At 35.8% G+C, this 134,137-nt stretch overlaps 9 protein-coding genes, 2 long non-coding RNA genes, 1 other non-coding gene and 1 pseudogene across 13 annotated transcripts; 6 read left to right on the top strand and 7 right to left on the bottom strand.

The window, feature by feature from the left end:
• Nucleotides 1–3,704: 3,704 nt before the first annotated feature.
• On the bottom strand, nt 3,705–7,125 carry LOC121236117 (GDSL esterase/lipase At5g55050-like). Its single transcript, XM_041132623.1, has 5 exons — nt 6,831–7,125; nt 6,249–6,394; nt 5,132–5,368; nt 4,339–4,588; nt 3,705–4,090 (listed from the first exon to the last, which is right to left on the bottom strand). The coding sequence occupies exons 1-5, from the start codon at nt 7,081–7,083 to the stop codon at nt 3,870–3,872; spliced, it is 1,107 nt and encodes a 368-aa protein (XP_040988557.1). The 5' UTR covers nt 7,084–7,125; the 3' UTR covers nt 3,705–3,869.
• Nucleotides 7,126–8,873: 1,748 nt separating this feature from the next.
• Nucleotides 8,874–11,664, bottom strand: LOC121236054 (GDSL esterase/lipase At5g55050-like). Its single transcript, XM_041132546.1, has 5 exons — nt 11,286–11,664; nt 10,749–10,888; nt 10,019–10,252; nt 9,592–9,841; nt 8,874–9,320 (listed from the first exon to the last, which is right to left on the bottom strand). Exons 1-5 carry the CDS (start codon nt 11,539–11,541, stop codon nt 9,100–9,102), a joined length of 1,101 nt encoding a protein of 366 aa, XP_040988480.1. The 5' UTR covers nt 11,542–11,664; the 3' UTR covers nt 8,874–9,099.
• A 14,566-nt stretch (nt 11,665–26,230) lies between these two features.
• TRNAF-GAA lies at nt 26,231–26,303 on the top strand. Its single transcript has one exon. It is a non-coding gene; the product is annotated as a tRNA-Phe (tRNA).
• Nucleotides 26,304–30,061: 3,758 nt separating this feature from the next.
• On the bottom strand, nt 30,062–32,652 carry LOC121268842 (GDSL esterase/lipase At5g55050-like). The gene is made up of 5 exons (XM_041173107.1): nt 32,327–32,652; nt 32,065–32,204; nt 31,270–31,503; nt 30,862–31,111; nt 30,062–30,532 (listed from the first exon to the last, which is right to left on the bottom strand). Exons 1-5 carry the CDS (start codon nt 32,562–32,564, stop codon nt 30,312–30,314), a joined length of 1,083 nt encoding a protein of 360 aa, XP_041029041.1. The 5' UTR covers nt 32,565–32,652; the 3' UTR covers nt 30,062–30,311.
• An 11,155-nt stretch (nt 32,653–43,807) lies between these two features.
• On the bottom strand, nt 43,808–46,132 carry LOC121234156. Its single transcript, XR_005934333.1, has 2 exons — nt 45,696–46,132; nt 43,808–44,390 (listed from the first exon to the last, which is right to left on the bottom strand). It is a non-coding gene; the product is annotated as an uncharacterized LOC121234156 (long non-coding RNA).
• A 3,814-nt stretch (nt 46,133–49,946) lies between these two features.
• LOC121234155 lies at nt 49,947–56,233 on the top strand. The gene is made up of 10 exons (XM_041129980.1): nt 49,947–50,552; nt 51,073–51,118; nt 51,274–51,346; nt 51,448–51,493; nt 51,592–51,690; nt 53,229–53,297; nt 53,392–53,722; nt 54,024–54,169; nt 54,270–54,734; nt 54,810–56,233. Exons 1-10 carry the CDS (start codon nt 50,115–50,117, stop codon nt 55,671–55,673), a joined length of 2,577 nt encoding a protein of 858 aa, XP_040985914.1. The 5' UTR covers nt 49,947–50,114; the 3' UTR covers nt 55,674–56,233.
• A 3,767-nt stretch (nt 56,234–60,000) lies between these two features.
• On the top strand, nt 60,001–63,658 carry LOC121233972 (transcription factor MYB97). The gene is made up of 3 exons (XM_041129756.1): nt 60,001–60,964; nt 61,406–62,255; nt 62,979–63,658. Exons 1-3 carry the CDS (start codon nt 60,593–60,595, stop codon nt 63,248–63,250), a joined length of 1,494 nt encoding a protein of 497 aa, XP_040985690.1. The 5' UTR covers nt 60,001–60,592; the 3' UTR covers nt 63,251–63,658.
• Nucleotides 63,659–65,293: 1,635 nt separating this feature from the next.
• Nucleotides 65,294–68,350, bottom strand: LOC121235319 (autophagy-related protein 8C-like). 2 transcript variants are annotated; one of them, XM_041131657.1, is made up of 5 exons: nt 68,155–68,350; nt 66,864–66,919; nt 66,704–66,756; nt 65,868–65,986; nt 65,294–65,610 (listed from the first exon to the last, which is right to left on the bottom strand). In XM_041131657.1, exons 1-5 carry the CDS (start codon nt 68,189–68,191, stop codon nt 65,516–65,518), a joined length of 360 nt encoding a protein of 119 aa, XP_040987591.1. In that variant the 5' UTR covers nt 68,192–68,350; the 3' UTR covers nt 65,294–65,515. The 2 variants fall into 2 exon arrangements, with proteins under 2 accessions (XP_040987591.1, XP_040987592.1); XM_041131658.1 differs by having other exon boundaries at nt 66,864–66,995; nt 68,155–68,348.
• Nucleotides 68,351–70,439: 2,089 nt separating this feature from the next.
• Nucleotides 70,440–72,770, bottom strand: LOC121235593 (CASP-like protein 2D1). Its single transcript, XM_041131932.1, has 3 exons — nt 71,760–72,770; nt 71,550–71,661; nt 70,440–70,706 (listed from the first exon to the last, which is right to left on the bottom strand). The coding sequence occupies exons 1-3, from the start codon at nt 72,116–72,118 to the stop codon at nt 70,440–70,442; spliced, it is 738 nt and encodes a 245-aa protein (XP_040987866.1). The 5' UTR covers nt 72,119–72,770.
• Nucleotides 72,771–72,913: 143 nt separating this feature from the next.
• On the bottom strand, nt 72,914–78,505 carry LOC121235021 (probable beta-1,3-galactosyltransferase 2). Its single transcript, XM_041131216.1, has 11 exons — nt 78,071–78,505; nt 77,015–77,111; nt 76,763–76,827; nt 76,470–76,681; nt 76,307–76,370; nt 75,724–75,796; nt 75,472–75,592; nt 74,877–74,964; nt 74,683–74,808; nt 74,480–74,589; nt 72,914–73,410 (listed from the first exon to the last, which is right to left on the bottom strand). The coding sequence occupies exons 1-11, from the start codon at nt 78,181–78,183 to the stop codon at nt 73,262–73,264; spliced, it is 1,218 nt and encodes a 405-aa protein (XP_040987150.1). The 5' UTR covers nt 78,184–78,505; the 3' UTR covers nt 72,914–73,261.
• Nucleotides 78,506–94,380: 15,875 nt separating this feature from the next.
• Nucleotides 94,381–99,712, top strand: LOC121235592 (annotated as a pseudogene).
• A 1,152-nt stretch (nt 99,713–100,864) lies between these two features.
• Nucleotides 100,865–101,501, top strand: LOC121235970. Its single transcript, XR_005934634.1, has 3 exons — nt 100,865–101,073; nt 101,167–101,232; nt 101,454–101,501. It is a non-coding gene; the product is annotated as an uncharacterized LOC121235970 (long non-coding RNA).
• A 12,974-nt stretch (nt 101,502–114,475) lies between these two features.
• LOC121235986 (3-ketoacyl-CoA synthase 20-like) lies at nt 114,476–117,002 on the top strand. The gene is made up of 2 exons (XM_041132458.1): nt 114,476–115,527; nt 116,063–117,002. Exons 1-2 carry the CDS (start codon nt 114,805–114,807, stop codon nt 116,846–116,848), a joined length of 1,509 nt encoding a protein of 502 aa, XP_040988392.1. The 5' UTR covers nt 114,476–114,804; the 3' UTR covers nt 116,849–117,002.
• Nucleotides 117,003–134,137: the final 17,135 nt, after the last annotated feature.

Genomic DNA, 134,137 nt, shown 5'->3' with positions numbered 1-134,137 from the left:
TTACTTGTCTTAGTTTGACACATAATGTAACAAGTTAACTTATGACTTCATAAAGTTTCATGCTCAAAATTTTGAATAAAATGGATCTGCCTCTTCACTTACTAGGATTGTGTAGAAGTGTGAATACAAAGATTTTATATGATCTTAATTATTCGGCTATCGGTTCTGCCTATTTGTGGTTATGCAATGTGATTGTTGGCAAGACAAGAAAATAAAATCTACAAAAAGTAAACTAAGTTACATTAATTTTGTTGTTAGTCTGCAAATTTTATTTGGCATTCTTGTGATACTCTTCAATCCTTGCAGGGCGTTCCTTGCAAACGTGTTTTTTGGAGTACTTTGTTGTTAAGTTCAATGATCTTGCTCAACTCTATTTTTTCCCTTTCAACAAGTCTGGGATTAGTTTTGGTGCAATTCTTAGTGTAGTTACTATAGATTTTGGGTTCTTTATTTAAGTTACTATAGACTTTCGATCTTTTTTGAGTATGTAAAAAGAATATTAGTGCAATCCATAGGGTAAGGTAAAATTGTGGGATAAGATGGTGCTTTTAATTTCTGGGACAAAGACAGTAAGAGAGACTCAAGGTGTGTACAGATCTCATATTAAAAGTTCAAATCATATTTTAACCATTTTTATTGCTTTTACTTCATTTCAATGAAGTATAGGTTCAATTCTTCAGCAACTAATTCATTACGTAGTATACAACAGAGAACGTCAACTATAGCTTCTTATCCTAATTGCAGGTAAGTGACCTTTGTCTTTTAATATTGAACTGGTTTCTAGTATTTTTAGGGCATCATTATATATATATATATATATATCCGTTGAAGCTAATGGGTTGTCATTTGAGTTAAGGAGATCATGTGTTTTGGTCATATTAGTAGCTCATAACTTTGGATCTTTTTTGAGTTTGTAAAAAGAATATTAGTGCAATCCATAGTGTAAGGTAAAATTGTGAAGCCTGCAAAAGTTGGGTGGTTTGGAAATCCTCTTTGAACTTGTAGTGCATTGTCCGTTGCTCTGTCTCTTTATTTCTCATAATATTGGAATTTTTGCAACATACAGACATATGGCAAGAACCTATAATTTGGATGTGTATTACATTAGATGTTAAGGTCAGTTTGGAGTTTGAGTATATTAATTGGTCTTATACATGTGGTTGGGCAGCAACTATGATTTTTGATTTTTGGGGAAACATTGCTAGTATATTTGCATGTGGTATGTATGGCAGCTAATACTTGGAAGTTTTTTTATTTGATACTAGAACTTGACAGTTTTGAATTAGATGGAACAACTGGACAAATTTGAGTTCACAGAAATCCAAAACCATGGCATCTAAATCAGTCATTTCTATCTTTAAAAAGCTCTAGATAAAGTCACTTTTTTATGGAGTTAAGTGCAGTGGATTAGAATACGAACACAATAGTTGATTGCGAATGCAAAAGTAATGGACAAAGCACTAATTATATGTCATCTTTTGTTTTTATTGGTTTTGAACAATAGGATGCTCGTAAATATATGAGGCAACACAGGATCAGCAGTGGCTAGGTAAGGCATTTGCTGCTCAGCCTCTTTTCCTAGCTAGGCCTGCAGTGTTAGAGCAATTAATTTGTCTTCCTTTTCTCTATATAGGGCTCTCCATAATTATTAGGTGGTATTGTGATCATGTGCATGCATTGGTGGTGTCTGAAAAAGTGGTGTATGAAAAAGTTTTTATATATATATATATACATATACATAAATACATACATATATAAAACTTTGTTCCTTCTTTTCTCTTCTAGTTGATAGGTCTATAGTTCTTTTAACTTCTGAAAGGCCCAGTGGCAAATTAGTGAACTTTTTAGCTTTATGAGATTGAATTGTATGTGTATGGAGGATGGGTATTGGATGTGCTTTGTCCTATGAATGTGTTGTTCATCTTCTAGCTCAACAAAGACATTTTCAAGTGCTCTTATTGAATTTTAGTTGTCTTGGCTTTTGCTATTTTATGAAGATAGTAGTACTAGTACCGATTGTGCAATAAAGAAGTTATGATGATAGTAGTACTAATGCTAGTGAAACGTTTCGCTAGTTATTTTTTTGTAAAAGATTATTTGCGGCGACTTTTAGTTGTCGTAAAAGGACAACACTTCATCGAAAAATTATTTGCGACGATTAACGTATGTCGCAAAATTCTTTTAGCGTCAAAATCGAAATTTCTCATAAATATTTATTGTCTATTAAACTTATTTGAGCAATTATATGTTGCTACAAATACGCTTTTCCGGCGACAAGTACCCGTTGCAAATAAATAATACTGATAATAATTCAAAATCGCTGGGAAAAATATTGAACCGTTTGTCTCGATTTTCTAACATTTTCCGTCGATTTTTGGGACAATTGTGGCGGATAAAAGTAACTGAAAATAGTAATTTTTTGCGACAAATTTTTTCTATTGCTGAAATTGATTATAAATGACACTTTAATTTCGTTAAATATGTAGCGAATTAGAAATCACCGCAAATAATCAATTGCAACGATTATTAGAGATATTTGCGACGATTTTGAGAATGGTTTGATTTCTTGTAATTAGATACATTTGGATCAATTCGCAATATTTTGGATTTCTCAATAAGTGAATTAATGATCAAATCTCATCCTCTCATGTATAAAAGAAAAAAATATATAGTTATAGTTGTGCAATAGTCATATATTTTTTTTTAAAAATATTAGAGTTTATTATTAAAAAATTAATTTTTTAATATAAATTATATATTAACTCACTTTTTTTAAGCACTTCATGATTAAAAATATCATTTTTACTCTTTACAAGAATAGTAACGTAAGTGGATGTAGACTTAAGGTTTGCGTGCAATCAAGTACGGCACAAATCTCTAGAAAATACAAAATTATCTAATTTAAAGAAAAATGCTAGATGTCCTCTCGATGAGTCCCGATACATTTTTTTATTTAGTAATTAAAAAAATATTTTTTAATAATATTATGGTTTTTTTTAAATATTTAAAAACATAAAAAAAAGGATTAAAATAATATTATCCAGGCCGATCCTCGAGCTACATCCTCAATACGTGTTGCACGACTCAAATCTAAAACCCAGTGTCGAGTACGAATCACTATTTTCAATTTCGTATTGTACTGGCCCAAAATTTTTCGTACCGACTGCTGAGCCGATACATGTACCACACAAGTTTCGTACTGGCCGTACCAGCCGATACCGACCGTTTCGGCATGTACCAGCTTATACTTCGGCCTTTAGTTTTTTTTTTTTTTTCCAAATTACAAGTTTATTTTTTAACTCCCAATTCAGATTAGATTATTTATAATTTATATATATATATGTATTTATATATAATTTATTTATATATAGACTATTATTTTAGAATATAATTTATATATATTTATTAATAATCCAAAATTGAAAATAATTTTTTCCTTCAACTAGTCTACTGCCTGATATCGGGTAGGCTTCGCCCACCCCAAATTCCAACGCCTCCGGCGACAATCTAGCAGTTATTAATATGGATCATGCTAGCCCTGGGCTTATAATTTTTTTTTGGTTCTTTTTCTTTTATTTTTTAAAGTATTATTTAATATTTTTAATCATTAAAAAAAATTTAAAATTTTATTAATAGTTATTTTCTTAATTATTAAGCAAAAATTAAAATTAAAAAAAAAATATTAAAATGCATGAGCTATAAGATTGAAGGACAAACTCCTAAGGCCATCTGGCATTTTCTTATTAATATATAGGCAGATAAACAACAGTAAAATAACAAATTTTGTGCTGCTACTGTGGTTATTTAGGCCTCCTCCTGGCATTATGAAGGCGGCACTTCACGGAGGCTAGAGCTGTGTAATGCTGAGTCTACAAAGCAATTAGCTGCCTCATACTCAATGGAAATGTGTATTTTGAAGGACTGTCAAAAATGATGTCTATAAGGATGCGTTGAGCGGCCTCTGTAGGATGGAATGGGTCCCAGAAGAGGTGGTCGCTTCTGTTGGAGCAATGGGGCGAAGTTTCGAAGCAATTAAGTTTACCACGATAGTTCCCTTGTCCACAACATGCAGCTTTAAACTCATCAAATCCTGAAATAATATTGAAATACGACAATCATGGCTAAGCTAGGTAATTCATAACTATTCCTATAAGAAAACTTAACAGGAAAAGGAGCAAATTAGGTATATTTAAATTTTAAAAATAATAATAAAATTATAAATATCGACTAAAAACTTCCTAGTTTCGATCTAAATTAAACATTTTTCAATTTTCAGAAGAAATAATATTATATCCTTTCTTGTCCATGTCTTTTTTAATAAATTAATACTGTACGTACCATAAAGTTTTGCGTTTTGGATTAAGTTTTGCAATACACCGTACGAATCACAGTAAGTGTAGCTCATATCCTTGATTTCTGATTTCAATTTCCGCAACATCGGCTCAACGCCTTCATTGTATGTTATACTCAGGGAGTTCAATACTTCATTGCATTCTCCTCCTTCGTCCCAAGCCCTCAGAAATGGGCAGCACCCGACTGCAGAGGCCCCCATAACCGCAAACTTACGTGCACCGTAATCGTATAGACGCTGTCCAGGAAAAATTCAAAACACAAACACATGGTGAGCTAATGATTTAAGACTTAAAACTCAGTGTCTCTATGCACATGCTACAACATATACGGCCTTTTGCGGTTCTTTTGGTTCTGGGGATATAGATTCCGTCGCAAGAGCAAACGAATTTGAATGGCAACTAGATGTTTATCGGGCACTAATTGAGGCGCCGTCAAAACATACGCTGCTAAAACATAACGCAGCAACAGGACACCATATACGGCAATTTGCTTAGCCGCAGAGATGAAAAGCTAATGCAGCGAGAACAACTCGCCGCAACCGGAGAATCATAGTGATGCCAATTGCTAACAGTTAGTTTAACCGTGGTAAACCATAGTATTTGTTCGTTTCGTATCATATGATTTATGTAATACAAATTAAAGAGCACCCAATTAAGCATTATTTGCACCTGTGATAATTTAGTTTGGAATGAAACAAACAAACAAAAACCGAAAATCCCTCTCTTTTGTTATATTTTCAGATCCGAATTAAAAAAACATTGAAAATTTTATTACATACCCTTAATTGTTCTTCTAGTTTAACAAGTGCCAAATCCACGAGCTGCTGTGGGGTGTTGTTCTTGCCGCTGGGATCAGGAAGAAGCGCGGAAAAGATGACATCGTTGTTTCCAGTCTCAATCACAATGATAGATTTAGCAAAAAACTTCTGCGCAGCAGAGGGTCCTAACTGTTGCTTCAACTCTTCAGATACCGTTGCAAAATAGTCTATTTGTGTCGACAAAGGTATTACCTCTCCCTGTGATGATAAAAAAAAAACAAAAGAGGCACCAAACGCGGGCGCGTGAGCCAGCCAGTTGATGGCTGGGGCAGACGGTCTCGTTTGTTTTTACGTAAAGTTGAATTGAGATTAAAGATAAAAATTAAATAAAATATTACTAGAATGTATTTTTTAATATTATTTTTATTTTAAAATTTAAAAAAATTAAATTATTTATTTTATTTTACATAAAAATTTGATAAAGTTATAATGATTAAATATGATAAGATGAGATGAGATGCTATAAGATGAATTAATAAGAATTGTGAAAACAAAAAAAGTATAACAGTACTACACTTTTCGAAAAAACCTCCCAAATAAACGTCCCGAACAACACATTTTATTTTATTTATTTATTTTTTCATATATTTTTTTAATCATCATAAACATTTTTTAAAAAATAAAAAAATTCGCAACATCATTAAAAAATATTTCTTTAATCACTAAAAAAAAGAAAACTCATTCGGAACATTTTTTGTGTCCCAAATTTGGAACGTTTAGCATTTCTAAAAAAAGTATGAAGTTGGCGTGAAATTTTTATATATCATATGATAATTTTTATATATAAAAAAAGTATGACGTTGGTGCGCGAAATTATTTGCAAGAATATTTTTCCATTTTCCAGTGTCAAAGAATCACGTGGAGTACGTATTTCAAACATTTATTATTACTTTCTTTAGAAAGCCTTTTGTGGTTTCGAAAATTTTGCTATTAGAATAATTAATTTTGATGCAATAATGCAGAATAGGTGCACAAAAGAATTAAAAATGGTGCAGTACGTAGTAGTGCAGTGCACAACGAAAAAACAAGAAAAAAAAAAAAGAGGGAAAATTAGTACTAAGTTGTCGTTTTCACTAACAAAAATTGATCCTGTACTGTTAAGGATTCCAGCAGCTGCGGAGGCGAAGTTTGCACCAGTTAGGAACGACGTCGCGTTGTTGATCTTGCCAGGCCTGGATACCAAGGAGAGATATGGCGGTGAAGAAGGCAAGCCCACTCTCTCAGCTGCCCAACAATTCCATCCAATTTCAAATTTTAGGTCTTGAAAACCTGGCAATATCAGTATAACTAATATATATGCAGCAGTACTGCCTCTGCTACTATATATTGATTGTCAAAAATGAAATTCATGAGCATTCCCATATATATAACTTCTGAATGCATGATATTCATGTCTGGCCACCAGATGCAGTAAATTATTAATTCTCGGTTAATTAAAGCTTTTACCACATGAAAAAGCTAAAGCAGTTGTGTAGAGAGAATTATAAACAGTAAATCTAATTTGATCTCTTGCTGTACTATAATAATGGAGCATGCAAGCATGCATGCATGCATGGCTATTGCCTAATATTGATCTCTTGAGAGAGACTTTATCAAGTGAAGTACTACTGTTGCTGATCAAGGTATATAATTCTATATATATATATATATATATATATACCAATGAAGTCTGCAATATTCTTGCCGTTGCAAAACCTCCCGGTAGGTTTCATGCCAGGAAAGTCGATTCCGTTGGGGGTGAAATTTGCTTTGGCAATTGTATTCTTCAGGTAGTTGTTGTTGCCCACGTCTGCAATAGAATCTCCAAATATAAATACGGCCGGGACCAACTGATCATGAGCCTCCGAGAAATTCAATCTCCAGAGAAAGATATGGAGGAAACTGATGAGTATCAACACATTGGAATTAGCCATTGTTGGAGTGTCAGACAACTCTGATGGTGATCTATAACGTATCTTTTCAAAATCTTGTGGGTGGTGTACGTGTGTGTGTGTGTATATATATATATATATATATATATGCAGGGAATTAAGCCATTGATTCCGTTGGGTTTTATATATACAAGTACCGATGATCGATCGATGTATGTTGTAAACAGTGGATCGAGTAAATTAAAGAACTGCAACAACAACATTCAACTATTTAAGTGTACCTACGTGCAGACGCATATATAAATATTCAACATAGGTTCTAAAATAGACGTGCGCATACTTTTCATGATCAGCTTGTAGACGCATATATACCATTCAAGTTTTCAACTATTCAGTGTACGTAAGAGTCGATCCTATATACTATATGGTACTGAATATTAAACCCACTTTCCGCGATGTACTGTGGGTACACAACTGTAGTGTTGTCTTTTGCTATGGTTATCTTGATTAATCATGCGTATAGTTTCCGTCGAAACTAAAAAAAAAAAAAAAAAAAAAAAAAAAATAGAGTTTAGTTTCAGTCAAAATAATATCAAGAATAAAATTGAAAGCGGATGCAAACTTAAGATATTCTGAGATATTTCATTATTATTTACAAATTATTTATTACTATTCTTACTAGTATTAGTAGATCATCCGAGAGTATCCAAACGGAGCTTTAAAATTTGGTGCAGTTAAGTTTGGCACAATTCCCTAGACAAGATGATACTGTCCAAGAAAATTTTTATAATATTAAAGTTAAAACACTCTTAATAAAATAGTTATACGATATAATTTAATCGATTTTGAAAATAAATTTTAAAATTGAAATCTTAAAATCAAATCTTATATACCATTCAATAGATGTAAATTGTGTACTCTACACACATACTAGAATAACTTCATTGTCGACGGATAATTTCTACCATATCCATAATATGCTTGGTTTCCATTTTTGGTGGTATGCGCGTGGAGCATCCATCCTCTCACCTGTGTTACTTACAGTGTAATTAGCTAGTGCAGTCCCGCCCCAGCCCCCAAATTTAAGCTCAGTAATGTCCATTTTGTACCTTTATATGTATCACTTTCATATATATGAAAGTGAGACGTGGTATATATATATATATATATATATATATATATAATATTATACACCACACTCTTATATTATTTTTATCTCATATGATTTTATTATTTAATAGTAATAAATATGTCACATGATCTTATATAATAGAATGAAATTGAAATAATAGTGTGGTTATTAGAATTTTTCATAAATATATGTACAGTTGTACTTGATCCGCTCCCAAACTGCAACATTTTCCACTTTTATTAATATAATAATAATAAAGCCTCATGCTTTTTTTTTTTTTTTTTTGTATGTAAGGCTCCATTTGACTAGTGAGACGAAATGATATTATTTTAGATAAAAATTAAAAGTTAAATAAAATATTATTAAAATATTATTTTTTAATATTATTATTGTTTTAATATTTAAAAAATTAAATTATTTATTATATTTTATATAAAAACTTAAAAAAATTATAATGATAAAATGAAATAAGATAAAATCGTTTCTATATTTAAACAAACTTTAAATAAATAAATAAAAAAAAAGGGTACTTTTGGTGGTTGAAAAAGATTGCTTATTAACAGCAATATTAATATCTGTCTCCGAATCTCAAGAAAACGGTAGCGAGATGAATGCGGCGTGTCAAAAGGTCGTACAATGTAATGCTATTGAGCAGTAGAATTTTAGGCACAATATTATATTGAAATTAGCAACTCATGCATGATCATAATAAAGGCGCACGACATTTATTATCGAAATAAGAACCTCTGTATGTAAGAGCCATGTTCCTCAGTTATCAGATTATCGAAAAAGACTAGAAACTTCCGTTTTTCCCTTTCATTTTCTTCTGCAGGTACTCACCCTCTCGAAGTGAGATTACTTTATTTATCAGATTTGTTACAGCATGATTCACATGGTTAGGCGTATAATGGCGAGTAGTGTAGAGTCTAGACTGCAACTAGCTGCCTCACGTTCAATGGGAATGTGAATTGTGAAGAACCATCAAACAAGTTGTCTACGATAAGGCGATGAGCAGCCTCTGTTGGATGGTATAGATCCCAGAAAAGGTGCTCTCTTCTGTTGGAGCAATAGGTAGATATTGGGAGGCAACCAACCTTTGCATTCAGGTTCCCTAACCCACAACATGCAGCTTTAACATCTACGAATCCTGAAACCGAACAGGAAAACGTTAATTAATCATCCATATGAACAGACACTCGACTATAAAAAATTACTTATCTAGACCAGTTATTTTTAACGAAATGATTATTTCCTGTTAAAATAAGTATGTTTTCATCGTAAATAGTCATTCTCATTACAAATAATTCTTCTAGCTAGCTCTAATATTGTCTGCAAAATTAATTGAACTTGCTTGCTCAAGGAACTAGCTTGCAGGTTGAGAAAATTAAATTATGAGAAGGAAAGATTAAGCACTGTACCATAAACTTGTGGTTTCTGGACGAAGTTTTGCAAGATACTGTATGTATCTAAGTAAGAGTAGCTAATGCCTTTGAGGTCTGATTTCCATTTCTGCAACATCGAAGTAAGGCCTTGATTGTATTTGACAGACAAGCGGTTTGTTTCCTCGTTGCATTCTTCTGTTTTGTTCTTACTTCTCTGTGATGGGCAGCATCCGATTGCCCCGATCCCCGTAATAACAAATTTACGAGCACCGCCATTGTACATACGCTGCCCGGCCCCAAAGTTCATATTAAAAAGAATTAGTTTGTATTTTGTATTTTTTTTAATTAAAAATTAAAGGGAAGAAAGATCAACATGATCTGTCGAAAAAGTTTATCATCCTTTTGACGTTGTATGGTCTATATAGATCAAAGCAATTAACCAAAATGTTCTACACTTTTTTACCTTCAATTGTTCTTTCAGTGTAAGAGCCATCAAGTCCACGTACTGCTGTGGGGTGTTCTTGCTGCGGAGATCAGAAGAGCCGGAGTAACCAAAGATATCGTTGCTTCCAATCACAACGACAACGAGAGATTTGGATAAAAGGTTTTGTGCAGATGAGGAGCCTAGCTGTTGCTTGAACTTTTCACACGCCGTCAAGAAGTAGTCTACTTGTTTGGTCAGAGGTATTGATTGGCGCTGAATAAAATAAAACAAAACAAAAACAAACAGTAAAGCATGTTAACATGAGGGCCAGGAGAGATCGATGCATGCACATTAATATTGGACTCCGTTTTTACATTTTGTTCCTTTTTCATCCATTGTATGAGTGGGCCACGCTTGTATGTTTTAGAAAGAATGATAGGTTCTTGCTTTGGGCATATTAAGCCCATATTCTAACAGCCCAATTATAGGAAATCCGAGAAAAATAATAATATTAATCAAAACTAGTAGGTATGTTTTTTTTAAAAATAAAAATAAAAAATAAATTCTCATTAATATTATAACAATAAAATAAATTGTATATTAAAGAGCAATCTTAAAAAAAAAAAAAAGAAAAAAAAGGAGAAAATGGTATTTAGTATGAGAAATGATATATACAATACAAAATCTACGTAAAAAAATTAATTTTTTAATAATAGATTCACAAGCGATTGTAGCACTACTCATTTAGTATATTTGTTTCACTACTTACAATATGTTTGTCCGTGCCATCAAAGATGCCGGCACCTCCGGAGGCGAAGCTAACACCAGTTAGAAAGGAAGCGTTGTTCTTGTGGGAGTTGGATACAAGGGAGAGATACGGTGGCGAAGTTGGGAGGCCAACTTTCTCAGCTGTTCAAGTCATCAAATTAATTGAAAAGTCTTGAAAAAACCCTATCAGAATGGTACTTGCAAATTGCAATCTGTTTTTTAAATTATTAATGAAAAGGACGTTTCTGTGCCGACCATTGTTTTAGAATAAATGGTCATCATCTGGTTTATAGCCAGCTACTCATGTCAATATAGGTAAACATATTTCACATCAAAAAAGGCGTGATTCCACCGTATAAAGATGGAATCACGCTAACAGTAAACCTTATATGCACCAAAACTGGAACAAATTAACAATCCTGACAAGAAAAATGCTTGCCATGCATTGAAAGACTTTTATGGTGTACTTATACTTTGATCAGATTAAAATCAGTTTAAATTTTTAGAATAAATGGTAATTTAACACGTTTGCACGTACCAAGAAAGTCGGCAGCATTCTTGCCATTAGTAAACCTCCCGGTTGGCTTATGGGTGGGGAAGTCGAGGCCGTTGTGGGGGAAATCTGCTTTGGCGAGCGAAAGCGGGAGGTAATTGTTGTTTCCCACATCTACAAGAGAGTCTCCCAATACAAACACGGCCGGGACCATCTGAGCCTCCAAGATATAATTAGTTCCCAAGACGAAGAAACAGATGAAGAAGAGGCCGTAACTCACTAAGAAAGCTTTGGAAGCCATGTTTAATGGGTGAATAGAACTGCAGCTAGCAGATCTTCGATCGGAAGTAGTACTAGTTAATTTCTCTATGCATGAGCTCTCTATCTCAAATTCAGTGGAGGCAGCAGATAAATGGTTGAGTTGGGTTTTAATAGATAAGAGCTGGATGTAAACTGGTCACGCGTCATCGATGCAGATGGGAGCAGTTTGGTGTGTGAAAAGAAGATGCAACGTACTCAGAGACCACTTGCGTGGACTGTTGTGGTCGTGGTTGAGGAAAAGCACTACTCCGGCCAAAAACATTCAACCCATCAATGAACAATATCTATGTCATTTTCACAAACAACTTTCCAGCTTTCAACTTTAATTTCCAAATATATAAATTAAGCCACGTTTTAAGCATATCGATCAATCTAGGTTAAGGTTCTTGCTAAAAGGTACTATAAATTAGACACATATATATAATATGATAAGTACTTAGCATATATATATATATATATAAACTATATAATAATATTATGTCTCATGTGACACCGTTTCATGTGACGGTACCTGATCATCAGTTCCGGCGGCCTCCACAAAGTATTGATATGATCTATATATTTCTGAGAATAAATATTAATTTGGTACTTTCAGTTTGCATATTATATATATATATATATATAATATGTTTAATCAGTACTACTAGATTATGGGCATCACGCACATGATGCAGGAGCCGTCCCACTTAGCATAAAGTATTATATTATTCTAAAGCAAATTAATGGGTCCAAATTGTCGAATCAAGAAAAGTGTAAAAAGCACGGCAGGATCAGGCCGTCAGTTGAAACATAACAGTACTGGTACCCCAATACGTACGTACTACAATATTAAATTTATGTTCCAACTATATATATGAAAAATAACAAATATTTTTCAATTATCTCATGAATTAAAACAGGCGCCTTATAACATCAACCGTTTTATCAACCATTGCATATATAACAAATCAAACCCTCATCGTACGTATTAGATATGATAACCCATATATTAATATATGATACATCAGACATAACCACAATATCCAATCACTACAACAAATATAGATTTTTACCACGAATTCTTTTTTCAAGATAACGATCGTGGCAAATAGTAGGTTAATAACACAAAAACCGTTCGTAGAAAAAAATACAAACCTTTTGCCACAAGATCACTCCTCGGAAAAAATTCATATTTGTTGTAGTGAATATTATTTCCACCGAATATATAGTTCATGTATAATGTTTTTGGAGGTCAGGAAATTAAAGCAGATCTAGCGCGCATATATATATATATATATATATATATACACTACTCGATCCTGCATTTTTCTTGGGATTGATCATAAATATAAAGTATTATAACATTCATGAACTTATTTGGCCGGTTGTTGCGATATTCCATGCCTGCCATCATTAATATTGGAAAATATTTAGAAAGCAATTTATATATATATATATATATGTATATATATATATATATATATATATATATATATATATACACACACATACACACTACTCGATCCTGCATTTTTCTTGGGATTGATCATAAATATAAAGTATTATAACATTCATGAACTTATTTGGCCGGTTGTTGCGATATTCCATGCCTGCCATCATTAATATTGAAAAATATTTAGAAAGCAATTTTTCTATATATATATATATATATATAATATTCACATGATCGTGCACAAAACGTAAATTTACATGTTTTGTGCGTGTAGGACTGGTCATGATCATGAGCTAGTGACATTAATCTTTCACGACTACGAGTGGCTTCTAAAGATAATTAATGATGACAAGTTATTGCGACTTTGAAAAACAAAAAAACAATGTTGGTTTCGCTCGATCCCACCAGTCAGCATCCATTAATTACATGATTAAATCCTAAATGGTACTTTGAAATAAGATGCTTTCTATTTTACTTGAAGTGGATCGTATTCATTAAATATTTCAATTACAATAATAATATTGAATATACATGTACGTACTAATTATATGTGAGAACGCGATGAACCGCGGAGCATGCATGCATGCAACTCAGGCGTGGAAGTCAAGTCAAGGCAAGGCAACTCAGGCAGTATATCCATGACTCATCATGTGATTGGGTGGAGTAGTTCTGGTACCAAAACGAGTGGTTCAGGCCAGTTAGTTCCCTTGAGCCACAGGAAATTAATTAATGTGAAACGATAAAGACAGCACGTACGCAACCTACGACCGGCTTCCATCATCCACTGCGCGCTGATCTGTACGTCTTTGTTTCTTTAGCCCGTCTTTTGGGATTTTTGTGCTTCAGAAATTCAACGATATGAACATACAAAATCACAAGACTTCAAACATCCAATGACTTATGAACCATAATTTTCTAAAATGCCGACTAGAATTATGAACCCAAAACGTGACGTTGAAGCACGGAAGTAATTCAACGAGTCCTTGATGCAGCTAATTTAATAAGGGTTCCATTTTGTTGTTTTGTAATATAAACGCGTATGGACTTGAGCGTGCATGGACTCCAATATATAATATTGAAATAATATCACGAGTGTTAACGTCATGTTTCGTATGACTTTGGACCGGGTTCTAGTAACTTAAGTCTTGAGTCTTTCACTTGCACATCTAAGAAAACACGAAGAGTGGGGAGCCTTGGTGGAGGCTGGGAAGTCTCCGATATTAAAGTTAGTGTTAGAAATACTATATCAGAATACACAGCGAAAGCGATATTACCTCACATCTAGTGCGGTTGTTCTACGGATTCTCCAGCATCGTTGTTCATCAACGATCTTCACATCGATGGTGTAGTGTGCTACGTGGTAATATCAGAACAACACTCACACGTTCTACAGCCTAGATGCCGTTACAAGAGAGAACCATTTAAGAGAGAAATCGTTCTTGATGAAAGTTTCTATTCCAAAGAGGGGGAAAGACTATGTAAATAGCCTCTCTAGTGTAACCTCCTGGCTGGCCATTAAGGGTCAGCCATCAAACCTCATGAAGTGGCTTAAAAGCCACTTCATAACCCCCAAGAGGAGGTGAAGAGGTGCCCACTATGGGTGCCCCTTTCTTACATCTCCCACTCACACATAGTGGGCAAGACCCTAGGTCTACATCCCTCAATCTGTTATCAATCTTGTTCATACTGGCAAATAGGCCGTGCGACCATCGAGCACAACTGTAAAAGAAAAATGGAAGCACTATACAAAATCTCTCCGAGAGAAGACCAGCATAGCAACATCCTTAAAAAGTGTCTCGTTATGCCCTGACTCATTTGGTCACATCAGACTAAGCATCTCTAATCCATCTCGAGTCCAAATGACTCAGAGCAATGCTCAATCTCCATAAAACATGATGTACTCATAGCTATATTGCAACTCCCAAGAAGCAACATAACTTGTTGGCAGTGAGTACACACCATTATCGATGTGTTACCAAATAATCTTCCCTTCGCGCTCGTGTCATTTAGTTTCAGTCTAGTCGCTTTCCTAGCAATATCTCTTTAAACCGCATCATACATGGCTATAGATAACATGCCAAAGTAGCAGACACTAAAACATCAACCTCATGACATAGTTAAAGGTCTCCTAAGGGCATAAATAAATTAAGGTCATCAATTATGACCTACAGGACTCACACGGTGAGGAAGCAGGGAACCATTCACTCACCTCTACTGTTGGTCGCAAAAGCACATGTAGTATAAAATATATATTACAGTAGATTTCTCTTTCTAAAGAAAAAGCGTATATCTAATCTCAATACACCGTACAGATCTTAGTCTAGTCGCTATCTCAGCGCCTAACCCAAGTCCCTCCATTTGCTCGCTATCCAAAGCGCCAAAGAGGATCTCACATCTGGCTAAACCACAGGCTACATGGATTGTGGGAAACCATGCACGGTCGTTAGACCTCATCTTAGCTCCCACTAAGGTGACATATCTTTTGTGTCTTACAACTTATCCCTCTCTGGACAAGTACTGAGTGACACATTGTCTCATCTTTGCTCGCTACTTCTTTATAGCGCCAAAGGCGATCGCTCGTGTGAGTGAGCCGATCTAAGCCTGTCAATATACATTTTTCACTATAACTCCTAAATTTATGGTAAATGTGTGTGCTTACCAAAGAATGCTTCCAATCACGCCACATGATCATAGAACACATCAGTATCATGTGCATGACGAGCAATATTGTGAGGTACAGAGAAATCACATGGTCAACAACAAATTATTAAACCACAACTCTTAAGTGGTAATTAATGACCATTTCTCTCCATGCGCATTCTAATGTGTAGTAACTTTCCAAAACATGCTCCTGCCAAGAGACTCAGCTTTTACATGTAAAAGTCTTTTGCACAACTATGAAGTCAGCGATGACTCATCGCGAATCTCATTTAGGCCAGACTCACAATATAAGCTGTAGATTCTAGTCAGCAAGTCTAACTGTGATTTTTAAGAATCTACAAGATGACCACAAATGTTATTCAGCAAACTTAATTTGCGACTTCAAGATTTCATATAAATCTCTTGCACTCAACAAAAGCATGTGAGATAACCATAATTTATTTTTCATTAAGGGTAAAGCGATTAGGGCCTTTGCCCCCAAAGACAATCATAATAGTCTAGTCATTACTTTTAATGACAATCGCATCACAAACTTACTTAACAAAGTAAGCCATATTTACTCTCTAACAAAATCTTAACCTCTAACTCCCATGAGCAAACCATAATGGAAACACCAAACAGTATATGCAAAACTAGATTCTTTAGTATTTTCCGTCTCATTAATTGTCTATAGATTTTGAACAAGAGCTCATAGAAACTGTTTTTCTTATAAACAGTTTCACAAGACATGAAGCCTGAGCTACTTTTCACAAACTCATGTCCATCATCTCGTAGTATGGAAAACCTCTTTTTAGGCGACAATTAATTATCTAATATAACCAGTTTGCAATATATCTTATGATGATACTTTTTTAATATTGTCAACAGCGTTCAAAGAACCCCATTTTATTCAATAGGTCGTTTAATAAAAAAAAACGACTAGGTACATTGGGTATCTTTGAATAGATGGTTTGTTTAGGTCGCATGTAAACAATACCAGCAACATTTATTCACTTTTTGTACCAAAATAGTACTAGCAATAATCATGCGCTCAAAGTACTTCATGCTTAAACATCACAAAAGCTAACCATCTAATTCTCCTATGAGAATCAGCTATACCTCTATCAACTCCACTTTTCCTTTGTCAATTAGATCAACAACCCCAAGTTGGATCATATAAGTGAAGCGAATCTAAGATTCTATGTTGGGATTCCTACTATGTGAATTCAATACCTTTAGCGGAACCATATTACAAATATTCTCTTCTAGTCTCTAAACGACGAGAGAATATTGATATAAAGTTACCACGCTATTTAAGAATTCCTTATATTCTATAACTTTTTGGAGTCACTATCACTAATGGTACACCTTAACTCAAAGGTATACTCCCACTAGCTCTTGAATTACTCCCACTATTTTCGGCGATCTTATAAAAAAGAATTTTGAAAATATTAAGATTAAGGTAATGTGGAATGAAACGTGATGAAAACGTTCTTTCTAAAAATAAGTGTTACAAAAAATCTACAATTCCCCACCCTCACCGAAAATACGAGTAATTTTCTTGACTCAACCAAAAAATGATCAAACTTAGATCCTCTCGATTTTTAATAGAATTCACGTTTGCACAAAATAATCACTCAGTCTTTCTCAAATGTGAATGAACTCGATTTAAGGACGACAAATAAGAATTACGGCCGTAACCCCATATTACATCAACCCAAGTGTGATGTAACAATTGTTTTGCGCCATAATACCATTCTCAGCAAGTCAATAAACTGCGAGATAATTGTTCTCATCATATAACTTATACGATTACGATTTTGAAAATATTTTAACTGAAAAATATATTTTCCTAAAAAAATTTTTTTGGATCGCATTTATATGATGAAACAATATTTTTATTATCTAAGTTCTTAGCATGCATGTATAGGAACTTTCACATAGAAAATGCTCATATTGCCTTTTCTCTTTGACTCTTCTAAACTAAGGAGAGGGATCTCATTAACGAGAAAATCTTCAATTTCTCAAGTTTCACACCCATCATCCTATGCCTCCATGGCATATTTTAATATATCATTTCCCCACCCGAGAAATAATATCACTGAGTCAATGAGTGACTATCCAACTTCTAAACCTCTAGAAATTCTCACTAACACCACTTAATGAGTCTTAAATCAAATTAGGTATAGACTTCTTTATTATCGCATTAAAAGTACTAAAAATATCACCTTGTGCAAAAAATGCATGTGTGATGTTTTAGTCGCTAACTAGCAATATATCTTAATTTCTCGCTTACTCAATATTTTCATATTCTTCAATCCACTATAGGAGAGAAAAGAAAAAATTTACAAGAAATTATTTTAACCTAAAACCTATCTTGCATCAGTGCAACCACGAGCAAGATTTTTAGGCTTAATTTAAGTCATACCTAATCATTCAAATTTTTGCCACAGTTACCAAGAAAACCTCCAAGGTGCTGGTATTACTCTCAAGGGGTGCTCCTAAGTTCATATTTCTGCAAGAACCTATTTGTTCTCGCAAGAGAGAAATAAACTTGAGCAAGATTATCAGTATTAATACCACAGAAAGGTGCACTGATAAAACTTTTAAAAAATGAATGTGTCAATCAAGAATGTCCTTAACAATCTTGCACACTCAAATTTTAATATTCTTACTTGCTAGACATACTAGCAAGTAGAGAGTGTATGTGCTTATCTGTGAGTTAATCTAAGTTGCTTAAAGATTATAATACTCAACTTCAAATATAGGAGCAATTTAATCTTTGCGTTACAAAAACAACGCGTAACTTTTGTTATTACCCACAAAATTCAAAGGCAAAATAGTGGTTTAGCTCTATTGGACAGTTGATCCCATCAACTTCTATAAAAATTGTAGTGCATGCGTCCCACGCGCACTTCCAATTTTATTCTAGACTTTTTAGATGTTTCACAATAATGACGGTCTAAGACCATATGACACTCATTACAATCTTTATTTGTTTCCAACTACTGTTCATGGAGGAGATTAATGGGACGATTAAATCGTATAAATAATCTCTAGGCTTTCTTCATGGTTATCTCAAAGTTACTAAACTATGCACATCTAATTGCACACAGATTTATAAAATTTGCCACATTAATCTAAGTTAGAACAAAAATAATTAATACAAGTCGCAAGATCGAAAATTCGCTAAGCTTCCTAATCATCTCTTGCCCCTCAATGTCTAATTATTAATTTCTAATTTAATTTTCGTGCAAATTTATATCGTATAGGAGATTAATTCCAAATTAATCTCAACCATACTCCCACTAGGATAAGCAATCTACTGAGTTAGTCACAGAAAAAAAATTTCTTCTCTGATCGAAAAAATTCATTTGAGCCAATCAGAAGCATGAACTAATCAAACTCGGGCTACTTAATCCTCTAATTTATCACATTCTAAAAAATTGAAGACAATTCTAAAAAATAGTCTAACAATATAAGTGATAAATTAAGCTCACAATTACATGAAATCACAGTACATGTATGAAAAAATAATCATCACATTTCATTCAAATAATTATTATTCACAAAAATAATAATCTAGACAATTTATAACGTAAAATAAAATGCCAAACAAATGTGACAAAAATAATATCATGACAAGTATGTATTTAATAACCATAATGACATGCAAAAATATTTCAAAAAAAATATTTTATGCCATAATAACATGCTGAATAAATAACTAAAATTAACATACACACTAACAATAAGCTCTAGCCCAATAGTTGAGCTTATAGCCATTGTGTGTGGGGTCTTGGGTTCAAAACATCACCCAAGCATTTTGTCAAAAAACAAATCACTGTTTTTAGAGAGCCAATGGGCAGCATCCCTTGGGCGCCCATCTACAGAGCGGGCTTGAGCCTGCTCAGCTCACAACCCAATCCACAAGCACCCTTTAACAGGATGTGATACGGCCGGAGTTTTTAAAAAATGGCCCAAACAAAACCTGTTTTTGTTTTGTTGAAAAAAAAAAGGAGGTTATAGGCCGGGCCTAAAACATTGGTTTAAAAAAAAAAAACACTTGTCTTACAGACTACAACGCAAATTCATCAAAGCCGAAAAAGATTTAAAACAAGCCTGTATACTTTTAAAAAGCAATAGATCACAGTGCGGCTTCATTCTTAAAACACATGAGGACACTATTCATCTTCCTCCACCATACGGTTATAGTGCTTGTAACGGAAGAAAAATTGGCCTTCATGGCAGTGCATCTCCATGGCGGAGCTGCCCTATGCTACACAGGTTGCAGTGCTGCCCTATGCGGCGCTGCCTCGTGCAGCACAGATGTCCTGCGAGCGATGCACCCAGTAGTCCCAACCGGTGCAAGCAGCGCCATGGAAAATGACCCAGCTGGTGCGCGCGACGCCATGGACGGCTTAACACCCAGTTGGTGAGCCCATGCTGCACCATGGCAGCGTCACACAGTTGCGTGCGATGCGCTGTGCAGGCTGCGCCATGGGCGACATCGCGAAGCTGCAGTGCTCGTCGCCACCCATTCAACCAGCGCACAAGGCTCTGCCCTCCGTGGCAGACACTCTGTGGGGTTCATGCCTTCCGCCGCTCACTGGTGCAGGTTGCACCTGGTGGCCGCAGTACCTAGACGGGGCATCTCCCTTGGCGCGCGCTGCTCCTCTGCAAGCAGTAGAGGCCGCAAAACGTCCCTGGTGGCGCCAAGGTGAGGTGTCGCGCAGAGCACTTAGCTCTGCGTACGGCCCTGCACGCGGATTTGCCCGCTGCAGTTCAGCCTTCGGCACCACCATGGTGCATGGCTCCGCGCGAGGCAGATCTATACATGCCTTGGTGAGCAGCGATTGCTATCACCCAGCACCATTTTGTGGTATTGTGCATCATGCAGCACCCAGTGCAGCGTTGCTTGCGGCTGGTGGTCGAAGCGACATGGGCGCAAACCTTTTCTAGTGGACACTGCTGCCACATATGGCTGTGTCCTTGTTGATTCGATTGGGTGGCTGCAGCCATTCCACAACGGCGCTACCACCGTAATGGCAGCCATCTCGTTGGTAAAAAAAAAAATTCATCGTGCATAAATATTTCAGTAAATGAAATTATAAATCGCACGTCAAAAAAATACAAATCGAGAACAATCGATGGGCTCTGATACCAATGTTAGAAATACTAGATCAGAATGCACAGCAGAAGCGATATTACCTCACAAAAAATATCTCGGATCTAGTGCGGTTGTTCCACGGATTCTCCAGTATCGTTGTTCATCCACGATATTCATATTGATGGTGGAGTATACTACGTGGTAATACCAGAACAACACTCACACTTTCCACAGCCTAGATGCCTTTACAAGAGAGAACCATTTAAGAGAGACATCGTTCTTGATGCAAGTTTCTATTCCAAAAAGAGGGAAAGACTATGTAAATAGCCTCTCTAGTGTAACCCCCTGGCTGGCCATTAAGGGCCAACCATCAAGCCTCATGAAGTGGCTTAAGAGCCATTTCATAACCCTCAAGAGGAGGTGAAGGGGTGCCCACTATGGGTGCCCCTTTCTTACAGTTAGTATATCTCCTTAGTAGTTCGTGCGTGAGCTTAAAAGAATAAGAGAGAGTTCTTCATACCTAGGGGTTGGCCTTTATACTATATTTTTGGGTGGAGACAACTCACACCTGGTTTCGGGGAGTTTCTGTCACTTCAATTGTTCGCTTAGTCCGAGTCATTTAATGTGGTATGGCTTCTGGGGTGGTTTCATTAATGATACATAGAATCTGCAGAGTGGCGCCATTAATGTGACGTGGCTCCCTGACTCACTTTACCCTGGGGACGCTCCCTATTAAGCCCATTCATGCCTGCTGTTAGGAGATCAAAGGCTCTCCATATTTTCCACCCACTTGCCTGTATAGGCTCCTGAGGGTAGGGTGTCATCGGGGTGGCGAGTCCCATCTGCCCCTGCCATTCGCTTTCTCTACACATGGGTTGCTTTGTGGGTGAGTTTTGCTCGTGGGCCATGTACTCTGTAGAGGTCCACTGACTCATTTTAGTGAAGAGTCGTTGGGCTTGGCCGGGCTCTTTGACTTGCTTCTCCTGTGGTCCCCCATGGGCTTGCTATATATGGGCCGATAGGCAGGAAAACTCTCTTACAGTTACCTCACCAATTCTCATTGAACTAGTTCGATAGGAATTCCTTCTTGCCTTCATCTTTATGCTATATATTTTTCCACAGTCGCTGTAGTTAAGATTCTCTTCCCTAGAAATGGGCGGTTATTACTCTCTGGGCTCTTTTACTTGTCAGGTTTCGGGCTCTAAATTATGCATGTATGGCTTTTTAGGTATTTTAACGATGTTAGGCGATGATTCCCCTCCTAACTTTATTGACATATTTTTTGACAGTTGGATTTTGCACTTTATTGTACCTTTCCAGTTCCCTCAGCATTGATGGTGTTGGGCAGCTCCTTCTCTCCACGCCGCATTGTTTAGTACATGTTGTGGGATGCATGTATGTCTTGCTAGCTTAGTGGGGGCTCGTGCGTTCCCCCAACTTTGGAATACTAACCGTTATCAGGGTCTATTTGAATTCCCCCTTTCGTCGTTGGGGCTCATGTCGCGTTGTGTCGCGTGTTTTACGGGATTTGAATCCTTTCACATCCCCCATCTGACACATGGGTACAGAAGGCTAACTGTCACTTCCCCCTTATATAAACACAGTTTTACCCTCTTTTTTCCCCCCTTGACCACATCCTCATCTCTTTTTGCTCCAATCTTCTCATTCTCTTTGCTCGACTCCTTTTCCTTTTCGTCGTTATTCTCAGCTTCAATCTCAATGGTGCCCAAGAGGACCATTCAACCCAAGATTCCAAAGCAACTGGACCAACCAGAGGTTTGCACCGTGGACTAATTCTATATCGGCCACAATTGGCGTTCGAACGTCACCTTTGAGTTATTGTCGTCATTGGCTTCTACCTTCCATGTCTCAAAATAGGTAGTTTTTGAGGTTCCTGCACCATGGGAGAGGGTTGTCGACAATGAGGGTTATGCCTCGAAGGTTGCCCTCTTCCCCAGCATATTCTCTTGCGAGCTGAGGTTGCCCTTCCCTCTTCTTATCTGTGACCTGCTAGACCATCTCACATTGGTCCCCTCTTAACTCCATCCAAATGCTTGGAGGATCTTGATGTGTTGTTGTGTCCTTTGGTAGTGAGCTTTGTTGAAGTCAGGCCTGGACCACGTTGACCTTACTGGCCTCGAGTTTCTCCTGACCCACAACCTCATAAAACATGAAGGGAACATTTGTAGTTTAAGGGCGATGCACGCCCTCATTTCTTTGGAACTGCGTTATCGCAAGGTCAAAGATTGGGCCCTAAATTTTTCTTTGTGTTTGGCCAAGGGTGAGAATTTCTGGTTTGGCAAGTGAATCACTGTGAGTTCCCTATTCGAGCCATATTGGGGTTGTTCTTGACGACAAAGCGATACAACCGAAGGCCTCTCCCGAGGAGCTACGTCGTATTGCTCTGGTCAAAGAATGGGTACAAAATCACCCATTCGATGTCCTCTGGAGGCTCTCCTTCAGGAGGAAAATATAAGGGCCTTTTTACCTCCCCTTGGTCACACCGTTTTTAACAATTGCACCATTCCTATGCAGCCCAAAGCCACCCCAGCTCGGAAGCGTTTCCCAAGTCCTCCTCCAGCAAGCAAGGAGAGGAAACTCTGCATAGAGATTGCTAGGGCTGACAGTAGAGGGTTGCAGGTGCAGTTGAAGATGTGGAGGCGGCTACCCGACCATTCCTCGAAGAGAACCTGGTATAGGCCATTCCTTCATCAGCGGCAGAAGGAGCTCGAGCAGAGCCCCTCGAATGGGTGACCAAGTCTTTGATGGACTTCTTCTTCGAGATCTCTCGCACTAGTTTATTGTTTGCTGCATCTTATCGATTAAGAATCATGTACTGACTATTCCTATGCTTGTTTTTGTTGGCGATAGGGCGCATCTCAGCTGACCGCTTTCATTGTGGATGACCAAGAAGTAGTTGAAGGGGAGAACCAGGCCCTTTGCTCGTTGGCACGACAAGCCTTGCGGTGCGCCCAGGGGGAGAGGGAGGAGAATGAGCGTTTGGAGGTAGAGCTAGTGAAAGCCGAGCTTTCGCACTAAAAGAGCCAGGAGAGGTTGAGTTGGCTCGCGATGCAAAAAAGTTGATAGATTTTATTTTCTAGGAGATTAATGCTAGCTAGCAAATTTATATGTTATTTAGGCATTTTTTGTACGTTCTTTCTTCTAATTAGTTTCTAACTTTACTGTTGGTTTGAATTAAAATAATGTACATGCATGTGATATTAATGGCATTGATAAAATAATTAAACGGAATACTATGTGCATGAGAAATTCTTTTTGAAATTAAACACAAATAGTGGACAGCATTGTTCCGTAGCTATCCAAAGGTTTTAAAGTTTAAAGTCACAATAAAAAAAAAAACACATCGTGTTTGAGGCGTGATTTATGACCATAAACATGACATGGGTGCCATTGGAAGCTTATGATCATAAGTACTGTTTTATAGCATTCACTCTATTCATTTTAGAGAAGTGTTATAGTTACAAAAATATCTCAAATTAAAGTAAACCAATAAACTAATTGATACGACTTTATGTGATATGTTAGATTTATTTTACAATAAAAATAGTTTTACAATATAATATACCCCATCAAGCCACGTCAATTTGTAGGGTTTATTTTTGTGAGTTTTAATTTTATAAGATCTTTTTGTGCTTAATACATTTCTCTTCATTTTATAAAACATGAAATATTTTATTCATTTCACAATTCGAATTATATTCATGAGTGAAATGACCAAAATACTAAATATTTTACTATTTATTTCACTTGAAATTGAGATGATCCTAGCCTCAAATTTATAATGACCGATGAGTCTCACAGCTTTTATGTGTATGTGTATATATATATATATATATATATATATATATATATATATATCTAGTTAAGTGTGATCATCTAAATTAGCAAATGACCAGATCTTTAGACTTCAGGACCGTAACTAATGTAATAATAAAAAGCATGCAACTTTTACCAATAAAGAAAATCATGATTTAATTGGTTGTTCACAACTAAAACTATCAAATTTGTCAGAACCCAACAGCGTCTTAATCACAAGTATATATAGATATATACATGTATATATATATATATATATATCAATATGTATATGTATATGTGTAGTAAAATATTCTTTCAACAAGAACACCAATAATAGCAACACGAACCAAGATTGAATCAAGAAACATAAACAGAAAAATACATCAGATAGAAAGACGAGAGAATAAAATGAATATACCAAGAACACAAAGATTTAACATAGTTCGATCCTTACGGATCAGCGTCCACAGGGGGAACTGACCAGAGATCGTATTATTCAAGTTTCAAATCGTAAGGATGTACATGTTACAATATTCAAGTCATCAATATAACCTTAACTCTCTCAATCTCTCGAAGATTTACAAGTTTCTCTCTGGAAAACCTTCATCTCTCGAAGCCTCTATCTCTCTAAATTCCCTTTTTCTCATCCGGCTACAGTGGATATCATAAGCCTTATACACAGCTACCACTTTAGTAATCCTAATTACATGGATTTAGACCACGTGGAGATGTGCTAGCCGCTAGATTATGCCAAGAGCCTCAGAATTACAAAGATAGATGAAGGCACGTGGTCACTTCTTTGACCCTTAGATACAAACTAAAGAAATTAAAATTACAATTTTATTCTTCTAAAAATAAATTGTTAACACACATTAGTCATCAATATGTATATGTATATGTTACGTCCTGACAAAAACATAATTCTGCCATGGATTTCTTGAGAAATCAAGGTCAAGGAATGAAGAGATGCTTTCGTGAACAGAGAAAACAGAGAGAAAATATCTTGGAGTTTTATTTCTGAGATAAACTTTTCTATATTCACTGTAGTATACACGTGTGGTATATTTATACCCACATCTAGAATGACAAAATAGCAGTAAAGTAAACTGATAGTTACATCATACTATTAAGTGCAAAAATGTAAATTGCCGAGTACAACTAATACAAAGAAACAAAGAAAGAATGCATATTTCTAAGATGACCTTTAAATGTTCATCTAGTTTGAGAGTCATATATAGAACATAAATGATATTTACAGTTACGAAGTCCGCAAATGCTCTCACAATTCTTTTAAAAAAATAAATAAATATGAGACTCATATAAAAATAAATAAAAATTAATTTTTTAATAGTAAACTCTACTATTTTTTAAAATGATTTCGTGGCTCTTGTGCTCTCCGCTACTTAATGTAACCTTGCTCCGTATAAAATCCACGACATACTGATCCTGAGGGTTGATCTTTCTTGCCGAGATTGGAGGAACGGAAGTAGTACTCGGCTATATCATTAATTACTTCCTATCAAAATGGAGAATTGAGACTTTGATAAAAGCTTCTGAGTTCTGAGTGCCGGAGGGTCGTACGTAGCTGTTGCTTCAGCTCTTCATACATATTTTCTTTCCTGATCGATGATGTAAGAATATAAAATAAGAGACACAGAAAGGCAAAGAGCGGGGATAGCTCAGTTGGGAGAGCGTCAGACTGAAGATCTGAAGGTCGCGTGTTCGATCCACGCTCACCGCATTTTTGTGTTTCTTAAATAGTAATAAAATATTTTAAATAAGAATTTTTTTAAATTTTGAGAAAGAATAAAATAAAATAAATAAAAAATATTATAAAGTTGAAATATTATTAGAATATAATTTTATATATATATATTTTTGTAGATTTGAAAATGTTAAATTATTTTTTATCTTTTATTTGAAAGTTTAAAAAAGTTGTAATGATTAGTTTAAAAATTTTATATTTAAATTATGTTTAAAAATAAGATGAGATGAAATGAGACAAGAAAAATTTTGAAGAATTTCAGAACAAGCCCTTAAACCCCCCGACTAAGGTTGCGTTTAGATATTGAACTGAGTTGAGTTGAGATGATAAAATATTATTAGAATATTATTTATTATTATTATTATTATTATTTTGATATTTAAAAAAGTTGAATTGTTTATTATATTTTGTGTTAAAATTTAAAAAAATTATAATAATAAGTTGAGAAGAGTTTGACTTCCAAACGAAAGCTAGAAGAGCACAAGTTTTGACATACCAATCGTTCATCATTGCCATCGAATATTCCGGCACGCCCAGAAGCAAAAATTATCAACAAATTCGAAAGAACAACCTCCGCATGACCAATGGATGAGGAGAGAATTATCAATCTGATAGTCTTCTGGAAGCTAGCCAAAGTACACACAGAAACTTACTAATTAAAGTCCCACTTATTTGAATTGTTACACTTGTAAGGTGTTATTTGTTGGTGCAAAAGGGATAGCAAAACACAAAATAGTCAGAGAAAAATTTGTTTAAAGGAGCGTTGCAATATTGCTTTTCTTAAAATAATATTTGCGTCAACCAGTAACGGTATGCACTCAGGTTACAAGTAAATTTATCTCTAAGATACAATAAAGTTCAAAATAAGTCTGTTTGTCAAACTGCATTATTCACACAAAAAATTAAATCTCGAATACTCTCAGATTTTGCTATTCAACTAAGAGAAACTCTTTGGGTTGGTCTGGCTGATGTTGGGCGCTTAACAGCCCCCAATCACAACATGCCACATATGAAGTTTTACATTAGACACAATAAATCCGATTCATCTGATTAGACCACACTACCAGTCAAATTTGAGAAGAGAAACGAATTCCTTCATCTTTACATTCAAAACCCAGACCAATGCCATCACACCAAACCCAGACTGCTGCCACTGCACCAAACCCAGACTGCTGCCGCTGCACCAAATCCAGACTACCACCGCACTAAAGCAGGTCCGTCGCTGCCACAGCCGGACAACGCCATTGCAGCCACCAATTCTCGTCGTCCCCACAAAGCTCTTTCTCCCCCATTTTGTTCAGTCACCCATCACAGCCTTCGCCCACTTGAGCAGCCGTTGTCCCCCACGAAGCTGTTTCAGTCAGTTTTTGGGCTTTACCTGCGGCATTCAAGTACTCGGAGGCTTCTTCCAAAATTTTCCTTGCATTATCTGTAAGGTTCTTTTTTTATCCCAATGCTTTCACAATGTGTTTCACTACCGCAATTAAGTGTTCTTCTTCTTCAAATTCTGGAATCTCACAATCCCCCATGGCGAACAAGAAGCAGAGGCCAAAAAGAAACAAAAGGCCGACTATGAAATCTTTAAATTCAACAAGAAAAAACTCCCACAGCCTTCTCACTCCTCTCTATCCTTACCACCATTCTGAAAATGACTTTAGAAACCTATTTGAAATCCAAATTGAAATACCAAAAATTATCAAATACTGAACATTTGATAAAAAAAAAAAAAAAAGACAAAAACAATTCAGAATTAAAGTCATGCATTTGTTAACAATAACATGTCCTCTATTCAAATCAAGCATATACCAAATACAGGAATCTGAACAAAAAAAAAAAAAAAAAAAAAAATTGAAGGGAGGGTGGGGTCAAGGCGGACGCTTCACAAACGGAATACAGGAATTTGAACAAAAAAAAAAAAAAAAAAAAATTGAAGGGAGGTGGGGTCAAGGCAGACACTTCACAAACAACAGCGTTGGTTCTAGGAGAGGAGCTCTGTCATCAACGGGAGAGGTGGAGGGTGGGCTTCGGTGGAAGAGGGAGAGTGGAAGGGGATTTTTTGCAAGGGAGGGAGGGAGACTTTCACAGCGTTATCAGCTGTAGACAGGCATATGAGATGTGAAATAGAAAAGTTACGTGGAACAAATTTATTGGCAGGTTGTTGTTTAAGGAATGGCAGACTGACCGGTGGAAAGTTTTTCTCTTCAACTAAAAAATTAGAAATTTGTTCTCTCGAGAATAAATAAATTCTAACAAATTTTGAAGAAGCGAAAAACTTGGGAGAGAGAATTTCGAAATTGAATTTTGGGATACTAAATGAACAGGCCAAATGTTATAGATGACCAAAAGATGTAAACAAAAAGTTATATTACTTTTCATTTTTCTGAAAAGTGTTCGGAATATATATTGTCTGTTGCTATAAGACTCCAACTGGTTGGCACCAGGTTGAATCACAGCGTGCGTGCATTGGGAAAATAATTTTTTTCCCATGCGTTGCAACGCCTCATCACGCGTTGCCCACCTCGCGTGCGCCCCTTGACGTTTGCCATGCGTTGCATCGCTTGCCCCACGCTTAGTCTGTGCGGATTGGACTGCACGCCTTAGAGCACTAGTAGTGGACTCAACAAAACTAAATTATAGCTAAAGAATAGCTAAAGTGCAAGATAATGTACAATAGTGGGCTCAACAAATGAACAGTGATTTTAACTTTAGATTAAATCACTGGCCAAATTTATTGAGCCTTTTTTTTAGATTAAAATATTATCGTCCGCTGCTTCTTCTCTCCCGCGCAAGTAGAAAGATTCCAAGAAACAACACGGGCTGCCTTTCCTCATTTCATTTCCTCTCTTTCAGCTTGAACAACCAAGCACCGAAACAAAACCTACTCATGAAGGCCATCGACTCCCACCATCGCAACCACACAGAACGCCATCGATTCCCAATCGCAACTGTGGAACGCCATCGTCTCCCACAGTCGCCACCGTAAGCCACACAAACTCCATTTTTCTTTCTTTGTTTTTTTTTTTTTTTTTGGGATGCCAGTAACTTGATTCTGGATTCTCCTAGCTGAATTTGATTTTTGGATTATAGGACCTGAAATCCGTTAGGCTATGCTTGAATCTGAAGTGCAAAACCAAAGTGCTTGAAGGGAAGAACTTGTTCGTTGGGCTATGCTTGAATCTACTTGGGCTATGCTTGAATATGAAGTACAGTATAGAAAAGATGAAAATCTCCTCGCGTGTTGTTGGTTGCTTGAATCTGTGTTGCCGTCAGGAAGATCCAGCTACCAAAGTGCTCGACGGTCCCCTTTGCGACGAGAGAAAGAGAGGACTCAAAGAACTGGGTAGAGGAAAAGGGACGAAAGAAATTTTTGGGCCGTAATTATAAATAGAATTAAAATAAATGGAAGTTTAAATCAATATTTTAATAGAATAGTGATATATTTGTTGAGTCTGTTATTTGATATTGTTAAAAAGTGACTAGTTAAATTTGTAAAAGTGAATTTTATAGTCAAATTTTAGCTAAAGTTTGTTGAGGCCACTACTAGTACTCTTAGGCTGTTACAAATTATCAATGTCAAGAATTAAAAACCCCTCTGTGACGTAGGTGTGGCGGCTTGACCCTCAGCCATTTGAGCAAATCTAAAGCATCAATACCACTAATTCATTTAATGTTCTTATGGTATGCAAATAAACACAAAATACTATAACCTTCATCAACTTTCCATAATTCACAACTTCCAAAATCAACCCAAAAATATTATTAATAAATATAATATATAATTAATCATGAAAATATTTCCAACATTATTGATATATATTCTGTGTCATGAATTAAGCACGTTTTCTTAAACCAGAGCCGCTTCTTTCTAAAACATTCATCGTTACCAATACTAATCATGTGAAGAATCATGGGATTTTGTTTTTTTAATGTTGGGACCACCTAAGAATGGCACACAGGCTGTTTTTATTGCTGGCCTTGGAAGTCTTAAACGGCTACTAGCTGCCTCATATTCATTGGAAATGTGTATTGTGATGGACCATAAAAAATATGATCCACCAAGATGCGATAAGTTGCCTCTGTAGGATGGACCCGATCAAAAAATACATGGTCGCTTCTGTTGGAGCAATAGTTTGCAATTGGCAGGCAAAATATTTCTGCATTAAGGGTTCCCAGCCCACAACAGGCAGCTTTAACCTCTACAAATCCTGCAAATCGAATATGAAACGTCTTTGATCGTTATTTTGTTTGTTTTTAAACGAAGAAAAGAAAATAAAGTTAGATCAGAATGAAGTAGAAATTATGAAAAAGGACACTAGTTCTGACAAAAAAACATGCAACAGAATGGACTCATTTTGGATTGTGAGCTTTATTTTAAGAGAAGTGCTACACAGAAATCTCACATTCTACACACCACTTTAAAAATATATGAAGATAAATGAGTAAAATCACATGTTTTTAAGTGGCATATAACATTGTGAGGCTTATGTCTAGAATTTTTCTTATTTTAAAAGGAGGTGATATGACTAGTCTTTACCATAAGCAGCTGGATTCAGGATGAAGTTGAGCAAGACTTTATAACTATCAAAGTATGAGTAGTGTAGGTCTTTCAGATCTGATTTCAATTTCTGCAACATTGATACAAGGCCTTCATTGTAGATAACAGACCAGTAATTAATTTCTTCATTGCATTCTTCGTTTTTGGTCTCTCTCCTTCTTGCTGGGCAGCATCCTAGTGTTGCTATCCCAGTAATCACAAATTTACGGGCACCACGATTGTATAAATACTGCAGAATGATGATAAAGAAATGATGAGCAATTAAGACCTTAAGTCAGGAATTGTAGTATACTGGTTACCAGATCGAACTCGATTGTCAGCTTGCTTTGTTAAAAGTGACCCTCAAATGTTGACCTCATTTTCAGGTAGTGACTACCGATCCATTACCTTCAATTTTGCCTCTAGTGTGAGAACCATTGAATCCACATACTGCCGTGGGCTAGTCTTGTTGCGGAGATTGGACGACCCGAAGTAGCCAAGGATGTCATTGTTTCCAATCACAATGGCAAATATTGATTTGAATAGAAGCCTTTCTGCACCAGAGGATCCTAGCTGTATGTTCAGGTCTTCATAAACTGTTGAGAAATAGTCTACTTGTTGTGTCAAATGCACGGACTGGAACTGTGCCAATAGATTGAAAGAAAACAATTGGTAAGTTAAAAGGAAAATGATTTACATCCAACATTTTTTATAATATTTTACATAATTATGTTGTAAATGAGAGGTATTTTTATAAAATATCTTATAAAAATAACATAATTTTATAAAAATACTCTCATCATTAATATCATTACTCTTCGTCAAATGTTTGAGGCGTCAAAACACAACAAAAAATATGTAAAAGTGGGTTTCAATAGTTTCCAGCTTTGGGTAAATGGACCAATTCCAAAAGCCCTACTCTTTTTTTCTGAGCCAGTTTCGAAGTGTTCTTTTGAACAACGTCTTGCACAACTGAAAATGAAAGAGCATCATGGGTATTGCTTATTTGAGCAAGGTTGTTTTCGTTGTACAAGAAACTGGACAGGAAATCCTCTCTATACCAAGAGAAAAAATGGGTTTAACAAATGAGAAGCCACGAAGGGGGGAAAAAGTAGAAAGGAAACTGAGCAAAATCAAAAGTAAAATAGCTTTTCTAGGCCTAAAAACATAACTTTAAGAAACGAAAGTAATTGCTTCACCTACCGCATACGGGTCTGTGCGATCCAATATTCTAGCACCTCCGGAGGCGAAGCTAACACCGGTCAGGAACGACATTTTATTCTTGCTGGACTCGTATACCAGAGAAAGATATGGTGGGGAAGTTGGAAGGCCTACTTTCTTAGCTGCGGAATGCAGTACTATTTGTTTTAAATCGAGAGTTCCATAACGGAAAGGAACAGATACGTATTGGTCAACACGTGAAGGTTTATTACATTTAATAAAAAGGATGATTCGATCCACTTACCCAGAAAATCTGCAGCATTCATGCCATTCGTAAACCTGCCGGCCGGTTTTTTGGTGGGGAGGTCGATGCCATAGTAAGGCAAAGTTGCCTTTGCAACAGAAAGCTCTAGGAAATTGTTGTTGCCAACATCTACCAGTGAGTCTCCAAATACGAACATGGCTGGAGCCATTTGAGCCTCTGAAAAATTGAATCTGATAATGAGGAAGAAACTCGCTACAAAAACAATATTGTATGCCATTGTGGTAAACAAAACACGCGCATAAACCCCCCCCCCCCTCTCTCTCTCTCTCTCTCTCGTGCGCGGTATACAATATATGTCAGCGCGGGGGTCGGCCGGGGTTGCGGTTTTATGGTGGGCAATGACTTGACGTGACGGACATTTATGTCCATAAACAATGTTGTAAACCGTATCTGGAGCCTGGATTGGATTAGTTATCTTTTCAGAGATTTTTTAAGGTAAGAGCTACTAGCGTATTCAATTTACCCAAATTTTGGTCGTGACTTAATAAATAAACAGTAATTTTAACTTTTATTATTTTCAATGGTCAAATATGGCTAGCCTCTCTTACTGGCCTAATATTATTTTATAATAAAAAATTCATATTTCTCGCATGATATTTTTTTTTTCTTCCAAACTATGAGATTTTCGTTGAAAAGAAAAGAAAGGTACTGTTCAGTTACAAAAAGATTAACCAAACTATTATAAATACAGAAATTAGGCCAAAGGTGAGTCTTTTCCATTGTGAAAATTTATCATGCACTCTGGCAGTTTGATAAGAGGTATTTCTCTAAAAAAAAGCATTTGAAGAAGCCCATTGCACCATTGTATGCGCGCATCAGTTCTGAATCTGATGTATTTTCTCTTATCCACCCTTCCGTGAGTCACTCAGAATTTTGTAGAAGTTGTTGTAGAGCTGAAATTACAACTTGTGAGTCACCTTCAAAAATGATGTTTGCCCATTGGTTCCTAGTAAGCATTTTAACTCCTATAAAAGCTGCTAAGGCTTCTCCACAGTTTGGATTACAACTAAAGGTAAACTCTGTTACACAACCCACTATATTTCCTAAATGATCTCTCCCTACTACTGAGGCTGTGCTACCTGCCTGTCTTACTGCTACCCTACTGCTGAGGCGTGCATAGATTCTCGCATGGTATTTGTTTCGCGTAATCCACAACTCAAAAAAGTCATCTTTGTCTTAAAACATTTGCCTTGTATTTCGCCCAAATCGCACGAGCTCAAGCCAGTGCATACAATCTGCAACTTCTCTCTGTCGAAATCCCACGATCTCACGCCATCGAAGTGGACAGCAACTTCTCTCTATCGAAATCCCATGCCCAAATCTCAAATTGTCGTCTCACACGATACAATATGTGTACTTTTCTACAACTTCTATTTTGCAACTTCGTCGAAGTCATCTTTCTTTGCAACTTCTCTTAGTCAACTTCTATTCAATTTCTTCTCCGTCGAATTCTTCCACTAGTAACAACTTTCTCTGCAATTTCTCCTATGCAACTTGTCTTCAATTTATGGTCTAATTGGTTATTTCTTCTTCGTTGAGTTCTTCTCCCATTGCGAATGCTTTCAGAATTCATCTTCGTCGAGCTCATTATTAATGAGATGGTTGATTGGTTATTTATGGTCTGATTGGTTATTTCTTCTCCGTCGAGTTCTATTGTTAATGAGATGACTGATTGATTCATAAATTCTGTCTATGGCCTTTGGACTCAATCAATGGTGAACATATTTATTTTCTTTTATTATTTTTTTGGTGGTAGAATGGAATAGAACAGAATTAGAACAAATTTTCTCAACTTGGGTTTCATTCTCATATCTATTAAGCTTTCAGATTTTTGTGGTTGTCATTCTGAATATGCACTTCTGTGCAGAATTAGTGATTTTGGGTTGCTATTTACAGTCTATAAGCTTTCAGATTTTTGCCTCGGGGTGCACAAGCCCTTGACATAGTGTTTGATTTTGAGGTTTGAATTCCTTTTTTTGGACAATCAGTGCCCATGTTTGAGACTTATGGGGTCATAGGCACACTAAGAACTGAATTCATTACTAACAAATACTCGGCTAATGTTTGTTTTAAATCATAACCTGTCCTAAATACATCTTTGAAAGTACATGCTAAACGATAAGCATCAAAGTGGAAATTCTAAGTTAGTCATTCCTAGGAGTTCTTTATTTGCTTGCTTAGGTTTGTAGGCAGGCATTTTTGTACCTATCATTATATTTTTGTCATCTTTGAAATATATGAGACATTTTCTTGTTTGTGGTAACAATGTTTGAACACACATTCTTGATCTCAAAGTCTCATCGAAGTGTAACACCTGGGTCGAGCACCCAACCTATTTTCTAAAATTTTCTTTATTTTTTTTTTTTGTATGACAAGCCCTTTTGGAATTTCTGAAAAATTTTTAGAATGTACTACCGGCTTTTTTTTTTTTTTATTTAGACGGATTATGTTTTTGTTTTTCATTGGGCTTGATTATGAGATTAAAAATCTTTTGTGGGCTGAGAAAGTTTTTAGACAAGTTGGTTTATTTTTTTTAAAGTTGTGTCATGGCCCAAAACTCAGCGAAAAAGCCCAATCGTTATTCCTTATTCACTGCTAGACGTGGGCCCTAATAACTGTTTTGGGCCAAAAGCCCTAGCCCATCAGATCTTGTTTCGGACCCACATCATACATGTTTGTCTCGCTAGGGTTATAGGTAAACACTACATATGAATAAGTTTTCACTTCACAAGTTCATCGCACAGCCCCACAGATTTCTCTTCATGCACACCTTCATCAAGTTCTTTTTCCTCGTCCGGTTTCCACGACATGCATGATATTGCACGTCTCTTTCCTCTCTTTCTCTAGGGTTTTTGTTCATTGCCTATAAATATATACATGCGTACGGTCTGCATGGGTTAGTTTACCAAGCTATGCAAACCTCCTACGACAGTCTCCACCCACGCACAGAAGAAGCACCACCACAAGCTGCCACCCTCCACAAACCACCTCTCTCATTTACCTATCGGGTTTCCCTTGTAGAAACCGTAAGCCGCAACCTACACGACGTACCGAGAGTCACTCCACGGAGGATACGCCAGCCATACCCCCTTTCTCTTTTACTCACCTCAACCATCAGCCGCTTAGATCTCCGTCCTTCACCTTCGTGCCCAGCCCACGCAAGATCCGCAGCCACCTGCATAGAGAACCAAAGACCCCTGTTTTTGCTCATCAAAATAGAGCCAATATCTCCACTGCGTAAGGCTCCTCTACGAGCTGCCCAACCACTAGGAGGGTTGCGCAGTGCAGCCATTGCCACCTCTGCCCAGGGCCGCTATCACTAGCTGGAAATCAAGCCTCCATTGCCCAGTGATGTCCAGCGCCACCGTCCGAAGCCTCCATGCACGCCGCATGGTGCGTAATCTCCCTCTCTGTCTCTCTGCCTCTCGCTCATCATTTTCTCTCTCACCCAGTGCCCTACCGCCGCACTCACCACCGCCGACCTCAGCTAGCTCCCTGCGTCGTCCCACGTTCTGGTAGGATTCCATGTTTTGTGGCCTATGGCCAAGCCACTAGCCATGTCAAGACATGGCTAGACAACCCCGCAGCAGCCCCACGGGCATGCCATGGGCCTTGCCTTGACATGCCCAGGATGCCCAATGAGGCTGGTGGCCAGGCCAGCGCGTGCACGTTCTGCGTGCACGCCCAGGGCCCAGCTAGGCCAGCGCTCAGGCCATTCTTAGGCCATGTCAGCCACATACCAGCAGCCTTGCCAGCAATGCCAGCCATGCCCATGGCCCATGCGGCATGGGCCAACCTAGCCCACCTATGAGCTCATGCATGTCATGGGTCAACTTGGCCCATACCAACTATGTTATTGCTTATTGTTTGTTTTAATTTAATTATTTATTTTTCAAGGGACCTATTGGGGGTTTCCAAGTTATAATCCTTATAAATAGGACCTTTAGTTTTTGCATTTACATCTTTTGACAAATTCTCATTGTGGGTGGATTATTTTGTTCTTGAGATCAACTTTCGGTGCTAGGCACTTAGGCTCTTTGGGGTGCAATATGTGAATCCCCTAAGACAGGATCATACCTTGCAATTCGTGAATAGGTGTGGTTCAATCTATCTTGTTTCTTTTCATCTTTAAGGTGCAATTTGTGAATCCCTAAGGATCCATTAATCTTATGAGTATTTTCCATTCCATCTCTTGTCTTCCATTGTCTATCCTTTCATCTTATTAGTTTATGTGCATTGTTCTTGTTGTATTCTTGAGAATTACTTGTGTTGTTCTTGAAGCATTCTTGTGATGTTCGGCCATACCTTCCATTCAACCTTTTTATCTTTCCCCACTACATAAGTCGACCACTATATTGTTTTCCTTAATCCACTTGCCATAAATTGCCTTGCCACCCATCTCCATAAAAACCCTAGTCATACCCTTCACTTACCATATTCGGCCACCATAAGTTTATCCTCTATCAAACCCTAGCCGTCCACCTCAAGTTCCTATAAGGTAAGTCAAGACTCTTAAAGGTAAGTCATTTCTTTTAGGAGTCTTGACTTCCTCAGATTTAAATTCAAATTTCATTTCAAATCCCTTAAATTAAGGAATTGACAATCACATTCAATCCCTTAAATCACTATTTCTAAAATCTCTCTAGTCACTATTGACTTGCCATCCTAGTTCAAATTCGAATTCTCCTTTTCACTCAAAGAATCCCTCCATCTTACAAACTTTCCATATCCATTTCCAAGTCATCAAACCCTAGCCAATCACTCAATCTAGCCAACCCCATCAATTTCTTCCATCTCTTAATTCCTAAAGTCAAGGGGTAACATTAGACTCATTCAAACACCTTCCAACCCTAGCCACCAAACCCTAGCCTCTCTTATCCACATCATTCTCAAACCCTAACACCTCATCCTAAACTCCAACCCTAGTCCATCACTTCCTAATCTCAAAATCCTTCCTAGCCACCACACAAAATCCTATCTACACTTTACCATACCAACTCTAATCATCACCCAAGTGGCCATAACATCAAGGGCAACCCTCAAGCCATCTACATTGCATCAAACACCCATAATCCTAAGCCAATCTTCAAAGACCACGTCAACCCTAGTTCATTCTCATAGTCTACGACAACCCTAGTTGCCTCCAACCCGTAATCCTAACCTCATCTCATCCATTTAACCCTAGCCTCCATCATCTTGGTGCCCACTCAAGAACAAGTCTCTAGCCACCCGCATTGATTTGCCTTCCCTAAACATTTAACCTACCAAAGTTCATCATCATGTCCATCATTCCATCCCCCAAACACCATCCATTTGTTGAAGGCCAAGTAAGTTGGCAAGGTCACTTGGTCATCATTCACACCAAGGCGAGCTTGTGGTCCTTAGTGTTAGAGACAAGACCGGGGTCTCTAACACATTCCCTTCCCTCATGGTGAGCCTCTGTCGCGTAAACCAACCTTCACGTATGAGCATGTTTTCAAATAACAAATATTTTGCTAAAGCTTACCGTGTAGCTTGTCAAGCATATATTAATTGAGATGAAGTTACATTATTACCCCTTGAGTACAAGCTGTATTAGTGTGTTTTAAACTTTAATATGTATTAGTGGACTCTATTTTATTTATGTTTACAAAAATCTTTTAAGCAATTTAAATTGTTATTAAGTAAAAATTTCTTTCAAAAGTAAACGATAATGATGTAATTTTATTTTTCAAATATTTTAGATATGATCTAGTTTATTAAATAAAAGTTGTTGTTTAATTTAAAATATTTTGATATAATTATATGATCTAGTATTAAATTTTGTAGTTTGATTACACTCGTAAATAAATTAGGATTTAATGTTTTAGTCAGAGTTATTAAGTGGACACTGATGAATTTAGAGAGTGATGGTATTTTGGAGTTAAGAGAAATTCTAGGTTTTGAGGAATTAAAATAGGTTATTTTAAAAGCTTAGGCTAAAATATCGAAATACATGATTGATTGGAAATTTATGAGAATTACATGATTATTTTATAAGTGATGATTGATTTTTGTTCAGTACCGTTGTAGAGAAATTTTGATAAGTTAAGAAGTTCAGGTAAGTGGGGTTCCTATGCTAGACTTTGCATAAAAATAAAATGGGCTGAAGTTGATTTTTAAAAAATATGCAAATTATGTTTTGTGATCTAATTCTGTTCTGTTCTGAAGATGTTCAGTACTTTGATATGATATGATGTGTTTTCTGAAAACCTCTGACATAACATTCTGTTTTTGTTTCTGATCCGTTTTGACCTTACCACAGGTGTAAAACTGTGGCCTCTGTTTGGATTGGTACCAACTTTTCTACTTTTGGTACACCCACTTTGGAAATAATGTGGTTTTCTGTGTGGTCTTTCTTATATTTTTTGGTAATATGTTATGATTTTGCATTTTGAAAACAAGTATTCTAATTTTGCAATCTGAAAGAAAATACTTTGTTCAACATTTTGAATTCTGATAAATGTTCATGTTTACACACTTGTATATGTTTTATGCTTACTGAGTTGTTGATAACTCACCCCTTATCTCCAAATATTTTCAAATAATTTTGATAGTTCAACTGGAGAACAAGAGTAAGAAGTTTTAGTAAGGTGTGATAATCGTAGTGGAATAAGTGTCTGAGGGTACAAGTGCTTATTTAAGAATCGTATTTAGTAAATTGATTTATTTTTTATTATTTTGATTTGATGAGTTAAGGATATTTTTTATTCTTTTGAGAGTTTTTAATTTATGTTATTGAGAATTTCTTTGTTGTCCCTATGAAACAGCATAGATATTTGGGTTGAGTAAATAAATTAATATGTTATAAAGTTTTGTGGATTTTATAGTTGTATTATTGAAGTTAATATTAAGTAGTAAGAGCTAACTCTTCAGACTTTCGAGATCTGGGCGTTACGAATGCTATCTGTGATTACCTAACTATTATTATTGTGTTGGTGAAATGTCAATGACAACAATAAATATTAATACGACAATAAAAATTAATGCAACTATAAACATTAATATAACCATAAACTTTAATACAACCATACACCATAAAATATTAATACACCAATACAACTATAAACATTAATACACCAATACAACCATAAAAAAATATATCCGTTGAAGAAATATAGCTATTAAAAATATAGCCGTTAGAAAGATATGACCGTTGGAAAAATATGACTTTGAGAAAATATAATCATTGGAAAAATATAGCAATTAAAAAAATATATCCATTGAAAAAATATAACCATTGAGAAAACATATTGGTTGGAAAAATATGACCATTGAAAAAAAAAAAGACCGCTAGAAAATTATATCAATTAGAAATAATTTGAACGTTAATTAATGTGTATTTTTTTAATAACGAATATTTATTCCTAGTACATGTTAGGAATTACTAGTGCTCTAATTTTAATTTGAATATTTATTTGTTATTAAAAAAGTACACATTAATTTTTTAATGTTCAAATTATTCCTAACGGATATAATTTTCTAACGGTCTTTTTTTTCAACAGTCATATCCTTTCAATTGATATATTTTTTCAACGGTCATATTTTTTGAACCGATATATTTTTTAAAGGTTATATTTCTCTAACGGTTATATTTTTTCAACGGTTATATTTTTTCAACGGTCATATCTTTCTAACAAATATATTTTTTACTACCTTATTTTTTCCAACGGCTATATTTTTGTATGGTTGTATTGGTGTATTAATGTTTATGGTTGTGTTGGTGTATTAATTTTTTATGGTGTATGGTTGTATTAAAGTTTAGTTGTATTGGTGTATTAATGTTTGTGGTTGTGTTGGTGTATTAATTTTTTATGGTGTATGGTTGTATTAAAGTTTATGGTTGCATTAAAGTTTATGGTTGTCATTGACATTTCACCAACACAATAATAATAATTAGGTAATCACATAGACCATTCGGCACTTCAATGGGACTTTTAGAAATAGCGGTAAGTAGTCATCCAAGATCAAGAATGTGTGTTCAAATTAGGGGTGAAAATCGAAGATGTCGGTGCAGTTTTGGTCCAAAACTGAAACCGCATCGACTTGCTGAAATTGGGATCATCTCAACCGAAACCGGCTGGTGAAAGGGAAGAAAACCGTTGACGCTGGTCTTGATTTTCTTCCGGTCGGTTTGCCAGCATTGTCTGTGGCAATGAGGGAGAGAAAAACATAGTGATTCACAACAAAAAACTAGAAATCTTACAACAAATATAATTGATCTTATAACAAATATCATTGATTCACAACAAAATCACCAAAATACAAAACAATAGGTGAATATGAGAGAGAAAGAGAGAGAGGGAGAGAAAACGACGTCGTTTCCTAGAATTGGGAACGATGGAGAAGGATGGTTGGAGGCAAGGCTCGTTGCTACTGAAGGTTGGACTTGGAGCGCTCGAAGATGCGCCGCTGCCGTCGTAGAGAGAGTCTGAGAGAGAGAGAGAGAGAGAGAGAGAGAGAGAGAGAGAGAGAAATGAAAAATAAGAGAAGACGCGGCGATGGGGGGGATTAAACCTAAGTCTAAAAAAGGGCATCGTTTCAGGCTTAGGTTTATTCTTTTTCTACACGGTTTTTATGAAACAACGCCTATCGTTTCATTTAAATATATATAAAATATATATATAATTATATCGATTGGTTCACCAGTTTGAACCTGGTTCAAGCCGGGACCTAACGGACCAGTGTCGGTTTCTTCAAATTCCAACTGCATCCCGACTGGTTCTCCACTGGTTCCGGCCAGTTCCTAACTTCAGAGGCTAGTTTCAATCGGTGTCGGCCAATTCTATCAGTTCCTGTTCACCCCTAGTTCAAACATTTTTACCACAAACAAGAAAATGTCTCATATATTTCAAAGATGACAAAAATATAATGATAGGTACACAAAATGCTTACCTACAAACCTAAGAAAGCAAATAAAGAACTCCTAGGAATGACTAACTCCAAATTTCCACTTTGACAATTGCCCTTTTGCATGTACTTTAAAAGATGTATTTAGGACAGGTTATTATTTAAGAGAAACATTAGCCGAGTATTGATTACTAATGAATTAAGTTCTCAATGTGCCCATGATCCCATAAGTCTCAAACATGGGCATTGGTTGTCCAAAAATAGGAATTCAAACCTCAAAATCAAACACTATGCCAAGGGCTTGTGCACTACCGGGACAAAATTCTGAAAGCTTACATACTGTAAATAGCAACCCAAAATCACTAATTATGCACATAAGTGTGCATTCAGAATGGCAATCACAAAAACCCAAAAGCTTAATATGACATGGGAATGCAACCCAAGTTGAGAAAATTTATTCTAATTCTGTTCTACCACCAGCAAAAAAAAATGTTCATCATTGATTGAGTCCAAAAAAGCAGACAGAATTTATTAATAAATCAACCATTTCATTAATAATAGAACTCGAAGGAAAAGAAATAACCAATTAGACCATCAGTAACCAATCATCCATCTCATTAACAATAGAACTTGGGGAGATGAATTCTGAAAGCATTCCAGTGGGAGAAGAACTCGATGGAGAAGAAATAACCAATCAAACCATAAATTGCAGACAAGTTGTAGACGAAGAATTCGACGTAGAAGAAATTGCAAAGAAGTCGACAGTGAGAAGTTGCAAAGAAAGATGCATCGACGGAGTTGCAGAAAACTTTGACAGAGAGACGGTGCAGAAAAGCACACGTACTAGATCGTGGGAGATGACGATTTGGGATTTGGGCGTGGGATTGCGATTGAGAGAAGTTACAGATTATATGCACTAGTGTGAGCTCATGGAATTTGGGCGAAAGATAAGGCAAATTTTTTGAGACAAAGATGACTTTTATGAGTTATGGATCGCGCGAAATGAATACCACGCAATAAAGATAAATTTTTTATGATAGAATAATATTTGGCCAGCAAGAGTGGCCAAATTTGGCCAGTGAAAATAATGAAAGCTAAAATTAATGTTAATTTGTTAAGTCGTTAATTTGTTAAGTCCATTATAATGGATTATTGTGTAACCTAGCTAAACATTGACTAAAATTTAGCTAAGTTGAGCCCACTTAGGGCTGTAATCGAGCTGAGCCAGTCTTTCGCTTGTCGAGCTCGACTCGAATTCGAGTCCGAACTCGAAATTTTTTTTTTATTTTTTATTTGAGCTCAACTCAATAAACTAAATTCTCAACTTAAGGTCTTCGCACAAACGAGTTTGAGTCGAGCTGAGCTCGAGCTCGATAGTTTATTTTTTGAATAAAATTTAATAATTAATAAAATAAATAAATAAATAAAATGAAAGATCTAATATTGAATTTATACAACTAACAAATAGAACTTTTATTGAATTATAAAATTTTAAAAAATTTATAAATAATTAATATTTAACCAGTTGATATTTATCCAAAATAACAATATATTATATGCCTACATATATTATTAATGCATACACTTAATATAATAGAATATGTCTATTTCATATATGGTTCTCACATACTAGTATATAAAATTATTAAATTTTATCGACTAATTATTATACAAATTATAAAATATATCTATGAAATATATTCACAATATAAACATAAGTAATTAGATTACATATTATATTTTTAATTATTAAAGTGTTATGCTTATATTGTTAGCTAATACATATATATATATGTATATATACATAAGTGTATGTATATATTTATCAATATATAAATGATTTTGAATCGAGTCGAGCTAATGAGTTGACTCGAGTATAAACGAGCAGGCCATAACGAGCCTTAGCCGAGTCAAGTCGAATTTTATCAGGTATTTGTCATTTACAAATCGAGCAAGTATCTGTTTTCACGAACGAGTTTTTTTTTTTTTTCATGAGTCGAGTTCGATTCGAGTTTAACCGAACGAGTGCCAAGCGGACTATCGAACAGACTAATTTATTTACAGCCCTAAGTCCACTACTAGTGCTCTTAGAATTAAAATAAATGAAAATGTCAAAATCAATATTTTAATAGAATAGTAGATTTGTTGAGTCTGTTATTTGATGTTGTTAAACAGTGACTAGCTAAATTTATAAAAATGAATTTTCTAGCCAAATTTTAGTCAAACTTTGTTGATTCCACCACTAGTGCTCTAAAACCTTATAGAGAACAGTTTGGAATTTTATTTTCTTTCTATAGTTAACATTTACTACTCTAGTATTTCAACTCTAAATCCCCTCCTTAATCAGTATTGATGTTATGGAGTCATTGACTAGATACATTTGAGGCTAAAATTAATTAAAAAAAAATGCAGTTGGATTTAACTGAATAGCTTTAGATACATAATTTGATCTTGTGATCTCCAAGTACAAACACAGGGTAGAGAGAACTCACTTGAGATCCTGATGCGTTTAAGGAAGCATACAAACTCTTCATGGCCTACAATGCTTTTGATCACTTCTGCCAATTGCCTTGCAGGTAAAACTAGCCAGTACGCAGAAAAATGGGAATCCAAGATTAGCTTAAATTGTAATGTTACAAATGAGAGCCATGTTTGCTCTTATTCTGCAAACCCCGAGGAGATTATCGATCTCACCCAATTCCTACTCTACTGAACTAAAGCACGACGGGAGGAATTTCTGACTAAGATCAAGAAAAGAAACACCCCCTTCCCAAGAATAAAAAAGGAAAAATCTATGCATACCATGAATATACAATAACAACCGCTGGTGCATTCCATTGCTGGGAATATATAGGCCAAGGAGGAGCATCCAGGCAAATCCCATATTATATAGTTCTATTTCAGCATCCAAATTACTGAATTCTTGATAGCAGGGATATCAGTTATAATCATCACAGAGCATTTATGAAAGCCATCAATGAATCGACATCTCTCTTCTCCGAGTGGTGTACTTGATGGGGCAGGACAAGGGTTTGAGGAAAAAGAGTATTGTGGGAAAGCTCCCTAGCAGCAGCAGCTCTTCCTGTGCATATGCCTTTCGCTCACCATCAGCCCTGAACTTCACCCCACTACCTGCTAGCTTCTCTGATAATTCAACATATGATCCTTCCATCACCTGCTTAAAACCAAAGAAAATTGTTAGACAAGGCATAAAGTTCTGAGTTCCAGATAATAATGGTTAGAGCCTCCAATTATATTCACCCGGCAGGAACAGCACCATGGTGCATAAAGCAGAACGACCCATGGTTCTCTTCGATTCTCCAATCCAGCCAAGTTCTCTACCCTAGCTCTACACAAATTAACCAAATACTGGTCGTTGAAGATGTCAGGGACTGTAGCCATCCCATTTGTGGGGGCAGCCCCATTTCCATTTCCACTGAGTTGGGACTCTTCTTGTTTGTAATTTCCTTTATGAAGGCCACGCTCCTTAGCCTTGGCAACCTCCCACCACCACCCTCCCTCCCTCTCATGTTGCCTCGGTAGAACTGGCCTTGTGCCCGCCTAAGAGGCCTAAAGTTCCTGCCTCTGCAGCACTCTTAGTGTCCATTTTCATAAAAGGAGAAGACTCCCTTACTTCTCACTAGAGCTTGAAATTCAACAGCATCATACTCGATGTGAATATCATCGTGCTTCTCACCAGTATCAAAGAACTGGTTCGTGTTTGGGTTTAGTCTCCAAGTGTCCAGGCTAAACCCCTGAAGGGGCGACCTGTTAGCTTAGCATACTCAATCAAGACCACATCTTCAGCTCCAGTGCACAAATCAATAGCAACTAAAATTTAGATTCCGGTGAATAGGATGCAAGAGTTCATAATTCTAGTTGGTTGGAATCTAAAAAAATGGTTCAAATTCTTCCAATTTTTAAGTGGGAATCTATGTCACCATAACTATTCTTTCCACCATCCAAAATAGATGGGGATTTCCATATGCCACATGTATTAGTGCTTCCAGACTCCAACCAAATAAGGATACTAATCCACTAAAAATGCCCTTGGGTGGGCCAAGAAATGTGGGTTCAGATTTTTAAAAAAATAAAAAATAAAAAAATTACAGTTCGAATTTAAGAGAAATGGGAATGTAATCGAATAAATTCTTTCATTTTCTTCTTGGAAGTTAGCCAGCTATCTATTTAAAATTTAATCCAGCTGCCTCAACGGAGTAATTTCTCTTTCCTAACTATATGTCCTGAAAGGAAAGTAGACCAAAAAAAAAAGGTAGAGGATCCCTCTCCAGAATGACATGGACGAGAAATTATGTTTCTCAGTTAAACTCCAAAATCTCATCAACTTCCCTAATTTCCTAAATTTGTCGCCACCACAGTAGTCTGTGCCATTCTACAGTGAATCAAAATGGTACACATTGTTTCGCCTTGTCCAATATTTAACTAACTAAAGGGATGGGAAAGATAAATGTAGAGATACCTAAATGCAATGGCGATGCCAAATTTCTCGAGGGCTTTATCAAAAATTTCAAGCGGGGAGGCGTGGTCCATCTCCTTCGCCAATTTCTCATAATCTTCAGTCTCTATCCTATCTTCAACTTCTGCAAATTCCCAATAAGCAAGGCACGAATATTTTAGTCATCAAGCTCTCGGATAACATAAACAAAAATAGCGTGTAAAAGAAAACTGTTTCAGAAAGGAAACTCGTATTCCTACTGCCTATAGTGAAAGAAATTACCAAAACCTTTTCTTTTCTATCAGCATCAGAACCAATTCTCAATCAAAGAATCATTAATACCCTAATTTCTGTATAAAATTTACCGAATCAATCACCATTAACTGAAAATCTACTTGGACCAACCACGGTTGCAGTGAGAGGAACCACTAAATCACTCCCCAGTTCTGCGAAAACTGGTTTTACAACGAATATCCTGCGGGAAGAATCCCAAGGCACTGAGGGAATTAGGTATTGATCCAAGAGACGAACTGAATGGATCCATGGAGCTGTAGTTAAAAGAAAGGTTAGATCAAATCCTCTAAAGGAAATTATGGGAGGACCAAGCGCGTGAAACTCTACAAACCTTAGAAAATAGGATCTTCATTCAGATAGATAGCAAGAGAAAATCATTCGAAGGAAAGAAGAAGAAGCTAAGAGAGCCATTAGAGAAATCTGAAGCCGATAGACTCTGCTGCTTTTGTCAGTGATAGAGCGTTTTATCCCTGTGGCTTGTGTGTGTGTGTGTGTGTGTGAGAGAGAGAGAGAGAGGGGGGGGGGGGGGGGGGTGGGTGGAGTTTTGTGGCTTCTTGTTGCTCTGTTCGCGAAGACAAAAATATATTCTCCTTCCGGGCAGAACCCTCCACCGAGTCCATTCTGCCTCAAACTCGTCCTCTGCGTACTTACATTTTAATTCGTGGCTTCTTTTCTTCCTCTGTTTCTCGAACTTTCTTTCTCCTCTCTTGTTCTCTAGCTTTCCAAGATCTTCCATGGCAGAGTTGTGTTTTTGTCATCTTTTTAAGTCAACAACACAGTTTGTCGGAGCAACATGAATTTTGACATTATGCTTTAGCACGATCAAAATGAGGTTTTCAGTTTCATACTCACCACCAAATATTCACACTATGCTTTAGCAGGCCAATTAATCGAAATTATGGCCATACAGTGGGGCTGACTTTTTCCGCACTCAAGCTTGAGTGGGCCTTGACCCTTACAGAGAAAGGGAGTTATATGTGCCACGTGTACTACTTTGTGTATCCTATTATGTTTTGGAGAACCAACTTGGTCGCTTTCTCGCCATAGGCTGTATGCAGTCAGTCATTGTAGCATCAAACACGACAAGATTCCCCGTCCCTACGGAGACGGAGAACTTATGCCTGAAACTATCTAAACTCGTTTATCTTTTTATTATAATTTTTTTAAATCTTTATATAAAATATTATAAATAATTCAACTTTTTAAATCTTAAAATAATAATAATATTAAAAAATAATATTTTCTTCAACTCATCTAAAATCATCTCAACTTATCTCACAATCTAATCGGGACCAACTTATTTATCAGTTTAGGAAGATGCTTATTGAAAAGGTCACGATAGCTGAGACCATGTCCATATGAAAGCTCTACAAAATGTCCCTTTGCAATGTAGTTGAAGAGTCCATCAAATCAAGCACTTGTTCCTGGATTGCTTATATGGACTCCTGACTCTCAACGTCCAACCCATGGCTGCAAACCACATTTATGAACTAATCGCTTTTATAATGTCATTTCTCTAAAAGAATATCACTCTTCCTTCTATTTGCAACCATAGCAATTAATATGATGTGAGTTTTATATTTATAATAAAAATAATTTTATAATTTGATATATTGATCACATTAATTTATAGATTTATTTTATATAATTTTCGGCTAAAGTATTTTTCAGGTTGAAAAGACAATACAATCTGAAATGTATGATCAGGTATCAAGAGTCTAATCCAAACTTACAGAAGTGTCAATTTTTATGCACACAATCTTTCCAACAACATAATTAGAAGCATTTTCATTGTTGAATATCCGTCCCATATATTTTAAAATATAATTATTATATATATTTATATATATAATTTATTCATATATCAACTATTTCGAAATAGTATATAAAACGATATTGATATCAAAATATTTCATTTCAGTATTTTGATCGATACGTTATCCGATACGATATTTAAAATATTGAATTGAAGAGTTCTGAAAACCCGTTCGCATATACCCTCCCATTTTACACCAACCAAATAGCGATTGGTTGAGCCTTGAAGAAAGACAGCAAAAACTTCGGTCCAAATCCAACGAAAACTGATTTGTCATGATTTCGGTTCCCTGGCCCGCATTGACGCGACAAAATCCAAAGGCTGCTATATTGCTCCGCTCCGGTTGAAAATGCGTAATGGTGGATATTTTTTCCAGACTAGGAACCATTATTGCCAGCATCAACAACTTGTCCAAGCGTTCCCCACCCTATTACTGAATACTGAGGCCCACCTCGTGTCTGCGTGACCAGGAAATGGAGGAGCTGAGATTCAGGATTTTCCACTTCAGTCGGCTCTCCCTACTACTCGCTATTTATTTTGGCTCCGTTCACTTTATTGATTCTCCGCCCTCCGATCATCCTAGGCTCACTCTGTTGCTGGAGCCGCACGTTTTAACCGTTGATGCTTTTGATTTGATGGCAAATATCAAACACAAAGGTACTAAATTCGTCTCGTGTTGAATTCACAGTTCGCCACCCCTGCTTTCCGCCTTCTATTATGTAAGTGGCTGATTAGTCAAAGTACTACGATGGGCTCTGGCCCTTAGGTCGCGCTAGTCTGTATCGAACAATCGACCCAGTTGAAATACGGAAACGCTTTCTCTACGCGTTTTAAGGCGCGTGTAAATATACTTCCACTTCTCCTCCCGTGATTGTATTCGTTTTGACCCAATTAAGAATAGGATCCTTTCAAACACTTTTATTTCGTTAGCTTACGAATTTCATGTTGTGTTGTCTGAGATATGTGGAATTTTGACAATTTGATGTAACTGATACATGAACAATCAACTTCAATTTTGGAGTATCAGAATATGCACCAATACCATGCGCTTGAAGGATGAACAACCAACTTTTCTAAATTCTTTTATTATCCTCTTTTTATAAGCTTTTTTATTTTTATTTTATATATAAACAAACATTATTAATTAAATCTTTATCTAAAATATGAGAACGAATTAAATATAAAATTATTTAAAATATGTGACATAAATCTATACAATAGAAGATAATAAATTCGTGATGAGAAATAATATCGTGATTTTATTCCACTTAAGACGGAGAACATTACTAGTTAGTTAATGTGCTACGTTTGAATAATTTTAGAAATGCTACATTCATAAAAAATTCTATAAAAATATATACACTAATTAACATTACTTTACATGATATGTTATATTATTTTATAAAAAATATAACTTTACAATATAATATATTATATCAAGACACGCCAATTTATGAGTTTACTTTTATGAGACTTTTACAACTAAATATTTCTCAAATAATTTTATATATCAGCTATTTGAATGAAAATTTAAAATCACTTTTTAAATATCATTTGATCAAATAATCCTGATAGGATGCTTAAAAAAAATATTTTCACAATACTTTTCTTGTCCAACATGAATTTGTAGTCTAATAACTCGATTTAGTAATTCTATATTGGGATATTGAGATAATTTTAAATCACCTGTCAATAATAGTGAATAATAATAAATAATAATAAATATTATAAATTATTTGTTAATGAATAAAGTAAGGTAATCCTGCAAAAGACAATGGAGGGATTACTAATTATAATTTATCTATTGTTTATTATTATTTATTATTATTTTTTTACTATTATTTACAAATTACCCTACGACGAGTTCAATTAGAAACGTTAGCAGTTAGTCCAGCATGGGACATAAATATCGTGCATGTTACTCCTGCTGCGCTTGGACGGAAAGGGACATGCGGCGAGTAAGATAAACGCGCAAAATCGTGCGGTCGAAGAATCTCATATCGAACGAACAGACAAAGGCGAGAAGACGTAAGCAGGAACGGGCAGCAGGCGAAGGGACACGCAACAACGCATGGGCAGCGGGCAGCACCAGACGCCGTATTTTTCCACTTACGCCGTTTTACACGAAGAAAGCAGAAGAAATCAATGATTTGTTTTTTGTTACCCACTGAGCCCCGAACCTGAGGTTCGTCGATCTCGAACAGGTTCGGACCTCGCGAAGCCTCTCGAAAAGATCCAAGCCACCGTCGAAAATAATGGAACCAAAGAAGAGAGAGAGAAAGAAAGAGAGCTAGAGAGAGAAAGTAGTGAGCCTGCGTCGTAGAGAGAGACATATGGGCCAGATCGTGAAGAGGAAGAAGAAAGGGAGGCCATCAAAGGCAGATCTGGCGCGCCGAGCTGTCGAGTCGGCGGCGGTGGCAGAGGCGGATGTCCGGCGGAGCCACCGGCGCCGAAATGTGAGGTACAACATCGACTACGATGACTACCTGGATGAGGACGACGAGGACGAGGAGGAGGACCAGAGGAGGAGGGAGAAGAAGCTGAAGCTAGTGGTGAAGCTGAATCAAGGGAGCGAGCCACTGGCTCAGCAGAACCAGTCTCACACGGGGGCGCGTGAATTGTACGCGAAAGAGTACGCGTCGGACGACGAGTGCGAGCGGAAGCCGTTGAAGAAGAGGAGTATCGGCAATGGTCGGGATGAAGATGCTGACCAACAGGACGAAGATGATGATCATGGTGATGGCGGCGATGGGGATGAAGATGATGGTGAGGTATGTATGGGATCATTGTCAGGATCTGAGTAAAGAGTTAAAGGGGTAGAAGAAGGTGAGGTGCGGGTGTGTGTCTGAGAGGGGGAGAGAGAAGGTTGGGGGGGGGGGGGGGGGGGGGGGGGGGGGGGGGGGGGGGGGGGGTACAGCTCAGCTGAAATCGCTGGGGTTTTCTTTTTTGGTCCAGACTTCAATATTACACTCTCCCACTCTGTGTCGGGGAATGAGAGGTTGTAACGGTTGGTTTAACTGTCAAAAACTAACGCAAAACCCACAAGAATCTGATCACGCTCCCCACATCTCTCTCTCTCTCTCTACCCACATCTTTCTCTCTGTCTCTCTCTTTCCATATCTTTATCTCTCTCTAACTGTGCACTGTCTGCCTTATCTGTCTCTGTCCGGTCTGTCTCTATCTCACACTCGTAAACGCAGTCCTAATCCCGCTTTTTTGTATTTTTTTAATATGGGTGCGTGGTACTTATTTGTGTTTTTGTGGTGGGTTACAACTTACGGGTTTTGATAGGAAAGGGGGAGGAAGGTGGACTTGAAAGGGCTCGATTCTTCTGCAGGTTCGTTTTGGTCTACAGTTCTTAATTTTGATTAATGGGTTTATTTTGATTTTCATTTATCATGTGAGGATTTGGGTTTATAGGATTTGATACTTTGTCGAATGATGTTTGGGATTTGGTACGGGCTTGTTAAATTTGGATTTTGTTTTGGTTAGGGACGCCATCGGATCTTCCTTCTGGGGTGCCTGATAAGAGGACACTGGAGTTGATCCTTGATAAGCTTCAGAAGTATGGGACTGCATTCCTTCCTTCTTTCTCTCTATTGTCGATTACCTTCTTAATTTGCAAAGCTTAGAAAGTTTCTGATGTTGATAGCCGAATGGTGGCAGGAAAGACACGTACGGTGTGTATGCAGAACCGGTTGATCCTGAGGAGGTGTTTGGAATTCTTTTTTCTTCATATGTAAATGGTAATATGGATTTTGAAACTGTTTTTGCCGGGTATTTATTGGCTATTATATTTTGTGATTCCAGCTTCCCGATTATCACGATGTGATTGAGCATCCAATGGACTTTGCCACCGTGAGGAAGAAGTTGGCAGATGGATCGTATTCTACCTTGGAACAATTTGAGGTCTGTACTAATATTTTAGTTTTGCCTGTTTTGTTACTCGAGTCTTTGGGGACATGGAACCTCATAATAATGTGGCCGTGTTGCTCAGGTGGAATGTGGAGGAGATGAGTGTAGTTGGTTTAGGTGGTCTTAATTTCTTTATATCCCATCCTTCTGTATGCCTAAATCATGATTTTGAGGACACCCATTATCACGGACTATAGTGGTAGGGGAATGTTAATGGTGACTGGGACATGGGCTGGCTGCGTACTGAAAAACCTAGCCAAATAGAAAGTTAACTGAAAACAATCTTTTCTTTTTGGTTAATTACATGGTGAAAACATTTATAAACAGTTCCCGTGCATTTTATGGTTATTTGTGTTTGTATCAGAGAGAGGGATAGGAGAGGAGGAAAACCATTCCAAAGTTTTGAATCTGGGCCTCAAGGGAAAGTCTTTTTATAATACAGACGTGGTTCATATCCCCTTATAGAATATAATGGCAAAAATGGGGAAAAGAGTTCTCTGTTTTGGTAAAGATATTTTGCATTGGCCACCCCCTACTTTTGTCTGTATCTTGAACTTCTTTCTCATGAAATGTTGGCAGTATTCTATGTTATTATGTAGCTGTCTGCAAAAATACTCCATTTTTGTGTTGGGTACCCTCACCCTCGCTGCCATTGAGGATCATGTTGATTCACATGGCTCCATCCATATTGAGCAGGGTAGGCTGCACTCAATTCTAAGTCTGCTCTATGTCATTCATATAGCACACATCAAATAACAGGCTTGTAGGGTTATGCTTTAGTTGAGTTATGATATGTGATGTGAGGGCCATCACATAGCCCCCATCATATGTCAGACTTGTAGGACTTCATTTTTCCTGATTTAGAAAGATATATTTGAAAATTCTGAGATGTGTTTTTTTGGCACCTTCTTATTTTGTTTTTGTGGCTCTGAAAATTGAAAAACTCTCTCAAAAAACAGAACCAAATGGGCCCCTGGTTTTCTGTTTCTGCAGTCATCTTTATTTTGTTTGATTTTATTTTTCTTTTCCTATGGTGAAAGCTCTAATTAAATATATCTGATGAAAAATTAGTATTGCATCCTTTTAGGAGAATAATTTAATTCCTGCTAGTTTTATTCCATATTCGGATCATGGGCATCCGGGTTGAATGCCTATATGTTTTTTTAGAATATATTTCTTGCTATTTGCAACCAAAAGAGAGTCCAATTAGGTGTTTATCTTGTACAAATGCTGTGTCGTTGAGCTATAGCTTTGAGTTCTTCAATAAAATTCTTGGTGTTAATTGTTAAAAAGAAAAATGCAATCAAAAGAAAGAGAATGATTTGGTGTTTTCTGCATGGCTGCTTTTGTTAAGTTAAAGTTGTTACTTCATTCGTCTGTTATAATTGTAGTTGCCCTTGAATAAACACTTTAAGTATTGCTAATCTTATTTTCTTCCATTCGATTTGTAAAAGAATGCTTTATTATAGATTTATGTTTAAAAAGTTACTTATAAAAAAATATTTTATGTAAAACTTGTTTCTTGAATGCAGTGTGACATTTTCTTAATATGTTCAAATGCCATGCAATACAATGCACCAGACACCATCTACCATAGACAGGTATAAAACATTTGGCGCTTTCTTACTCTTTGACACCGTTGTTTCACTATCTTGTTCTGTTTGTTAGTTTTATGACACAACTATATGTTAAAAGGCTCGTTCCATTCAAGAGTTGGCAAGGAAGAAATTCGAGAGGTTAAGGGTTGAATTTGAACGCTCTGAGAAAGAGTTGAAGTCTGAGCAGAAAACAAGGTCCAATTTCTTAATTAAGAAGTCGGGGAAGAAGCCTTTCTGCCTGACCTCGCAGGAGCCCATTGGCTCTGATTTCTCCACCGGTGCCACTCTTGCCACAATTACAAATGGGCAGAATGGTTCTAATATGAACCAAGGTGGTGGTTTTGAGAGGCCTTCTAACACTGATGTTGTAGAGACTAATCCTTCCCTGATTGATACCAATTTTGAGAAGGCAGAAGACTTATCATCAGGTATCATAAAGAAGGTTATTTCCCCCTCTTCCCTTATCAACCACACTGATGATGGATGGATATATGTACAGCACACGTAGATTTTTATCAATTTGATGTATCGTCATTTGCCTAGAATAAGATTCAGAAATTGTTTTTAATTATTTCTAGCCAATACAGAGTAGCTCTTTTGCAATCACACAATTATGTCAGGCCTGTAAAGGACTGATAGCTTGCTTATTATATTTTTTCTTTCAAGATTATTCTTCATTCTCTCATGGCCACTGTTCACACTAATTGCTTTGGTTCTGTAATATTTTAGGGAAGGGTCTACTCTCTAAATTGGGAAGGAAGCAATTTGTGTATGATGATAACCGGCGCACAACATATAACATTTCCAATCAACCAGCAGTTCGATCAGACTCAATATTTACCACCTTTGAGGGTGAACTTAAGCAGTTGGTTGCTGTACGGCATGTGGAAATAAATTCTTTTTCTTGAATAGATGGCCTCTGTACTTGTTTTTGTTTTTGTTTTTTTTTTTCAAATTTTGCAATTTGTGAATCAGGTTGGGCTTCATGCAGAATTTTCTTATGCAAGGAGCCTGGCTCGTTTTGCCGCAACTCTTGGACCTGTTGCTTGGAAAGTTGCCTCCCAGAGAATTGAGCAGGCATTGCCTGCTGGGTGTAAATTTGGCCGTGGTTGGGTTGGAGAATATGAGCCACTTCAAACTCCTGTACTAATGCTTGAGAACTGCACTCAGAAAGAGCCTGGTTTAATTCCAAAGCTTCAGTCTAATGCTGATTTGACAAAGGATGACAAAACTAAGACTCATGTTTCTGCTATGGAGCTTCCTATAAGTGGGTCTATTTCAGATGGAAAACAATCTTCGTTTTATCCAGCCGGTGCTCATACTTCAGCAGGGAAATTATCATTCTCTGGCTCTGCTGGAACAAAATCCAGTACTCCTGATAATGGCATTTACCAGAAGCAAAATCCACAATCCAGGGATTTTAACAAGACTAAGAATACGGTAAGCAAGCAATTTGAATTGAACTCTTTGCCCTCTGCCCATCAAACTAATGCTTTGCTTATTGCTGAAAAGCAGTTTTCAAGTAATTCAGAAATGGCTGATATAAGGTCCAAAGAGTCGGTATCAAGAAACATAAATCTTCTGCAGTCTGTACCTGTTAAGCAGCCTGATACAGATGGAGTTTTTACTGGAGTGTTACCTAATGGAAAAATCAGCAACGGGGGCTTGAATAGTAAGATGAGTAGACTGTCTTCTGACACAGCTCCTAATCACACGCCTAGAGGAACCTACTTTCCTCATGGACAAGAGCAGGGTTATAGTGACCCGGCTCAGTTGATGAGAATTTTGGCTGAAAGGGCCAATAAGCAGCAGAAATCTTCAAATCAATCCCCAGTTGAAACCACAGAAAGAGTGCCCTCGGTTCCATCTGTTAGGAGAGATGACTCTTGCAATGCTGCAGCAGCTGCTGCCCGTGCATGGATGTCGATTGGGGCTGGAGGCTTTAAACAAGCAACAGAAGATTCCAGCTTGCCCAAAACTCCTACTATTTTTTCAGATCCATCATACAACCCAACTCAAGAATTTTGTCAACAAATTTCTCAAGCACGGGAAGAGATTCCACTTTCTAGAGGGATGCAATCTCAGTCTGAGAGGAACATTTTTCCCGTGGCATTTGTGCCACAACCTGCTCATGTGGCCAATGAAGCCCAACTTCGAAACCGACCTATTGTTTTCCCTCAATTAGCACCTGCTGACTTGTCTAGGTTTCAGCTGCAGTACCCTTGGCGAGGTCTCAGTCCTCATACCCAGCCAAGGCCTAAACAGGAAACACTTCCTCCAGACTTGAATATTGGTTTCCAGTCTCCGGGGTCTCCAGTGAGACCATCTACTGGTGTTCTTGTTGATTCCCAGCAGCCAGACCTGGCTTTACAACTCTGAGTATAGGTTTTCTGAGGAACCATGCAAATAGGAGAGCGAGCAGAGGTTACGTTGCTCCTGTCTCGACGATATTGACTTTGTTCAATCTCCCATACCTAAATTGTACTGAACGTTCGAATGCCATTAGTTCGATATGACAGATGATTTGGGTATGATCTCTCATTAACTGGGCTTGCTTGAAGGGAGGAACGATTTGTCTGGTCAGATGTGTTTGCTTGCGATGGGATGATTCCAGCAGATTTGGGGAAAGAATTCAGCTACTAGTTTCGGGCTTATTTTCTATATGAGGATTACTGGCAGGCAGTGGCAAGAGTTATATATGTGGAGATACAACATTTGAAAATTTTGGCAGAAATGAATATTAGCAATTGCTTAGAAGTTAAAAGTCTATAGTAAAATGGCTTGTACATTTGTTACCGGTGGATGAGAAATAGTTGTTTAGCTTCTAGTCGTTGATGTTGATGATGCAATGGCAATTCCAGTTGGTACTGCTGATATTATTATGTAAATGAATATTTATAATCTCTGAAATGGAAATTTCTAACGCTATCTTCTCATAATTCTCTAAATTCCTGGAAATGGGGTTTTCACTTCTAAGTTGGTAGTTCCACTTTCCATGATTTGACGATGCTTCTTGCTCGTACTGTTGCTACCTCCCTGCCCGTCGTAGATTTCTCAATTTTGTGAAGGCGAAGGTCACAGTACGAGCAAGAAGCATCTCTGTTTATGCAGCGACGACTCATTAGACATGCATCATTGCCATAAAACTGCAGTATAATTGGTTAGTCTACAAAAGTAAAATTCATAAATTGATGCGCGCTGTTTGTTCTCCTTCATCAGATTGTAAAGCTTTTTTTTTTTTTTTTTTTTTTTTCTTCTTCTTCTTCTTCTTCTATAAAGAAGAAATAATGTATTACATCTAATCACGGCAGTATGCATACTTCTATGATATCTTTACGTGAACCAACATTTTTAGTTGTAAATAGCTCATAAAAATGAGATTTAAAAAGGAAAAAAAAAAATCATTCAAGGATCAAGGTGCTGAATAAACAAAGAGAAATGTTAGTTTATCCTCTCACTTTGTCCACTCATTTTAACTGTTTGTGTATTTAATTTTTTTTTTTAACTTAATGACTAAGAAAATGATTTTTAATATATTGGTATATTTTTTTAATTTTTTAAAAATATTTAAATATGTTAAAAAATATAAAAAGAACAATAAGAAAAAAAAAATATCAAAATGGCTTAGCGGTCCATTGGAGCAGGAGTAGCACCGCTCGTAAACAAAGCCAGGTTATTATTTTGTTTGACATGCCTAAAATGTAGGCGCATCGTCAAATCATGGTAGCTCAAACCCTTAGGCTGCACCACAGAACAGAAGTTCAAGCATCCTGTTCAGGAATCACAACTAAGAATACACTGGATCAACCAATTTAACAACAACGGAGACAACAAACAAAATTTCAAAAAAGACGTACACCTGCTAAAGTGGATTTACCACACAAATGAATAGACATGGTTACAAGAGTCATCCGGCTCATTGATCTGCAACGAAATCTTTAGCAAGTCACATGAATAATACAAACCGGATCATGGACTATCAAATCAATCGCTAAAAGCTTTGCTGCCTTCTTCTCATCGCGAGATCGGAGGGGTGAATGAAATCCAAAGGCTTCGCTTTTTCCCGTGAAGTTTCTTCTGATTCCTAATAACACAAACATCCCCGTCACATGTGTATCGTTGTTTGGACTGGCCAGACGGCTCTGAAAAACAGCTGAACAAGTTTGAGAACAAAGCCATGTCCATGCAGGCGGTCTCAAAGCTCCAACTCTTATCTCCCACAACGTACACACATATATACATATAGAAGCAGGCATTTTGGTTGTGCAAATAACCAATTTTTTCCCACCTAAGGGCGGCCTTGTAAAGTAAGCTGGTCAATATTAGTTGGCTCTGATTTTTGACAAACGACAACTCAAAACTCTTATTTGCCTTAAATTCTTACAATCCGTTGCTGAAAGCAGCAAAACGTGTTGGAACAAGGCATCGGTTCTTAGGGTTGGCTAGCTTATCATAACTTATTAGGCGGTCTGTTTCGTGCTAAGTCTTCGTTTAGACGTTGAGATGAGTTGAATTGTGAATAATAATATTTTGTGGATTCTATTGAGATGAGTTTAACTTTTTAAGGTTGAGATTGGTTTAACTTTTAGTTTAGTTCAACAACCAAATCTATTTTAATTGTTATGTTGCACGAGTCTATTTTAATTGTTATGTTTCATGTGCAAAATATTTTCAACCATTTTTTATTTTATATTGAGAGGGCTTTTAATTCTATTTCTTGAATGGATGTTGAAAGGTTAATTAATTGGTTCCTATACCTTTAATTTAGGCCTCGTTTGGATAGTGAGATTATGAGATAAGATCATAATCTGTAAATAATAGTGAAATGATTTGGGTTAAGATACTCAGGTAATTTTGAAAAAGGAAATAGAAAATGTTGAATAAAAATATTATAAAATTAAATATTATTATAATATTATTTTTGTTTTCGAATTTGAAAAAGTTAAATTATTTTTTGTATTTTATCTAAAAGTCTGTGAAAGTTGTAATGATGATTAGGTAATGATTAGATGAAAAAATTAAAAATTTGAGATTGACAAATATTTATATTTGTAATATTTGGATATTGAGATGAGATGAGATCTCTGTTGATCATCAGGACGAAACTATGGTTTTTTTTTTTTTTTTTTTAACAATCAGGACGAAACTATGTAATAATTACATAAATGGGTCAAAACATGCAACACTAGCCTAATCAATGATTTTCTTCAATTTCTTGTCTTAAATACGTTTTACAACTCATTTAACAATTCAAAAGGATCAGATGAACACAGCATATAAGATTTGAGAAAATCTATACAACCTCGGCCTACTATTCACACAACCTTCACACACCACATTTTTTTTAATTCTTATTATTTTTTCTTTTAATCAATATTTAATATATGAATAATGAATAGAAGAATTGAATTAATTTAAAAAAGAATAAACTCAAAAAAAATATATATTAAAGAATTTAAAAATTTAGAAAAATGTGGTGTGTAGAGGTTGTGCAGCGCTCGCTTCAAAATAAAAGGATAAAAAAAAAAAAAAAAAAAAAAAAAAAAAAAAAAAAAAAGCAAACAAACAAACTTGATCGAAGCGAGTCTCTCTTCAAACCAAATCTAAAAAAAATAAAAAAATGCACTCCAAAAAAAAAAAAAGTATCAAAATTGTATTATTATTATTATTTTGTTTTGAGACAATGAAATGGGATAGTGAGTTCTGACCAAGTCATAGCTAGCATATGCTGTCTGCTAGCTTAGAGTAAACCCCGCGCCGGATGTATACATAGTTTCTTTTGTGATCTTGTTGTATTAATAACTTACGCGGTAATACGTAAAATATAACTAAAATTTGTTTGATATTAATTTGTTATCTTAATTGTCGGGTAGGTCTTCTAAATATAATCATCTGCTCGCTAACTTCATTCAAATCTTTGATTAGTCGTTTCTAACAACACTAAGGCCTGCATGCAGCACTTCAACTCTCTCTCGCTCTCTCTGCCTACAAATCCGATCAGTCTCCACCATCAACTCATGATAAAGATAATAACTACTTCCTAGAAATTTAGACAAGCCTACTTTCTAGGAAATTGGCCTAGCCTCCTTCAACTTGAATCTAGCTACATGATTTCAGAATAAGATTAGCATCAATAAAAGTGCATAATTTGTGGTAAAAAATAAAAAATATATGCATTTAATTTGGACCGTTTATATTATCATGTTATATATATATGATGCTCCATTCTGCGATTGTGCGTCTTTTACAGCCTCGTTAATTTTTGGACCAAATTAAAATGGCCGAAAGAGATGCATCCTTAAAGGGAACAAACATCAGTCATGTGTTAACTGTTAAGTCTGAAAAGCCTCTTCTAGTCTATGGCATAGTACAAACGCATTTACTAAGTACTTACAAAGAGCCCACCACCCTGGCAAAACTCCATATGTAACCCCCCAAACCCAATATTGCTGGATAAGCGCGTGTTCTAGAGGATAAGGGTATCTTAGAAATTCTAGAACTTGATGATCTATTGTCACTGTTTTCCCAATTGCTAGATGTGTTTTTTTTTTTTTTTTTACCACACTCATGAAAACTGAAAAAGTGAAAAACCAAGGCTGTAATCCGCTCGGCAGCCAGCTGCTTGTGAGCAAATGGGATAGGACAACAGCAAAAAAGTGCTGTAAAGGATAGAACCTAAATCCAAAATGGGTAAACAAAAGCGCCTAAAATGGAACACCATGAGGTTGGAGAAGTACCCGGAACCGCAATACTAGGTTTCTCTCTCTCTCTCTCAACCTCCCTCTAAATTGCTCTCACTCCCCCACACCACCTTCTCTTTGTGGGTCCCAGTCACGGACAATCCCTCCAATTCCATCTCCATCCTCATCTCGACTCTGCAACCAACACCACCACTCTTGCAGCCTCTCCCTCTCTCTCTCTCTCTCTAAGAACCCAAAAACCCAAGAGCTCACATTCTCACGTCTTCAATCTGAACAGCAATTTCCGTTTCTGGGTTTTCCTTTTTCCTTCTCGTCTTCTTCTTTTATGGTGCAGACAGCCCCTCGGAAACCCAGAAAGTACTTTTGAAAGGTGCCATATCCATCTATTTTTTAGTGCCATATTGTACAAAAATAGTTGATAAAAAAATAATAAATAATAAAAAAAGAGAGAAGATTTTGTAAAGCAAAATCCAGAGGGCCCACCCGAATCAGAGGCAGTGCAGCTACAAGCAATAATAGAGTAACTAACCGAGTTATAAGAAAGTAGTGTCCTATAAACGAGCCGTGTTTGGCCGCTGGGAATCTTAGTTGGTAGTAATGAAACCCAGCAGCAACAACAACACCGGCGGAGCACAGAACGAGGGAGTTGGGTCCACGGAGTCGAGCGCTGGGGTAGGAGGGGCCGAGGGTAATGGAGGTCATGGAGGAGGGGTCACGCTGAAGAAGGGACCCTGGACGGCGGTGGAGGACGCGATTCTCACGGAGTACGTGAGGAAGCACGGGGAAGGGAACTGGAATGCAGTGCAGAGGAACTCCGGGCTCGCCCGCTGCGGCAAGAGCTGCAGGCTCCGCTGGGCCAACCACCTCAGACCCAATCTCAAGAAGGGTGCCTTCTCCCCCGAGGAGGAGAGGCTCATTCTTCAGCTCCACGCTAAGTACGGCAACAAATGGGCTCGCATGGCTGCTAGGGTACATACAAATTTACCTATATGCACTAGCATGTTTGCCGTTTGGTTAATTGGGTTTTGTTTCTCGCTTCTGCTGTTTCAATGTTTTTGGTTTTCTCTCTCTGTCCATCTTTTAGTTCATCAGTTTTATCTATAACTTGAATTCTGCACTTTCCTTTTCCATTTCCATTGAATTTAACCCTCTTTTAAAATATACGTCGGGCTAGTTCTTGTGGTTTGATAACAAATGTTGTGAGTTTATGAATAGATAATTTGTTGGTAATTATGCCTACAGAACCCCATGCAGTTCAATTAATTTCCTATGCCATATAAAACCAGGCTTTGCCTTTTCCTGTTGTGTTCTCAGAACATATGTTTGGATGTTTTTTTGATGCGTTACAAAACAAAACGTTGCCTGGTTTGTTTTGCATTGACAATAACTGTGTCTCTCTCTCTCTGCCAGTTACCCGGACGAACAGACAACGAAATCAAGAACTACTGGAACACCAGGGTGAAGCGGCGGCAGCGGCAAGGCCTCCCTCTCTACCCACCTGACATCCAGCCATCAACCCAATCCCATTCCCAACCCACCACTCCAGCCTGCTCCACCCCTTCAGCCCCATCCACACCCACTAACCCAAACAGTCCGACCTTCCATTTCCACTCCCACCACCAATATCCTTCTTTAACTCTCTCCCCCACCCCACCACCCCACTCTCCTTCTCACCAACCCCTTTCTCCACAGCCCTTCACCACCGGCACCTCTTTCCCTCTCTTTGACCCCACCACCACCTCCTCCTCCTCATTCACCTTCCAGCGCCCCCCTCCGATCCTAGGCACCCCTATTCGCTTCAAGCGCTACCGTGACTCCACCGGATTCTCACTGCCTATTCCGTCAACAACACAGAGTAATAAAGCTCCTCTGGGTCAGCTTGCATTGACCCAGTTGCCTGATATGGCTTCCTTTCAGTTCCCAGTGACTTTTAGCCACAGTTCGCCGCAGTTTCCGAGGACGCAATTAGAACTAGACCAAATGGTGTCGCCGGTCTTTGCTTATTCTGTGAAACAGGAGCTCCCTTCAAACCAATTATCATCCCATCCTTCTCAGGCCGAGATGTCGGAGATTACCATCGATACCAAGGTTAATGCGGCTGCGAGTCAGGGCAGTGGCAATGGGTTGTTGGAGGACTTGTTGGAGGAGGCTCAGGCATTGGCAGCTTCCAGCCACGGTTTGAAGACACACAGTTTTTTGGAAGAAAAGCGTGTGTTCGAGGGGTTCAAGCTGGGTTCTAGTTCTACTCATTGCTCTTCTGGTGACTTCTCTTTCTAATTTGCTTAAACTAGTACTAATAATATATAAGAATCTATGTCTTAGTGAGTACATTGAATTATTGCATTTTAAGTTATCGTTGAATGCTGTATGATTGTTGTAGGCTATAGGAATTTTGACGCACTGTTTCTGTTTTCTACGTGCTCTGTCTCTGGGCTGTGCCAGTGTGTGCGAGCTTAAGATATTTTTAGACATTAATTCCAGTTTTCATGCTTCAGTTGCATTTCCTGTCTGCTAACATTTCTAAGTTACGAATTTAGATTATAGATTCTTTAACTCTCATTTGGGAAATTCATGCTGCAATCCTAACTATTCGCTATTATTTTCAAATTGTACCCTAAATTATCAAAATTGTCAATTTGCTCCCGAAACTACCACCTCGATTGAGATCAAAAGATCAATGAAAAATAGGACATTGCTAGGATCTTGGTTTTGCAGAAGATGAAGGTAGGTTAGATAAGCAAATATTATTCATATGACTTCAGGCGTACCTGAATTATAGTTGTTGTAATTACTGCTAGTGTTATTAATAGAAGAACACAAGTATGGTGCTGTTTCAATTACAGACACTACAGACACCTGGTTCTATTAAATTGATGTGATCTACATATGAACAAATCAAATAGATTCAAACCGACTAACTTCACTGAGTCATATGAATATGAATAATGCCTATTGCTTAACATGTTCCTTTTTATACATACAGGAGTGAAACCACAGGAAGAATCAGGGGTTCTGATCAACTCCATGAATGAAGACTTGTCGAAACTGTTCAATGGTATCCCTTCAAACATGCAAGTCCCAGATTGGTACAGTGATTGTGGGGAAATCTCCAATGGCCAATCTTCAGGTGTAACAGATGATAATATTGGGATCGACATGCAACATATAGCTTCTTTTTTTCCACTTGGTGCCACAACTGACCACAGTAGAACCCCCGACGCCTGCTCTTGGGACAACTTGCCTGGAATTTGCTAAGATGCAAGTGCATATATGAGTTAATTAATCATTATAATAAATAAAATAAAAAAGGCTTCAAAGTCATTATGGGGTTTTCTTGTTTTATCTTTCCTTTTATTTTGTTTTGATGGGATTTGTTTTAATAGGTATTATTTCCTTCATTATTCTGAACTTGGAAGCAGGGGCAGAATGATCGTTTCTATATATCTGAACAATGAATTATCAGCAGGGTTGCTGGTTCCTCCAATCCTTCATCTTATGGCTATTAATATAGAGCCAAAGTTAGTGTGTTAGCGGAAGGATTGTTGCACTGTTGATGGAACTCAATTATATGTATTAAATGTCTAAATTCAGCTGGGGATGTAATGTAATCTTTGCCAAATTTGGAGGCCACCAGAACATTAAGGCCCCGTTTGGATAGTAAAAGTGTTTCGTTTTATCTTATCTCATCATTATAATTTTTTTAAATTTCTACACAAAATATAATAAACAATTTAATTTTTCAAATTTTAAAATAATAATAATATTAAAAAATAATATTTTAATAATATTTTATTCATTTTTTAATTTTTAACTAAAATCATATCATATCATCTCACTATCCAAACTGCATCAAGAGAATTTGGATTAGTTAACTTTTTTGGACAAATCATATACCTTCGTAGTACTATAATTAACTACATTCCCTGCGTGAGTGTACAGCTGCCCATCCAAGCTAAGCCAAATAAGACTGCTAGCTGCAAATCCAATGGGTTTTTCAGCCTCTCACACTGCTTTCGGGATTCCCATGTGCTAATAAACCATCGAGATTTGAGGCGCCCACTGCAAGCTCTCTGCCATCTGTTTTCCACTGCAAATAGCTTCATGGTTGTATGGATCATTGTTTTGAATACCATGCTGGATGGTATATCGGTCAAGTGGAATCAAATATTTCAATATTGGTATCATTTTATATACCGTTTTGAAATAGTCAATATATAAATAAAATTATATATATAAATATATATATAAATTATATTCTAAAATAATAATCTATATATAAATAAATTATATATAAATATATATATATATATATATATATAAATTACAAATAGATTGGTACGAAACATATATGATACATATACCGGTCATTGGGCCTGTACAAAAAATATCAGCAGTACCAACTGGTACGATACGAAATTAAAAATAGTGATATCGATACTCCTACCAAAGGAAAAAACAATTTGGCAAGTCACTGCCGACTGCAAAACTAATTTAAAAGGAAAATGCTAGTAGAACTTCTCAAACTTACTGTTCAATCTTACCGCTAATGTATTTTATTTTATTTTTTTACTTAATGGTTAAGAAAGTGACTATTAGTGAAATTATATATATTTTTATTTTTTTCTTAATGATTAAGAATGTTAAAAAAAATACTTAAAACAACATCAAAACAAGGAGAACAAAAATTTTATAACTAGCAGTACGGCCTTGGCGGCCTGCTAGCATGATCCAATTTAAATATACAGACAACCCTCCTGAAATCGTGACCTCCTTTAAACACTTAAATCACCAATTATCTTTAAAAACTTGAGTGGAGGAACAATGTCAATAGGTGAATTCACATGTTAAGATTTGAATTAAGATCACTGCCTTGATATTATGCTTAATTACCTCCTTTAAATCCCACTCAACTCTCTTAAACCAATCATCAATAGGACTCACTACTTTTTCAATTTTTCAAAAAAAAAATTAAACACATCTCAACCTATTTAATACATTTCAACCTAAAAAATTAAACTCATTTTAACCTAAAAAAATTAAACTCATCTCAATAAGACCCACAAAATACTACTATTCACAACTCAACTCAACTCAATGTACAATCACAGCCTTAAACTCGTAGAAAAGTCCGATTATAACCGTTTAGATTATATTCTGTAACATAAACTGCAAAACATCAAAATGCATTAATGGTGTCTTCAATGTTTCAAATGTAAAAACGAACAATTTATGATTAGACAGGCTTGGAAACAGAAGTTCAGACACGCAGACATCCACATCCAAAGGAGACATCGGATGTAATGTGTACTTTTAGAAACTATTTACCGTAGCATTCATCAAAATATTCCAAGGGTTAACTATATAACATTTACTACACAGTATATCCATAGAGTCCGAGCGAGTTTTTTAAGAAAGATCCTCAAGTTGGAATGCACCAATTAGAGCTGACAGCAAAGAATATACATAATCTTGATCTGCTTCTTAAAAATATAATTCACATATAATTCAGCTAGACAACACTCAGAATGTTCCAAAAGCGTTCTCCCCACTGTAAGTCATGTAAAGAAACCCATCCTCATCTTTGTTTTCCTCGTAAATAGCAGACATCATGGCAGCTGCAATAAAAACAAAACATACATACAAACTAAGTTAGTACAGAAGCTCTTCACGCTAATTTTAAAGGAGAAATGTCGTTCTTAATACTAGATTAGTAGATTTGCCATCCTCGGCCACTTAAAATGCACGATGTCAGCTGATGTGACTGACTGGAGATAGACAAATCTAAAATGAAAAGTACAATTGCTGTATTTCAAGAACACATCTAGTACCAATAGATCTCACTAAAAAAAAAAAAAAAAAGAAGGATTCTCACCAGTTGGTGGCAAGATATTCTTGACAAAGATAAATATGGCCTTCTCAGCACTAAGCTTAATCCTTTTCCGGACCACATATACAAACTGCCCAACAGTCAGATCAGCAGGAACCAGATATCTGCATTCATCAGAGACAAGCTAGACTCACCTTCTACAAGGTAAAAACTACATGATATTTCTTTAAGCCTACTTGTAACATTGCATTTTATATAGGATAGACTTATACAACCACCGTAGTTTATGGTCATATATCAAGTATAGTAACCATCACACAGGAATTTGCTTGAGAGCATAACCTAAATATTTATTTAGACACCCTCAAGTTATATAGCACCCCCACTGACAATAGAACAAGACAACAATTGAACTCTATCTACTTCATAGATACGTCTCTCCTCTCAGTGATAAGTGAGCTCTCTTCAACTTATGAACATTTACTGGATGACCTTTACTAGTAATAGCACCAAGCATGCCAACTAGCTTACAGTCAAATAATTCAGAGACAAGAATATCTCGTGTTACTACAGGCTCATTTCCTACAAATGTAAATGAACTATACGGCCTGCAAGCCCGAGTATAATTTCTGATCACGGACAAAAAAAAGAAAAATAGCATCTCAAATGGAGAGAATTGGCACAGTAATAGACATTAGAAGGTATATTTAACCACCAAACGACATAAAACAGCAAAAAACAGCAAAATATTAAAGTTGGAACTCTAAAAGATGAGTTTTGGGGTTGAGGAGTCCTAGCCTATTTGAAGACATTAATAATCATAATCTAAGCATTACCCAGGCTAGGAATAATTAATGGGAAAAAAATAATAGCCAACTAACTTCTTCTTGTCAATGTTGGGTATCTCACTTCGCTCAGCCTTCTCCACAATAACCTATATGGAACAAGAAAATCCATGAAAATAGTAATTGAAGACAAATATTTGGTGTAAGAGTTCTGCTAGATAGGCACGCACTTAAAAATGAGATACAGACTTCATACCGGTATTCTATCAGGATACTTCTCCCTGATTCGAGCAGATTCTGCCTGCCTCCTTTCTGGAATGCAGACAAAAATGCAACACATGTTAACATGTACACAAGTAAGCTTTGTGGAGAATTTTACAAAACCGATCTACAGAAAGATGTCAGAAAAATTACACGCTCCTTACTAAATGCATGCTAATATATGTAAGAGGCAGAGAGGGTGGCAAAGTATGAAGGATAGCTATGAAAAAGGACATTATTTATTTCCCTTTGGCAATTTCACGTACTTATTATCTGTCTCCTTAGAGGTTCTTTCCCAGGATACTATTATGGATCATATATATCTTCTCTGAATTCCCCATTTTTTTAAAACAATAACTCCAATGGCAACATATTTTTTCAGACAAAACATATTTTTAAGTTGGAAATTTCTTAATGAAGAACTAATTGTGTCACATAATGCAAAAATGAAAGATTGTGGCAGTTCATCTCATTGGCAAGTGCAAGTAACGTAAATTTACCAAAACTTTGCCTCACTTCTATTTTTTTTTCATTAAAACCATAGTATATACTGATATATCTTTTTTCTGATTGTAAAGCTTATCCAGGTTTTTCATTGTTCCACACAACCACAGTCAAGATTGAAAGGCATTCCAATTTTGATAATTTCTCAACACATCTATATAGCGGGTATGTCAGCGTTCTCTATTAAAACAATGACAGATCACCAATCAAACCCACCAATCCCCAACATCGCAATCTGTTATAAGATCAAACGGAGAAAGGACAAGAATTAAAACAACAAACTTTGCTACAAAATTAAATTTTTAGAAAATCGCGTGAGAAAGGCAATCATGGATGATGGAACTAATACCAGATCACGGCAAATATATACTTCAACCTATTCATTCATGTTAGCACAAACCATCTTTTAATCAAACAACACCAATATATCGTCCCACAACTATAGATAGCTATGATCCACGAGTTCCATTAATTAACGATTCAGATGATAAAACAGGTACTTCTTCTAAATTACAATTTCAAAGTGCCAAAAACACAGATCATGTTTAACTATGTACACACACAAGAAAGGGGAAAAGAAAACGCGTTTCGAATACACGCAAAAACAATGAGCAAATTGGGAATTATCATAGATATTAACCCATAAGCAATATGACCTTAATCAAATTAAAAACCCAGATCGTAAAACTCGGAGTTTCAAAACATCAACTACAATTGTATTAAAAACCAGCAACAAAACACAAACACACGAACACGGAGAGAGGGGGGGAGCGGGAGAGAACCGAGGGGATGTTCGAGCTTGAAGGAGCTTTTAGCCATGGCTTGGAACTCTCTCTCTCTCTCTCTCTCTCTCTGTGCTACTGCTTTGATGACACTAGTTTTAATCACAAAAATGAAGACTGAAGTGGAGAAATGAGTTAGGGTTTGGGCAACGTATGCAAAAAGAAAGGAATGTGTGGTGTCCGGATTTGGACGATGAATTGGATTTTTCTTAGTTTTCACCGGTAGACGATCTTCTATTAATTACTATTTGGTAACTGATATTCAACAATGCGCGCGTTACTGCCTTTCTCACTTTACCTTTCGTCCTTAGGTGGAAGAGCAAAATATATCAAAAATAAAATAGGTTTTTTTCTTTTGCTTTTTTGTAAATCTTTTCAACACAAACTGAATACAGACCAGAAAGAATTGTATTCATAACTCCTACTTAAATTAAAAAAATTCTAAATTCTCATTAGTTTTCCACGCGCATTTACATATAAAATGATTCTATAAATTAATGTTATTTATGAAAAATAATTTATATAAGTTCTAAATAGATAAATCTCATACAAGCCTTTATAAAAAAGTAGACCCCACCTTAAAAAAGTGTAAAAAAAATTATTATTTATTAATGGGACCTATTATTTTACAAAAAACTTGTATAAAACTTATCTATTTGAAACTTGTATCTAGCATTACTCGTTATTTATTTTTCACGAGACGCCAGCCACTAATATACTAAATGATATATATTAGTCCTAAGAAATATAAAATCTGAAAATGAAATTATAATCTTTAATGCATATAGGTATTTTTTATGATGATACGTAAGCATTATATTGATAATGTTCAATACAAGTTCTGAATATGCAAGTCTCGTATAAATTTTTTTATAAAAAATAAATAAATTTCACAAAGAAAAAATTACTATTAAGTCTATTTTTTAAAAGTCGTATACAACACTTATTTGTATAAATTATCACTTGATTTAAAATTATTAGCTTGTAGTTCCAGGTGATACCCGCATATGTGGGGACAGGGTCAACTCTTCCTTGCACCCCGCTCTTAGGAGGCGAGGGTGGGGGCAGACATTCCATCCACCCACCTCCCCGCTTACTTCAAGAGTACTAATGCCCCATTGGGTCTTAAAATTATTTATGAGTCTAAAAATATATTTTTGGACCCAAATTATTATATAACTTAAGTTGTAAATTAAAATTTGTATATATAACAATAATTTAAAAACTAATAACATAGTTATATGTTATTAATTTTTAAATTTGTTAAATTGATTCATAATATTGTATTGTATTAGCCTCTTAAACTAAATTTTTATATAAGAAGTAAATGCAATATAAGCTTGTGAAAATTTAAAAAAAATTATAATATATATTTATATATATAAATTTGTATCCCCGCCCACTCTAAAGAGTTAGATGCAGGGCAGTGGCCCCGTCACCCGCATCTGACAGACAGGGGCGGCCTCCCTACCCACCGCTAGCTTGTACAGAAACCATAATAAAGTTTGGTTCTCTCCACTTAACAGGCATGCGAAGCATTAAAGGAAGGCACAAAGCACATATACACGCTGTCGCTTCAAGAGGAGAGAAGAAAAATGGAAAAGAAAAGGAGGAAGCCTTGTTCTCTTGTGTTCATGCAAAGCCCACGTGAGTAGAAGATGGGCTAACTTTTATTGGGCTTTTCTTAGAAGATCAGAAGTTATTAATCCGTCCAATTAGAATTTATTTATACCATATCCAAATTGTATCATATTGCCATATTAATGATAATAAGAGATAATCACTTAATAAGTCCTAATGTCTATAATAAAATTATAGAGAGAGAGAGAGAGAGGTTGCAAAGTGCTGTCTTTTGGTCTGGTAGGTGAGATGGACCATGGAAGATTTCTGAAGCAAACCCATTCCCACCTTTTTTCTTCCTTTTTGAAAAGGTGGCTTGTGTTAGGTTGAAAGCATCTACTTCTTGCCACGATTCAAGCTATGAACACGAAACTTATTGAGTGCACTTTCTGAAACTTAAAAGCATTATAACTTATACAAATTTTCTAACACATTTGTTTTGTGTGTATATCACGGTAACATGAAATTCTGCTAGTGATAAATTGACGTGTACATATGTTGTTTAGTGACTGTAATACTTCTCTTTATTTTTTTTTATACTAGTTGACGTTTTATGTGGCAGATGTCACATCGACGTGTTTTTGTTGTGTCAACAAGAACTTTATCTTTGTGAATTCCAGCTCTAAGAGGAACTGCCTAATAAAACCAATAAAAGAAATATTTAATTAAGCTGATCTTTCTTGTTCCACCTCTGGAGAAGGGAGGGAAGGAGGTTCAAACATGCTGAAAGTCCTAAAAGCAGAGATGAGAGCTAGAACAATGAAGCAGCAAAGAGCCAAAACATGGAGAAGTAAGGCTATCTTCATTTTACTGCAAAACCTTCCATAGGAACTACAGGCTTCGCTCCATGTGACTTCCCTGTCACCATTGTAAGCTAAGTAGAGTATCTCCAACACTGCAGCCCCGGATGTGACCATTAAGTAAGCTACAATCTGCACCAAAAGAAGAACAATAAATAAATTAAAATAAAACAAAAACCTTTTAAAATATGTATCAATTATGACTATGTGGTTACTGGGTTGCACATCACTACTTCCCCTAGACTAGAAAATAAGAACCAATACTCTGTGAGCGAACCCAAAAAAAAAAAAAAAAAAAGAAGAAGAAGAAGGAGAATGGTCCGGCTGCGTTTGGATGTTGAGCTGAGTTGAATTCTCTATAAATAGTAGTGAGTTGAAATGGTAGAGTGAGTTCTGTGGAGCCTACCTAAAATGAGTTTAGATGCGTTTGGATGTTAAGATGAATTTAGATGTATTTGTGGAAAGTTGAAAAAAGTTATGGGTCCCACGTGTAAAGAGGTATTGAGTTGAAAAAAGTTTTAGGTTCCACGTGTGAAGAAGTTTTGAGTTGAGATAAGTTTAAGAATTTGAGAGTTATATGTTTGGATATTAAAATATGTCTAAATCTGAACCGAATTCAGCCGAGTTGAGTGCAACCAAGGAATCAAACCAGCCCAAATATTTGAAATATTTTAGGATTTTATTTACAAGAAAGATTTCAATGCTCCTTTTTTTATTTCTTCAATCTGCGAAAGGAGTTGGTTTGAAAGAAACGAGAGAAAGAATATTGTATTGGAATGGTGTTTAAATAGAGTTGTGGTAAAATGAAGGAATTCAGAACTCAAGGACAAGAGTCAAAGAACTCTGAGGGCTAAAATAAAAGAATAAATTATTCTCGAGACCAAATCCTTTTTCAAACTTCACCCACCATTCTTCAAATGAATGCATTAAAATACGTCAAGTCATGTGGGAATATCGGATTGGAGGAAATTAGACCTGGTCGGAGACAAAGAAGAGCCAGGGTTTTGCTACAAAGCATTTGCACCATAGGGAAATAGCAGCAACAAAAGCGTAACAAGCACAAATAGCACTGATGAAAACCATGTACCTGCATAAAGTAACTCCATCAATAGAAGAAAGTTGGAACGAAGACAATGAATAAACACTGTTTGTGTGTAGACAATATATGTGAAGTGCATTCCTTACTTGAGGCCCATAAGATTGCCGAACTCCAGTCTCCCATAGCTGCTGTTATCCTGCTGGTTTGTCACAGTTAGCCACATGGTTGCAGCACTAAGAGGAATCGCGCAGACCCTAAGAGAACAGTCAAGGAACTTGAGCTTTGGGATGTCGTCAATAGAGCTGGTTGCGTTGGCATCAAGATCTGTTCTCATTCTCAAATAAAATAAACCACCACCTTTTAAGTTTTTAACACTAGAAAGAACTGAGGCAAGGAGAGATACTGGGATATTATACCTAAACTGAGATGGGATTGTGGGGATAAATATAATCCACTCTCTGGTGTGAAAGAGGAATGCTAGAATAAACAGGGAGTGACAGATCATCCATGGCCTTTCTAGTGGGAAGAGTGAGAAATAGTGAGTGCTGTTTACTTTTTCAGTCTAAGAATGATGGGTATCATTGGTTTGGAATGATCTGGCAGACCCGTTTGATTGATTCCACATGGTCTCGAGACTCGCTTTTTAGCAATTCTAGAATCAAAAGAAGCCTCTGCTTAGTGCTTGATGTCGCTTTTAGCCATGTATTTGTTGGGACAGTAGAACTTCTCAGAATTTTGGGTACTGTTTTTCCCTACCAACTCGGATTTTTGGTTTTGGAAGGTGACCATTTTTTCAATCCGATCCATTCATTTTGTGGATTTGCCTATTCAGTTGATCCGGACAAAAACTTCTGCAACTCTCACCACTAACATGATAGAAGTTCCTAAATTTCATATAAGAGTTCTGCTACTCAATTCCATCATTTTGCCCCCACAAAAGTCAAAATTACCACTAGTTCAAATTGGATTTTTGGGTGTTTTTTATTTTTATTTTTTTTAAATATTAGAAAAAAAAATACATAAATGCACTAGAGGTAACATTTAAAAATAAATAAAAATCAAATACACTAGTGATGACTTTGAGGGTGGCAACAAGATGGAGCTAACTGGCATTATTCTTCATATAATACACAAACTGGATTAGATTTATCTGATCGAGTCGTGGGAATCAATCTACCGGACAGGCAAATCAAAGACTGGTTTGGTGAAGCTTCAGCATCAAGGAAAGAGAGAATCGTTAGATAGGGTATCCATCATCACTTCACTTGCAATCATGAAAAGGGTACAAAAGATATCAAAATTTCAACAGACAATTCACTAATATATATAGCAATAGGCAGCAGGTACTAGCCGAAATAGATATACTTATATGGAGCTACATTGGCCAAGGCAAACTTACAAATTGGCCCTCCAATTAAAGAATGAATAACTACAAGATCTTTCTCTTGTAGGTTTGCTATTGGATCTCTCCTAATCTAAAATGGAGTAGAATCCAGGGAAAGAAACCAACCTCTTTCCACCACCACTCCCCTTTCCTTTTTCTCCACCTTCGTCCATCTCATTCACATCTTTGAGTTACAAACATTTTCTGAAACAGACTCATGCCACGCATTTGCTTCCTCCCGAGTTTGGAAGAACCGTTTATCTGTCAGAACTCTGCAGCCCACAAAACATTCTCCCCTTCTCCACACCGCCGGTGAACCTCCTTAATCCTCTCGGCAGATTTGCAAATTCCACTGCAGCTCCAATCAAATGAAGCAACGCAGATGTTGCCTGCCTGAGCCTTCCACTCGCAATCTGCAGTAGAAATTGGCAGTAAGATACTTATTTAAGTACGACATTCTGTCTGCATAAGAAATGTTTCTTCTTTCCCTCCTGTTTTGTTATAACTTGCACCATGCATACATAAGCAAGAATGTCACACACATCCCTACAAATGACGGCAGGACTAATGCCACAACCCCATAAATTTGTTTGTTTTGTAACAAATCACTGTAGAGCATGGTACAGGCGTAATAACACAGATATTACTGTACAAACACCAATCCAAACCTGGAAGATCTTAAAACAAAATTTGTATGACAGAGAATCCTAACATCGAGCAAGAAGAGGAATCTGATCATAACAATTAAACTTTAAATTCAATGACCCAAAAACTATGATACCATGATAAGCCCCTACACAGGCCACTAGTTTAGTCATATATATGATATGGTTATGCATGGTTTATAAACAACACGTAGTGCTGAAACATGCTGGGGTGCCTCAGGAACAGAACCTAACTTGAAGAAACATGATAGTGATCAGTTCTATTGATTAAGCACTGCCCTATATGCTCTAATGTGGCAACACTCATTGCTCCTAAGAATGAAAATTATACCAGGTCATAGTGGTTTTTTTCCTCATAATCACAAAAGGAGATGCCTGGATAGTAAAGTTGTCTTATTTTCCAATACAGTAGATCTCTTTTGAGTGTGCGACACTAATGCGTTGGCTGTGGCAGGCTGCATCAATAACTGTGCTGCACTCCTTTGAGGTATCTCATTATTTACCAATTTTTCTTATTCAGTAGCAATTACAACAAAGCTCTGTGAACATTACAGCAAAACATGTTGGTATCTGATTACCAATTCCAAAAGCGTAAGACATAATGTCAGAGCTGCAACGTAAATGACTGTGCCAAGAAACCATATCAGTCTTCGTAAGTCAGATGCTTGATTACCTCCATTTGTTCATGAAAACTTACAAAACAATTGTCACAAAAATGCAAGCACACACTTGCACGCAAGCAAGGGCAAACACGCACATGCTTAGAAAATGAATGGATGCAGGAATTTATAAAATTAACTTTTACTCGTGAAATTACCAGGTGGTGTACCGCAACATAATCTACGGTCATCAATATGATCCACATCCAATCCAATGAACCATGAACCCAAGGAAACATCCTCATTAGCATACCTGTGTAACACATGCCTATGATAGCCATTTCAAGAGAAACAAGTTAGTTAGATGAACTTTGGGCAAAAGAATTAGCTACTCCCTTCACAAGAAGACATGCTCACTTACTGGTTGATTGATATATAACTAGCCAAATCTTTTGAAATAGCATATAGCTGCCCCGTAGCATGACGGAAATACTTGTTTCCCTCTTCACCAAATTTCCAATACTCTGGTTCATGGTATCTCACTCCCCTGTTGATAAAATGAGAAGTGTTATAAGCCCTAAATGTCTAACTACTGAAACAGAAAGACTCACTTACTTTTGAGCAAGGACTGGACCAGATTTCATGCATCCAATATACACCCTAGGCTTTGACCGGTGTCTAGCCAAAGTTGCTCCAAGTGTTGCTGCAAAAACATAATTCAATGTATGAAAATATGGACAAAGAAAAAAAAAACCATTATTTTTACATGGTGAATGAAACATAATCAAGACCGTAAGGACAGCAACATCTAGCAGCCTCTTGAACAAACTTAATATTTTAATCACATGCCAAAAAAGGGGGAAAAAAAAACAGATCATTTTATACTAAGCAAATTCTGAACTTTGATGAGTCATTTCGATTTCTATTCCGGCAAATCAACAATACCATTCTACTAAAGACACTGCTTTACATCACAATAACACTATTCTAAAATTACTGGAAGGTTTAAAGTGCAGACAAAAGTCTTTAGGCTAGTTTATGGATACGAACTATGCTGAGGAATTCGATTTGCAGAACTACATGAACATGTTTCTTTTACTCAAACAATTAATAAGGAAAAAAATAAAACTAAGCGCCTCTCTGCATTAAAAATAAATAAATATCCACATGTTCACAGCAACAGGGGTGGCTGTTAATGTTGCATTTTTACCTATATTTACATGTACATCATCATCAACTTTGACATAGAAATCTGCATCCCACAAAGTAACAGCAGTGGCAAAGTATATCTTAGTCTTGGCTGACAATTCAAGGTAACCCTCAACATGGTCCTGCGCCCATGAAATTTAGATAGAGAAAATAATGCAGTTAGCTGTTTCTTAAGTTCAACACAAACAGAGACTTTTAGTGTCAAAAGAAGATCAACAGGGATGTTTGAGAAGAACAAAGAGAAAAGCACTACCAGCCTCAAAAGATCCCCATGCCTTCTTTCCTCTGCTTCGATAGCTCTATCAAGGATACCACCTGATGTGGCACTAGCAATAGAATGGGCAAAGAGAGAGAGAGAATAAATCAAATTCCATCCATTAAAATAGCAAGAGTTTCAAAATCGGAAGTACCATATCTGAGTCATTATTGACCTATACAGTAGGAGATAGATAGATCATGTGAGGACACACACCTTACCACAATAGGAGATAGAGCATAGGATTTATGAATGCTGATAGAAATTTCAAAAAAATAAATTATTTCTTGTTCAAGTACATTTTCTTCGCCAACAAACCTCTTAGTTTTCTATCATATCATTCTACAGATAAAGTTTTCTAACCTCTTAGTTTTCTATCATATCATTCTACAGATAAAGTTTTCTTCAACTAGATTCCATTGCATCTATTCCATGATTCGACAGTGATAAGACAAAGAATCAAGTTTCATAATCTTCTTGATAGAAAGACCATAAAGTTTACAAGAATTAATAAAGAAAAAATTGATGAAAAAATAGAGTACATTTTCAAAATCATCATTACGATCATTAAAGTACCCACCTGTGACCTATTACAAATCGTACTACAATTCCCTTCTCTTCCTCCAGCTTCTTTCTTTTATCACCTGATTTCATCCTAAAAGTCAGGATTGATCAAACTCAATAAAAAAAAAACAAAAAAGGAAAAAAAAAAGTGATAAAATGTGGGTAAATGATCCACATACCTTGTGGCATCCAAGTAGCACGAACTGAATCTCTTCGCTTGCGGCTGCTAAAAGCAGTATTGACGCCTATAACCATCAAGTATTTTCTTTTCACTCTTGATTCAGAAATTTTGAGATCTTCTGATATGGGAGAACCGTTGAGAATAGATTCCTGTGCAGCCCTTGCAGCAGCTAATTCCATCTCCAAACTTGAAATTGTTTTATCTAATGCTCTGCATTCCATTCACAGCCACAAGATTAAATTTTCTTCATTCAATGGAAAACTCTATACAGGAAGCTCCAAAATTACTCACTGGATAGCATTACGCGTCTTTGAAACTTCCCCTAGAATGTTCTTGGGTTCATGCTTTACATCCTTCTAATGAAAATCAAAGACAACAAACATGTTAATAAGCCAGAAAACCTTTTCACGAAGGTGCTGAAAAAGGCTAAAAATGCAAAAGCAAGAAAACAAAACAGAAAAGCATTGTTATAGTTGTTCAGTTGTTAGGATAGAAGTAGATAGTAACGACAAAGTTTCAAACTATTTGGACAAACGTACTCACAATTCTTGATTCACAACCCTCTGAAACAAAATCTTGCTTTTCGTCCTCAACCCTTGTTGTCCTTGATATGCCTTTAACTTCAGGAACCGTCCACATTCTGTAGCCATAATATCTTCATCAGTGCTAGGAATACAGATGATAGGAAATTGTAAATTAATAATTATATAGATACGAGAAGAAATTCTAGTACATGGGTGAGTACCAAGAGAATCCCCCAAAGTACTTGACTCTACTATTAACGTAATCTACAAAATAACATCGAACCCAGGAAGCAATAAAATAAAGGAACCTAATCTCTCACATAAGAATAACGAACTGATAGGTGATCCACAGTTTCAATGGTACTTTTACACATGCAACACCAATTTACCAAAAGTAACTTTTTTCGGCTACCAAAATAACTTTTCACTTCTCTGACGGTGTATTCAGTGGGTAAAAAAGATTTATAAAGTATTATAGGAGGTCAAGGTCTGCCAGAAAACAATGAAAACACCAATACAGGCATTGACTAAGGAGTACAGATGTTTCGCATAAAGATGATACTGAGATTCTAAGAGATCAATTCAATGTATTCCATCGGCCCTATGTTTCATAATATCAATGAGGTCTCTTTTAGCATTAGGTTCCTTTTGGCGTATGAATAAATGCACTATTTCTGCGGCCTAAAGCACAATTAAGTGGGGGTGTGAAAAAGTGAAAAGAAGAGAGGGAAAGAGGGAAAGAGGGAGGGGAGCGGGGCTGATTCAGAAATTGATCACCCACGCGCACCACCATAATGCTCATAAAAAGCTGACTGTAATATTTGAATTCGAGCACCATCAATGGAAATAAACAAGTAAAAACATAATTGACTTGGATTTGGACACTAGGTTCAGATCTACCTATTCCTAAAAGAGGAATGGACAAAACAGACCTTCAATAATTAGGAAAAAAAACCAACAGATACGGAACAAAGCTACCCACTTTAGCAAATTGCACTTCGAAGCTACTAACCCAGAACAATCCTACATATTAAATTGGAAAGTCAAATCAGAAGGTAAATATGAGAAAGGATACCTGTCGGAGAAGAACATCCCGGTACAGAAGCATCCAATACAAAGAAGCAGAGCCCATTTCCGAGACACCACATTCTTTGAAGTTGGCTCCACTCCTTTGCTCTTCCAAGACATTATGCTCTCCTCCTCCTCCCAATCCTACTCGTTTTATTCAATCAAAAACAGGCTAAATTAAACCAAAACTACCATGTCAAATCCCAAGTCAACTTTCCCAGTTGACCCGGATTCAGACCAAAGTAATCCCCTTCCTTCACAAACTCACAGCTCTGGGCACAGATTATGGCTCCCTCAGTCCCGATCCTCCTGGATTTTCATATCTGTCGGGCTGTCTGTCCGAATGTCTCTCTCGATTGTAGTTGCAAAGAGGGTAGAGGTGCGTGGAATTGAGAGGTGTAGAAGACCCAACGACAGTGAAGTCTTATTATAAAATCATATAATGCAGTAAATTACTAAACGACCTTAACAACCCCGGTCTCCTATTCTGTACATGTACTCGATTTTCTCTAAGTAATCCGATTTGGACGGAGAGATAAGTTAAAATTATTTCATCATTATTTATTATTATTTATAAATTTTAATTTATAAATTTTATTATTATTTATAAATTATCTAACTATTTTATCTCATTTTATCTCTCCATTTAAATAGAATTATATGCTGTTAAATAATTTTCTTTTATTTTAAGAGCAAATTGACATTTTGTTAAAAAAAGAAAAGGTAATTATATAATAAAAAACTGATCAATTTTTTTAACCAGAGCTGCTGGGGACAACCGCAGTGTAAACTGCGATGCAATCTTTTTGCCACGTCCAATGATTTAAAATATATGTGTGTGTGTGATCCTATTTTTTAATCATATTTCATTAAATACCTTTTGTTTTCCACATAATCACCCATTGGAGGAAGGAAAGAAGCCTCTCAACAAAGCTTCACTCATCCATGGAAGGGGAAATAAATCCCCTTGATGCAAAGCAGAGCCCACGGGAGGGGATTTCATAGTCAAGCAAGCTTCACCCACGGGAGGAAATCCTTTTCGATGAAAACCATCCTCCCTTCCTTTCTCCTTCTTGATTTTATTCTTATCAGATTTAGGAGTTTAAACCAGAGTTCTGAGTGACTATTAAAACTGAAAGATTTCTTGAAAATTCATGTGGAAGCGAGGAATCAGCTAAAAGAGGAACAAGGAAGATAACCAATCAACATGCCCTTAGGAAGAGTAAAAACATCTAAATTCTATGATCCATTGTAGAGGTTTATTAAATGAAAAAATTGGATTTTCAGCTAATTTAATCTTTGTGGATTCAGATTTTCACTCTTGATCTGCAAACAAAATCATGAAAAAGATTCGAGTCTTGGTCCAATAAAAGAATTGAGAAAGAAAAAGAGAGAGAGAGAAATGCAGTATGCTGGGTTTGTAGGCGAAATGTAGTGTGGTTGGGTTTGTGGGAGAAATGCAGTTCTGCTACCCCGCGAAGAATACTTGCTATGCATTTGAATGAGAGCAAAATGCACTTCTCTTTTGTGGCTGAAATGTAGTGCGACTGGGTTTGTGGGCGAAACAAGTTCTACTACTTGGGAGAAGACGAGTTGTTGTGCGAAGAATCTGAAGACTCTGGTTCAAGGCAGAGGAAGGGACGTACGAAGATGCTAAAAACTCTAGTTCGAGGCAGAGGAAGGGATGTCCTTTTACTCTAGAAGGTTCCATTCATGCAAAAGACTCATCTCCAGAGTTTGGTAACGAAATGATTAGGGCCTTCGAGGGAGAGGGAGTGGTCCAACAGAGATGGAAGGAGGGAGGGAGGGAGGGAGAAATGAAATTTCGAGACAGGAGGATAGAGGGAGAATGAAATGGAGAGGGAGAGGAATGGAAAAATAAAACAGATGACGTGGACACACCAATTGCACCATGCGGTTGCATCTATCATTTTTCTTTTCTTTTTTAACAGGTCATGCAGAAATATGAGCTAACTTCAAGAGATCATCTCATGTGTATTGTCATGTAAACCCTACTCCTCGATCGGCCCCTGATCACGTACATGATCTCATACTTCAATGCAAAATAAATATTGAAAATCGCTAATTCTTCTTGATCGAAGCCCATGAGAATTGTTGATAGGAAATTTAAATGAAATTGACAAACAAGATTTGAAAATTTAAATGCATGCTTGGTATGATTGGAAGCTCATGGATTTCCTGCACGCATTTTGTCGTTTCCATCGATTACTCAAACAAGTCATGTGATGTGAAGGCTGGAGATCAGCAAAACATGGGGAAAAAAAAAGTAACCACAGGTCCACAATTAATATATATATATATATATATATATAAAGCAGCTATAGTACCCGTACGTACGTAATTAATGATTTAATTTGCAGCCTCTCAAGAATAGGTAAAGGAACAACAACCCAAAAGGTTAATTAATTAGGTTCTTACGCATGAGATTATTATCCGTAAACCTAAAAAGATAGTCACAAAGATAATATTACATACGTAACGTACCTAATAATTATTTGTTCTTAATTATATCTTTATTTTCGTAATTTATAATGTATTTAATTACCCAAACATACTATCTTTCTATATATATATATATATATATATCCTGATTACGTACGCCTACGTATCCGATTCATTTCTAATTTTGTGTGTATTTCTTTAATTTGTGAGCTAGCTAGCTGCTAGCTTTTTCTCAGCTACTACTTACTTGATTCTCGATCGGTAAATATATATTCTCCACTTTACATCACAATTTTCAGTACGCCTTTATTCGATCCTTTATAAAAAGAAAAGTCAAACTTTTCGGCCTAGTAGTTTTCCTCTCATCATCTTCTCTTCTGATCTCTTTATTCGTGTGCACATGAGTCATGTCCCATCTAAAATTGTACGTACGTAGCACATTAGCGCACTTTGCCTTTGCCAAGCTTTTCTTTTTTTATAATCCCTTCGCCGCCAAGCTTTTTGCAGTACCGACTTCATTTGGATGTTTAACTTTTGGATGTTAAGCTAAAGTGGAATTAAATTGAGTAATTTATGAATATTAATGAGTTAAGATAATAGTGTGAATTTTATAAAATTTATTTAAGATGAATTTAGATATATTTAAATATTAAAATAAATTTAGATATATTTATAAGAAGTTAATAAATGTTATAAGTCTTACATATAAAAAGATTTTGAATTGAGATGAATTTAGTGATTTGAGAGTTAGATATTTAGATGTTAAAAAATGTCTAAATCTAAACTGAACTTAGCTGAACTGATTGCACGAGCTAATTGGCTGCATTTGAATATTGAGCTGAACTGAGTTGAATTGAATTCTTTATGAATAGTAGTGAATTGAGTAATGAAGAGAATTATGTTAGACATATCTAAACTGAGTTTAAAGTGTATTTGAATGTTAAAATGAGTTTAATAATTTTTATAGTAAATTGAAAAAGGTTGTTGGTCACACGTAAAAAGATGTTTTAAATTGAAAAAAAATTATGAGTCCCACGTGTAAGAAAGTTTTAAGTTGAGATGAGTTTAGAAATTTAAGAATTATATTTTTAAATATTAGACTCAATTTAAAATTAGACTGAACAGCTAAATTTAAAAATCAATCGGAGCCCAACACTAACTTTCTTATCGGAGAGAAGATTTAAGATCATTGCATGCATGTCCTAATGACCTTAAAAGAGATCAGATGATCAGGTTTAGTACTGATCATCAGACCTACCACATAATTTCATATATATATATATATATGCATGTATATATAATTTATATATACATGCATGGAATCTTCCCCCTCGTACATGTTATAATTATAATGCATGGAAGGCATCGAGACGAACGATGGATTTGAATTTTGCATGCATGGCACATTCACAAAATGAACCTACATTAATGTTATATACATATGAAAAATGATTGTTGCACTTGTAATTGCACAAGTGTTGCATAATTATTTAAAAATAAATAAATAAATACAGAATCTACATAAAAAAATTAATTTTTTAATAGTGAATCTCATTTTTTTGAAAATGACTGTATAGTACTTGCACACTATACAACTTTATGTAATATTACTCTATATATTTATATATATATATATATAAGATTCTTAATCCCCCATGTAATTAAGCATGCAAAAAGCAGTGCTGCTAGCTAGTAATTGTTGCTTTAAGGGCAATATATATACATTATGAGAAAGTCTTTATGCAGTCCCATATCAGAGGATTGGGTGCGCACGACCAATGTGGCAAAAATGCCCCGTTTTATTAAGTTGGGTTTACGACGTCGTCTTGCTTGAGATGGACGCCTTCCTCATTTGGCTGGTCTTCTCCATTGAATTGAGAGACTGCTTCCTTCTTAACCCAGAACCTAAGCTCTGCCCAGAAGAGTCCCTTCCTCTTTTGGCTGGTCTTCTCTTCATGAGAGATTGCTTCCTTCCTCCCCGAGACCGAAGCTTTGCCCAAAAAAGTAGCCCTAACTTCACTCCTTCGGTGGTGGAGATTCGCTTTGCCCAGAACTGTAATAAATTATGTCTGTCTGAGCCCAGCCCTAACGTCGTCGTGCGAGATGGTGGAGGAGCTGATTCCGCCCAAATGAGTAATTCCTGAGCCCAGCCCTAACTTCACTCCGTTTGAGCCCTAATTCCACTCTGTTCGTGAGATAGGTTGATTTCTGACAATTTTTTTTATGGCAATGTTTCTGTATTTTTGCAATGTGGTTTTCCAGCTGAACAACTCAAATAAGAATAGATATTTGGTATGCTTTATGATTTTTGTTAGAAATTAAGGCATTTGGTAGGCGAAATATATTGGTTTCTTAACAATATATTGGTTTCCTATTAAAAACCAATTGAATAGTTACAATTTACAATGCATCCAATAGAATCCATGTTTGAGCCCGTTGAATCGTTGATAATTTTCTTAAATGTATTATAATCTGTGTGGCAATATGTGTTGGCCAACTAGATATAATTTGCAGTTAAAATAAAACTAGAGAGTGTCACTTAGGTTGCTTGATGGGTTTTCTACTTCTTGATTAGCATCATTTGGTGGTTGCTCATGATTTTGTTTTCTATCTGACATGTTTGATGAGTTTGTTAGTGCAACCGCTGGGTCGATTCCTTCTATGGGTTGCTCATACATTTTAGCTAATGTATCCCACAAAATTCTAGCAGGACTAATATCCTTAATCTTAGACAGTATGTCCATCCCACATGAAATCTGAATTGCATGTAAAGTTGCAGCATTCCTCTTCTTCCAAGCCTTGCATGTAAAGTGTATATCTGCTGTTGTTCAATGAACTCGTCTCTCACATTTGAGCTATCTTGATAAGTATTGTTTTTCAGAAGAAAGCAATGATCACCTAGTAGACGATGAGGATTCTGTCATGTCCTTAGGATTACTTGAACATCCGGATAAGGAATTGGAGGAGCATAAGGATAGACAATTGGTGGTCTAAACGGTACTCCCGTTGGCTGCTGTAATTTACAATAAAAAAACATAAATGTAGCATTCACAAAGTGGATTTAAACATAGAAATTTCCGAATCATAAAATTTATCACCTCGTTTCTCCATGAACAAGGGTCAGCATACGGATGAGGAGCAAACGATGGGAAAAATATAGGTGGCATCATCCCATGATAACCATGCATATAGTTATATGCTAATCAATCTGGATAAAATGGTCTAGGTATTTCCTAAAACAATATCGAATAATGATTTATCACCAAATTATAAATGACACCGATAACATGGCTTTTGGATGGGAAAAGAATACTTGAGTCATTGCAGTAGTGCTGGCAGGCCTTGCAGCACTGCTGGTAGGCCTTGTGCTTTCTTCCCCTTTCTCTATCGAATTGTCCATCAAAATGGACATACCTCTATGTAAACATTCAACCAATTCAAGATAACAAATTAGTAGTAAAGAGAATCATAGCCTATTCATGAACATATAGTGCTGAATATGTTTAATAATCAGGTAATAACAATGGGTAGGAACACCCAGAGTCTGAACACAAAAAGCAATCCACCAATCGCAACTAAAGCATATTATTCATCTACATAGTCCCAAGAAAAAACAAGCAAACTATGTCATATCATGTTGTTCCTCTAATTCAATTTACAAAATAAATCAACAATATCAAACACTGATACAGAAGGAAAAAAAATTTACAGTAGTGGGAAATTGCCCTTCTTTTTTGCTAACTTTTTTTTTTTTTTGCTTAGACAAATGATGAATGTAGTGAGAAATCTAAATTCAGATGAATGTAGCTAGTTCCTTCAAAAGACAACACCATACTTATCATCAGGCAAAAAAGATAAATTGATGAACTTAATAATAAACAAGCAAAGCTAGTTCAAACATATGGATTATTAAAGTCGAAACTGAAACCAGGTAATAACAATGAGAGCAGAACAACTAGTGGCAAACTGATTAGCACAACGCCGGTGGTAGAGGAGTTGAGCACGACGGCGGTGGTGGGGGAGATTAGCACAACGCCGGTGGTGGAGGAGACAAAAAAATCTAGATTGCTTGGGGCTACTAGCGGCAAATAGATTTGCTCTATAGCCTCGATCGTCGTTACCAGCTGATGTTGATAGAGGAGTTAAGCACGACACCGGTGGTGGAAGAAATTAGCACAACGCCGATGGTGGAGGAGACAAAAAAATCTGGGTCGCACGGGGCTGCTAGTGGTAAACAAATTTGATCGGTAGCCTCAATCTTCGTTACCAGCTGATGTTGGTGGAGGAGTTGAGCACGACGGCGGTAGTTGAGGAGATTGGCACAATGCTGGTGGTGGAGGAGACAAAAAAATTGGGTCGCGCGGGGCTGCTAGCGACAAACCGATTTTCTCGATACTCTCGATGGTCATTATTGGCTGATGGTGGTGGAAAACGTTACTGACTGATGGTGGTGGAGGAGATGAACACAACATCAGTAGTGGAGGTCAGTGAAAACAACACCGATAGTGAAGAAAAAATCTAGATAGTGCTAGATGAATAGCGGCAAAATGAATTATGATTTTGAATTCCTTCTTGTCTTTGTGAAAGGCTGAAAGGAGGAGAGGTCAATTTTAACTTTCGACCAAGCTGATGTGAACAGACGACAAACAGTGGCTTATGCGGGACTGCTTAAGCGAACTTACATTATATATGTTTGCTGATCTGTTGACTAATGTATATATGGTTGCTGATCTGTTGACTTCGTGCGGGTAGCTGTAAGCGAGCAAAGGCTAAATTAGGTTATAATTACATTGAAAAATAATAAAGAAAAATGATATTTATAATTAAATATTATATAATCTTTCTAAAAAATAAATAAATATAAGATTTATATAAAAGAAATTAATTAACTTTTTAATAATAAACTTTATACTTTCTTAAAGCGATTGAAAGGAGGGAGGAGGGATTCGCTTTGTTTGATCACGCAGGACAAAGTACTCATGAGAAAGCACCCGTACGTTTATAAGATCGAGGAAGTAGCTAGCTAGCTACTGTCATTTGACTCATTAATTAATGTTTGGCAACATGAATGATTGTCTTTTCCCGGCCGGTCCCTTATTGCATATATACCATATTTATATGCAATATTTTTTACAACATACTTCATAATAATATATTAAATAAATGATAATATATTTTATAAAAAATAATATTATTTTATAAAAATATTTTTATTTTATAATACCATTATAAAAATATATTATGTATATCAATACTTCATATCATTATCATATAACTCATGATCAGGATTTGTGGTTCGTAGTACCAACTCGTGTTATAATATGAGTGGGATTATTCTGTCGCTAGACTGCTCAATTTGACGGTTAGGATAAATACGTATTTTTATTTATTTTTAAATATTTTAAAAATAAAAAATATCAATATATTAAAAATTAGTTTTTTAATTATTAAATAAATAAATATACAAACAATTAAAATAAGAGATAAAATAAGCAGACAAACCATCATTTTTCCCTATAATATATAGAAGCTAGCTAGCTAACTCTGATATTGATGATTTAAACGTACGTACGGGACTCAATTTCAGAAACTTCTAGCTAGCCTAGCCTCAATGGATCGAGTTGGGTGCACTTGATCTGCACATTATACACGCCCTCGTAATTAATGATTGGCATTATATAGGCGCCTAATTAAACAATAAACCGCATTATTATATATAATTATTAGCGCTTTGGCCCGCACCGTCCGTGACAGCCAATCTGTCCAATCTGAATAAATACAGGTTGATCAGGTCAAAATTTAATAACAGGTTTAGAGACGTGAAAATCGAAAACTTTCTGTGAAACTCCTTTTCACTGTAAAATCCTATCCACTGTCGTAGCTTATCTCCATTTCATTTCAACTCATTATTCTTCACATCGAGCACCACTAACGTCTTGCCATTGACAATCTCTCTCTCTAAACTAAGTCTGTTAGCCCGTTAGTTTGTCAATCTCTATGAATTGATTTTTACTATATTTCTTGATGATATTTACCATTTGGGAGAGTTGCTATTTTTCTTTAGGGCCGGTTGCATGCACAAAAATGGAAGAAAATCATCTACCTCTACAAAATAAAAAATTAAGGAAAAAAAAGAAGAAGAAATGGATCTAGAAGAATTACCTCTCCCTTATGCTCTGGGTTGTTGGGATTTGACGAGCAGCATAGCTTCAGGGTAGGCCAGGATTTGGACTCTTCAGGCAGAGGCATGTATCTTTGCCTATCATCTGCTTTGATGCATTTCTGTTGGAAAAAAAAACTAACAATAGATGAAAGTGATCCTTGTTTCACCAAGATCAAAGTCGGATCAATCCTTCAAACAAATTATTTTGGAAGATGCAGAGAATGAAGTAGTAGTATAGGAAACAATCCCATTGAGTTCACGTAGAGGAGCTTTCAGGGATCTTGTAGAAGCATCATTTCTATTCGAACCCGTTGAGGCCCTTTTATGTGCATGACCTTTGTGTTGCTACAAAGTGAACCAGAGCACTTCACTTTCTTGCATTTATTGGCAGTACTCTCCTCCAGGGCTTGCTCTTGTTAGTTGGATCTAAAGATCTAGGTGAGATTTGAGATATTTATCTCTTCGTCTTCATGTTTCTTGGTGTCTGGACCCACTCTTCATGTTTCTGTACACGACTTGAGCCTCTAATTAAGTTTGATGTAGCGGGCAGGCAAGATATTTAAAAAATAAAATAAAATTAAAATTAAAAAAAAAAAGACCCAACCCGTTCAATGTGGATCGGGTCGGATCAATTTGGTGCATAAATAGTTCCAAGTCAGGTCAGGTCGGACCTAGTCCAGACCCGGTTACTGTCCATCGGGTTGCAAGCCTAATAATTATGTGAATTATGCCAAACAAGGGCGTTTGAAATTGAAAAAGTATCCAAAGAATACATCCATTGAAGGGGTCGGATCGATCGACGATATGCATGCGCGGCCACGTATATATATAATATACATTTACTTTCTATATATACATACATATATATTATATATACCAGCCTATAACTTCGTTTTTTTTTCTTATTATTAATATATACTAGTCTGATGTTCTTAATAATAAATTTATGATATTTTTAAAGTTATAATAATTTAATAACTTGGTTAGTTTATATTATTAGAGATGCATGTCATGATGAACGACGTACGTACGTAGCTAGACTGAGCTAAAAAGATATATTTATATATGGAAAATTCTATAATATATATACACACACATATTCATCCCATATTTGCGTATGCATGGGTGCATGCATGGTTTAGACCGGAAAACAACCGCACATCAATATAATTTTCATGGTCCTAAAATAAGTTAAGTACTTCACTATAATTAGCCTTTGCGTTAATAGAAGTCTAACTACAACAAAAGTGGTTTTTAGGGATGAAAATTTTTGTTCCAAAAAATTGTGATTTGGTCCTAAAATATTTCTTAAGATAAAAAAAAATCATCTCAAGTTCGTTCCAATAATAATGTCTCAAAAGATATTTTAGGATGAAAATATCAATTTTATCCAAAAACAATATATTTTGGAACGAATTTGAGCAAAACCGTTAGATCGCATTTGAACAAAATATTTTTTTGGATGATTGAACTTTATTCCAGAATTACGTTCGAATGCCAAATTTGTTCGAATACGTCATTCGTGAGTGGTTGATCGATACCAGTCTCTTCGACCAAATAGGCATGAGGAAACATTCAAACAAACAATTTGATGGTCAAACAATAAAATATGTTAGCATATATTAAGTAAGACGTTCGATCGAACCATACTAGGATCAAACGATTTTTTATGAGATGATGTTCGAACGTTTATTTCATGTTCGATGATTTCGTTCAAACAATTTTAAGTATTTTTCGAACGTTTAATTCCGATTACATTCAAATATTCTGTATCAATATTTGAATGGTTTTACTTATCTCGTTCGAACGATTTTTGATTGCTCGAACAGTAACTATTTTATTTTACCCAATAATGAAAACCAAATAGACATACATAATATTTAAAAAAATACATTACAATTTTTTCAATACCCATAAAAGTAGTCTAATAAGTGCAAACTAAATAAATAAAACAGTAGTATTATCGTTCTTCATACAGAAATAGATCTCAAAATCTGTACGTATAATGTAAATCAATTGTTTGGAGGCTTGAACTGTTGCATAAGCATTTGCATTTGGAGCTGTGCCTCTCTCCTAAACTCTTATTGTTGTTGTTATTGTTATTTTATGCGCATCTTCATGTCTACTTATTTCGTTAATTGAGCCTCTAACTCATGTTGTTTTGTAATCAAATCTTCAATTTGCAATTTGCTTTCTCTAACGCTATAGAGGTGTTAGAGGCAAACCTGGACGATGAGGAAAAGCTAGAAGGCTTTCACAGCAACCCAAACCCCTCAAATATCCTGAACGTTGATCCAAAATTTATGTACAAATTTCAACATCACTTTTTAAGAAATTTTGATATGACGCAGATTCGGCACGTAGGGTAACCATTTTATCCTACATACATGAGAAATCATTAATATAGTCACAAATATTCAAATATGTTTAATTAAAAAAGATTATAATACTTACATAATTTTCACGAGTATCGGGATGAGTTCACTCCCCTTACGATCAGTATGTGATGCAGCATATAATTTTATCAAATCATAAATAGTATATGAATCTTGCTACAAGAGACATTTGTTGAAATATAAAATTATTAGAATACCTCCAAATTAATAACAAATTACATACAAAAAATAAAATAAAATAGTATTACCAATTTCTTATAGAGGCAATGGAATTGAGCATGCATGATGATGAATCTTCAATTTCGATGTATTTGTTTTGTTTGTAGAATTTCACTTCTGCATAGAAGTTGTAAATATTAGAAAGCGAAAATTATAAATAGGACATGTAAACAAAATTCATTTAATTTACCTTATATGATGGATCTTCAAACATGTCACAGAATTTTTACCAATCGGAAGGTCGGACATCCTGAAAATGATGTTGGCGTGCATCTTCCTTGTTCTCAAACTTATTATAATGTTCACGACATCTCGTTTTATATTTGTAGAATGCATTACACATAAACTCATCGACAATCTTATACTCATCTCTCCGACCAAAATTTAAATCGAAATCATTCTTAAAAAATATATACACAAATATACTATCACCCGGAATATTCTATTTTAAGTATTAAGTATTTTTTAATACTTTTTTATACCATCCGTATGTTAAGTATTAAGTATTTTTTAATACTTTTTTTCATATTATCCGCATGTTAAGTATTAAGTATTTTTTAATATTTTTTTATGCTATTCTTATGTTAAGTGTTAAGTATTTTTTTATTACTTTTTTTATAAGTATTAAGTGTTTTTTATTTTATACTATCCTTATTTTAAGTATTAAGTATTTTTTAATATTTTTTTATACTATCCTTATTTTAAGTATTAATTATTTTTTAAGTACTTTTTTATACTATCCCTATGTTAAGTACTAAGTATTTTTTAAGCATTTTTTATACTATTCTTATGTTAAGTATTAATTATTTTTTAAGTATTTTTTTATACCATCCTTATGTATTCTATGATTTTCTTGTTAATACATTCTTGTAAATATTTATTTTTTATAAGTATATTTGCTATGTGTACTTTGTATTAATGCAAGTTAACGTTCGAACGTATAAAACTTATGTTCAAACTCAACAATACCATTCGAATGGTAACATATACTGTTCGAATGGATTCAACCCAGATTCCAGATACAAACCCATAACAACATCAAGAAATACAATCCTCAAACACAAGCTCACAAATCATGCACAATAGAGACAAACACACAAATACATAAATTATAATGAGTAAACTATAAATTATAAAACATGAATTTTACCTTCAATGCAATTCCAAACAACTCAATAAACAATAAACACCTACACAACATGCAAACAAACAATAAAATCCATATTAATAAAATTCATGTGCAGTGAAGAAGATGAGTTAACTGTGCATAGATATCTAACAAAGAACATACATTCAAAAAATTCCTGTGCAGTCCTCTTTCCAATAGGAGTTCAATCTAACTCATTCTATTTCTATCTCAATCTCACTTTTTGTCTCTTTCCAATCGAAAGTGGAGAAGAATGAATGAATGTAAGGAGAATAATGAAGGAGTGTGAGGAGAAGAATGAGGGAGTGTGGTGTTAGGTTGAAGGAGAATAAGGGATGAAAGAGTAGTATGCAGCACTGAGGGGTATTGTGGGGGCAGCATTTTTGAAGTTATTGCAGTGAAAAATATCGTTGTAATAAATTCCCTGGCACGAAACGCCATCATTTCATTTAAAACTTCTCCTATTAAGGTGAAAAAAGTTGTCACTTACGCGCCCTCTTAAGTTGTTAACCGTTGGAATGCAAGTAATACACATTCGAATGTGAAAATTAATTCAGTGTGCAAGTTTTTCCGTTCGATAAATTTCCATGCCGACATTTGAATGGTAATAAAGTACCATTCAAACGTAATTCTACTTCTCAAAGATTGGCGGGAGATATTCCCGCCATTATTTCATGAGACACCAAAAATCTTAGAAACTGTTCGAACGTGCTTCCTCATAGCTAAAAACGTTCAATCACTAATATTGCATTTGAATGCTAGGCCATACCGTTTGAACGCATCTTACTAAATGTTTCATTATATTATAATATCTACAGTATACGCTATAATTTGTTACTATATATAGTTTTTTTTTTTTTTTTATACAAATATTACTATATATAGTTATATATATTGTGATATATAAATATATAAATATAGTGATGGGCTATACTAGTTTACTGTATATATTATAGTACATGTATATATATTTTATGAGTATATACTATAAATACTATATTAATACTAATATAGTTTAATACTATGATACATATATTATCATAGTATATATCATAATACATATACTATCAATATATTATAATATATACACTATCATATTTCGTGATACATATATATACTACAGATGATATATATCAATGATATATACTGATATTATACTTCTATATCATATCATATATATAGTGATGATATCTTTATATATACATATAGCATATATTATATCATTATATATATTATGATAAAGTATATACTAATATACTATATGATATTATAATTAGCATATACTAATACTATATATTATAGTATTTATATATAAAATCACTATATGATATATCATACGTATAATATCATATAGTGATATATACTAGGCTTGTAACCTGTCCAATCCATATTGATTTTGGACCTGACCCAACCTGACCCGACTGCATACCAGGACAAAATAGACCCACAGTAATCGGGTCTAAAAATGACTAATATTATTCGCACAAGAGCGAATTCGAACCAATCTGAGAATCATCCATCCTACTTTCCTAATTCCTCAGTCACAAAACTTTCGTTAGGCCCTCAAACCGCAGAATCCACAAATTCTCCAGAAGCAAAACAAAAAAACTAAATTCTCAAATTTCTCAAATACCCAAAACCAAAACTTTATTGCAAAACTCTTTTCAAGTCAACTGCCAAGCTTCAAATTCAATCAAAACAAGAACCTCTCTTTCCCATAGCAATGGATTCCAATAACTACGAAACCCAGAAAACAAAACAAAACCCCAACAAAGCTGCCCTTTATTTCTTAATCGATTAGAAACACCATGCCAGGACCTCTTGAGCTCGAATTCTAAATACCATGGAACTGCCAAACCCAATTAAAAACAAAAATACAAAAACAACATCGAAGCGTTTTGAACTTTGAAATCTCCCGCCCTCAAGAATTTCAAGAGCACAACATCAGTCCCTACATGACCTTTACTTGGAAATAAAGGCATGCCCCAAATGGTAGTATCTCTTAGCTATTCTTTTTCCATTGGGTTTGCTTTCGTAGCTGAAGGATTCTTGTCTAGTTTGCCAAGAAGATAATTCCCAATAATCACATCTTCGACCTTGTGACAAAATTGCAACAACTCATTCCTCTTCTTGCTCTTCATTTTAACAGCATAAGCACTTTCATCTTCTTGGCTGCTAGGGTTTGATCAGTCTGAACACTTAAAGCGTCTTAAAAATGTTAAGAGTTGGGTCTGCCAGTCATTTACCGGGTTCAACTCGACATTGAAGCAAACCGTCTTTTAACGGACGGATCTGATCCGGTCAAATGGGCTGAGCAGTCCAACAGGTTTTTTGCACAGGCCTAATATATACTATATGATATATTAAATATTAAATATAAAAAATAAGTTAATTTACTAAATTTGAAATTATCACAGTTCGAACAGTATATACTATTTTTCGAATAGTATGATAGTCTCAAAACCGTTCGAACGTATAACATAATATTCGAACGGATATGTACATATAAGGTATCGGGGGAGGCTTTTGAATGCCACTGTCGCCCTCATAACAACCATTCAAAATTTTGAACATAACCCAACTCAGGCGAACATCGTTGTTGCCGCCGCTGTCGTCACTGCCACCTTCGAAGACTCATTACTTTCAAGAGGTATAATCCTTACATTCGAATAATGGTTGATTTATATAGGTTTCATTCGATTATTTGTACAAAATAGGAAAACTTGATTTTTCCATCAATGGTCGGGAATCCACCGTAGGCTGTTAAATGAGTGTTATGTACTTGTTATTTGTGGAAGAACGAAAGGAATTAGTGGATTCCTTTTGTTTTCATGGCCATTAAGTTGACTCAGCCATGACTGAATTTGATCTATATAATGTTCAAACGAGTTTGTATGCATTCAAACAGTAGGAACTCAAATGTCGAACATTTGATTAGTTCACCATACGTTCAAACTGAATTTAATTTTAGTGTTCGAACATATATGTTTCACGTTCGAATGGTATTGTAAAAATTATAGCGTTCGAACAATTAGGGATTTGATCAAACGGTATAACAGAAAATAGTTTCTCATTGTTTTAAGTAGTATATAATTTTGTGAATAGTCATGTATTATATTTTATAATTAATGTCACACATATATTTTATTTTTTAAATTTTAGGTTGATAATGTCTTATAGGGAATGCAAGCGTAGCTAACCAGGGTAACCTTCTATCAAAATAATTCGAGAGATAACTATTTTATTAGAGCCTTAGGTGAAGATTTATGACTTTCTGACTCTTATTTGGGAGGGTTATTCCTTGACATCAGTTTTTATTGATCGTGGTTGGACACCAATCCTCGACTAGAAGGATGAAACATGGGATATTGTTTCTTATATTGACATCGTCTCTAAGTTCTATAAAGAGCTCGGTAGTGCCAGTACAGATGATAGAAGGGCAAACACGATCTCGATCCGATGGGCTTCAATTATGTTTTCAGCAGATAGACTCGCTGATTTTGTTGGTATTCCTTAATTGCGCATTGCATATTCGAATGTGGTGCCCAGAGAGTCTCCAGCTTCAGGTGATGGGGAGACTGGTGACAATGAGGGATCTTATACAAATAAACTTGATGGCCTCTCTGATCATAAGGTGAGGCAGTTTGTTGTTGGTCCAAATGCTCCTCCCTATGATGGAACGAAGAACATCAAATAGGCATATCTATCTAGTTTCTTCAAAATCATGAACTTGATCATCGCCAACAACCTTGATCCTCGACAGCATAAGACAGAGGTTGTCATGGATCGGGCGAAATTTATTATACGCATCGTTTGTGAAGTTCCTATCAACCTAGTGGGTTATATATTCGATAGGATTCAATTAGAGGCCCGATACATTACGACGGATATATTGTTATTCAGGATCATGCTCACATTATTTCTGCTACATGTCGAGGTCCTACCCGGTCAATACTCAGAGAGATGCACACCCGGGAGATAGTGGAATATCGGTCGGTGATACATCCACGCAAGTTGAGGCATCATGCATAGCTACTCGTGAGGAGATGACATATATAGTACGTGCAGAGATCAACAGACAAACATCAGCAGTGATTGATGCAGTGCATACAGAGATCTATATTGTCATGGCTGACTTATGTACAAAGATTAATGCTGGTATCTCTAACTAACGTACAGAGAATAATGCTAGCATCTCTAGCTTACGTACAAAGATTGATGCCATTTCTGCGACTCAATCCACGACCAGTACTCGACTGACCCAGTTAGAGACACACCTAGCTGCAGTCGAAGATATGTACAGAGAGTTGAGATCTTAGTAGTTTGTATATTTTATTTACATTTTTTGTTTTTTTTATGGACAATATGTAATTAGTGTTTTGTAAATTTAATTTAATTATGAATTAAATTATTTTTTCCTTATCTAAATTAATTATTGATTTCTATTATTCCTATTATATAATTGCTAATTTTTATATAGATTAAATATTTATCCATAATTAAGTAAGGTATTTATCCATAATTATATCACGTTTGAACGTTTCTCCATTCCCTCTAGATATTTTTGCAATAAATCTCTGTTAGAACTCTTTATTTTACGTTCAAACATTGATTAACGAATTCATTTGAACGAGATAATAATATGTTCGAACCATAAGTCAATGTCATGCTAAATTTATTGACTTAACCCACCAATTTCTTGTTCGATCATATATAATATCTGTTCAGATATTGATTAACTTTGACATTCGAACTGTGACTCAATGTCCTGCTAAATTTTGTCACTTAACGCGTCAAATTCTCATTCGACCATATATAATATCCATTTAAATTTTTATTTTAGCTTGTTCCAATAGCTATTTTATTAGGGACGAAACAAAAATCGTCCCCAAAACAAATTTTTGTTGTAGTGTCACTTTTTTTTTTTATTTTTCTCGCCACGTTAATTAATAGAAGCCAAGCTTGTTTAAAAGTGAGTCATATGAGCATGCATGCACATGATCCTTACTTTTAACCTAAAGAAATTGTACATAGGTTAGGATTCGTATGAAACATATCTTGAAAATTATGAATTAGTTAACCAAAAAAAAAGTGTACATGAATTAGTACCTCGCGTCAATTAATACTCTCGAAATGGAAAATAAATAAATAATAAAACCTCACACGGCTCAATTAATTGGGATGCTTTGATATTTTTCTTTTCTTCTCCATATATATGTATATGTACCAACCATGCATATCATTATCCGCCGCTGCATGAGGCCCAAATAACACTGTATTAATTACAACGAGAGATGACGGCCCGGCTTCTTGATCCCCCACCAAGACCACAAGCTCGCCTTTAATTGCATCTCAAGACACAGCACAAAAGCTAGCTAGCAACAACAGCCAAGCCCGATCATGATCTAGGCCATCTGGCCCAGGAAAGATTTCTATATATTTATCATTAATGTTAATATATATTAGTAATTTACATGAGATCACGATTAACTCGTGAATTCTCTGTAATATAATTAACAGATAACCCTTAAAATAAGACCTGCATGTGAAATATTCTTACGTATATTATCGTAGTAAATTAGTTTCGGGAACGTCATGTACATTTTTATTTTCTTATATTTTTTAAAAAAATAAAAATACATAAATTCATTAATTATCACTTCTTTAATTATTAAGAATTTTTTTTAAAATACATATATATATATATATATATAATCGATCAACTATGGATTTAGTCAGCATTTCATACTAACCTTATCATTATCATTCCACAATTGTATGTAGTATTACTCATATGTCTAATGAAGTGAGATAAAGATCCCCTTATAACTTATTTACTACTGTTTTACTATTTAATTTTTTTTTTCTTTTTACTAGGGGTAAACAAAAAAACCGATAAACCGGTAAACCGGATCGGGTGGGTTTGGTTCGGTACCAGGTTCGATTCAATCCGGTACTGGTTTAATTTTTCTCAAAATCGATCGAAATGAACCCGGTTCCGATTTTCCTTTTTCTAAAACCGGACCAAACCGGTTCATTTATATATATTTTAATTTTTTATGTTGTATAAAAAATTTTATATTATATATTATTTTTTATATATAATTATATGTAAAATAATTTTGTATTATATGATAAATTACTAATGAATATAATTTTAAATTTTAAAATCTTATATAAATAACTATCTATTATCACTATAGTCTATTGTATTAGTAGTTATACTAATACTATATCACTATATATTACAATATAATACAATATTATATCACTGTATTATATATTATAATATATCACTTCCGAGATCACTAACTCCAGAAACGCCGCGCGTGGCGGCTGCAAAGCCCTCTGTATAGTGGTGCGTGGAGGCCACTCGCGCACTTTGACCCATACATATGGATCACACGCTACTCCTTTTGGCGAAACCTTCGGCAATCTGAAAGATTGGCGGCTTAGGGACCTCGCAGTGGGTTGGATGGTGGTCGCTGGCTACTGGAAAAAAATGAAACACAGCTTCTCCATTCTTTAACCAGGAAAAAAACAAAACAAAACAAAAAACGCCGCTGAAAAATTAAACACTTGGAGAAAGCTGCGTCTGGGAGGTGGGAGGAGCTGAAGCTCCCCACCCCCCGGGCGATGTGGTTTTCAGTTAAAATAAGATCTGCATGTGAAATATTCTTACGTATATTATTGTAGTAAATTAGTTTTGGGTAATATATATATATATATATTTCTACTATCTTATATATAATAAGTGCCAATAAGCAGGCATGTGTCGTCCACTATTTTTTTCGATTTTATCCTCCATTTTCAATTCGTCTTCCCACTCTCTCCCTCATATCTGTTGGTTGTGTCTTGTCGTCTTGTTTACCCACTCCGTCCATTTCCAATTCGTTTTCGTGTCTTCTTCTCCAGAGCCTTCCATCCTTCAGCTTTCAAGAGCTTTTTCTTGTCTTCTTCTCGAGAGCCTTTGATCCTTCAGCTTCTTGAAATCTTCTTCTTTCCTGTAATTCTTAATTTTTTTTTCCACCGCTTTCACCGATCTTATCAGATTTAGAATTTTTTTTTTCCCCACTGCTTGTCGCTTGGTATAAGAGTGATTTTCATCTTCTTTGGTTGCGGTCTATGTTTCTTGGTTCTGGGTGCGTCTTGTCTTCTTGTCGAGAGCTTTTTCTTGTCTTTTTGCCGATAGCCATCGATCCTTCAGGTTCTCGAAATCTCCTTCTTTCTCCAATTCCTGTGATTCTGTTTTTTTTTTCTTTTTGTTTTCCACCATTCTTATCAGAGTCTGAATTTATTTTCCCACCGCTTGCCACTTGGTATAAGAGTGATAATTTTTGATTTCTCTCCTTTTTACTCTCGGTAGCTCCTAGCGATGCCACTCACTGCCTCCATTCAGTCTCTATTTCGCCTTTGTCGACCTTCCGTTCAAAAACCACCCAATACTAATACTGAAGGCCAGACGTGCCCAAACACCAAAAATCATCACCATCAAACCACCAGATCTACAAAGAGAGCTACCAAGACACCCAAATCCTTCATGAGACCCACCACGCACATAGGATATTAACTCACAAGAGCCCTCGTTCGCCTTGAACACGCCCTCACCATGGCTGATTCTTTCATCATCGTCTGGCTTCAGAGCGCCATCAAATTTAATAGTGGAGGTTTCATCTCTCTCTCTCTCTCTCTCTCTCTCTGCATGCATGTAGTGGAATTCATTCACTCATGAGACCTCTAATTCATTTCACTTAAGGACTCAAATAAATAGATCCTCAGCTTTAGTACTGAGATAAAATTAAAGCCAACAAATTTTGAATTCTCAAACAAAGCATTTAACTCTTGCCAATTCTTTGTGGAAAAGGTCATATAAACCACTCGATTTTTTGAAAAAATCTTTCACCCATTAAAGTAAGTCTACTTATCATTATTGTTTTCTTGGTTTCTTGTGTGAGCAATTCATTATTCAGTTTCATTCGATGTCGTTTTGTGGGTCCCTGATTACATTTCTGAAACTGTTATGACAGGAACTACGTGGAGCCGCAAAGCCTTCCTTGGGCTCAGCCATTGACACACAGTATGGTTTTCTCGACACATTGATTCAAAAAGTCAATGTAGAATGTGCTGCTTTGCAAGGCTCTAGATAGGTTGTAAGTTTCCGAAAACTTTTTTTAGCTATTCTCTGAGTTACATCAGATTTTGAATATATTGGATGGATCTCAAAAATCAATTAATGAGAAACTATATAATTAATTGAATTCTAGACAGTGGCTTGCTTTGGATAAAGAGCAGAAGCAGCTCTCAGTTGAAACCACTGCAAATCAGATATGGTCATCAAAGCTATGCTGTTTAAGTCATTGTTTAAAGAATATAGATGTATGTTATATGCTTGAGTAGTTTGATACTACTTGCAGTTGAGACTTTAAGCACATTTTTGCTATTGTGTGCGCGTTTATGTGAAAATGGTAATTCAATGGTGAATACTGAATCATTTTAGATGGTAGAAAATCTGGATGAAGAAATGAGAAATATTTGTTAGTAAGCGTAGTGTACTCTCAGCTTTTCAACGATTCCAAGGTGTATTAGATATTCTATTTCTTGTTTTTTAGATTTCATGAGTGACTGAAATTATGTTTGTTGACATAAAACTTTACAGGATCCACTTGTAACTAGAGGATCAGCTTTGATCCTGCTGATTGGAATAGATGTTTGGGAGCATGCATACTACCTGCAGGTGAATTTATTGCTTCTGCTATTATTTGAAAGATGCTGATAGTCTGAATTTGGTTGTTTCACATTGCATAACTTCAACGTATTGGATTAGAGAAGAATCTTATGAAATTTTTTTATATGAACTAACTCACATCGACAAATGAGATTGTGGATGACAAAATTTAAAATGAAGAGTAGTAATGTTTAATTGTTTATGGTTTCAGATGTTGTTTTCTTTCTTTCTGCTATGTAGCAATGATGATAAATGCTTCTGCTCACCTCTCAGTATGAGGATTGCTTCTTTGAGTATATTGAGCATCTATCTGGGCTGTTTCGAGGGCAAAATATAGAATGATCTGCAAGTCTCTTGTATGATTTTGTCATTTGATTGTAACTTGAAACCAGAAATAATCATCCTCATTCTTACTTAAAACTGGATTTTTTTTCCAGATGCAGTACCGTGATGTGAAAGCCAATTATCTGAATAACATACGGAAGGTTATTAACTGGAAATATGCAAGCGAAATTTATGAGAAAGATTGTCCTTGAGACAACAATAAACTCTTAGTACTGTGGTTAGGCTTTTTACTGAATGCTGGGTCTGACCAGGTATATATGTATATTATTATTAATACTAGCATCTTTGTACAGTTTGTGATGAAGTTTTGTCTTTTGGTTATCTTTCTTTGTATAAGATACTATGCATGTGATAAGATTAGGTTTCTTATGGTGTGCTTACTTCTGATATTCATGTACAGGTTTAGATAGCCCTTATCAATGATTATTTGATCTTACTGCATGTAAAAATGTCAAACTTTAAATTCTTTTAGACATTTCACATTTTGAATCCTAATCTGGCCAGCTTGATTTGGAAGGTAGAAAATTTTGTGTTCTGTTTCACCACTATTCTGACCACTTTCTCTAAAAATTCCTCCAAACTATCTCAAATTACAAAGTAGAACAATCTGGTGTGAATATGCTGAAAAATTTGGTACTTCAAAGCAAATTTTACGTCTAATAATTTGGTAGAAGTTACTAACCATATTACTAAATTAAAATACTTGTTCAGAGGTTTGGAAAATAAATTTTAGGAACATTATATTTGCAAATTGGTATTGAGGATATATTCTCAACTCTACTGACAAGAATATTTGATTCATCAGAGAATTCTTATTTATTGCGACTATCTAGCTACCGCGAAGAGCATAAAAAATTCTTAAGGAAATAAAAAAATTAAAGAGATGAATTTAAATGTTGCACAGTGTTTTATTTCCTCTATTTTAACTTTTGTGAATATTTATGTCTATTTCTATATTTTTGTACAAATATGTAATTGTTTGTACACATTTTTTTCTCTTTTGGCATTTGTTAATGATTTCTTGTTAATAATTTATTAAGATGTATAATTTTGAAAAGATTTTTTTTTTTGCACCATTTACCTATGAATTATTTATTTATTATTAACTTTAAATCAATTTTAAAATTTAAAAGTATGTTATATATTTATGTGTTTGAAGTATAAATTTAAGGCAAATGACCTCTAGCTAATAGCACCCCTTTCTCCATAAGAATGTTTCTCTCTTCAGGTTTGTTTTCTTCAATGTTGGTTTTTTTTCCTTCCATTTCATTGAGGCTAATTTTATTTTTGTTTGTCTGATGTGTATCTTTTGATTTTCAAATTTGTAGTGTTCAATATGTGTTGATGGATTGTGTTGTAGCATCTTTTGGTTGCGTGATTTGTAGATTTGTGAAAAAATAGATCTTTTTTTTTTTTGGCATGTTCAATGTTTTGGTTGTCTTGTTTTACAGATTTGTTCGATTTGGATCTCTGTGTTGGCTTGTTTCCATCTATTGTAGCACCTTTTGGAGGCTTCTTTGCCAGTGGTTTCAAAAGAGCCTTTAAAATCAAGGTCTGTCTTTATACTTTTTAAATTTATGTGATTCAATCAAGCTTCTAAGATGTTGTCACACACCATTTGTTATATGTCCCCCTTTTCCTACAGGATTTTGGTGATAGTATATGTGGACATGGTGGAATTACAGATAGAATTAACTTTGTTTACTCCCATGTATGGTCGCTGAGAAAAATAAAGGGAAATGGAAAAAGGTAATATCAGTAATGAAAGTGTGGTGTGTCTTTGTGTTTTGAACTTAAGTGCCTCTGAGGTATTTGACTGCTACATTCCATCCTACTAACTGAATGCCAAACAATATGCAGTTTACATACATATGTGCATGTTCACACCTTATAAAACACATCATGATATACTCAGTTCATTCCTTGATGTAGAGATGGGGAAAGAGTACATATCAAATGGTTCATCAGATTCAATATCATACCAAATGGATGTGTTTGGCATGGAGGAGCACTATAATTTTGTAATTCCAATTTGATCGAATAGATATGTTTCGAAGTATGAGTATAAAATTAGTTGAAGAGGTACTGCATGCGTTTTAATTTAGAGTGCTGATTGGACTTTCTTATTAGATACTCTTTGAGATTGATTTTTCCTCCCTGAATGGAATTCTGTATCACACGTAGAGAATGATAATGTGTTTACTAGATGGAATGACTAGAGAGATTCACTAATCAATCATTATCCAAAGATATTTGCTAAAATTTACTTTATTTCGTAAACTTGTATCAAACTTTTTTTGGATGTATATATGTATATATATTACTATGGTTGATGCATATGTTACTTTATTTTGAGATGTATAGTTGGGATATATGATTATCTAATTTTATTTTGGCACGTATATTATTATGATTAATGTGTATATTACTTTATTTAGCATCTATATTATTTTATTATTAGGTTATTTTCTCTCAATTATTAGGTTATTTTCTCTCTTTCTTATTATATTTTTTTACAAAAAATTTCTATATTTAAGAATATTTTCCATGTTTTTGCAATTGGGCACAATGTGTGTGCCCTTACTAGTATATATATAAGTTCGAATGTTGGATGAACAATATTTTCATCTAACATATTTTTTTTCAATTTTGTCCCTTATTTTATGAGGAATTTACTACTGGCCCAAATGATTTATGACCAAGACCAAATAATACATGAGCTGAACTCAGAAATAATCATCCGTCTGAGATCAAAGCTATAGCCCACTCGAAGGAATAACTCCAACTTATTAGACACGGCGTTGGACGCGTGCCGCGGCAGCGAGGAGATAGCACACAACAAAATGGGAGGAACCGAGCAACATGGGGAAGGCCATGGAGGTTCAGAGTGAAGAGAAGGAAATGCAGTGGCAATAGAGGAAGAAGAAGAATCACTGCGTGGCGTTGGTTCGATTAGGGGAGGTGGGCGGCATCGGCAACAGGAAGAAGGAGAAAAAAATTGAAAATAGAAGAAAGAAGTAGAAGATGTTGTGTGGCGCATCCAGGGGAAGAAGGAAAGAGATGAAAACTTGGGGTTTTCATTCCACACAAGTGCTGGGCTCAACTTATACACACTCGGCCCTATAAAATACACTCAAACCCCCAACTCACCAGCTAGGCTCACAGAGATTAATACACTACAAACCACTACAAAGGCCCACAAAAAGAGTAGGGTCTTTTCTTGCTTCAAACGGCATTAGATGCGGAAAATACATAAGTGTTAAATATAATTTTTAACCTAACTATTACCCAATAGTTTGATAAATTTTTTCCTAAATTAATATACCAATTGCCCATAAAATTGTAATAGTAAAATAAAATCTTAAAAAAATAAATTTTATTTCTTTCCAGTATTTTTTTTCCTTTAATTCATACTTTAATAACTAATCCAAATTTAACTTTTAAAATTTGTAATGTATTACAATTTGTTCAAATTTTTTTGTTGTAGTTATAACATATGAAAATTTATATTATAATTATATGATTAATTTATTTAACACTTAGTAATGTACTTTATAAGTTTAAAATAAACACATTATTATAAAATTGTAATAAAAAATTAAATTCTTAAAAAATAAATTTTACTTATTTTATGTATTTTTCTTATTTTATAGATTGCTGCTTCCATTCTTCATTTGCTATTCTTCAAGCTGGTTAGAGTTCAACATGTTGGCTGAATGAATAGCCATGTAGCCACATAGATTTTTGGCAAAAATTAGAATGTACTAAATGTGAATACTAACAAATAATAATCTCTTTGTTAATTTTAGATGTAAAGTGTATTTTGAGGTGCATGATATGGCTACATAGCTATTCATTCAGCGAACCTGCTAAAGTCTGGTGTGAATAGGGACGACAAAGACCAGGAGCAAAACTCATTCAACTGCTTTGATACCTAGGTTGGGATGCTCGGCAATTATAAATGTCAATCGCATACATCTCAAAATTTTCATGTCAAGTTCATTTCCATGCATTCATTTATCTATAGATTGCTATTATTTGTGGTTTACTTGTATATGCATGTGATAATATGTTGTATGTTACTATTTACTTGCTAAGATTTCTTGAAATCTGATTGTGATAGTTTCCATTTCCATTCTCCATTCAGAATTATAAAAGTTGCTGCAGGCTTAGACAATGACCCTAATGACCAAGCAAAAGAGCACAACATCTCTGTCGTAGAGAATTATACTTATGATGATTATGAGTTTGCCCTAGCCCTTTTGATGGACCCAAAAAAAAAGAAGAAAAAAAGAAGGGAAAAGAAAATGGACTATGGGAATATGAGTAAAAGAAAAGACAAAGAAATATGATTTTTGTGAAACAATATTTTGATGGTCTCTGTGTTTTGGGAAATGGTTTTTGTGAAACAGTAAGTTGAATGTTTCAAATATTCCGTTTGAAAATTATCACTCTTGTAATATATATTTTAAAAATATTTGTACATAGTTGTGATTTTGTTCTTGTAAGTCGTTATATTATAGTTATAAATATTATGCAAATCATGTATATAATGTGTTGTAAACAAGAAAAGAATTCTAAAAATATAAATATAAATTTGTCCATTTATACTTAAAATTTTTATGTTAAGTTATCAATATTTTGCACATAACATATGTGATGTTTATTAGGACCAGGAATAAAATCTTAAACTATAAATAAAATTAGGTCCATTGATATTTAAAATTAAAAAATTGTATGAATTTAAATTATCATTTTGTTGTTTATTGTAGATTGACAGGTAGCCTATTTCTCCGCTTCTGCACAAGATAACAAAACGAGAATGACCAACTTGATCGTAGCTTTTTGGAGGGTGTTTTTATATGGAAGTGAAAAGGTTGGATAGAAACTGGGTGACCATATCGGCGGAAGTAGAGAAGAGAGAGAGAGAGAGAGAGAGAGAGAGAGAGAGAGAGGTTGGGGGAAAGGAAGGTGAAAATAAGGAGCTGCTACGTACAGGTGAAATTTATGCCTGAATATGCACACTGTTGATGTGGTAAAATGTCATGTTAGTGTTTATATTATAAAAAAAAAATTAAAAGCCAAAAAGCCAAAAAACCAAAGTGGTCTCTATCGGCTTTGTATGTCTGCACTTTTTTCAGCAAATCTCCTCCAAAATCTCTCCCGCCCTTCCGTGAACTTCCGTCGGCTGCTACCTATGTCGAACCAGGTAAGATCTAAGATCAAAGCTCTTCTTTTTTTTTTTTTTTTTTTTCATTCGTGCTTGGGTTTGTGACTGTGTAAGTTGGGAAATTTGTCAAACGGAAGGGTAAAATCTGTGATGAGAAGAATGTGAGAAAATCTATACAGGTTGATTTCTTCCAATGAAGTTGTGAATCAAACAAATATATACGGAATGAGTAATGAGTTAGTGCGGGTCCTCGCTTTACTTATTAATCTTTGTCAAATTCTATATAAATCTGGCTCTCAAGGGTTGACCAAACAATTATTCACTCTACGGACCAACACAAGACTCACTCAAGGGCGTCAAACCAGAGAGAGGGCAGGGGAGGGGAGGGGAGGGGTAGGGGTAGGGGGAGAAAACGGTTCCATGGATGGAGAAGATGAAAAAATAAAATGCACCGTTTTTACAATCGAAGAGGTATTTCTTCAGTTGTTAGAGAGTGCATGCACGTAATTAAGACAGATCTAGTCCACATACAGAAACCACTAGGAAAGGTCAATTAGACACGTATAATTAATTATGGATCACGGCCTGCTACATGGATATATATATTGACCCCTTTTATTATTATTATTTTTTGGGTGTGTTTTATGATCTTTTGCTTACTATAAGTAGTACTGACACTCTTCCTTTCTCTAGCTTGTACAGATCATCTGGACAAAGTTAATTTACTGTAAGAAAAACTAATATATGCAGCATGGTAGCCGTGTTTTTGTACATATAGCGCCGGTCGTTATACAATATAAAATTAGTTGCATGGGTGATATTGCTGCATGCCTTCAATAAAAGGAGACCATGCTATGCACCATGCATCCATGTAAACCCAAAATAATCATACGATGAGAATAATATATATATATATATATATATAATGATAATCAGTCGTTCTTCCGTCGTTTTCTTCTAATATTCTCCTCAGCAAATATCGATCGATCGTACGTGCATGGGTTAATAAATGAAAGTGGCTAAAGTTGGAATGGAGTAGTAGTAGTAAATCTGAACGATTCATGAATTGCGACAAAAGGTACATTAACAAAATATCAACACCGTCTCCTAGTACAGCTAGCTAGATCGATCGAGTCGTTGTCGGTTTACAGAATAAAATATTCAACGATGTAAAGAAGTTTATTGTGTCACGTTACTTATTTCTAATTGATTTTACAAGAGTTATAACGTCTTAGTTCTGATCTCTTGAATGAACCGGCCGGAGGCCCAGAACATTTATTATGTAGAGGTTGCATTGTTATTGCATATGTATGAGAATAAGGACCATGCATGCAGCATGTTAATCCAATGACAAGTGTCTATTTTTTAGACAATGGACGGCAAGAATTAATCAGATGAGCACTGCTACGGGTCCCGAAAATGTTCACCGAACAGTATAAATTTTTTTCTTCTTTTTTTCTTTTTTTTCATATTTTTTTTAATCATCATAAACATTTTTTCTAAAAATAAAAAATTTACAACATTATTAAAAAATATTTTTTTAATCATTCAGTTAAAAGAAAAAAAAAAAAAAAACGAATTCGGTGAATTCGGAATTCAAAGCATTTCTCTAATCTGATATGGTACGAGTGTTTGCTGCATGCATGGTTGTCAGATAAAGTAGTTGGGCGATTGGGTGTGATCATTAAATTAACTACGGCATGCATGCCATCCTTTTTCTTTCCTTTGGAGCATCCATTGAACAATACCCAAGTACTGGAGGATGGTGTGCCTTAATTATTGTACAAGTGTTTGCTACTTGATCTAGTCGTGTTCATTAATGTTCAGAACATGCATATAGATTTTCTAGTAATTAACCTTTCCATACTGGCCGACGTTGTTGGCCAGCTAATCGATCGATGTTGATCTCGACATTTCAGATCATATATATATACATATATATATATATGATGAAAATTAAGGTGGATCTAGTCTTAAAAATTTTATTTCTGTGAGTTCATATCAATATATATATATATTAATAAAAATTTTATCTACAGTTATTTTTGTTTTTTACTCTCCTGATATGATTGATTGGATCATTATTTTTAATAAAAAATAACTATTTTGACTAATCACATCAATAAAATATATAAAAAATATACAAAAATGACTGTAATAGACTGAACTCATATATATATTAATTAATATTCGTCATGGAACGGCCTCGTGCAATTGAACCAAGAACGAATCAAATATTTATATTGCAATTCTGATCAATAAGTACTTTTAAAATTATTATCCAAGTTTTAAGTTTTAGTACCAAAAAATAAATATATAAAATATATAGGTACGAAATATTTATTTAATATTTGATATTACTCCAATTAAAGATTGCACGACAATAAAACCTAGAATTCGAAACAAGACACAAAATTACATATTCTTACAATTCGATTCAAAGACGCACTATAAGAAAAATAGGTTTTTGTGATCAGTTAATTCTAGCAAAATAATTATTTACAACTAATTTTGGTTACGAATAGTCTTTTGGTTGCAATAAATTAATCATAAAAATTCGTTTTTCTTGTAGTGACGTCTATAAAATTAAGTGAATCAAGTACCATGCATGCATAATAAAGTACGTACACCGCATGTGGTATACCGTATACATGCAGATCTAAACGCCTAAACCCTAAAGCAAGAGTAAAATTTGAACAAGAATAGAAGAGGCCTGGCCAGGGTGATCATTTCATTATATATATATGTGTGTGTGTGTGTGTGTGTGTGTGTGTGTATTTGTAAAGGATTTGTTTCACACTATCAACTACATAGATGACCTGCAATGAATAGAGGGGCGGCACTGGTTGTCCTGGGACACTTCGATGCCAAGTCAATATAGCAATATGAGAGTAAGTGTATAAAGTAACCAATAAATCAAGTGAAGAATTTGCTGCCTCCTGTAGGTTATTTATAGAGGTTATTTCTTTGGAGTGATAAAGTCTAATTTACCTTGTGAAACATTTTCCTTTTAGAAATTTGAGTCTATATCTTATTAAGAGTCTGAGTCATCATTAGGAGTCCGAATCCCTTCTTGAATTTAACTCTTAGCTAAAATTGTGGGCCTCAAATATCTTTCCTGGACCCCGCTAATTTTCTTTGTCTTGACACATGAGAAATTAAATACTTTGCATTCATTGTACCTACCTTTCACCCTGATGGCTCATGGGCGCCTAATTGCTTTTGTTTTCCCCTACCCCGCCGAGGATCCATGTTAGTTAATGCGTGTGGGTGTCTCCATTTCCTTTTGGTTAGCTAACAGTTGGCTACACCGTGAACGAGGCTTGACCTTTTGGTTGTCTTGGAAATCTTCAAGTCAACTGTGATGGAGGTAACCTGCAGAAAAAACAATTCTAGTAGCTGTGCTCAGTGATCATTTTTGGTTTTCGGTAGCCTTAGAGGATTTCGCCCCGTGTTGTGATTTTGTTGGCGTTTTTCCGTTTTGATATGGATGTAAGAGTTTGTGTATTTGTGTGAATGTTTGCCTGAGAGATTGTTCATTGTCGGCGAAGAGTGACTGTTTTTGTTTATTGGTTTTTTGTGTATATTTTTGTGATCGTTTTTGCTTTTGTTGGTAGTAGTGAATTTTCTGTCCCTTGGTATAAATTGTTGTTGTGTTCATGTTTTATTGTTGGTGTTTGTTAGTAGTAACCCGCGCTTAAGTGGTCAGAGAGCCCGTCAACTCCCTGAATCCACATTAGGCGGTTGTCAAGCTAGTCGACTCGTTCCCAAAAGAAACCTGCGCAAGGCAGTTGTGGAGTTTAATGGCTCATTCCAGAAGGTAACCCGTTGGAAGTGATTGTGGAGTGAGCGTAAACACTCAGCGCTTGTTGGTGAAGATTAGTATGAAGGTCGTGGGGTCTGCTGACTTGCACGCCTTTTCTGGTAGCATCGAGAGTATGAAACTCGACTTTCAGTGGCTAACTTTGGAGAGGGTCGTGGGGTCTTCTAACCTCCATACCCGTTCGTTTACACCGCGAGTGTGTGACTCTACTTTTGGTAGCTAACATTGGAGAGGGTTATGTGGTCTTCTGACCTCCACGCCTGTTCATTTGGCAAACTTTGGAGAGCGTAATGTGGTCTTCTGACTTCCACGCTCGTTCGTTTGCACTGCTAGTGTGTAACTCAACTTTCAGTGGCTAATTTTGGAAAGGGTCGTGTGGTCTTCTGACCTCCATGCCTGTTCGTTTGCGCCGCGAGTGTGTAACTTGACTTTCAGTGTCTAATTTTGGAGAGGGTCATGTGGTTTTTTGACCTCCATGCTTGTTCGATGGCGAACTTTGGAGAAGGTCGTGTGATATTCTGACCTCCACACCCGTTCGTTCGGCTTTGGAGAGGGTTGTGTGGTCTTCTGACCTCCATGCCTGTTCGTTTGTACCGTGAGTGTGTAACTCGACTTTCAGTGGCTAACTTCGAAGAGGGTAGTGTGGTCTTCTGACCTCCACGCCGGTTCATTTGGCTAACTTTGGAGGGGGTCGTGTAGTCTTCTGACCTCCACGCCCGTTCGATGGCGAACTTTGGAGAGGGTCATGTGGTCTTCTGACCTCCACACCCATTCGTTTGCACCGCAAGTGTGTAACTAAGTTTTCAATGGCTAACTTTTGAGAGGGTCGTGTGGTCTTCTGATTTCCACGCCCGTTCATTTGGAGAACTTTGGAGAGGGTCGTGTGGTCTTTTGACCTCCACACCTGTTCGATGGAAAACTTTGGAGAGGGTCATGTGGTCTTCTGACCTCCATGCCTGTTCATTTGGCGAACTTTGGAGAGGGTCATGTGGTCTTCTGACTTCCATGCTCGTTCGATGGCAAACTTTGGAGAGGGTTGTGTGGTCTTCTAACCTCCATGCCTATTTGTTTGGCGAACTTTGGAAAGGATCATGTAGTCTTCTGACCTCAACGTCCGTTTGATTGTCCTGCGTCTTTAGAAGTTCTCACGAAAAACAATCTAGGCAAGTGTAATACAATTTACAAGTTTGAGATTTGTAAACTTGAGCCATCCTGCTAGAGTGTGGTGAAGGCTGGTGATACATGGCCGATGCACATGGGTGGCTTGGGATGCTTGCAATATCGGACGACATATTTTGTGGTTGACAAATTGAGATGCATGAGCGATGCCTGTGACAGGCTTCGTAATTGGTGTTCCACGCCAGTTAGGTGATTTCCAGTGAATTGTATTCCCAAGGTATGTAGTTATTGGGCTTCTTAGGAAATCCCAATGAGTTTTGTGAGGGAATCTCCAATAACCAAATTTGTTAGCGTAAATAAAATTTAAATATCAAGTTTGGGAGAGACAAACCAGAGCGATTTAGTTACTGCTTTCTATTCTTTTTTGACTGAGATCATTTGCTATTGAAACGATTTTTGCACAGGAAAATTGCCCGTCTTTGAGCTCTTGACCACAATTGTCTTTTTTTTTTTGGTTTGTTTGCATCATGGTTCAACTAAAATCATCAAACTAAATACAAGTGGGTAAATAATGAAATATTGTTTGAAAATAGAATTCAAGATCTAAAAAAATCCATATCCCGATTTAGGAATCGAAGAACGCCACGTAGACCCATCCGTATTAAAATCGGGATCGAAGAACGCCACGTAGACCCATCCGTATTAATTTGACTTTGTGGAACTTTGGATGGATGACACTACTTGGAAAGTGGGTGCCAATCACATTAATGATGTTTGATCTCATGAATATTGCTCTTCGATTCACAAGTTTGCATAAAACAAAAAAGTTTATTTTCAACAATAATACTCCTTATTGTTTATTCTAAAACTTGGACTATGGATCTTATGTCATGACATTAACAATGACTCCTTGCTCGAGCGGAGTATCAAGCGCGCTTCGAGCGAACAGCCAAATGAATATTGGCTCGAGCGGAGTGTCGAGCGAGGGTCGAGCAAACATTAGGGTTTGTGTCTCGCTCGAGCAAAGTATCGAGCAGGACTCGTGCGAACTCTCGGATTTGATTTCGCTCGAGTGGTATGTCGAGCGATGTCGAGTGAACTTTGGCTCGAGCCAACTGTCGACACTTTGCTCCAAACACTTTTTCAGCTCCAAAACCAGTCTCCATATACACCCTAACAATCTCCCACTTGGAGATTGGGTCTCCACATGCCAGCCACTATTTCCAGCCAAGCCCTATCATCTCTGCAGCTCACAACTCCCGTCTTCAAGCTAGAAGACATACTGAAGTCAAGCCCGACTTCAGCCTTTCATGTACATTGCCCTTGGTCAGCACATTCACAGGGCAACTCACAACTCCCACTACACTAGGAGTATCTGGTCTCGAATAGATCTTGGTAACCTTAGCCAACTTTCCTAGGCTTTCATGAGGAACTTCAAAGCTGACTCCCTTTGGCTTCCTCAAATGTTAACGTGATCAAACCTACCTTTTTGCACTCTTGTATTTTCCTGCACATCATTGGATCCTGATGTTAAATACAAAGAGTTAGATCTCTTATCATGTGCTAATACCAGTGCACCCTTAGTGACCTTTCATGCTCCTTTAGAGAACGCTATTACAAAACCGCTATCAAGTTGTCCCATAGAGATAATTTTTTTTTTTCAAATCTGGAACATATTTGACTTGCTGTAAAGTCCACACGCTCCTGTTTAGAAGTGTGATATGCACATCACCCACTCCCACTACATCCAATGCCTCTCCATCAGTCGCATACATATTTCCAAAATCACCAGCAACATAATTCTGCATGATTTCTCGATGTGAGGTGCTATGGAATGAAGATCCTGAATCCAACACCCAATTATCAATTGGATTGTGCATTGCAAGAAGTAAGGCATCATGAATTTCTTCTGTCACTATGTTCACATCATCATCATCAGAACTTTCTTAATTCCTGTAGTTTCTCTTGATATGGCCAGGCTTGCCATAACTCTAACATGTGATTTGCTGCTCAGATCTCATCTTGTTCTTCCCACTGCTCTTGGAGTTTGAGTTGTCATGTCTTATGCCCCTATTGTCAACAATCAGGGTAGATCCTGAACCCCAGGACTCATCCTAATCTCTCCTACGTACTTCTTTAACAAGTACCATGTCACGTATGTCATCGTAGTTCACTTTTACCTTGCCAGTTGAACTACTCACAACCATACTCATGGCCTCCCAACTATTTGGCAAAGATGCCAACAGAATTAATTCTCTGATCTCATCATCAAACTTAATTTCTACAGAAGATAATTGATTTGTGATCGTATTGAATTCATTCAAGTGTTGGGCTACAAACATACCATTCGACATTTTTAGATTGAACAATTTCTTCATCAAGTGCACTTTATTGTTCGCAGACGGCTTTTTATACATACCTGACAAAGTCGCCATAAGATCCATCGTGGTTCTCTCCTTATTGACATTGTGTGTCATAGTTCTGGACAAGGACAGCTGAACAAGCCCTAGAACCTATTGATTTAACAGAGTCCACTCAGCATCAGCCATGATCTCTGGCTTCTTTCCCAACAGTGGAAGGTGGAACATCTTTCCATAGAGATAATACTCAATCTGCATCTTCCAGTATCCAAAATCAGTGCCGTCGAACTTTTCGATCCCTGGTGTATTCACTTTATCTCCAGCCATCATTTTCCTTCAGATCCGACATTGGCTCTTGATACCAGTTGTTATGAAATGTTATGCAAAACATACACATCAACGAATAACCAAATGAACATTAGCTTGAGCGGAGTATCGAGTAAAGGTCAAGTGAACACTATGATTTGTGTCTCGCTCAAGCTAAGTGTCGAGTGAGTGTGTCTCGCTAGAGCAATATGTTGAGTGATGTCAAGCGAACTTTGGCTCAAGTTAATTTTTAACAAATACTTTTTTAACTTTAAAATTAGTCTTCATATACACCCCAACACCTTCTTGATTTTATCTCTTAATTAAAATTGTGGGATTCAAATATCCCTTTCAGTTTTGTACGGGCCGGGAAGATGTAATGGGCGGGCTGGGAGGATCATGAGCGATATAATATGGTGCAGATCGAGATCAGAGCAATAGCTACGGTGCAGATAAGTAGCTATGGTGCAGAACAATAGTAATGGCGGTCGGTGGTATGTACGTACGTATTGCATGTGCAGATCATCAGGATCAAGTACATAGCTAGCGAGCTATGGTGCAGATCGAGACCAGTCTTTTGCAGTCAAGACCCAAGGAGGACATCAATAGAGAACAAATAATCAGTACTACATGCATATATGTATGCTTGCGTCTTTTTTTCCTCCTTAATTTGTTTTGTTTTGTTTTTTGGCTTTTTAAATGAAAGCAACAATACAAAACAACATTATGAATAGAAAATAGTTTAATCAATGGAAGATCAAACACGTGCAGAGATCACCCGTCGTTGGTCTCTCTTTAATTTTGGACTGAAGGATATACATATATCGACTATTTTGATATTGTAAAACAAATTAGATTCAGATGAAAAACTAAAAAAAAAATTCTTTATTGATTAATATATAGTCGAAGCAAAAACTACATGCGTTTACGTTATACGTACGTCGTTCACCATCGTTCTTAATTTGTTTTTCTGTATTACACGTTTTAGATAATATATATTACTAATATTTTGTTTTAAACATTTTGTACTTCTTTTAAGAATAATTTTATTTGAAAGATTTTACGCCGAACATCATTCACATGCTATAATTTAATTTTAAAGATAAATTTTAAAATTTAAATCTTATAAAATAAATCATTATACTATATGAATGGTGCACGATATAAAAACTTTCAATTACCACTTCTATCTTTTTTTATTAAATTGCACATATTCAACTTAGTTTTCAACTTAAATTGCATATATATATATATATACACACTGCACATGCATGAGATCTAATAATCCACTTAATTTTCAGTCAGAACAACTGATCATGTATCTGTACGCGTTTATGAGTAGGAAGCTTGGGTACTATAACATCCTCATGCACGCAAGACAGATAATCTAATTTTTAAAAGAGGTAGAAATGATAATTGTAATTATGAGTGTTTAAGTACTGTATAATTATTTTAAATAAATAAATAAATAAAAAATTTATATAAAAATAAAATTAATTTTTTAATAATTAATTTTATTAATTTTTAAAATAACTGTACGATGCTTCCAAAATGCACAACTTTACTTAGGATTACTCTTTTAAAAAAAAAATCTTGAAGTCAGTTTCATTGATTGTGCGGAGTGGTGCACGTACACAAGATGATCACAATTTGGAGTTGCGATGACAGGACACGTGGATTTAAATTCAAGAGGAGGGAAGGGAATGCGTTTCTCGCTTTTGCAGCTAGGCAAGGTTTATGGTTGGCCGTTCCGGAATAAATAGTACTGAAGACTTCTGGCCCATGCGTACACACTGCAGCTAGGCCAGGAAGAATGCAGGTTGAATTGTCAATATCACGTAAAAGTTATTATTTTAACGAAGGGTACAGATATATCAGAGGGTGAAAATAATATTTTTAATAGAATAAATATAGATAGAAGTTATTATTAAGAGTATTTATTTTATATACATGATGTAATATTATTTAAATTACACATCTCTTCAAATAAATAATCAATTAAAAATAATCATACAATAAATATAAAATATATTCTACTATAATAACTTTCCTCTACCTTTACTCTTATCAATATGACCGAGAAAGGGCGCCAGCCAGTAGTAGTACTACTTCGAGGTTATGGACAGCAGTGCCATGAATGCTCTAAAAAAGACTATAAATAAAGCCCTTCACATGATTCCAAATGCATGCATTCTCAACACTTGCATTTCAGCATCTTCTACTTTGCATTTCTCTCTTTTTCCTAGCCTCCGGCCTCCAGCTTCCTTTTAAACTTTTTTTGCAAATCCAATATTTGTTTAGAGGCATCTTAATTTAAGTATGTTAGAGCTTTGGTTCTTCGGCTAACCTATTTTACATGCCATTCCATCCATACAAAATCAAACACCAGCTCGATCCTTTTCATCTCAACTTTCTTTTGTATACATTGACACAAAGCTTGGGCCACTAAACCCACCAAAAAAAGAAGAAAAGAAGGAGAAGGGTAAGTTTAAGTTTGTCTTCACAATGGGGTATGATGAGAAGAAACAAAAGCTAGACACGAAGCAACCAAATTCAGCCAACTACGGGAAGCTTGCTTTTCACTACTTCATCTCCAATGTCATGTACCTCTTTGTCGTGCCACTGATTACCATAGCTTTAGCTCATCTATCTGTCAAGGATTTCGAGCATTTGTTTAGCCACCTTCATGAGCTCGATCTCGTATCAGTAACCCTAGTCACTGCAACTACGGTTTTCCTTGCAGCCCTTTACTTGATGAGTCGTCCTAGACAAGTTTACTTGTTGGATTTTGCTTGTTTCAAGCCCGACCCATCTCTGATGTGCACCAAAGAGTATTTCATTAAACGATCTGAGCTTACTGGGAGTTTCTCGGAAGAAAGTTTAGCGTTCCAAAAGAAGATAATGGAGAGGTCAGGCTATGGCCAGCAGACGTATGGATCAAAAGCGTTGATGGAAGTCCCGGCTACAGTGAGTGTCGAGGAAGCTAGGAAGGAGGCTGCGATGCTGATGTTCGGAGCCATAGACCAGTTGCTAGCAAAAACCAAGATAAAGGTTAAGGATATAGGAATTCTTGTCGTTAATTGTAGCGTGTTCACTCCAACGCCGTCCTTGTCCGCCATGGTTGTGAACCAGTACAAACTCGGTGGGAATATTTTAAGCTATAATCTTGGTGGGATGGGCTGCAGTGCGGGCCTTATTTCCGTGGACCTGGCCAAACGTTTGCTACAGGTTTGTGTGCATGTTCTGCAAAGCTTTGGGATAAATTTATCTTATTTTTCCTTTTACTTACTAAATTGAGGAGAAAAAAATAATGGATATACGAGACCCGTTAGAGTAATGTATAGTAATTAAGTTCATGATACTCTAGTAGTTTTGCCTGTTAAACACTGCTGTTCTGACCTATTTTGCACGCACAAAAACTTTCTACTTAAAATGGCCTTTGCCTACGAAAAAAGTTCTTAAAAATTACTTGCCTTTTCTCTGGTTGAGATCCTTTAATTTTAATCATTAAAATATAAACATAACATTAGATGTTCAGGTGGATTTCATGCTGCCTGGAAATTCTACAAAACAATTAGCTAGAGATGGTATATCTTTGACTCATAGGTACTACTAGCTGATGGATAAGCTAGCTTGGATTATATTTCTTTCTTGACAGTAATAACCTGCATATAAAGTGGTCTTATTGAAAGTGTTTTTGGCATTGGTCTATCATTGTACAAACTGAAAAAACCGGCCTAGCTTTACTCTCACTCTGTAACAGGGCCTACCCAACTCCTATGCGCTAATAGTGAGCATGGAAAGCATGAATCTCAACTGGTATGGTGGCAATAACCGCTCAATGCTCATTACGAACTGCCTCTTCCGTCTGGGTGCGTCCGCTGTTCTCTTATCCAACCGGTTATCTGATCGCCGGCGTTCAAAGTATCAACTGATTCACACTCTACGCACCCACAAAGGCGCAGATGACAAGAGTTACCGATGTGTGTTCCAAAAGGAAGACGAAGACAAACAAGTTGGGATAGCACTGTCTAGAGATCTATTGCCGGTTGCTGCTGAAGCCCTTAAAACCAACATCACATCTTTGGGGCCTTTGGTCCTTCCCATGTCTGAACAAATCCTATTTCTCGCAAATTTAATAGGGAGAAAGGTATTTAAAATGAAGATAAAACAATATGTTCCGGACTTTAAGTTGGCTTTGGAGCATTTCTGTATCCATGCTGGTGGGAGGGCAGTGCTTGATGAGCTAGAGAAGAATCTTGGGCTGAGTAAGTGGCATATGGAGCCTTCGAGGATGACTCTTTATAGGTTTGGGAACACTTCTAGTAGTTCTTTGTGGTATGAACTTGCGTACTGTGAGGCCAAAGGAAGGATTAAGAAAGGTGATCGGGCATGGCAGATTGCATTTGGGTCAGGATTTAAGTGTAACAGTGCTGTGTGGCGTGCATTGCGCACCATTGATCCAGCAAAGGAGAAGAATAATGCTTGGATTGATGAGATTGATGGGTTTCCAGTAGATGTGCCTGAAGTGGCATCCATTATTTATTAGATCCTTCAGCTCAAGGAAGATGATGATCAATATGCATGCATGTGTCTTATTTAGTACGTTTATGTTTCTATTTTATCCCAGCTAATTCCCCGTTGAAAGTGTCGCAGCTTCTATTTATGAAAATTTAATAAATGTGCATGTAATTAGGTCTTAATCTGTTCTGCAAGCTCAAAATGCTCGATCGAAGGTCTTTTTTCCTCTGAACGATATATGATATTATAAGTACGTATAACGTACCACTACTTAATTATATTCATGCAACTTATTTTTTATAAAAATGGTTGTTTCTGTTAAAATGAATTTATTTTTAGTCATTTTTATAATAAATAATTTATCAAAAATACTTATATCATGATTTGAACGCATGTCTATGGGCCTTAATTTCAACTAGTGCTTGGAAAAAATCCTGCCCTATTCCAACGTGACATGCATACCTAATTATATAGGATCATTAAATGGCAGCCTAAAGCTATTGGACAATAAAAAATAAAAATACAACTCATCATCATACCTTAATTAGATATCTAATAATGATATATAAATACGAGACAACCAATCATTTTTCAATCAATATTTAATATCACTTGAACGATGAATAAACAAATGAATATATGACGCATGAACAGCACCTGATCTTAACGAAAAAGTATCTGACCAAAATGAGTTGATTCTATATATTTCGGTTTTCACTTTTATATTTCAAAATGGTGATATAATATTTTAGGAAACCGAAATCAAATCAAATTCAACCTTTTGCTGTCAAATCTAATCAATTATATTAGGTTCGAAAGGCTTAGGATATGTTTAGTTCAAAGAGTAGGGTATGCAGAAATGATTTGTATAAATTTTAAATGGATAAGTTTTATTATTTTATAAAAAATTTATATGAAATTTGTCTATTCAAAATTTTTATCTAATATTATTCTTAAAATAGTATATGTCTTTTTTTTTTAATTAATATTATTATTTCTATAAAGAAAAGATATATTTATAGAAAGAATCGTGGTACATCCACCGGTGTAGTCTGATAAATTTTTCGAAAAAGCCGTTTGGCCTTTTTAATTATTTTTTATATTGTTAAATATTTTTAAAAAAATTACAACATTATTAATTATTAAATAAAAAAAAAACACTTATGATCAGCATTCACTATCGAGACAAACCCTACGTGAGTTTAGTGTTTTCCTTATCGAAAATATAAAGGATCAGGACGCTTTTTATTTCTTAGTATAAATTGAGAAAATATCAATTAAAGTTTCGTTTATTTTTGTAAATGAGATAAAATAAAATAAGATAAAAATTAAAAAATAAATAAAATATTATTAAAAAATATATAAATGAATTGTTTATTTTATTTTATATTTTAATTTAAAAATATTATAATAATAAATTGAAATAAGTTAAATTTTAAAACAATAAATTAGCGAATAAATTAACGAATATATAGGAATGTGTAAGAGACCAATGTACGTACTTCGATTTCCCCCCAATTAAAGCACGTAATTCATTGAATTGATTGTTTGATTGATCAAACAAAATGGATACAAGATAAAATAAAATCGTGCATAATTACTAAAAAGATCACAAAACAAACAAAACTAAAAAGTCTCATAAATATATATATTTTTTCTTTTGAATGAATAAAAAGTCTCGTAAATAGTACTCCTCAAAAACACCACCTGAACATAAAAGTACGACGATTTCTGGAAGTGATGCCACGTCTCGTCGTATTGAAATAATTTTACTACTTATTGTCGCATTAATATTACTAGTATATATATATATATATAGATCAACTCAAACAACACTTGATTCTGAGGCCGAGGCTTAATACTTGTACTGTGATCAAAGATTTTCGGGACTGGTGCAAGAATTTGTCCTATTAAATAAGATTTATGGGTAAGACGTCGTAGACGGTGCAGATCGATCCTTTTTTTTTTTTTTTTTTAAAGCAAGTAAATCATTTATATATATAATAGCATAAACAAAGAAAGTATAGCAGGAATATTAATTATACATGACTATTATGAGATTTTTTCTATTATGAAATTTCAGTAAGCTCTGAAGAATTTGGATTAAAAAAATGTTGCCAAAGACTTGTATTGTTGCTGTCTATTGTGTCAGATCATGCGTGCATCTATTTATGGATTGATGTATTTTTCTCACTTTTCAGATTTTAAAAGATTTCAGTACATGTTTGATATTATTGATGATGAGACATAAAATTAAGGGTGTGTGTGGATATTGAAATGAGTTGAGTTGAATTGTGATGATAAAATATTGTTAGAATATTATTTTTTAATATTATTATTATTTTAAAATTTGAAAAAGTTGAATTGTTTATTATATTTTATATTGAGATTTGAAAAAGTTGTAATGATGAGTTAAGATAAGTTGAGGTGAGTTTAGTAACCAAACGTACCCGCAGTCTTCATCAGTTGAGGAGCTTGAAATTTCTTGAATTACTACATTAGAGTCACCTTCCAGGATTATGTTGTCCAGTCCCATTTGCTATTGACAAATTAATGAACCAGTGATCAAAGCCTCAAAGGTACTACCAATTAGAGGGACGTGTTTAGGATTAGAATATTTAGATTTTAATTCAATTTTTTAATCTATTAATTATAATAAAATTCATCATGTGTAGTATTTATATCTCTATATTATTATAAATAAATCAGATCATCTGAATAAAAACAAAAGGATTAATGCAAATATGCTATGCGTTTTTTAGATCATCACACTATTATATATACTAACGATCGAGACAAGAACTTAAGAGTCAAGACGACTGGCAGTTGAGGAGCAAAAGGACAATAACCATGCAAGGAATAGCAATGATGATGAAGCTCTGGTACAAGCTGCTGGGTTTTGCTTGCTCCATTAATTTTTCTACCAAGATAAAGTAATGATGTCGATTGCAGATCTGCAACATTGAATATTTGATGCTGCATGTAAGTAGTACTAGTACTGCTGCTCGCGTCTCCTTGCAATTCAAGTTTTGCTGGACCGGAGAGGGTAAATTACGCTGAGTTACGCAGGTTGGGATGAGGGTAGTACGCTGTAAGAGAACAGTACGTGGCAGCTTTCTTCATTTCGGGATCGACGTTGGAAATGAAAATATTGTCTGCAATCACATGGTTTGGTTGGCAATTCTGGAACAGATTCAGAGAAATTAGATATTCCGCAGGAGACGGGTGAAATATATTGATGATCATCCGCAGATGGACGGGGAAAATTAATAATGTCAAATCGTGTTTACGAATTGTATTCGTATCATGTTAATATATATATATATATTTTATGTTATATAAATCAATTCTAATTTAATTTGTTAAATTTATTGTATCAAAATCTTAAATTATAATTGATTCATTAATATAACGGATCGTGTCGTTTTAATCTATTTTAATCTGTTTATATAAATGAGTTGAACATATTAAAAATTAATTTATTTGAACTAGATAAGTTTAACATAACTTTATATAAATGTTAAAATCACAATATCTATAAAAAAAATATAAAACTAACTATAAATTCAAAATTATAATACAAACAATAAAAATATAGAAATTAAAATTTTAACAATTTTATTTTTAAGTATGAGAGTATAATTGCAACTTTAACGGGTCAAAACGGTTTGATCCGTTATCAACCTATTAAGAAATCGTGTCTTAATGGATCAACTCCTTTTGATCTAAACTCGTTAAAATTAAACTCTAATATACTTTTATCATATTGTGTTCATGTTAAATTAACGAATCGTGTCACATATTACTATTCCTAGATAAAATAGGAACTCATGATGATCTGCATATATATATATATATATATATATATATGATTTTAACAACAGCAAGCACAAGGACCATATTTATGTAACTTTTGATACATTTTTTTGGAGTTTCGTCTCCAAATTAATCGTACCTTTATCTTGAATTTAAAACTAATGATTGACTATAGATGAACGAAACAATTAATACGTGCAGGCGTATTTAAAGGGAAAAAAATCTTCAAAAATTCCGAAGCCATGCAAGAGTACTGCAGGAGGGATATTACAATCGAGATAAGAGGTACCAACAAAAAAAAAAAAAAAAAAAACAAGTATGATGTAAGGTGTATAGAGATGATGAGTGAAAATTTTCTAACAACATATATTCCAAGCATAACAACATATGCGATAAGAGATGCATTGATTTCTTTTTCTATTAAGGATCACAATTTCTATGCCTCATATGAATATACCTCAAAAGGAGGATTCTAACAAACTCGACTCCAAGGCAGTGGCAGCAAATCCAACACAATAAACTTCACATGGTAGAATATTACATAAGAATCTGGAAGGATTTTTTATAACAAGATTGTTGAGGTGTATGGCACAGATTCAACAAGTGCGTGTAATGTTTGGTTGGAAATGATTTATAAATACTATGAATTAATGTACGATTGTATTGAGGAAAAACAGAGGCCATACAAATATATTTGTGAAATGAATACATCTGAAAGAAGCATTTCAGCAAACATCTTATGTACATTTTTATTTTATTTCCTTTCTTCGTCATGGTACCAAAGCTTTAAAAAGGACTCATGTCCACTCCTCCCTCACCTGCACACCATGGAACTAGACAAATCACCACCACCAACAGTCAGCCCCACCATCATAAATTCAGCTACCCACCTTGTCACCATAAAACTCACCATCGACAATTATCTATTATGGAAAACCCAAATTCTTCCCTTATTCAAAGGCCATTAGCTAATCGGTTATGTCGATGGCACCATCCCAATGCCTTCTCCCACTGTTGAAGGCAACGTTAACCCGGAGTATACAAAATGGGTCCTCCAAGATCAGTTAATTCTCTCAGCCATAAACTCCTCCCTCACCGACATTGTTCTAGCCAAAGTTCTTGAGTGTTCTATCTCACGTGAGGTCTAGACAACACTACACAGTCTCTTCTCTGCCTAAACATTTGCCCACATTATGCAAACTCAGTATCAGTTAGCCACTCTAAAGAAAGGATCACAATCCATCACTGATTACTTTCATAAAGCAAAAACACTAGTAGAGTCTCTTAGTGCCACTAGACAACCCTTTTCCCCCACTGAATTCACCATCTACCTTCTAGCTGGTCTAAGGTCTGATTATGAGTTCTTGATCACTTCAATCACCACTAGGCCAAACCCATATTCCTCCTCACAAATCTATAGCTATCTTCTTAACCACGAGTCAAGATTAGCCCATCAAACACAATCTCTCATTTCCAGTGCTCCACTTGTCGCTAACACTATCATCACCAGCCCCTCGTCTTCATCCACCCCACCTAACAGAGGTCATGGTCGTCGTCGTGAGTTTAGATGAGGAAGAGGTGGTGGTTGTGCTAGCTTTCACCCACATCCCACTTTCTTTTCTAATCCTTCCACTCACAGACCCACCTGCCAGGTTTGCCACAAACTAGTCCACACGACTTTGTCCTGTTATCATCGCTTTAATCAAGCATATCAGGTCTCAGCTCCACCATCTCTTACTGCCAATTATATAGCCCTTCCATCTTCATCAGCTCATTTCACTAACTGGTTTCCTAATACAGCAGCCACAAACCACTTCATGGTTGATTTCTCCAATCTCGACATAGACTCCACTCCTTATCAAGGCACTGATCAAGTCAACATTAAAGATAGTTCCACCCTTCCTATTCAAAATACAGGCTCCGCTCATCTTCATGCACCTTTTGGCGAATTCCTTCTCCAAAATCTTTTACATATTCTTTTAATCACTTGTAATTTATTATTTGTTCGTTATTCTGTTTAGATTATTTTGTATTTTTTTAATTTCACTCCCTTGGTATTTTTGGCATACTCGGAGGTGCTTATTCAGGGATCCGTTAGGAATGACCTTTATGTTCTTCCATTTGATGCCGAGGCCTTGTCAACTTCCTCTCCTTCAATGCCTCCACACCAGGCCCTCATTGGTGAAAGAACATCTTCTCAAATATGACAGTCACGACTAGGCCATCATTCCCCTCGCATTACCTCCCTCACAATTCGAAAATTTCAACTTCTTGTCACTACCAAAATTGACACTTACTTTTGTGCCGCATGCTCCCAAGCCAAGTCACATGCTTTTCCTCACCCCCATTCTCCCTCTCATTCACAACATCCTTTTCAGCTTCTATTTATTGATGTATGGAGACTATCGCCTGTGCTATCCTCTAATAGTTTTCAATTTTACCTTTCTATTGTAAATGACTTTACAAAATATATCTGATTTTTTACTTTACATGCCAAGTTTGATGTCCCTACTATTTTTCTTACTTTTCTTCATTATGTAAGTAATACTTTTTCATCTAGTGTAATCTTTATTCAAACTGATTGGGGCTGAGAGTTTCGACCCCTCCACACATTACTAAAATCCTTTAGCATCTCTCATCGAATTACGTGTCCTTACTCGCATGCTCAAAATGATAGTATTGAGAGACGCCATCGTCACATTGTTGAAACTGGACTTTCTCACCTAGCCCATTCTTCCATTCCTAGTAAATACTGGGTTGAAGTCTTTCAAACAGCTGTCTTTCTTATCAATCGCTTGCCCACACCGATTCTACAAAATATTTCCCATTTTCAAGCCTTATTTCACCATCCACCGGATTATTCATTTTTATATATTCTTGGCTTGGCCTGCTAGCCCAATTTACTACCTTTTAATCGTCATAAGATCGATTTGCGTTCTCAACTTTGTGTCTTCATGGGTAATAGTCCAGATCATAAAGGCTACAATTGCTTTCACATTCCAACAGGTCGGACTTACATTTCTCATGATGTATGATTTAATGAACTCTATTTTCCATTTGCTTCAGCATCCAACCCACTACCTCAGCCCAACTCGGTTAACACTCCCACTAAACCCTCATCTATTTCGTCTATGGACCTGTTACTGACTGAGCCCGTTGCCACTCATCCCTCAACTGATGAGCCCGCTCACTCTAATCCCTGAGACCATCCCATGACATCAGACCCACTTGATCCCTCTTCATCCCCTTCCCCTCTCGCATCGTAGATCCATGCCTCATAAACCCTATTGACTCCTCCTCCCCATCTTCAACCTCAACTTCTCCTATCGCATCACCCACCCCACCCATCACGACCCATCCCATGCTCACTCGCTCCAAAGTCAATATTCGTCGACCCTTACTCAGATTTGATGGAACCATTCTGTGGCCTCCCCTCAAACCCTCAATCTCTCTCATTGTCTCCGCGTCACCAGTCATCCTTGAGGAACCCTCATCTTACATTGAAGCCTCAAAGTTTCCTGAATGGCATGCTACCATGTCCAGTGAGTTTCAAGTCCTCCTCCACAATCATACCTTTCACACTAAATCTCAATATTCTTGGATCCAAGTGGGTACTCAAGACCAAGCGGCGTGCTGATGGAACCCTTGAATGTCACAAGGTTCATCTTATGGTCAAGGGATTCTACTAGCAAGATGGTCTTAACTACATAGAGACTTTCAGCCCCTTCGTAAAAGCAGTCACTGTTAGACTTCTAATCTCCGTTGCCTTGACCCGTAGCTGGCCTCTCCATCAATTGGACATTCAAAATGATTGCCTATATGGTGATCTAGATGAAGAAGTCTTTATGCGACACCCAACTAGGTTTGTGAATCCTGACTTTCCTCATCACGTTTGTAAATTAAGTATAATCCATTTATGGTCTTAAACAGACCCCTAGGGCTTGGTTTTCCAAATTGAGTTCAAAACTGCTCTCATTAGGTTTTAATGGTTCAATCTCATATTCATCATTGTTTATTTTATCTACTGCATTAGATTCCATTTAGGTTCTAATTTATGTTAATGATATCATTGTTACAGCTTCTAACCCTGCTTTGATTAATGACTTTATTTCTGCTCTGCGGTTAGTCTTTCCTATCAAGGATCTTGGCACGTTACATTATTTTCTAGGTATTGAGGTCAGTCGTAGTTCCACTGGTTTGTTTATGTCTCAAGCTCGTTATATCATTGATTTATTAGTTAGGACCAATATGCATAGTTCAAAACCAGTGTATACTCCTATGTCCACTTCCGCCAAGCTCACTGCCCTTGCTGGCTCCTCCTTTGAGGATCTTCAACTTTATCGCAGTGTTGTAGGTAGCCTTCAATATCTTACCTTTACTAGACCCAACATCTCATTTGCTGTAAATAAAGTGTGTCAATTCATGCAATGTCTTTGTCTTACTCATTGGCAAGGTGTCAAGAGGATTCTACATTACCTTCGTCTAACTACTTCTTTTGGACTTCATTTTTCTTCCTCCTCTTCTTTGAAACTCGTTGCCTTTTTTAATGTTGATTGGGCTAGCTGCCGTGATGATCGTAAATCCACCGATAGTTTTTGTGTCTATTTTGGCTCACATCTTGTTTCTTGGAGCTCTAAGAAACAACCCACTATAGCTCGATCCTCTACTGAGGCAGAATACAAAGTTGTGGCTAACACTATATGTGAACATTTATGGTTACAATCCTTGTTGAAAGAATTAGGTATTTTTCTTACTGATCCGCCAAGCTTGTGGTGTGATAATCTTGGCGCCACATCTCTTTCTGTTAATCCAATTTTACATTCTAGAACTAAACATGTTGATATTGATTACCATTTTGTGAGGGATCGTGTTGCCGCTAAAGCTCTTCAAGTCTCTTTCGTGTCAAGCAAAGATCAAGTTGCTAATATACTCACCAAGTCACTTTCCACAACAAGGTTTTCTCTTCTCGGCTCAAGCATCACAATCTTTCCAGTGCCGCTTGAGTCGCAGGGGGCTATCAAGACTCACAATTTCTCTGCCTTAGATGAGTATACCTCAAAGGAAGATTCTAACAAACTTGACTCCAAGGCAGTGGCAGCAGATCTGACATAACGAACTTCACATGGTAGAATATTACAAAAGAATCTAGAAGGATCTTTCATAACAAGATTACTGAGGTGTATGGCACAGATTCAACAAGTGCATGTAATGGTTGGTTGGAAATGATCTATAACTACTAGGAATTAATGTACGATTATATTGAGGAAAAATAGAGGCCATACAAATATATTTGTGAAATGAATATATTTGAAAGAAGCATTTCAACAAACATCTTTTGTACATTTTTGTTTCCTTTCTTGGTCAAAATTGGTTAGACACTTCAACTAGGGGGTCCCAAACTTGAATTAATGTATTTTTTTTTTTATAGAAGAGCCGGATCCATATGTCCAATAGTGACCCCGTCCTAATTTTATTAATAGCTCTCACTTATGACAAAGAAATACCGTGGTAACAAAACCGACATTAGGGATTTACAAAAAAACACTAACACCATCCCTTGTATCCAACCAAAACCAAACAAAACCAAACCAACAAAACTACTAAAACCAACCTGTAAAAAATCATCTAAAACAAACCTATAAAAATAAAACCCGATAACCTAGACATGCCTATAAAAGCAAAATCCGAAAACAAAAATGGACATCAATAAATAGCGACCCAGTTTAGTGCAGGATAATCTGTGATACAAAAACTCCAAGTTTTTTGTTGGTTTTCCTGCTCGTAACTTTTACTGCAGTTAAGAACATTTTTTGCACAAAATTTTTCCACCAAAGTGAACTTACTCAACTCTATTCATACTAAACATTTCTAACACAGTCCCGCACCAATTAAACTCAGCACCCTAGCTCATACGCCTTAGTGCTGGAAGACCCCACTTATCCACTCTGATCAAGCCCCGAAGCAGAGGAGGAAGCTCACTCATGATTTTCCATTCCACTTCACCTTCTCTTGCGCCCCTTCTAGCTAACCAATCCGCAACAGCATTTTCTTCCCTATGAACATGCATAAACTTTGGATCCATAATTGTGAGCAAAGCTTGAAGTTCCTCCCAAAATTCCTCCAAATACCAAATACCACATCTATTATTCTTCAACCATGACAGTATCACCTTTGAATCCATTTCAATATCTACTGCTACTAAATTCATCTTTTTACAATGTTTAACTCCTTCCACCAGTGCTCGTAATTCTGCATAAGTACTGTTTCCATAACAGAGATTCATGAAGAACGCCAACAACAAAGCTCCCTGCATGTCCCGAATAACTCCTCCACCCCTCGAAGCTCATGGATTCCCTAGACAACTTCCATTCGTATTCAGTTTCACACGTCCCTATGACGGCTTAGACCATGATATAAGTTTTATTGGTTGTTGTTTGATTGAAAATTGAGCTATATTCAGACTATTAAGAATGTAAGAGTCGGTTTGAGTAAGCTTCTTTGGTTTTGAAAAACCTTGACAGATCACGCCTATCCACTGTTTGGTAGATTGTCACACCACCTGGGCAAATTTAGCCTTACCTTCCATACGGGCATTACACCTTCTAGCCCATAACCTCCATGAAATAATAGTAGGTGATACACCCAAGATGACACCTATTGGAGAGACATTTGTAGCTCTCCGAAACCAACTAAGACAAATTTCATGCCAGTTTCTTCCAACCGGCAGACCAAGAATAGCTCCAAATTTTTTCCAAACCTCAGCTGCAACCTCTCCCTCAAATAAAACGTGATTTAAATCTTCATATTTTCCTTAACTACAATAGTTACACTTTGAGATCAAAGGAATTCCAATTCTCATAATTCTATCATCCACTGCTAAAACTCCATGCCATGCCTTCCACATTAGAACAGAAATTTTTTTTTGGAGCATATTATTCCAAATCCATTTATGCCCCCTCAAAATTCTGGCTTCTTACCCGAACACATTCCTAGGCTGATTTGGTGGAAAACTTACCACTTTCAGATTTAGTCCAAATTAGCAAATCATTTCCCTCTTTACAATTAACAAGGACATTTAGTACCCTCTCCGCATTTTTAGTCCCCACCAGCCTATCTAACAATGCCATATCTCATCCTCTAGCCAGTTGGCAGTCTTTAACTTTCAATAAAGGTTGCTCACTCACAAAAAAATTATCAGCAAAAGGTCCTTGATCCAGCCACTTGTCATACCAGAAAAATACATTTCCTTCTCTGATATTCTATTTAGAATTGCTCAAGACAGTAGGGATACTTCTAAAGATCATACGCCAAAAACTTGTACCCTTTTGAGAACCCAGAAGCATCAAAGGTTTATTCCCCACATATTTCGAACGAAAAAAGTTTGCCCAAAGAAAATTTTCATGCATCAGTTTCCAGGCGAATTTTAAATGAAGAGCATTTTGCATTTCATCCAAATATCTAATACCCAACCCTCCTTCTCCTATTGGCCTACATATTTTACTCCAAGCAACCCATTTTTTCTTTCCCCTTCCATCATTTTCTCCCCCAAAATAGGAGCTCATTAACTGATTTAACGAAGAGATAATTAATTTTGGAACCTGCAAAACTGCCAGTAGATGTACCGCCATACTAGCAAGAACATGTCTCAATAGAATCACTCTTCCCCCCACCGATAACAATTTCATTTTCCATCCACTTATTTTTCTTATAACCTTACTCACCAACTCCTCCAAATCCCCAATTTTAAGTCTTCCCGAAACAATAGGAACCCCCAAATATTTAAAAGGAAATTTTCTTTTCGAAAAACCCGTCAATCTTTTGAGATTTCTTCTTCTAGCTATTGGAATTTTTTTTGAGAAATACATAGCAATTTTCTCTTTATTAATCAATTGATCAGACCACTTCTCATATGTAGCCAAAATATTTAGAATGCATTGAATTGATCTACGGCCTCCATTAGTGAATATGACGACATCGTCCGCATACATTAGATGAGAGACAAAAGTAGTACCTCTAGCTTGAGTGAATTGGCCAAAACTTTTCTCTTCCACACTTTGTTTTATTGGCCGAGATAGGACTTCCTGTAAAATAATAAACAAATAAGGCGACAAAGAATCCCCTTGTCTCAATCCTCTACCACCCTTGAAAAAACCTTTCATCGTACCATTCATTAATATAGAATACCAAGGCGTAGTGATATACTCACTAATCAATCCACAAACTGTAGTAGAAAACCCAAAGGATCGGAGCACCTTCAGGAGGAACTCCCAATCAACACGGTCATATGCTTTGGCCATGTCGAGTTTCAACACCACATTGCCCCCATGTATTTTGTTATTAATAGAATAAACCATTTTCTGAGTCAGACAGATATTTTCAAATATACTTCTTCCAGGAATAAACTCATCTTGTTGAACAGAAATTATTTTTGGAAGCAGAATTGCCAAACCGTTCACAATCACCTTTGAACAAATTTTATAAAACACCTAACAAAGACTTATCGGCCTAAATTTATCAAACCCTGTTGGCGTATCCATTTTTGGAATTAATACCACATAAGAAGATGTATAAAATCTCGACCATTTACCCTCTCTAAAAAATTCTTCCACTGCTATCAAGATATCCATCTTAATAATGTCCCAAACGCTTTTAAAAAAATCCGATCCAAAACCATCTGGCCCCGAAGCACTATTAGAATGGATGGAATTCAAAGCATTCTTCACTTCATTAATCAAAGGAATTGCACCAATTGCCTCACTTTCCTCCAATGTTATAACGGGCAATATAATATGAGATAAATCCGGCAAACTTTCTTGACCCTCATTTTGCAGAAAATTAGAGAAATAATTTACTGCTCTTAAATGAATATCCTCAGGAGATCTCAAATACGTGCCATCTTGGAGCCTTATTTCTGTGACTCGCTTTTTCCTTTTGTAAGATAAATACGCATGGAAGAAATGTGAATTTTGATCCCCTTCTGCACGCCATTTAACTTTCGCCACTTGAGCCAATCTAGTTTCTTCCTGGCATCTCCAATTAGCTAATTCCATATGTTTAAGCACAAGTTCCTGTTCAATCCCCGGATCCCATTCTTGTTGTAATGCTGATTCGAAGCCCTTAATTTGAGTTTCTAACCCCTGTATATGTGCTTTAGTTCTTCCAAAAATTCTCTTATTCCACTCTCGCAAAGCCCCTCTTAATTTTTCAGCTTGAAAGCCAACTTCAAAAGGCCCATTCCCCCCACATCCTCCTTCCAGATACTCCCCACAAAATCATGAAATTCTGGATGCTCTATCCACATTTGTTAAAATCGAAATGGAGAAGGTCCATACAAGAAAGGGTCTGACTGAAATTCAATAAACATTGGCGAATGATCTGACGTTGATCTCGGTAAATAGCAGTTACTCACATTTGGAAATCTTGTCAAGCAACTAGCATTCAATAAACATCTGTCCAATTTTGCTCAGCTTCTTGATAGACCTCTTTGACCATTACACCAAGAGAACCTTCTTTCCAAAGACTTCATGTCCATTAATCCACAATTCTCAATCCAAGAATTAAAATCCTCCATTGCCATTCCCAGACGTGTTTTGCCAACCGACGTTCTGAGTCATCCCTTCTAATATTGAAATCACCTGCAATAATACAAGATTCATTTCCTAGTACTTGACCATTGAGAGACTCCCACACATCTCTCCTTTCCACCATATTACATTTGGCATATACAAAGCAGCAAAGTACACTTGTAACTCCATTACCAACATGAGTTAAAATAAATTGTTCTTTACTTAAAACTAGCTGAACTGAAATATCATTTTGCCAAAGCACCCAAATTTTACCTGCCTCCCCTTCATTAGTAATAAACTTATCCATGTGTAGTAAGCGTAATACATCCTGCACCTTATCAGGCAAGGCAAAAGGTTCCATTAAAGCAACAATTTTCGGTTTTAATTTCTTAACCAAATTTTTTAATCTACCTCTAGAGGTGCCAAGACCTCTAATATTCCATGATAAAATCGGACCAATCATAGAGAAAATTTATTAGGCCGGGCTATCACCCGATTCGAACTACGAACCTTTTGAAACGTTTTCCGAACTCCTTTTTTTCTTAATATCAACACCCTCATTGTCCGTGGCATAATCTCTTTGCTTTGAGAAATTTTTAACATTTAATTCTGTATCCGGTTCATAAACAGAATCCCCATATAAGTGTTCTTCTCAGCATTCTCCTCAGGTATTATCTCCAGTTCCAAATCTGAATCTGTCTAGTCTGCTACCTTTTCAACGTTCAAATCCCTCTCCATTTCAGAAACAGAGTTCCCCCTATTCACGTTTTCATTAGTCTTCACTTCCGGCAACCCCTCAGATTCCAAACTTACAGTACCATTTGTTTTCGTCCCCTCTATTGCCTCTTCTTCTATCTCCTCTACATGATACTCCTTACCTGATAACACATTTTCTTCGCTTGACCTAACATCAGTTCCTTTTCCCTCCAGTACTTCTTGAACTTGTCCCTCCTTTGCACCATCATCTTGTTGCATTATGATTTGATCTTGAGGCGTCTGTGTTAGCGTAACCAACTTTTCACTCGTATTTCCTTGTTCCGTTCCTGATCCCATCATCATCAATCCCTTGCCTTTATCTATATCATCTTTTGGAATAGCTTGTTGATCTGTTTTTGTAGCTTCTATGTCCTTTACATTCTTACATATCCAAACCTTTTCTCCATTTATCCGAGTCTTCAATCTACACGTACGTATGTTATGCCCTTGTACCTTACATTTGGAATAGAACGTTGGGAGAGTCTCATAAAGTACTTCCTATTTTTGTCCCGACCTTGGCATCCCAATCCAGAAAAAAGAAATCGGTTCTTTTGCTGCATCCATCTCTAAGCATAAACGTGCTCCATCCGTGCCAGTAGCACATTTTGTTGGATTGTCTCTTCTAATGTATCGTCCAATCAGAGTAGTTAAAATCTTTAGAATTCATGATAAAAATTTGGTGGAAAACCGAGCAACACTATCTAGACTTAGGACCAGCGAAGGTTCTTCATCTTCATTGAAATCTGCTTTCCAATGAAAAACTCGATATTGAACCCCATTAACCTCACAAGTTTCACGAGAGAGCGCTTTCAAGAAATCATGTTCATTTAACATTCAGATGAAAGCGTTTCTTGATCTTTTCATATCTGAAACCACTGGCATGCATGATAATCCCCAGCAGAGATGAATAAAAGACCGAATCGCGTCTAACGAGGGCCTCTGCCTTAGGAACTTCAGCACAATGGAAAAGCGAACAGGTTCGGCAAATCACTCAATTTCCTCCTTAGAAAACTGAAAACAAATTTTCCCGTCCACGTACTTTGGCCCACGATGGGGCACAGACATTTCAGGTAGAGGTTGCAGAACCATTGAAACCAGTTCAACATAAGAACGTTGACCTGCCTCGACGTTCTTGGTCACCATGGCCCCTCTACGTAAAGAGAACCCGAGGAATCCCAAACTCTTGTTTAACTCACCTCTCAGTTTCTTGGAGCTTTCAAGAAAACCCGAAAAATTCCCAATTAATTTATATTTCAGGTTGTTTCTAGATAATATTTAATACCGCATTTAATGCATTGAGATTCAATATTGTGTCTTTTTTGCTAAATAAGATGAGAATTTTTTAAAACTTCTTAAAACTCCATTTTTCAAATACAAATTAACATATTTTAATTTTTAATATTTTTATCTAATCATTATAACATTTACAAATTGTAAAATAAAACATAAAAAAAGGATACAATTTTTTCAAATTTTAAAATAAAAATTATATTAAAAAAATAATATTCAAGCAGTTTTTTAATTTTATAATAACTTTATTTATTTTTTTGTCTCATCTTTCAAAATCTAATAAAATATCTTAACTTAAATTATTTTACTATTATTTACACATCATTTTAATACTATTTACATAATTATAAAATACTTTAAATGTCCAGACCAGCTGAAAACTTAATGAGATTTTGGAAAACAGTTCTCTCTCTAAGGATAATGCTAGTCCCACCGCTCCCAACTCCCGTTAGTATTTTTTTATTTTTTTTATTTTGTGATTAAGGAAGTATTTTTTTAATGATATTGTGATTTTTTTTAAAAAAGTGTTTAGAAGTGTTGAAAAAAAAAAATGCCAAAATACTAGCTGGAACCAGTGGTAGCTATAGTGCCGCCGTAAAAATTACGGCAAATGATACTTTCACTACTGGTTATTACAATAGAATTTTTCTTTTTTCTTTTTATTTAGTGATTAAGAAAGTATTTTTTTAATAATATCATAATTTTTTATTTTTTAAAAAATATTTAAAAATATAAAAAATTACATGTAAAAAAGATTAAAAAAAAAAATTAATTATACCTAACGGTAACTTCCAACGGAATCTGAAAGCGGTGGACGCAGAACCATCCCTCTTTTAATACAACTTCAACTACTAACAAACCCGAGTTTCTTTTGGTGGTACCTTTCGAATGTGCAAGTCTTCAGAACGAGCCGGCAACAAGGACCCTCAAAGAATTGAGCAGATGCGCGCACTGGTGCGGCACTACTTCGGCTCGTTTTACGCATTTTACATTTATGATTCTATGAACATTCTATGATTCGATCCTTTTCATTTGATAATTGCTAGAATTTTCCTACTCATGTGCCTGAATTTGACGACTTTCCTTTTCATGTGCCTGAAGTTGCGCCCATTATTGTCTTCAAAAATATATCTCTTATTTTAAATTTTAATAATACGCAAACTATGTCTCATGCGTGAAAAATAAATAATCTTATTTCTTCATGTGCTAAAAATATCACAAAAAATACCTTCTTATAATTTTGTTATTTTGTAACTTCTCTGATCTTTTTTATTATTTTTTTGTTCTCACATTTTTATCATATTTTTAAATACTGCCATGCCCGATGGATGGGAGGCTAGCTCTTAAAGTCTCATTTGGATAGTGATATGAGATAAGATGATTTATAAATAGTAGTTAAATGAGTTGAATTAAGATGTTTATGGAGTTTTAAGAAATAAGAAAGAAAAAATTGAATAAAAATATTATAAAGTTAAACTATTTTTAGAATTTAGTTTTTTAATATAATTTTTTATTTTAAGATTTGAAAAAGTTGAATTGTTTTTTTGTTTTGTTCAAAAATTTAGAAAAATTATAATGATTAGATAAAAAAGTAAAAAATTTGAAATTAAAAAATATTTATATTTATAATTTTTAGATATTAAAATGAGATGAATTAAGAATATCTTCCTATCCAAATCAAGTCTTAATATATGTTTGTATATGACATTTTAGGCCCAAGTTCCAAACCTTTGGATACACTGGATAAAGGGATTGCGCTTTGACATCCTTACTTAAGGCCTGGTTTGTTTTCAGAAAATATCTCATCTCATCTCATCTCATCTCACTTCATCATTACAACTTTTTTAAATCCCTACACAAAATAAAATAAACAATTCAACTTTTTCAAA

This window comes from Juglans microcarpa x Juglans regia, chromosome 6D, assembly GCF_004785595.1.
Source record: "Juglans microcarpa x Juglans regia isolate MS1-56 chromosome 6D, Jm3101_v1.0, whole genome shotgun sequence".
NCBI classification, from domain to species: domain Eukaryota; kingdom Viridiplantae; phylum Streptophyta; class Magnoliopsida; order Fagales; family Juglandaceae; genus Juglans; species Juglans microcarpa x Juglans regia.
Note: the sequence above shows the minus strand (reverse complement) of the source record. Positions and strands in the feature narration are given on the sequence as shown.

Bases quoted from the DNA above. Each gene is read 5' to 3' on its own strand.
- LOC121236117 (XM_041132623.1), bottom strand. From the start codon at position 7,083: ATGGCTAATTCCAATGTGTTGATACTCATCAGTTTCCTCCATATCTTT. The intron at 5,369-6,248 runs GTTAGTGAAAAC...TTATCATCACAG, and splicing joins ACAGTACAGGATCAATTTTT to GGAGAGGTAATACCTTTGTC. The intron at 4,589-5,131 runs GTATGTAATAAA...TTTCCTGGACAG, and splicing joins AACTAGAAGAACAATTAAGG to CGTCTATACGATTACGGTGC.
- LOC121236054 (XM_041132546.1), bottom strand. From the start codon at position 11,541: ATGGCTTCCAAAGCTTTCTTAGTGAGTTACGGCCTCTTCTTCATCTGT. The intron at 9,842-10,018 runs GTAAAAAAGTGT...GGGGCCGGGCAG, and splicing joins CACTGAAAGAACAATTGAAG to CGTATGTACAATGGCGGTGC. The intron at 9,321-9,591 runs GTACAGTGCTTA...GTTCGGTTTCAG, and splicing joins CCAGAAACCACAAGTTTATG to GATTCGTAGATGTTAAAGCT.
- LOC121268842 (XM_041173107.1), bottom strand. From the start codon at position 32,564: ATGGCATACAATATTGTTTTTGTAGCGAGTTTCTTCCTCATTATCAGA. The intron at 32,205-32,326 runs GTAAGTGGATCG...TGCATTCCGCAG, and splicing joins GAATGCTGCAGATTTTCTGG to CTAAGAAAGTAGGCCTTCCA. The intron at 31,504-32,064 runs GTAGGTGAAGCA...CTATTGGCACAG, and splicing joins ATCGCACAGACCCGTATGCG to TTCCAGTCCGTGCATTTGAC.
- LOC121234155 (XM_041129980.1), top strand. From the start codon at position 50,115: ATGGGCCAGATCGTGAAGAGGAAGAAGAAAGGGAGGCCATCAAAGGCA. The intron at 51,691-53,228 runs GTCTGTACTAAT...TCTTGAATGCAG, and splicing joins CTACCTTGGAACAATTTGAG to TGTGACATTTTCTTAATATG. The intron at 54,735-54,809 runs GTAAGCAAGCAA...GCTGAAAAGCAG, and splicing joins TTAACAAGACTAAGAATACG to TTTTCAAGTAATTCAGAAAT.
- LOC121233972 (XM_041129756.1), top strand. From the start codon at position 60,593: ATGAAACCCAGCAGCAACAACAACACCGGCGGAGCACAGAACGAGGGA. The intron at 60,965-61,405 runs GTACATACAAAT...TCTCTCTGCCAG, and splicing joins GGGCTCGCATGGCTGCTAGG to TTACCCGGACGAACAGACAA. The intron at 62,256-62,978 runs GTGACTTCTCTT...TTATACATACAG, and splicing joins TTCTACTCATTGCTCTTCTG to GAGTGAAACCACAGGAAGAA.
- LOC121235319 (XM_041131657.1), bottom strand. From the start codon at position 68,191: ATGGCTAAAAGCTCCTTCAAGCTCGAACATCCCCTCG. The intron at 66,920-68,154 runs GTTCTCTCCCGC...TCTGCATTCCAG, and splicing joins CAAGCTCGAACATCCCCTCG to AAAGGAGGCAGGCAGAATCT. The intron at 66,757-66,863 runs GTATGAAGTCTG...TGTTCCATATAG, and splicing joins AGTATCCTGATAGAATACCG to GTTATTGTGGAGAAGGCTGA.
- LOC121235593 (XM_041131932.1), bottom strand. From the start codon at position 72,118: ATGATCTGTCACTCCCTGTTTATTCTAGCATTCCTCTTTCACACCAGA. The intron at 71,662-71,759 runs GTAAGGAATGCA...TACTTTATGCAG, and splicing joins GGCAATCTTATGGGCCTCAA to GTACATGGTTTTCATCAGTG. The intron at 70,707-71,549 runs GTCTAATTTCCT...CTTTTGGTGCAG, and splicing joins TCTTCTTTGTCTCCGACCAG to ATTGTAGCTTACTTAATGGT.
- LOC121235021 (XM_041131216.1), bottom strand. From the start codon at position 78,183: ATGTCTTGGAAGAGCAAAGGAGTGGAGCCAACTTCAAAGAATGTGGTG. The intron at 75,797-76,306 runs GTGGGTACTTTA...TTCTATTGCTAG, and splicing joins CGATTTGTAATAGGTCACAG to TGCCACATCAGGTGGTATCC. The intron at 74,590-74,682 runs GTAAGTGAGCAT...TGGCTATCATAG, and splicing joins AGTTATATATCAATCAACCA to GCATGTGTTACACAGGTATG.
- LOC121235986 (XM_041132458.1), top strand. From the start codon at position 114,805: ATGGGGTATGATGAGAAGAAACAAAAGCTAGACACGAAGCAACCAAAT. The intron at 115,528-116,062 runs GTTTGTGTGCAT...ACTCTGTAACAG, and splicing joins TGGCCAAACGTTTGCTACAG to GGCCTACCCAACTCCTATGC.